Source organism: Panicum virgatum, chromosome 1K (assembly GCF_016808335.1).
Source record: "Panicum virgatum strain AP13 chromosome 1K, P.virgatum_v5, whole genome shotgun sequence".
Lineage (NCBI taxonomy): Eukaryota > Viridiplantae > Streptophyta > Magnoliopsida > Poales > Poaceae > Panicum > Panicum virgatum.
The window spans coordinates 40301765-40431603 of NC_053136.1; the positions used below are offsets into that span (position 1 = coordinate 40301765).

A 129839-nucleotide genomic window follows, 5' to 3' on the forward strand; every position below is an offset into this window, starting at 1 on the left:
TGGCGAGGTGGTGGCGCGCAGGTGGGCGGTGGTGGTTGCCGTGGAGCACGCCGTGGTGAGCCACCTCCGCGCGGTGGAGGCCGAGCTGGACTGCGCCCGCTGCCGCAACGCCGAGCTGCAGGGCTAGGCGGGGCTTGGTGTTGCCCGAAGACACGAGGCCGTCACCATGGGGAGTACGCACCACAGTGGACCAGCTCTTCCAGCAGCCCGCCTGCAGCTCCTTCGCCGTGGCCAGTGCCGCCGACGGTGACGACGACGCGGAGGCGCAACCCTGCTGCTTCGAGAATCGAGACATCCCCGCCCGCCGCTGACATATCATTTATTGGCAAATATACATGTATGTGAAGGAGACTACATGGTACATCGAATTTATATTGGTTCAAATCTGAATTCTCCTTTTGCTATGCGACAATATGATCAACTTGAGGGATGCAATATCTATAATAATGTCATGTGGAGAAACCCAAATTTTATTTTAAACAAACATGATAAATTTCAAAAATAGGAGCAATATTGGATACAACCGACAACATGTCCTCAAACAAAGCTCAAACCGAAGATGGTTTGCTATCAAGAAGGGGAGGATGATGAGGACATGACACCTTCAGATCTGAACATTGATTATAAGCTGAGTTCGTTCTTACATTTGCATAATGATTTCATATACAATTCACTTGGTTCCACATATACATGTTATTATTTGCTTGTCGGTACAATCCACACATGGGAGCCAGACCCATATTGGAGGATGTCTCAAAATTATGGAGGGGACTTCAAAGATGGCCAAGGACGTCCTTCCCCTTGGCCACCACTTTAGAAGACCAGCAAGGGCGCTCCAGCCAAGGTGGAGGCCCAAACCTATTCAACTTCGTTTAGAAGACCAGCAAGGGCGCTCCAGCCAAGGTGGAGGCCCAAACCTATTCAACTTCGAGTCTGATTCGGAGTCCAAGAGTAGTCAGTACTAAAATGGACACCCAGGTCGCATACGGGCTCAGATTTGAACGTTCAAGATATGCACGGGAAGCTAATGAGAAGACCTTTCCAATCGATCTGATTTACGGCCCAAATTCATCCAGAGTCGACGGCAGTCATATGAGAAAGTTGACATACAGAATCTGTCTCGGCGTTGCGATGCTGTCTTTCGGTGTTTGGGCCTTGTATCGTGTGGGAACCCGTTCGGGTTGCATCCAGGGGGTCTTCAATGATCCTAGACTCTTCATGAACAGCAGCTGCCTCACCATTAGGGTTTGAATATTGATTAAGTTATTCTGTCAAGAACAGTTCGCCGCTAGATCGGTTTGTGAGACCCCAACTCGTGAGTTTAATCATACATCTGCAATTTGGTTGTATTTTTCCTTGTTCTTGCTTGTGTTCTTCGATTCGCAGGCAAGGATTAGCCTTCGTGGCGAGGTCAAACGGGCAGTGCACGGTTGATAACCAAGAGACGACATGGTGCTTCGATTGCGGGCTCAGGTCTTGTTGATCGGAAGCCGGATCGCTTGTGTCGTGTTGTCGACAAATCGATAGTTATCCTCCTGACAGAAGATTGGGACCCCTGTTCACATCACCAGTCGGGCCCGTCTTTGACCCGCGCCGCTCCAGCTCGTACGGCAGCTTCCAGCAGCGCCCACAACCTTGCGCAGGACGGCAGGGTACCTCTCGGTGCAAGCGGTGCGCGCGCCGCCGAGCGTAAGCGCGACAACCAGCTCCTCCTTGAGCACCATGTGCTCGTCTGATGTCCCCTCGGCGAGGCGCTCGTAGTTTGCTATCCACTTGCCGGACTCTTCCATGTGCTCGCCGAACAGGAATAGGTGCATGCATTTGATAATCTTGTGTATGAGGTATAGCTGAATGCATTTTTCATGTACAAGCATGTTCTTGATTTGATTTTTTTTCTTCTTATATGTGATGTGTTGTGCTTTTTTGTCCTCAATATTTCTGTTGAACAAGCTGGTACATGGATTTTTTTTATTTCAGTTGATATTACTTTTTATGAGTAACAAACGTGCTTAGTCTCAGGTACTGGGAGGTACCAGCTAAAATGGGTGCTTAGTCTCAGGTATTGGAAGGTACAGTCCCAGCTAAAATGGAACATGCGCAGCATTTATAACCTGGTACATAAAAAAGCATGCACTCATGGTATGGAGGATAAGCTCAATGGATAGTAAATTTATTGATATTTTTTATAGATACGGCAGTATAAATAAGTACTCATACAAATGCCACTAGTGAGTACCATGACATGGACAATAAGCTCAACTGATAGTAAGTTTATTGATACTTTAATATAGATACGGTAGTACAAATAAATACTCATACAAATGCCACTAGTATATTCAGTACCAGCATTCACGTCAAATTAGAAAAAATGATGTAAATATAACTCTAAAAGTGAGTGTTTATCGGCAAGGTACCAGCATGTATGAGTACATATTCATCCCATCATCTGTCAACTACAGTGAAATAATAAAAAAAATATTATAGCCGCATCTAAAAAATAATAAAGTAACAAAATATCCTAGGTTCATTTGCTTTCCACAGTCCACGAGACCTGTGTGTCCGTCGCCTTTGGGTCCACATTAAAAGTAACAGAACAACAAAATATTATCCCTAGAAAGAGCGGCAGTTAAAAAAAATTATCCACTAGTAGCAACGGCTAACCACAACAGGGTCACCCACTACTAACAATAAAATATCATAGTTGTTAGGAGCGGCGGTTCAAAAATAGTGAATAGTGAAACCTCCACTTGCTTTTCACGGTCCATGAGACTTTTATGTCAATCACCTGTCAACTTTCTATGTAAATCACGCAGTAGAGGGACTGTTTACAGGGATAGGCAGAAAAAAAAATGAAAATACATGGCAATACATTCATATGAGACAAGATGGCACAAATCTCAGTACATAATTGACGAACCTATTCCCGCGGTAGCCGGGAACAAAATCGACTTTTCGAAGAACGCCCACCCCAACCATGGCGAAGCCGAGCCACTCGATGGCCTCGCTGAAGTAGTTGGGGGCAGGTGACCAAGTCGAACCACCCGTCCCTCGGGATCTTGTACTGCTGCTTGAGTTGCAGCAGCTCCTTGTCCGCGACCATGTTTGTCCGCATCCGGCATCCCCCACGTAGGGGTGGTAAAGGGCCTAATATTTTGAACTAGAAAATCTAAGGGCCGGACTCTAATTTAATATAATTTTGAACTAAAAAATTTAAAGACATTGTTGGGCTGTGAAGAGGCCACTAGGGCCATGGCCCATTACCACCCCTACCCCCACGAGAAGCGCGCCGGCCCGGTGGCACAGCGGGCTAGGGCGAAGGCGGAGGCGAGGATTGCTGGACGACGCGATGGCGGCGTCACGGACCGGCTCATGGACTGCGGTGTCGCGAGGGGAGGGTGGCGGCTGCATACCAGCTCATGGGCTGCGGCGGCGCGAGGAAGGGGGGCGAGCAGGAGAGTGGCGGGGTGGAGGCGAGCGTTTGTGGATCGATTGGCAAACAGAGGAAACCGAGGAGGCGACGCACGATGCAATCGAGCGGCAAGCTGGTGGATCACACGGCTCAAAATACCTAGCGGCGGGACAATGGCGCCAAGGGGGATGACGGTCGCACGACTTACTGTCGCCTTATCTCATTTATTAGTTGCAAACTAGTAGGGACGCGGCACGTGCATTAAAAAAACTATTAAATAGAAATTTTATATTTATGGAAAGTCTAGTAAATAATAATTTATATTTTATAGTAAAGATGTTCATGTGTCGGGGATATATTTTTAAGAGAAATTTTGAAATAAAAATATAAGTAATTGACAATGTAGTATCACACGGATTAAATTCGGTAAAAAGACTTAATCTATATGTAATTATTTATACTCAACAATTAAACACATAATTTAAAGAAAATTGGTAAACAAAACTTTATATTCATATATCAAACTAAAAAATACTTAATACAATGAACAATAATAAAGAAACTTAGCATTGAGTTGAACTAAATAAGAAAAAAAATCATGATCCATGTATGTCGCCTACATATGCCAACATATACATTAGCTATCTATTCGGACTAAACGGCAATTTGAACAGAGTAAAAGGTGATTAAATAAGATAAACGACTGATTAAATGGACACAGTAAGCCTGTTAATTAAGTGCTAGATGTTTCACCAAACTAAATCCACATCTTCTCCTCTCTCTCTCTTCTCTATCTCTCTCTCCAAAGTTAGAAGAAAACATACTTTTAAAAAGGAAAAAATGAAAAACAACAAAAAAAAACTGACATGCAGTTGCATCTTTTTGCAATGCATGCACCTGAGGAAGAAAAAGAGGCAAAGCCAGAAAGAGAACCAAGGAGCGACGCAAACACATCGCAGCAGCATGCATGGCCATGGAAAGCTAGCAACAATAGATGACGACGAGATCCAGCCGCACGGCCGGCCCGCTGGCGTTGTTGGTTACCTGGGCGGCGTTGACGGTGCAGTTGAGCAGCGTCGGCATGGCGTGGCGGCCCACCTAGACGTCCGCCTCCACGGTTAGCCGCTCGAACCGCGCCTCCACCTTCGCTGTCTCCACACCCAGCCAGACCAGGATCCATACATGTCAGAGCTGGGCTGCACTTCACGCTTCCGTCCTCGGCGCCTAGGGTTTTCCTAGGCGACTCAAGGTTTGTCAAGGCGACAAGGGTTTCTCACCGCATTTTCTCCTCTCTCTCCCTTCTTCCTGTCCGTGATCTGGTCCTTCTCAGATTGGATCGTCAAGTCCACATCCCATCCCACGCTTGTGTCCACGTTGAGATCTCCTGTTGGAGCCCAGACCAAGATTTGCTAGCCTTCCTTGTCGCCGGGAGTTCTTCGTCCTTGCTTCTGGTGATCCTTTGGCGACGACGAGATGGAGGCGGTGGAAGGGATGATGAGGCGCATGAAGTTGTCGGCGGCAGAAAAGAAGGGCATCAAGGTGGCGGAGGTGGACGGGGGTGGGGCTGGATCTGCCGCCCCCATGGCCATAGGCAAGGTGCTGTCGGAGAAGCTTGTTCATGCGGAGGGCTTGAGAACTGCTCTTGGAAGGATCTAATGCCCAATTAAGGGTGTCACCTGCAAGGATCTGGGGGAGAACCGCTTTCTCTTCTGTTTCAACCAGGCGGCGGGAAAGAGGCGTGCTTTGGAGGAGGGTCCTTGGATGTTTTGGAAGGATCTTGTTGTGATGGTTGATTTTGATCCGACAAAAACAATTGACGAGGTGGAGTTCATCTACATCCCAATCTGGATCTGTGTACTGAATTTACCCTTTGGTATGATGAATAAGGCGACAGGAGAGGCTATAGGCAACGAGGTTGGAATCTTCATGGCGATGGATGGGGGTGACGATGATATGGTGTTGGGGCGTTTTCTGCGTATCAAGATCAGGCTCGATATCAGGCGCCCTCTGATGACGGGGGTTACTGTATGTGTAGGAGATTAGGAGAAACCACTGTGGTGTCCTTTGGAGTATTAGTTCCTGCCTGATTTCTGCTACACTTGTGGGATCATTGGCCACACCGATAGATCTTGAGCTACACAGGTGTGACATCCCGAAAAATTTACCAAATAAATCACACACTAAAAATAATTTTCAAAATTCTTTTCGTCGTTGAGCTCAATCCTTCCTGTCCAAGCCCCTAATTCCCCGAAACCTTTCCCTGACCCGACACCCGAATCCAACCGCTGTCCCGTCTCCCTTTTTCTCCTCGCTCCGCGTGCGTCGTCCGACCGGACGTCGCAGCGCACATGGCCGACCGGGCCACAGTAGCCGCCGCGAATATCGCCGGCGCTCGCTCGCTCTCTCTCTCTTTCTCCCCTTTTTCTTTTTCTTTTTCTCCATTTCTTCTTTTTCTTTTCCCTCCCTCTCTCTCTCCTTCTTCCCTCTCCTCTGCCGCGAGCTCCCGAGCGCCGCTCAGCTCGCCGCCGCCCTTGCCCAAGCACTGCCGCGCGCACCCCCACTCCCGTCCACGCGCGCGTGTGCGCGCCCCTGCACACCAAGCACCTCGCCGCCTCGACGCGCGCCCTGCCCACGCGTGCGCACGTGCACCACGTGGTCGCGCTACTCGCCGCGCCGCGCCGCCCGCCGCTGACAGCCGCCCTGCTCGCCTGCCCACACGCCGCGCGCGCTGTGCGCAGCACGCGTTCCACGTGACCACAGTGCTCGCAGCGCCGCCCGCCATCTAGTACCGCCACCGCCTTCCTGTGGCCGCCTCGCCGCTCGCGCCGCCGCACTGCAGAGCACAGCGCCCCGCCTCGCCGCTCGAGCCGCGCAACCCGACGCAGAACTGAGCTGCCGGTCCCTCCACGTGCACGTCCTCCCCTGCGCGTTCTCCCTGCCCAAGCCATCGCGTCGCCGCCACGAATCGCGCGCCACTCCGCTCCGCGACGCCGAGCACCATTAAAGCCGCCACGCACCGCTCATCGGCCTCCACCCAGCCTCCACCGCGCTCCACCGCCTCTCCCCACCTATAAATAGGCCCTGCGCGTAGCTCTCCTCCACCACAACCGCCCTCACCACCGCTTGCCCCCTCCCCAAGTCTACAGCGCCGCCGCCACGGCCATAGCCGGCCACCTCCGCCCGCCACCGTCGCCCACCCTCCACAGACCACCATAGCCCGAGGTGAGTAGGGGAATCGGACCCCCTCGGCCTCCTCTCCCTTTTCCCCCTCTTCTCGGCCGCCGCCGTGCTCTGGAGAGCCGGATCCCAGGGGCGCCCCCCCTTCACCCCCTCCTCTGTTCTGTCGAGGGAGAGAACGGGAGGAAGAAGAAAGGGCTATTTTGCCCAAAGCCCCCAACCTTTTCTCCTTTTCTGTTAAGAAACCTCCCACCTCTCTCTAGTCCTTTTTCAAAGAAACCCTCCCTGTCCTCCCTATTTAAAGAGATGACCCCTCCACTTTACAAAACATTTACACCTAGGCCCCTACCCTTCTAACATGGCCTGGATATTTTCAGAAATTCCAATAAGGACCTTTCCTCTCCCAAAAGTATTTGCAAATAGGCCCTTGAAACCCGGTTTAGACCCTAACCACTTCTTTAACATATCATTTCATGCGCCAAAAATCCTCTGATTGACCTGAAACTTTACCACACCATTTCTATTATAATTTTGGCCATGCCATTAGAAAACCATCCAAAAATATTACTCCTATCTCCATATCTTAATTGTTTCCGAATCGAGCTCAACGATACAACCTTTATTTCTTTTTCCTGATTGTGTGCTTGCTTGTGTGCGTCGTAGATAACGGTGTGAATGAGGGAGAACCCGTCGACGAGCAATACTGCGAGCAAGCGAACGAGGACTAGTTCCGTGACCCCAAACCCGAAGGACAGTACCTTGATCAGGAATTCCCGGAAGGCTTTGAAGATGGCAAGTTCAATCCCGCCCTTTGATGCATATTTTGTCCTAGTTTTTATAAACACAACCTATTGGCCTGTTTTAAAAAACTGCATGTGTTTTGATTGCTGAAAACATGGTTGGATAGCCACCCCTTGATTTGTTATGACCATTCCTTGACACCTAGATTAATGTCTGAATATGATTTATTCTATTTGGATGTTAATCGCTGCTAGAACGCTTAGGACTTTAAACACGGTACCACTTGTTTTATAAAAAGAAAACGTGTGAGTGCATGTGGGAAGGGAAAAATGGGAGATTTTCGAAAGATAAGTTTAGACGGGATGGATGGCATTTCTGTGTGAATTGCCGAATGGCGTGCTCATACCTGCGTGGTTGAGCAAGGAAGGGAGATATCCATCTTGTCACAACTAAGGACCGAGTTAGTGTGTCATCTCTCCTAACTCCACTATCGTTCAAACCACTCGACCGTTGTATGGGCAACGGCTTAGCATAAACCCCACTAGTTAGTCTGATAGCTATCAGGAGAGCTGAGAGCAACGGGTGACCAAGGAGAAGGGATTAGCTCTGTGTGACTTATGCCCGGTTAAACCTCGGTGATAGGTCGATGACCCCTTGGTGGATCCCGTGGTGGCTAGTCAGGTCTAGCTAAGGTGGGTAATGGCTTTGTTGGGATCTGCACCGACACTAAGGTGATCGAGTTGCGGTACCCCGCTTGTGGGTAAAGTTGCACACCTCTGCAGAGTTAAGAATCTATTTGAATAGCCGTGCCCACGGTACTAGGCTGCAGAGTTAAGAATATATTTGAATAGTCGTGCCCACGGTACTGGGCGAGTTACGGTATGGTCACATAACTAGTGTTTCTTATGGGAATAGATGGGTTGGCGTGCGTTGTTTTGGGAAAGGTGTCCGGCAGTTGTGCCGTGCGCTACAGCGGATGAGGAGTCCGGTAGCAACTTAAAACTTGGATCCTGTGTGGATCAACACTACGTGTTACTTGGTACAAGAAAACTTGCTTTGAAAATCCTTTCTTTCAAATGAACCCCTGCATCAAAATTAGCTTTCCGCAAGTAAAAACCTAGCCTTATCCTTGATTTACCCTATGTATTATATTCTGTTTGTACCCCTTCCGTGGGTGTGGTTGGACTTGCTGAGTATGTTTGTACTCACCCCATTCTTAATTTTTTACAGAGGAAGATCCAGACTTCGTTTCCGAAGACGTTGAGTAGAGGTTCCGTCCTGCACCCAACCTTGCCTGTGGATAGGGTCACCCGCAGAAAGTTCCGTATGGCGCAAGACTCTGATGACCCCCTCTTCGTAGTTAATGTTGTTGTGTGGGTGTTAGTGGTTATTCTCGCGATAGTGGCGCTTCACTGCCCACTTCTGCGTAATAAAAGTGTTATCAGCCTCCTGGGACTGACATTGTATCACTTTTAAGTCTTCTCTTATGAGGGGATGCTTCAGGTGGTATCAGAGTCGTAGGTTGGCCGTAGGACGTGACTCTTAGGATCGAGACCCTTTTTCAGGCCTTTTCACATTAGGACTTTTTCTTGCTTAATCCTTCTTTCACACAAGCACTCACCGCTGATTCTTGCCCTGTTCTAGATGGCTGACAATGGATGGAGTGGCGGAATCTGCCACACAGAACCCGGCCTTCCTAAGTTATTGATACTCAGGCTGGAACACGTCGGAGTGGTGGACCCACCAGAGTACGTCTACCGGGAGTACGAATCCAGGGGCACTCTTCGATGCGACCTAATGATCTTCATGGGAAAGAGCACCCGCTACCCTGATGTGGACCCCTGGTCCATCTCCACCACTGGCTTTCGCTTCCCTGACACCTACCGAAAGGCCGCCCGAAAAGTCCTGCGATGTCTTTGTGTGGTCTACAAGCATCATCTTCAGCGGACTCCTATGGGATTTTTCCCGCCTACTAAAGGAAGAGGACGCTCATGGATTGCCCTGATGAGAGGACTTGGAAGAGAAGAAGAAGACCTAGAAGATACAGTCTCCCACCTATCCATCTACCTCACCGGCATGGATGAGCTCTACCGCGAACAGTCAGCACAACTGAAGCACCAAATCCACAGGGCAGAAAAGGCAATCCAAGAAATAGAGGAACAACGGACAAGAGCTGTACGACCGAGTATTCTCTAGCCACTCTCCAAGCCCAATGGCAAGAATACAAGGCTCGCAGAGGAATAGGTGGGTGGATAGAGGAAGAACCCGAAGAAACCCATTGGGATAGAGGTACTCAGACCGAAGATGATGGGATGGAGCAGTGTCTTCCACCAAAGAAGCTCCCTATCCAGATCGAGGAAGAGTCTCTATGAAAGGAGTAGCACTCCAAGCTAGAACCCCTATCCTAATAATCGTGTATCCATGGAAAATGTACCCCTCCATGTTGTAATAATAAGTACCATTTGTCCCCTTTGTACCCAAATATTTGCACAAAAATTGTTCACTCTATCTTTGTTTTCAGATGGCTAAGGAAGGATGGACCCAGGGCAATTGCCAAGCTGCACCTGGCTTCCCCAGCCTTTTGATCAACGCCCTAGAAAGCCTTGGCGTTACGGAACGCCCAAGGTACTACAGCAAAGAGTACGAGCACCATGGTACCCTCTGCTGCAGGGTGATCCTGGTCATTGCCAGAAGCGACCGCTACCCCGACATCCAGCCATGGCGAGTGACCGCCACAGGGTTTAGGCACCAAGACACCTATCCCTTGGCCGTCAGAAAGGCACTCCATTATTTGTGCCAGATTTTTGAAGGACACCTCGCCCCCACACCAATGAGGTTCTTCCCTCCGACCATTAGAACCCCAGTTTGGGAAGCTCGTATGAGATGCCTGGAACGGCGCCACCATAAAGAAGACACCCTGTACCAAGTGGCTATCTACCTAGCCTCCTTGGATCAGCTCTTTGACGAGCAAGCCAGCATCCTAAGGGAGCAGACCCATCGAGCCGAGCAAGCAGAGCTCACGGTAAGACTGCAACAGATCCGGGCAGCCCAAGCCGAGGCAAGAGCCGCAGCCACGGTCAGCAGCGAAGCAGTTGCCTAGGAGAGCCTCAGGCAAGCACGAGACCGGCGTATGCAAGAATGGACCAGAAGTGGAACGCCAGTCCCGGCAATTGGGGAAGACCATGATCTACTCGGGATGCCCGTCATAGGATGGGGACCACTCTTGAGAACCCCACAAGCCCCACCCGAGAACCCTGAAGGGTCTACTACCGCCGTTGAAAGAGAGGTTGCTACGCAACCCCGGGAAAATGGAAACCTAGAGGATGGCGAGCAAGGACTGCTCGTTCCCCTGGAAGCACACTCCGAAGAAGGCTCGCCTCGCGAGTAGCATGCCCCGAAGCCACGCCAGCCCCTTGGCTTAAGTTTTACCCTTAAGTGTGACCCTGTACCCGGATGTGTAGTACGCGTTTGGCCTTGCCCCAGTGTTGTACCTTCCCTCGTTGTAATAAAGTCGTTTGTGCTTGTTGTTTGCTATGTTTGTGTGCTTGTTGTTAGTTTGTGTGCTTTCCGGCGGAAGATAGATTCTGCCTTTTCAAAAATACAAATTAAACAACTTAAACATCACATAATCTTAATCTCAGTCTCACAAAAACTCTACTCAATCTACAGATGGCTTCCCGAAGCGGTACGAGGGCCTCCCGCAACCGGACCCCTGCAGCCGCTGATGCAGGAGTACAGCTTAATGGGCAGAACCCTCCTCAGGAAGAATAGGAAGTTATCCAGAACAGAGGAGAAAATCAAGGAGAAGTGCCACTACCACCACCACCACCCCTCGGGGACCTGGCACAGATAATACACAACCAGACCCTCATACTGGAAACACTGGCCAATGCCCTCGTTAACAAGCGGCCACGAGAGCAGACCATGAATAACAAGCTGACAGCTTTTCTAAGGACCAAGCCGCCCACCTTTGCTATATCCAGCATCCCCTTGATGCAGACGACTGGTTGCGTGTGATCCAGAGAAAGCTCGAGCCGTTCGAATGTTAAGATCGAGACAAAGTTCTCATGGCAGCTCACCAACTTACTAGAACTGCCTTAGCCTGGTGGGAGAATTACTGTGCCGCTGCTGAAGATGCCTCCACCATCATGTGGAAGGAATTTGTGAAGGAGTTCCGCCGCTACCATATCCCCTCAGCCACCATGAAGCACAAGGCAGATGAGTTCCGAGCACTGCAGCAAGGAAGCATGTCAATAGAAGAATACACCCACCAGTTCATGGAGCTGGCCCGATATTCACCAGAGGAAGTGGACGATGATGAAATGAAGCAGGACATGTTCAAGAAGGGATTGAACCCAGAACTCCGGACCCTGCTTACCCCTCAGATCTACCCGGACTTCAACACTCGATGAACAAGGCCATTCTCACAGAAAAGGCCAAAGCGGAAGAAAGGAAGGATAACAAGCACAAGTTTCTGGAAAGCAAGGCCCGCCAGCAGGACCGCTTCCAGAAACCAAGGAATTCCAGCTATACGGCACCAAGATATCCGGCCCCAATGCAGTATAGAACCCAGTCACAAGTGACGGGATCCCAAGCCCCTAATACCCAGTTCAGAAGTCAGAACACCATGAAGGACCCGCAGAGCAATGCCAGCCAAGTCACCACCAACAACAGCAATGCTAGGGCCTGTTTCAACTGCCGAGAGACAGGACATTTCATTGCTAACTGCTCATATGCCAAGAACAAGCCTGCTACATCAGCCTTCTCCAACACAGTGAATGGACCAAAGCCAGTCCTGTCAGGGGCCAACCGAGTGCCCATCCGCACCAACAACAACAGTCAGCAGATGAAGCAGCCCCAGCAGTCATTTGGACGAGCCCGCGTCAACCACATCAATGCGCAGGAGGCTCAAGGAGCTCAGGGCGTAGTGCTCGGTGAGTACCTAGTCAGCTCAGCTCTTGCAACAGTACTATTTGATTCTGGAGCATCACACTCGTTCATATCCTCAAGTTTTGTGGAAAAGCATACTATACCTACAGTACTACTAAAAATACCCCTACTAACCCGGACGCCTGGAGGTGACATCAAGTGTCAACTAGGCTGTCTGCGGGTAAGGATCAATTTAAGTAGGGTAGAATTTCTAGCAGACCTAGTAGTACTTAAGTCTAAAGGAATAGACGTGATCCTTGGAATGGACTGGTTAAGCCGACACAATGGTCTCATAGGTTGTACTGACAAGGTAGTACACCTAACGAATCTAGAAGGAGTACGAGTGACCTGCCATACCCGAGAAAGTGGATCTGACCCAATGGTGTTTAGCATGGAAGCCAAGTCCTTGGAAGAAGTCCCGGTAGTAAACGAATACCCAGATGTTTTCCCTGAAGAACTTCCCGGAATCCCACCAGATAGGGATATAGAGTTTGTCAACGATCTTGTCCCTGGAACCTCTCCTATAGCCAAGAGACCCTACAGGATGGCAGCCTCTGAATTGGCGGAATTAAAGAAGCAGCTAGAGGAACTACAACGAATTGGCTTCATCAGACCAAGCTCGTCGCCTTGGGGAGCCCTAGTCCTATTTGTCAAGAAGAAGGATGGGAATATGAGGTTGTGTGTAGATTACCGGGCACTGAACGAGGTTACCATCAAGAAAAAGTACCCCCTCCCCAGGATTGATGACCTTTTCGATCAACTAAAAGGAGCCAAATACTTCTCCAAGATTGATCTGAGGTCAGGATATTTTCAGCTCAAGATTAGAGAAAGCGACATCCCAAAGACAGCTTTTGTCACCCGTTACGGGCAGTTTGAGTTCACCGTGATGTCTTTTGGACTCACCAATGCACCTGCATATTTCATGAATCTCATGAACAAGGTGTTTATGGACGAGTTAGATAAGTTTGTCATAGTCTTTATCGACGACATACTTATTTACTCCAAGAGTGTTCAGGAACACGAGCAACATCTGCGGGTAGTATTGGAAAAGCTAAGAGTACATAAGCTTTATGCCAAATTCAGCAAGTGTGAATTCTGTCTTGAAAAAGTAGCTTTTCTTGGTCATATTTTGACCGCAGAAGGAGTAGCAGTGGACCCTGAGAAAGTCGAAGCAGTCTCCAACTAGCAGCAAACAACCAATGTTAGTGAAATCAGATGTTTTCTTGGATTAGCTGGTTATTATCGGAGGTTCATTGAAGAGTTTTCCAAGGTGGCCCAGCCCATGATAGAGCTGCTCAAGAAGGATAAGAAATTCACCTGGACAGAGTCATGTGAAAGAAGTTTTCAAGAATTGAAGAATAGGTTGACGACCGCCCCAGTGCTGACCCTACCGGATATTCATCGAGATTTTATTATTTATTGTGATGCATCCCGACAAGGATCAGGATGTGTCCTCATGCAAGACGGGAAAGTTGTTGCATACGCTTCCCGCCAACTCAGGCCGCATGAGCAGAATTACCCAACACATGATCTGGAGTTTGCAGCCGTAGTGCATGCCCTCAAGATTTGGAGGCATTATCTAATTGGAAATAAGTGCGAGATATATACCGACCATAAGAGTTTGAAGTATATTTTCACCCAGCCAGATTTAAACTTAAGGCAAAGAAGGTGGTTAGAACTGATTAAGGATTATAATATGGAAATTTATTATCACCCTGGCAAAGCTAATGTGGTAGCCAATGCCTTAAGCCGGAAATCTTATGGACCCAAGGATGCCCATCTGCAGGAAGAAATGGCACGATTGAATGTGCACATTGTCCCTCGAGGTTCCATTCGCAAAATGAGCATTCAACCCACTCTGGAGGACAAAATTAGAAAAGCCCAAAGTTTGGATAAGGACTTAATGGAAATCCGAATGCAGACTGGAGTAAATAAGGCACCAGATTTTAGAGTGGATTATGAGAGAACCTTGTGGTATAAAAATAGAATTTGTGTGCCCCAGAAAGAAGACTTCCGGCAGGTAATCATGGATGAAACCCATAACTCGGCCTACTCCATCCACCCAGGATCCACCAAGATGTATATGGATTTAAAACAAAAATATTGGTGGAAAGGAATGAATGCGGATATTGTACGATTTGTCGCCCATTGTGATACGTGTCAAAGGATCAAGGCCGAACATCAGAAGCCAGCAGGATTGTTGCAACCCCTACCCATCCCGGTTTGGAAATGTGATGAGATAGGAATGGACTTTGTAGTGGGATTGCCTAGAACACAGAAAGGACATGACTCCATATGGGTAATAGTGGACCGACTCACTAAAGCGGCTCATTTCATACCCGTGCGGACCAATTACGGCGGAGAGAAGCAAGCTAAGCTTTATGTGAAAAATATAGTAAAGTTACATGGTGTGCCTAGCAGAATTGTTTCAGATAGAGGGACCCAATTCACCTCTAGGTTTTGGAAAAGTTTGCATAAAGTCATGGGCACCAAATTGGATTTTAGCTCCGCCTATCACCGACAAACGGATGGCCAAACGGAAAGAGTGAATCAGATTATGGAGGATATGTTGAGAGCATGTGTCCTTACCTATGGCAAGGATTGGGAGCAGAGTTTGCCCTATGCGGAATTTTCATACAACAACGGTTATCAAGCAAGCTTGGTCATGTCACCATTCGAAGCTTTTTATGGGAGAAAATGCAGAACTCCTCTGATGTGGTCAGAAGTTGGAGAACGTGCCCTAGTTGGACCTACACTCATAAAGGAAGCCGAAGAAAGAGTGGCCGAGATTAGAGAAAAACTGAAGGCCGCCCAGTCTCGACAGAAGAGCTACGCATACAAGATGAGACGAGAAATAAGCTTCAACCCGGGAGAGTTAGTCTACCTTAAAGTTTCACCTATTCGGGGAACTCGAAGATTTCAAGTACTAGGAAAGCTGGCCCCTCGGTACATTGGACCGTACCAAGTTCTGAAGAAAGTCGGAGCCATAGCATACCGACTGGAGCTACCAGAAGGAATGTCAGATATACGCCCGGTGTTTCATGTGTCCCAGCTAAGGAGATGATTGAGGGTACTTGAGAAAGAGCTTGTGCCAGAAGAAGAAATAGACCTACAACCAGACCTTCGGTACCAGGAAGTACATGTTAAGATTTTGGACACTGTCACTAGGAGGACAAGAAACTCCGAAGTACGGATTTGCAGAGTTCAGTGGAGCAGGCACGGAGTAGAAGAAGCTACATGGGAGCGTGAAGATGCTCTGAAGAAAGAATTTCCCCACCTATTTAAGAGCCAGCCGAATCTCGAGGATGAGAGTCATTTTAAGTGGGGTAGGTTTGTGACATCCCGAAAAATTTACCAAATAAATCACACACTAAAAATAATTTTCAAAATTCTTTTCGTCATTGAGCTCAATCCTTCCTGTCCAAGCCCCTAATTCCCCGAAACCTTTCCCTGACCCGACACCCGAATCCAACCGCTGTCCCGTCTCCCTTTTTCTCCTCGCTCCGCGTGCATCGTCCGACCGGACGTCGCAGCGCACGTGGCCGACCGGGCCACAGTAGCCGCCGCGAATATCGCCGGCGCACGCTCGCTCTCTCTCTCTCCCCCCTTTTCTTTTTCTTTTTCTCCATTTCTTATTTTTCTTTTCCTTTTTCCCTCCCTCTCTCTCTCCTTCTTCCCTCTCCTCTGATGCACTCTCCCGAGCGCCACTCAGCTCGCCGCTGCCCTTGCCCATGCGCTGCCGCGCGCACCCCCACTCCCGTCCACGCGCGCGTGTGCGCGCCCCTGCACGTCGAGCCCCTCGCCGCCTCGATGCGCGACCTGCCCACGCGTGCGCACGTGCACCACGCAGTCGCGCCGCTCGCCGCGCCGCCCGACGCTGACGGCCGCCCTGCTCGCCTGCCCACACACCGCGCGCACGCTGTGCGCAGCACGCGTTCTACGCGGCCACGGTGCTTGCCGCGCCGCCTGCCGTCTAGTACCGCCACCGCCTTCCTGTGGCCGCCTCGCCGCTCGAGCCGCGCAACCCGACGCCGAACTGAGCAGCCAGTCCCTCCACGTGCTCGTCCTCCCCTGCACGTTCTCCCTGCCCGAGCCATCGCGTCGCCGCCGCGAATCGCGCGCCGCTCCGCTCCGCGATGCCGAGCACCATTAAAGCCGCCCCGCACCGCTCGCCGGCCTCCACTGCGCACCACCGCCTCTCCCCACCTATAAATAGGCCCTGCGCGCAGCTCTCCTCCACCACAACCGCCCTCACCACCGCTTGCCTCCTCCCCGAGTCTGCAGCGCCGCCGCCACGGCCATAGCTGGCCACCTCCGCCCGCCCTCCATAGACCACCATAGCCCGAGGTGAGTAGGGGGAATTGGACCCCCTCGGCCTCCTCTCCCTTTTCCCCCTATTCCCGGCCGCCGTCGTGCTCCAGAGAGCCGGATCCCAGGTGTGCCCCCCCTTCATCCCCCACCTCTGTTCTGTCGAGGGAGAGAACGGGAGGAAGAAGAAAGGGCTATTTTGCCCAAAGCCCCCTCCCTTTTCTCCTTTTCTGTTAAGAAACCTCCCACCTCTCTCTAGTCCTTTTTCAAAGAAATCCTCCCTGTCCTCCCTATTTAAAGAGATGACCCCTCCACTTTACAAAACATTTACACCTAGGCCCCTGCCCTTCTAACATGGCCTGGATATTTTCAGAAATTCCAATAAGGACCTTTCCTCTCCCAAAAGTATTTGCAAATAGGCCCTTGAAACCCGGTTTAGACCCTAACCACTTCATTAACATATCATTTCATGCGCCAAAAATCCTCTGATCGACCAGAAACTTTACCACGCCATTTCTGGGTATTCCTTATTCCTTTCTACATAAAAAAAGAGAAAGTCATACTATATGCCATACCAATTATACATTAATAGCCATGAGAACACCATAAGTTTCTGGGTATTCCTTATTCCTTTCTACATAAAGTTGATAACTCATGAAACCTTTTGACATTGTTCGTATTTTCATGTGATGAAATCCTCTGTACGATCATCAGATGTTTGCCCCTTTTGTGTTATTAATTTTTTCATGAATTAAAGTATTAGAAATGATACGTGATATCTATTCAACTGTTTATCTAAACTGTGTGAGTTTGGTGATAGCATGGGTTACCAACTTATCATGGTAACTATAATTTTGAACTTATTCTCCTATTTAACCAGGTCACGCCTCGGCTAAAGGAGCTTATGATGTCATCCTGCAGGTAATCATATTATGCTCATATCGACTCAGCAATGTGTACTACTGATATCCTGCTGGATTAATGCTAAATAAGATATCCTTTACTTGGCAGGCACTTGCCAGCTGTGATAGTTTTGTTTCCTTTCTAGATAATCTGCTTGCAACTGACGGCTTGCTACCTCTTGTAAACTGATTCATCTAGTGCATTTTCTTCTCTGCAGGTTGGGGACTGAAACTTGTCACAATCAAGTATCAATTGCTTTGGTGGATACTATCAGCCTCAAGTGTTCACTGGTTTGGAACCAAGTGTATATAGTATGTAGGTGTAGCTGCAATTGGATGGTGAATACATTGCATGATATGATCCTGTGTGATCTTTTCAAAAAAATGATTTCCTGTGTGATGAGATTAATTGGATAAATGTAGCCTCAAGTGTTCTGATGTAAAGAATGTGGATAAAGCATGTGAATTTATGATGTAAAGAATGGATAAAACATATGTATATGTGATGTATATGAGGGTATATTCTGTCATCCTTTTTTTTTTAATTCGTCATAGGAGACGCAGGTTAATAACCCGCGTCACCTATGTGAGGGTTTTAGGAGACGCGGTTTAACAACCCGCGTCTTCTATGTGAGGGTTATTGGAGACGCGGGTTGTAAAAACGCGTCTCCAATGAGCCCTCACATAGGAGATGCGGAAAAACGCTACTCCTATGACTTCACATTGGAGACGCAAATTTGGAGATGCAAATAAACCGCGTTTCCTATAACACTTTTTTACATAGTGGCCTTCGAGAGGGGTACAGTGAGACTAATTTTGGTGAAAAAGAATTTCAATTATTTTAACTTTTATATATAGTATAGATATAGAATAAAAAATAATAGAATAAATAATAGAATAGAAAAAGAGAAGAGAAGAGATAGAAATTATTTTTTTATCATGCGTACCTGTATTTAGAGATAGAAATTATGATTTGTAGAGATTTGTTTTTTTAGATCACACAGCCAACACTCACAACGCACGCACACTCACACCCTTATGAAACACACGTACGCAAACTCTATCCCTATGAGCATCTTCGAAGACTGAGCTGGCAAATCCTCGAGATTGACGAAGTCACCACAGGCGCCTCGCTGTCGACGGGAACATCGCCTACCACTGAATGCACAACGTCGTTAAATCCCAAAATATTCATTTCCATGAGGAGCCGAACTCAAAACCTCAAGTGCTACCAAAACTCTTATAACCACTAGGCTACAAGCCCTTTTGCATTTGTATAACCACTAGGCTACAAGCCCTTTTGCATTTGTAGAGATTTGTTGGTTTAGAGAGATCGTTCTGGCCAATTAATGTGAACATCAGCCCAGTTAAAGCCCAATTAAAACTCGAGAAAGCACGATAAGTAGAAAGAGGTGCCCAACGCATGTTGCACAACCGTTAGCAGCGCAAGATGTACAACAGACGTTGGCTGTTCCCATGTCCAATCACGTTCGATTCTTTTTTTCTCTTTTTTTTGTTGACCCTTAGTTAATTTGTTATACTTATAGTTTATTTTATTATAAGAGAGAGAAAGCAAATCCAACATTTGTTTGTAGAGATTCAACATTTATTCAAAGTAGATCAACATTTTAGACAATCTAGTCGAATATTTTACGTAAAATGTTGATCTTCTGAAGTGTAAATGTTGGAATAGTTTTTTTTTGGAAATGTTGATTTTTAAAAAAATAAAAATATACATAATGAATCTTATTTTATCGTACTAATTATAAATAATATTATAGTTCAAATTGATTTGAAAAAGGATATATGGTTTAGGAGAAAAGTTAGTTTGAAGTTTGGAACCTGAGTAAGGCCCTCTCCAACAGCCCTGGCGAAATCGCAGGCTGAGGTGGCACTCATAGAGATTAAACAAAATAAAAATGGCTCCCGTCACTTTTTGATCTCCGTGTCCAATCTCTAATCACCTCAACAAAAGAGCCACCCGCTAGCGGCGAGTTAAGAGCCAGCGTAACTCTTTTTACTATTTCTCCTCCATCTCAATTCCAGCTAGTGATATCGTCACCTGTTGGAGGAGGCCTAATAACTTAGGATTCGCACCAGCTTCATCTAATCAAGAATGGCCACGTGTCCCAACTCAGCACTTGCACCTGCGCCCGCAAAACTGGTTGGCGTCCGCAGCCACTTCGCGGTCCACGCGTCAACCATCAGATCAGATGGATTGTCCGAATCTCAAATATTAATAGATTCTAACTATATTTCTTCTAGAAGATGTATAGAAATTCTAGACTATTAGAGCAACTTCAGTAGGGCTGCTAAATTTAAGTGAGCAAATGTTTATTTAAAAGCTCATTTTTAAATTTTACTCATCTAAATATAGACCTCCACTCTAGCAGAATGAGTAAACTGGACTTTTATTTTTCCAACTGACAACTAGGCCCGACCAGAAATTGTGGGGGGGGGGGAGAAATTTGAAAGGCCCATATTTGACAGCCTACCACCAAATTGGGGGGTAGAGAAAGAAATGTGGAAGACCTACTAAAATCTACCAGTCGCGGGCAGAGATCAAGCGGGAGCAAGACCTCATACGCCACGAGATCGATCGACACCCTTGGTTACGCCAAGGGCATGGTGGAGGTTACCGACGACGAGGAGGCTGGCGACAACTGATCGACAGTCTGGATTTCGGTCTTTCGTTATCTATTTGGTTTAGACCCTGTAGGGATTGGGACAAGTCTACTCGTTTACAATGTTTCGGTGAACTTATTATACTTCGGCTTATCTATTGATTGCATATTCGATACCTCTGGTGCTAGTTGGCTGTGGTCAGTTCTTTTCTGGCCTAAATTATATGTTTTGTTAAGTGCAAATCAGGCATGAATTGCTACCAGTGTTGTTATTCGTGTTGATAATTCCATTTTGATGCTACAAAATGACTGAATTGTCAACATCCATATATAACTAAATGAGCAAGTATAAGCAAATGAAACGAAGCTACTTGTAATCTAATATCACACAACTGATTCAGGAATGGTAACTTAAAAAATGAGCCTGGAACACAAATAAATATATATTGACAACAACAGCGGGCAACTGACAAAATTTTCAACAAAAAATACGTAACTGAGAATATTTAAGCAAATCAAACAAAGCTACTCATAATCAAATATCCCACAAACAATTCAGGAATGGTACGTCCATAGGTGGCACCTAAATCATTCTAAAGAGACAGTCTAAGGCCAACTCAAAAACAATTGCTGTTCCAAGAAAAAGAACCACACTAGTTATGTTTCCAACTTGAACATCATGGCTGCTAAAAAACATAGCACTACACAGTAAATCACCAGTATCATACTAGATTTACATGTTCTGTAATGACCTATGAACAAGTAGCTGTACACCAAATAAATGAATCAAACATGATCGTGGTATCTAAACAGGCATACAACAAGAGCTGCTCTTCTAACCTCATAACGGGAGACATCCACACCCTCTTGTAGCTGAGGAGACGGAGGACGCTGACCCTCACCCACCACCACTTGATCCTGCATCACACGATAAATCATAATAAAGTGACCAATAAGAAGCTAAAACAAATGAAATCATTTATGTTTCATACAGGGTACACACAGGCAGCTAGATCAGGAATGAAACCATTTACAGTATTGAAATTGAAACACAATAACAGTCACGGTAAGAACTCAGCATATTAAACTGATTGTTGTCCAATCACACAACTGACATTGAAACCAAGTAAACTAGATTAAGCCCACCTAAATCACTTATCACAAACCAAGTAAACTATATTGAGCCCACCTATATCGAACTGATTACATTGACAACTAAACAGATCATTATCTGAATTGAAAAGTTTCCTGCCATGTAATGATTACACTACATTTTGCAAAAACACCCTCCACAAAGGCTATAATTTCACAACCTATTCAAATATAACTATAAAAAGGACCTTTCATAAAATCATAATTACACATATAACCTTTATATTTACAAAAAGATCATTTTTCAAGCAATTCAAGCATATGATGCATGCAATAGATACACAACTACTGTGCAGACACCTAGGGTGTCACAGGAGCCGCCCGCCGCAGGCAAACGTGGCCGTGACGGCGGCAGCTCGGCTCGCGTGATTCCGCCACCACCAGGGCGGGTCCAGCTCCTTCGACCCGCCAAGGCTGTCTCCTGCGCGACAGCGCTCCTCCCGTGTTTATGTGCATCACTTAACTCCGATGGCGGAAAACCGACTGGTAGGAGTATGTCGTTGCACAACCTTCGCAGCTAGTTTACGAAACTAGGTCACAGATCGATCTGAAACTACGCATATCTTCATATGCACATATCCGAAACTATAACGAGACAGCACTGGCTTTGATACCACTGTAGGAATATGGGGTAGCAAAAACAAAATTTTCTACCGCATAAATCAGGATTACTGTAGTTATAGATCACGGGACTACCACTAGACGCGCGGTTGCGGAACTTCTGTAGCGCGTCGGTGTAGTGCAGATGGAAGCCGGCAGTGCAGTTGCGAGAACCTCCTCTTTTGCGGCTCGTCCTTGTGCAGCAGATGCGGCACCTCCAAGGTATCCACACGTACGGGAAGAAGCGTCGCGATCCGGACTGCTAGATCCGCGAAGGCGACCTAGGGCTTGGGCGCGAAGGAGGGGAGGTACACGTACGTGAACAGTAACCATAAATAGTAAACAGTCTAGGGTTTTAGGCCCCCCTCTCCTCTGTTTATAAAGCCCCTTAGGTGGGCTGCCTTGGGCGCCCCCTTTTGGGCCGAAAAGGCCCATTAGTGCACCTAAGCCCACTCTAATTCGGATCTCATCTTTATCAGGCTTCTTTCCCTTAAGTGTGTGACCCTATGGGCTCACATGCGAATAGACATGACCCGAGTACTCTTACTCGGCCCAATAGTAGACAGTGGCCTCTAGCAAGACATGTCAACTCCTATATGCACACAAAGATCATATCAGACGAGCCGTCACAATATCATATACATGTTGTTCCTTTTGCCTCACGATATTTGGTCTAGCTCCAAGCCAACCGCTCTTTCTCGATCCTGTGATTCGAAATCCTTGGTTAACTCTTAACCCGAGCATGGCCATGCATTTCCTGATCCGAATCACTCGAGGGGCCCAGAGATATCTCTCTCTTGTAGAGAGGGGCAAATCTCATCTTGACCGACTATTTCTCACAGCATGCTTCTTGACAGACCCGAAAGCTACCTTTATGACTACCTTGTTACGGTGCAGCGTTTGATGGCTCCTAAGTAAGTCGGTTCACATCTTGAGTACATACGACGATCTCAAGTCTTAGGACACAGCGTACATATTGTGTAATGAGAAGTCATCATCTCGTGTTGGGTCAGTTCAGACTCATGTCCCACATGAGCCCACATTATTAGTTTGACATCTACATGTCCATGACTTGTGAAACATAGTCATCAACTAATACATGTGCTAGTCTAATATCCATGTGTGTCCTCACATGAACTCCAACTATGAACAGCTTTAGAATAACCATACAAGTAAAGAGTCTCACAGACAATTCACATAATTGTCAATCAATACAAGTTGCCTTTCATGGATATTCAAGGAACACTTCATTAATCATGAATACAAGGAAATATGATCATCTCTATGATTGCATCTAGGGCATATTTCCAACAGTCTCCCACTTGCACTAGAGTCAATCTAGAATATATCTTATACCCATTGCTCTTGTGTGCGCCTCATGCTTGGACTGCGGGAGTGGCTTTGTCAACGGATCTGAGACATTCAAATCTGTATGTATTTTGCATATCTTAATTTCACCACGTTTGATGAACTCTCGAAAGAGATGAAATCGCCACATAATGTGTTTGCTCTTCTGGTGATTCCGAGGCTCCTTTGCTTGCGCAATAGCCCCACTGTTGTCACAGTAAAGGTCCAGTGGACTGGACGCATTTGGAAACACACCAAGCTCAATAAGGAATTTGCTTATCCAAACACCTTCCTTCGGAGCTTCCGAAGCTGCGATGTACTTGGCTTCCGTTGTAGAATCGGCCACGGTCACCTGCTTGGAACTCTTCCAGCTTACAGCACCACCATTCATTGTGAACACATAACCTGATTGGGACTTTGAATCGTCTTTGTCGGTTGGGAAACTAGCATCGGTGTAACCCGTTACAACGAGCTCCTCCTCACCTCCATAGACAAGAAACACATCCTTAGTTCTTCTCAAGTACTTAAGAATATTTTTCACAGCTGTCCAGTGACCTTCACCTGGATCAGACTGGTATCTGCTCGTAACACTTAGAGCATAAGAAACATCTGGGCGTGTACTTATCATTGCATACATAATAGATCCAATTGCCGAGGCATATGGAACTTTGCTCATGCGCTCCCGCTCATCAACCATCTGAGGACACTGAGTCTTGCTAAGGTGTATGCCATGTGACATAGGCAAGAACCCTTTCTTTGCCTCCTCCATGCTAAACCGCTTTAGCACTTTGTCAATATAAATATCCTGGCTTAATCCTATAAGTCTTTTCGATCTATCTCTATAGATCTTAATTCCCAAAATGTATGCTGCTTCCCCTAAATCCTTCATCGAAAAACTATTTTTTAGTGAAGTCTTTATGGAATCAAGCATAGGAATGTCATTTCCAATCTGTAGTATGTCATCCACATACAGGATTAGAAATGCAACAAAGCTCCCACTTGCCTTCTTGTAAACACAAGCCTCTTCTTCATTTTTAATAAAGCCAAACCCTTTGACTACTTCATCAAAACGAATGTTCCAACTCCGAGATGCTTGCTTTAATCCATAAATAGATTTTTGAAGCTTGCATATCTTTCCAGCATTGGTCGGATTGACAAAACCATCGGGTTGCATCATATACACGTCCTCGGTCAGATTTCCATTGAGGAAAGCTGTTTTGACATCCATCTGCCATGTTTCATAATCGAAATATGCAGCAATAGCTAGAATAATCCGAACAGATTTAAGCATCGTTACGGGTGAGAAAGTCTGGTCGTAGTCAACTCCTTGAACTTGTCAAAAACCTTTTGCGGCAAGTCGAGCTTTATAGATGTGAATATTTCCATCCATATCTTTCTTCTTCTTATAGATCCATTTGCACTCTATGGTTCTCACACCATCAGGCGGGTCTATCAAGTTCCAAACTTGATTTTCCTTCATGGATTCTATTTCGGATTTCATGGCATCTTGCTATATCTCGGAGTCAGGGTCTGCCATCGCCTCTGCATATGTCGCAGGCTCATCATTGTCTAACAATAATAATTCTCGTGCTGCGCGTAGCCTTGCTGTCCTTTGTGGTTGCGGAGGTGCTTCTGTTTCCATAGGCATCTCAACTTGTTCAGCTACATTAGCGTCACTTGTAGAGTCTTGTCCTATTGGCTCATCTCGAACTTCTTCAAGTTGCACCGTTCTTCCACTTTTCTCTCCTTTGAGAAACTCTTTCTCTAGGAAAACTCTGTTCCGAGCGACAAACACTTTGCCCTCAGATCGATTGTAGAAGTAATACCCTAAGGTCTCCTTTGGGTATCCCACGAATATGCACTTATCCGATTTGGGTGCAAGCTTGTCAGAATGGAGTCGTTTGACAAATGCTTCACAACCCCAAAATTTTAGAAAAGACAAACTGGGAGTCTTGCCAGTCCATATTTCATATGGTGTCTTGTCTACGGATTTTGACGGCACCCTGTTCAGTGTGAAAGCTGATGTTTCTAGAGCGTAACCCCAAAACGATAACGGTAGATCCAACTGGCTCATCATTGATCGAACCATGTCCAACAGAGTTCGATTATGTCGCTCAGACACACCGTTTCTCTGAGGTGTTCCAGGCGGCGTAAGTTGTGGAACAATTTCGCAACTCTTTAGATGATTGCTAAACTCGTGGCTCAGATATTCGCCTCCACGATCAGATCGTAAAACTTTAATTTTCTTGCCACACTGATTTTCAACTTCACTCTGAAATTCTTTAAACTTTTCAAAAGTTTCAGACTTATGCTTCATCGAGTAGACATAGCCATATCTACTCAAATCATCAGTGAAAGTTATGAAGTATTGGAATCCACCTCTAGCAATCGAGCCCATTGGTCCACATACATCAGTATGTATGAGTTCCAGCAAGTCCGATGCTTTCTCTGAAAACCTGTGAATGGCATCTTGGTCATCTTGCCCAGCAAACAAGCTTCGCATGTCTCGTATGATTCAAAATTAAATGAAGTTAGAAGTCCATCCGCATGGAGCTTCTTCATGCGTTTCTCGCTTATATGACTGAGACGACAATGCCACATGTAGGTAGGATTCAAATCAGTAAGCCGAGGCCTTTTAGCAATTATATTACAGACAGGTGAATCATCAAGATTTAGAATAAATAGCCCATTCTTAATGGACGCCAGAGCCACAAACATGTTATTCTTAGAGATCACACAACCATTGTTTTCACTCGCAAAAGAATAACCATCCTTCATCAGACATGGAGGAGACACAATGTTTCGACTTAAACTAGGAACAAAATAACAATTACTAAGCTCCAAGACAAATCCTGATGGTAGGTGAAGTTGCATCGTCCCGACGGCCACAGCAGTAACTCTTGCATTATTGCCGACGCGGAAGTCAATTTCTCATCTTTCAACGCTTCTACTCTTTGTCATTCCCTGCATCGAATTGCATATATGAGCAACCGATCTGGTATCAAATACCCAGGAATTAACATAAGAGTCAGCGAGAAATATTTTTGTAATATGAACAACAAGTGTACCCGAGGTGGAAGAACGGTTCTTCAACGAGGTGAGGTACAACTTGCAATTCCTCTTCCAGTGTCCCTTCTCGTGACAATGAAGTCACTCATTATCTGCAGCTAGTCTAGGTTTAGCCTTGAGTTCGGGGTTTGGCTTAGGGTTCGCAACCTTAACCTTGCCCTTCTTCTTCCAAGAAGAACCTTTCTTCTTGAAGGTAGGCTTATTCTGGACATGGGGTATCTAGAACATCTTCCTTTTTCTCTGCCCTGAGAACAATTCTCAGGTTGCAGATCCAATCCGCATAGTTAGTCCCATTCAGTTTGTCCTTCTCAAGGACCGAATGCAATGAAAGGATTGGGTGTTATTGCGGACCATGATCTACAACAAAATAATAATGCAAAATACTAAGACAAACGTATTCATGATGGAGTAAATCATATTAAACAATTTAACAGAATCTACTCCCACTAAAATCAATATCCCTCCATTGATTCTTAGTGATTCAAGACCCATAACTATCAAGTCGACTAGTGAGCTTTAGCATCACCGCTAGAGGACAAGGTATATCGGTAAGCAACTCTTTGCTAATCATATCTCATATGACTCTTGTTGTTGGGTGACATCTCATGTCTCGGCGCCCAACCTTTATGCCCCAAGGTCCTTAACCGTTAAGCTAACCTTGTCAAGCTAACCAACCCTTATGCGTGTAAGTATCCGATACAAACCTGTCTAGCCAAAGAAAACTGGTGGCACCCTAATTTCATAGACCCACCACCAATCGTACAAGGCATGTGACAGTGCAAGGTTTAGTTGGTAGGGCATGATAGCTTAAAGTTTGTGAGGGATCGTTCTACTTCTACTATGATGCACGTAGTAGTAAAACGTAAAAAACGGCAAGCACATAATTGTGAATCAGTATGGCCCTTGTTCTTCTGGTGATCTCCATCTCCATAGAACTTGTTCGCCATGTAGATCTCCATCTTCATGGAACTTGTTCACCATGTTGATCTCCATCTCCATGTACATGTGTACCATCCTTCATGTGATGAAAACTCCAAGAACTAGAACTTGCTATTACACCTAATAGCTAGTAAATAAAATTACATTCACGACTTGGATCATCACAGGTTGGCACGCAGGCCATTACATCAAATGCAATAATTCATATGGCTCTGGCTGAATTATCATAATCACGACACTCAGGTCATGAAATAATTACACACATGCATCACATACACATAGAGGCCATACCGATCACAAAACCTGCAAAACAGAGTCATGCGATTCCGACGTCCGAACTTAAAACGCCGAAAACTCTATCTTCTGCGCTGAATTTCGCAAATCTAAATTTCGCAAAAACAGAAGTTCTGTTCTGAACCAAGTATAACTTTTTCTGTAGATACAAATAGATATAAAATTCGCCTAAATCCGAGTTCGTATGCAAAAGTTATGACTGTTTTACTGTAAAACACGCTTTTGCAACAAAACGGAATTCGCAGTAGATCCAATCTACTTCCCTATGCATCTCATGCATCTGGCTTATGCTCTAAGTTTCGATTCGACCAATCACATTGATCTCCAACCGTAGCGACCGGGTTTATGTGCATCACTTAACTCCGATGGCGGAAAACCGACTGGTAGGAGTATGTCGTTGCACAACCTTCGCAGCTAGTTTACGAAACTAGGTCACAGATCGATCTGAAACTACGCATATCTTCATATGCACATATCCGAAACTATAACGAGACAGCACTGGCTTTGATACCACTGTAGGAATATGGGGTAGCAAAAACAAAATTTTCTACCGCATAAATCAGGATTACTGTAGTTATAGATCACGGGACTACCACTAGACGCGCGGTTGCGGAACTTCTGTAGCGCGTCGGTGTAGTGCAGATGGAAGCCGGCAGTGCAGTTGCGAGAACCTCCTCTTGTGCGGCTCGTCCTTGTGCAGCAGATGCGGCACCTCTAAGGTATCCCCACGTACGGGAAGATGCGTCGCGATCCGCACTGCTGGATCCGCGAAGGCGACCTAGGGCTTGGGCGCGAAGGAGGGGAGGTACAGTAACCGTGAATAGTAAACAGTCTAGGGTTTTAGGCGCCCCCCTCTCCTCTGTTTATATAGCCTCTTAGGTGGGCTGCCTTGGGCGCCCCCTTTTGGGCCGAAAAGGTACATTAGTGCACCTAAGCCCAGTCTAATTCGGATCTCATCCTTATCAGGCTTCTTTCCCTTAAGTGTGTGACCCTATGAGCTCACATGCGAATAGACATGACCCGAGTACTCTTACTCGGCCCAATAGTAGACAGTGGCCTCTAGCAAGACATGTCAACTCCTATACGCACACAAAGATCATATCAGACGAGCCGCCACAATATCATATACATGTTGTTCCTTTTGCCTCACGATATTTGGTCTAGCTCCAAGCCAACCGCTCTTTCTCGATCCTGTGATTCAGAATCCTTGGTTAACTCTTAACCCCAGCATGGCCATGCATTTCCTGATCCGAATCACTCGAGGGGCCCAGAGATATCTCTCTCTTGTAGAGAGGGGCAAATTCCATCTTGACCGACTATGTCTCACAGCATGCTTCTTGACAGACCCGAAAGCCACCTTTATGACTACCCTGTTACGGTGCAGCGTTTGATGGCTTCTAAGTAAGTCGGTTCACATCTTCAGTACATACGACGATCTCAGGTCTTAGGACACAGCGTACATATTGTGTAATGAGAAGTCATCATCTCGTGTTGGGTCAGTTCAGACTCATGTCCCACATGAGCCCACATTATTAGTTTGACATCTACATGTCCATGACTTGTGAAACATAGTCATCAACTAATACATGTGCTAGTCTAATATCCATGTGTATCCTCACATGAACTCCGACTAGGAACAACTTTAGAATAACCATACAAGTAAAGAGTCTCACAGATAATTCACATAATTGTCAATCAATACAAGTTGCCTTTCATGGATATTTAAGGAATACTTCATTAATCATGAATACAAGGAAATATGATCATCTCTATGATTGCCTCTAGGGCATATTTCCAACACGATGGACTTCACTTTAGAGGATGCAGAGGCACTGTGCTCGCTTGTTTCGAGTCAGGAAGCCCGCGTCGACGAGAAGCGGTGGTCTGTGCGGTTTCCCGGGGCACCTCCCACCAATTGTTGTCGTGGAATGCAATTTTTATTTTTGTTTTCCACCCTTCATGAAAGGTTTGGGGCTCTTAATTTGCAGATGGCTGGAATCGATGATCCTCAAGCCGGATGGCTTCAGCAGTCGTGTGAAGCGACCGAAATTTTTGAACGAGGCGTAAGTGTGCACCGACTTCTGGGGACGAGAGTAGTGTTATAGTTGAGGTTTTTGCTTGGTCCCTTGATTGTGTTCTCTGATTGTAGCGTGATATAGCTCCAGCCGAACTGAAGTTGTTCATACTATAGTGAATTTTGATTTGGCAGATTCACCCGTTTTGAGTTGTAAGCTAGCTCAGGCATGTTGTTGTGTCTGATGAATCATTGTGTTTCTTAAGCACTAATTGCATTGTAGATGCCCTAGAAATGCTTTGATACATTCTGAAAAAGTGAAATGATTTTGCTAAATGCTAACAGTTTGGGTGATGGCATCTATCTTGCTCTGAAATGTTTCCACACAAAACTCTGTTTCCCTAATTTCCATTCTCCAAAAATATTAAATTGATTAGTGTGTATGCAGTGACTATAAAAAGTCTGATTGTTAGCGTTTTCTGCTTATACAGGTACTTGCCTGAGTCATATATCCGGAGCAAAGAAGTTAGTGCTTGGTACTTTAGCAAGAACTATATATATATACCTTGAAGATTCTTTTAACTATTCTTGCCAACATCCATGCACGGTTCTTGTACTATGATTCATACGGTTTCTCCCCTTAAAAATATGTTAGCTGGACACCCACTTATTCAAATCCTTTCACTCTATGTTTAGGTCTTTAAGTTGTTAATGCAATATGTGAAGTAATCAATATTCCATTTATACGTGTATAACTGTTACTAACAACAGGTCAGGTGTGTACTCAATGGAGTTCATTTTGATAAATATATAGTCCTTAAAACTTACAGAAGAGCATGGTCTAGTGTCCAGTTAGGGGCTTATGTACATGATGCTCTCATAGACTCATGCTCTATATGGTGTTTGCCATGTTCTGATCATGGTTCCATTTAATTGTGTCACTCCATGATGTTTTTAGAGTTTTTATTGTTATATAAATTTTCCTTACTTTGCAATGAACGTGCAATCATTTTGAGAAACCATTTATCACTTTCCTGATTTTTCCAGTTAATGTAAAAGCAATTTCTGTTGCTTTATTTCACTTCATATCATAATGTGAACTTAGTTGAACTAATTTCCTTTTCAGATATCTTGCAAGAAAGTGAGAGATAGCATAAAAAAAAGTTTGAGTTCGGAGTGCAATGGCTATACCCATCATGTAGTTCAAGACGGCCTCCAGCTTTTTCATTTCCAGAAAAAGGAAAATGAACCACTTGGTCCAGAATATCTGGGTATCATGCAGTGCATAATCAGCAAACTAACCTATGAAACACTTCAAACAGTGGCTTCTATTGTCAGCCATAACGAGGTTAATTTTGATAAGTCTAGGCTGGCAATGGAAAAGATTGTAAAACTTCACCTTCCAAGTTACTTGGAAAACTTGGATAAAAAAGATATCATATGCCAGTTGTTCAATATTTTTAGAAATCCATGCAGCTATCGATCTGGTTCTGTGAGGCTTGTCACGCCTGTTTCACCACAACTTTTGTCAGCTATCCATCATGCTTTGGCTGGACTTGATGAAATGCCCATGCAACCTCTTGTTGCAATGAATATGAAGATTAGAGAAAAATCATGTACTCCAAAATTCGGGTTAGTTGCTCGCTCTTCCAAAAGAGGGCACATTATCCAAGTGGTGAGGAAAAGATGCAACAAAATTCTAGCAGATCTTGAAGAAGGTAATTACCTACCAAAGAATTTAGCAAAGGCAATGTCAGTGGTGAACCTATATCAGAAGCAAAAGTTGAGAAGTGTGGATATTTCACTATCAGAGTTCTTCCCCTTTACAAAAGAAACTATATCTTTGCAGAAAGATATCTTGAATGCTCTTTGGTCACTTCCACAACTCAAGCACGACAAGCTAAAATTGTTGCACCCCATGTTGGATCAAGATTCTAAAGCTGAAAGGAAACATTTAGAAACAGCTTTGAGGAACTACTTGACAGAATGTTTGTTTCAATGTGATGAAGGTAGTTTACCAGATGAGGCCCTCCGAGCCATAGCCTTTATGAGGAATGTTGAGTACTCTATCCTGCTTGTGATGAGTGAATTGTCAACCGTGCGGTGTGATCGTGCGCTTGGTCTTTGGATTGCAGGTACACGGGCGTCGAGTGTCGACGGGGAGCTGCCGTGGAGGTGCTGTGGCCGATGGACCGTGCGGTGGACGGCGGTGAAGGGCAGCCGGGACCGGAGCTCGGACCGGGCGGCAGCTGTGGCGTCCACTCCTGGATCGAGGGCACAAGCGGCGACGGAAGGCGAATTTCTCGGTTTGCGCCACAAAACCAAGGAGGCGGACGGCGGTTGAAGACGCCGAGTCGTGGAGGCACGGGCGTCGGTCTCTGGACTGACGGAGGCGACGGGCGTCGACGGCGTCTAGGGCCTCGCTGCGGGCGAGGAGGTGACGGGCGTCGGGCGGCGTCTAGGGCCGTCAGAAGGCCGAGGCGGGAACGGCGTCTAGGGCCACGGCGTGGAGGCGGGAATCTTCCCGCGCGTGAAGTTTTGGCGGTTTTCTCAAAACCGGCCACCTACCCGGGTTTCGCGGACCCTCCAAAACCGCGGACTGGATCTTCATCAAGACGGCGGCATCGCGGAGAAGACTTCGTTTCGAAGAAAGAACCTCGGCCGTCGGATGAGATCGTTGTACAGGGGGTGCTGCAGGCCAACCGGTCTGACCGGTCCCTGGCACCGGTCTGACCGGTCTAACCAACCGGTCTGACCGGTCCAGCGTACCGGTCTGACCGGTCCCGCGGGTATAAATACCCCTTCACTTGTGTTAGGTTAATAGCGGCTTTTGTAATATGTTCGTGGACTCTCTGTTTCTCCAGGCCGCCGCCCCTGTGTTCTCCTCCCCCTGTTTCTCTCTTTAGAGTAGATTTGTCCATGGATTTGTGAGACTTTGTATTGGATGTGATTGGGAAAGGAGGCCCCATCCTCCTTGTGCCCTCTGGCCTTTTGAATCAATCCAATTCTGTCTCTCATGTGCTTTTTGTGATGGATTTTCGTTTCGATTTTGATGCACTTGATTGCGACGTTTCGTAGAGCTCTTTGGAGTGATTCCTGTGCTACTAGTTGCGTGCCAAGTCTTCTGGAATCACGAGCTCATCAGAATTGAAGTTCTTGATTTTTGAGAAAACCCCAATCCCTTTTGATCTCCCCCACAATTCTCAAGATTCGTTGATATTTAGGCCGAGATCTTTTGGGGATATGTTCACGGGGTAGGGGCGAAGTAATCCCCCAAGTTTCACCAATTTTCGTGGTCGTTTGCTCAAGATTCACCGTTTGAATCCTTTTTCTCGGGGGCTTTCTGGGTGCTACCGGTCAGACCGGTAGGACAGACCGGTCTGCTCTTTTTGAACAGACACGACCGGTCAGACCGGTCCATCACACCGGTCAGACCGGTCCTGGCAGATCAGTCCTGAAGTTTTCCCACTTTGCTTCCAATTCGCTTCGTGTTTTCGTTCGCTGGTTCGAGACCTTTTGTGTTGGTTTAGCTCTTCAATAGCTACTCCAAACTTTAGTCAGAACGCTTGAGGGATTGGGTGATTTTGGGACATAGGCTGACGATTCGAATTTCGAAGAAATTTTGATCGGCTCCCATTCACCCCCCCCGGTCGCCGGCTTCGGTCCCACACTTTATAAATCAGATTTCTGGACGTCAGCAATTTGTGTCAACTGAAGAGAAGGAGGAGGTTGAGGTAGATTCTGTCTTGAACTTAAGCAGTCATCTCCAAGCTTTAGCACATTGTTGTGTAGAAGAATGTTCATGCGGTGAAGATTTGATTAACTTAGGGAATGATAATTGCAATGAGGATAGTGATTTTATACTTTCTGGGACCAGCTACTTCAATTTAAGCTCTGAGCAGCAGCAGATGCAGGAGCCTTGCTGTTCCAGTAATGACACTGATGTTATGAGAGAGTGTTGTTGGAGCGAAACTGTTGGAGATACATATAATGTCTCTGGAGCTGAGTATTCTGGTTCCAAATCAGAAGAGATACTTAGGAACTCATGTCTAAGGACCGAAGATTCTGGAGGCATTGGGCATTATAGCAGCAATGAAGCTGTTGACAGTGTGATGGAGCCCTATGCAGACTTATCAATCGATGTAAACCCCTTGAAAAAATCAAGATGTTCAGAGATTATTGGGATCTGTGATGAAGCATCAATAGTGACCCATAATCTTATCGGACAGATTTTAGATAAATGGTTGCTCGTGGAGAACAATGAAGTGGACGAACCCACTAGACTCCATCTTGGAGATGGATCTCAAAAACCCCAAGGTACACTGAACCATTATAGAACCTTTCTGTTTTTATCATGTATACCGGTTTATACTTTGTAGGTTGTATTCCTTCTGTGAGCTGATGGTTTTCTTCTCGCCTTTGCTAGATGATGACAATGGACCTGCGAATTCAGCAGAGAACCTAGAAGGTGACATTTTTGTTCATGCTGTGGAACGTCTCTTGCCTAATTTGCCGAAAAGGTTTTGTCCTTCCCTTTCTGTTATTCCTCTTCTGCGCAGTCACGTTCTATGATTTTAATACCTTGCATTTGTGCAGTTGCATAGACGAAGTCAAGAGGCTAATGAGCTGAGCTAGCAAGCACCGTGAGAACGACTTGCAGTGGCACCTAGAGACCCCATGTTTTTTTTTTTTTTGCCCATACAGAAGTGATCAGACCTGTGAGTTATGTGGTTCAGGCACTTCATCTAATGTGTCGAGCACTTCCATTTGTGGCATATTGACCCGTTCGGCTACCTACGCTACGTACACAGAAGGATCCCCGTTTTGGCCCTATTTTGGATCCAAAAAGAAGTATCGAAAGGTGGACTAAAAATTAACCACATCCCAACTAAAGTGAAGCTATTACTTCTACAAACCCACGTAATTCATGCTAAAAGGAGGTCACCTATGGGAAAAACTGAAATGCCCCCACCTCGAAACTGCATCCAATCTGTATCCCAACAGGTAAAAAGGGGTAGTCGGGCAGAGTAGAGCGTAATAATCTATTCTCTATATATCCTTAATCTACTGATCTAAACAAAGGCATGACCAAATTTAGTCGGCTGACTTTTAATCAACTAAACTTCATAGATAATCCAAACAGGATTAAAAAATTATGAACGTGAGGCTAATTACTTCAGAGTTCAGACGGTTTACATGCAATTGTTACAGTTGGGCCGTATGGAAAATGGTCGTACATGAACCTTCCCCATATTCATGTCCAGTGCAACTGGATACTTCATAATCACCAAAAATTGTTGCATCCACTGGTTAGTAATCTAACATGTTCAATACTGGGATTCTGATGCTCCCTTTTTTTTTGATAATACGTATCTGTATTTCTAGGTAAGGAAAGCGTACAAATACGCGTACAAATACAGAGACGTACGGGGAGGATACAGGAACAGCTGCCCCAGCTGAACTGTGCAAAGTACCCGACAGAAAATAAAAATTACACTATAGTCCCTGGATCCAGAGCAAGCCGCAGGCACTCGTCGTCCTCGTCGCCGGCCGCCGCCACCGAAGAAGACGCCTCCCTGGATCCAGAGCAAGCCGCAGGCACTCGTCGTCCTCGTCGCCGGCCGCCGCCACCGAAGAAGACGCCGGGCATCACCTTGAGCAAGAAGAATCCCATCGACCACAGGCTTTGAAAGGAGTCGAAAAATACACCCGTCGCGAACGGCGGGATGAAGCCATCGGCGGTCGCCCATCGACCGACGCCGCGCCTCGACCCATCCTGCTCCTGGATCTGAGCTCGCCATCGACGGACCCCGCCGCCGAGGGAAGACCAAGGCAGAACCAGCCAACCACCTTCCACAGCACCCGCAGCACACCCCGCATCCTTGAAGCAAAAGGACAGGAGCAACATCACCAGAAGGGCGACGAAGATCCAAGCCCGGACTCCTGTACAACAGCTCCCAAACTTGCCGGTGGAACCAGAGTGGAGCACCATCAGGGCGAAGAAGAGTTGGAGCATTATTCCTCGCGACGCCGCCGCCTTCGCCCCGTCGACGCCGCAGAAAAACATCCCCCGGCTAAACCTAGCTCCGCCGACGACCACCACCGGCAAGCAGACCCTAGACCTAGCTACTATATGTACATCCGCACGGCGCTTCCCCGGGCCTCCACCCTCTCCGACTCCATCCCGACCGCCAGAGAAGGAGGCCGGCGGAACCGCCGCCGGAACCGGCGTTCGCCCCCTTTTCGCCTCTCTCAGCTTCGCCTCTCTCAGCTTCGCCTCTCTCAGCTGTAGCAGAGGAAAAAGACAGAAGGGTCGAGAGACCCTTTAGAACCGCATCAACCAGAATATACCACAGCCTACAGGCACCGTGAGAGTTCGTTGAGTAGAAACTAGTTTCGTGCCAGAAATCACCAATGCTGAATAGCTGACAGATTTGGCAAAGCCAGCTTAACATCATTTGAGTGCGCACTAAAACATGACAACGCTACCACATTCTGTTTACACGACAATAGAATTCAACTAACATTACCAATGATAACACATTGATTATGTCGATCCTATCCCTTGGCCATAGTGCAATGCATATATTCCAGGAAGTGTTTGATGCCTTCCAGTCACAAGGTAGTCAACTAAGCCACCCCTTAGAATTCCCCACCAGGAACAAATGCCCAGTAAACTGTAAGCCTCAAAGTTTTGTTGCTTCTAGCACCGATCTCGACGTTCATGACGCCTGCAGTGAGATGCAAAAACAAAGTCAGGTGCACTTACCAAAAACAGTCATATAAATTTTCTTTTCCCACATGAAATTGCAGTGCATAACCTTGCAATTGATATATTTATCTAGTTATCTTTTATAAGATAATGGTAAGTAAACCACTGAAGTTGTAATATTCATTTTGAAAATCTAGTATTGTTTAAACACAAGCAATGTGTGTGTTATCACACTAGCAATGGCCAACTAAAAAAAACACAGCTGTGGAGTTCCATTGTTATATGCTACCTAGAGCAGACTAGAAGCAAACATACCCATATCGATCATAATCCCTAGAACTTCCCCTTGGTGAACGTGAACGTGACCTGCGGTGGCTCCTCGAATCATAACTACGAGATCGTGATTCTCTATCTCTTTCCCTGTCATGGTAGCGATCATGGCTTCTTCTGCGGTCATAATCCCTGTCACGGCTGCTGCTGCGGTCTCCTCTGTGGCGATCCCTGCTTGAAGCCCGCTCACGTTCCCCACTCCTTTCCCTGGACCTGGTTAGCAATATCATAAATAGACATACTAACGACTAGCTAGGCTTTAAAAGGAGAGGAAAAATTATCACCTTCTGTCATACTCTGTGCGGTCTACCTTCCGCTTTTTGTTCTTTTCTTCCTGTGCATATAAAAGGAAAAGAAACGAGATCATGTCACACATATAAAAACAGCCAAGTACTAATAGAACTGACAAAATTCAGTGAAGTTAATGGAATCCAACCAAACCTCACTCCGAAGATCACATGATCTAAAAAAACTAACCTGCAGTTCAGACAATCTCTCACGTATGAGCATATAACCCATATGAAGTTTCCCTCCAAAATGATCTGCCAGACGACGGTCACTGTTTGGCAGGAGGGAAGTTAGCTATGCTGGTAGCTGTAAATAATATATGTTATCATGTAATGGAGTTTCTGATAATTTACTAAAACCTTACAAACTAGGCCACATGATAAGAATACATATATAATTAAAAACGCACATTCTTTAGCTGCAAAAGTAATCCTCGTAAAAGTGGGCCCAAAAGCCTGCTGGTGAAAAAGGAGGCACACATGTCCGTCAAAAGCTGAAGAAACTGGAAACCCCAAACTATTCATGGTCCTAGTAGAAAAATCGGTGGAGAGGCTAAAGAAGAGTTTACCTGTCATATACGCTCAAGAATGCTCCACATATGTCACATAGGCGCAACTTTTGATCAGTCTAAACAAAAATAAAATATGGAAATCAATAACACCAAACCAAAATAACATAATAGCAGTTCTATAACTCTAGGTTTATGATAAGATTCCAAACAAAATATGCAAAGAGAAATTTACACGTAGAGATCTTAATCAAGTAAACCGTAAACAATACTAAACTACAAAAAAAAACTCCAACCATAATACCATATACATGAAACGGGTGCATATAAGAATTTTGAACAAAACTACAATGGAAATGACTTTCTTTTCAGATGGAAGGAGCACAAAAAATTCATCAAACTTACAATCTGGACATGAGCTGTCATTTTTGAAGAGTCAGGAATAGCCTGTGGCCGGGCACTCAGCTGGTTAGAAATGACAATAAAACTTTCAGTCAGCTGACAGAAGACCAACATAAGTTAAATATTAAAATAAAACACCAACCTTCTTCAGAGCTTCTGCCTCATCCAACAATTTTTGGGCTTCATCAATCATCCCATTCTCACCTGTTTAACATAAAATTGAGATATCACTATGTACCTCATCATATATACAAGGAGATGAGGGGAGGATAGCCAAATGTCAATGACCAGAGATTTGAGTTTAGAAGCTAAGGGCAGAAAATTATTGGAAGTTAAAGAACAAAATGTAAATACCTAGTTCTTCTGCCCTTTTCAATTTCTCATTTATCATTTCTTGTGTCCGTGCATCCGGAGCAGCAGGGGGAACAGGTGCAGTTGTTTGAGTGGCATTTTGAAGAGAATTTATTAAAGAAGCACGATCTTTGTTGAAAGCCTCAAGTAACATCTTTGCCTGAAATAATATAGCCAGCAACAAAAAGCAGACAAAATTGTAACCTTGAAACAAATTAGTACGAAAACAAGAATCTGGTAAGAAATTCAGCTATCTGAAAATACCTGTTCTTCAGCCCTCTGTTCTTTTAGCTTGTCAAGTTCTTCAGTGGCCCGTATTTTCCCCTCGGTGTTACCCTCAAGATCTGGAGTACACAGTTTATGTAGTGAATATTAACAAAGTACGTAACAGACGTACAGGTACATCATACACCAAGGTAATAAGCTTAACACAACATATTTATAGTTCAAGTATATCTCAAGTTTATTTATTTATTGGGGGTGGGGTGGGGGGGGGGGCAATGAAAGATTCATATAAGTTGCTTCAACAAAAAAGGAACACTAAGTGTAACTTAAATATAATTGCAGACCTAGAAAAATATTCCTAAGCACGGGCATGTTCATTCAATTGAACAAAACCTCTATAGGCACAATCACAAGAAAATTACTAGATGAACCAATAGAGAAGGCTGTAGCATTTAAGGAAGCTTGATAGCTCAGATCAAATTCCCATACCTCCACTCTACAGTTGTCATGTGCTAAGGATCCTTTTTAACATTTTATGTGTATAACTTCATTGTCAAATGAGGTTAAGAGAAAAAGGTAAAAAAAAAACACCATGCGGGAAAGTGTTATAGCTAGTGATTATTAGGTTACTGACTTATATAGTTTATGTCCAAATATGAAAAACATTAAAAGAAAAACACCATAGATGTCAAGAACACAACAAAATTTCCTGATACTGAACAATTGTCATGCGAAAAATATAAAACCAGACACTGAAGGCAGCAGCAGAAGAAAAAAATGCTTTTAGCGACCCGTCGCCATAAACATGCCAACCTCTAAATAACAAGAAGCATATAGCAGAGCCAATGAAAATCATATGCATCGATGCACATTTCTTCACTCTTGATTACGGTTGTTGCCACTAGAAACTTATAAGAAAGCACAAGGGTATTGACCAAACTTACCAAAAGCATCGATATCCTTCATCTTCTGCCTAATTTGTTTGGATAACTCCATTACTTCTTTAGTCTGCATTTGCAAGCAGCCAAGCACACATATATTTCAACTGAACAATAAAAATTTGTAGAAGGGAACAAAGGTGAAATAAGAATGTACCTGTGTAACCTCAGTGACAGAAATAGCAACGGCTGCTTTTGCATCTTCCTCCTCCAAACGCTTAAGGGCTCTCTGAATCTTCCTTTCACACTCAACAATTAGCCTTTGAATTGTTTCTTCCAATTCACGGTCATAGTTATCTGTACCTTTTGCTTTGGCTTCCTCGTATCTAGTACCAAACTCAAGAAGACATAGAACAAAGTAATAGCACCCAATTGTGATAACAAAACTAACAAACAGATGGCAACAGGGGAACATGTAGTCCAGAATGATGATAACTAAGAGAAGACTTGGGAATTCCTTAGGAGAAGTAGAAATTTCAGTGCTGGGTCTGGCCTCAAGGAATGCATCAAAATAACCCTGAGAGGCCAAATCATCAATATTTGTTCACATTGTCGAGCAACAGGACCCTTGATCCCGAATCATCCATAAAGCAATATTTATGTCCAAATCATCACAAGTAGTATGAAGCTACAACACAATGTTCGTGGTAAAGTATAATACATACCAAAATATTTTATTCTTTATCTCAATCATAATGAAAGTCACAAGATCCTAATAATCTTGCAGCAGCATCACATACAGCCACATGGGCCGCAATTTGCAAGCTTACATCGAACCCATTAGTCATTACTCATTAGACATGTCCAATTCATTTCACCATCACCTCAGACAACACAATGCAATTAGGCAGACCAAAAAAAAAAGCTATGGGCCAACATGTAATGTTCTGAATTGATGAGTATGTTCACACTTCAAAAAAGTAGACCTCACTCGAAAACTAACCTCCACAAACTACAAACAAATAAAATAGAGTAACTCTGGACTTGGAAGGATACTCTTTGCGCAGCTGCAGCGAGTGCAACTTCGGGCACGGCCCCATGTCCATCTTCTGCAAAAAAAAAAAAAAAAAAAGATCAAAATCATCACAAAAAAACCGGGAACCGCGTGATAACCCGGATCAAGTCGAGGGTCCTAGATCAGCGCGGGAATGGAACCGGGCCGGGAGCGGGGAGTGAGGGGAACCGGGGCACTCACGGTGAGCTGGAAGAGGTCGTGGGGGCAGAGGCCCGCAAGGTAGAGGCGGCAGACGTCGCGGTCGTAGTACTTGCGGCTGACCTCCCGCACGTCGCCGTTGCGGTTGGCGCCCATGAGCTGGTCGAGCTGCTTCCGGATGGCGTCCATGACGCCGCGCGCGGGGCGGGGCTCCCGTCTCCCCCAGCCTAGGGCTTTCCGCTTTCACTTGCGAAGGGGGCGGCACGAGACGAGACGGCGGCGGCAGCGGCGCGGGATGGGATCGTTCGGGGGGATTCGGAATTGCAACAGGAGGCAGACGAGGTGGATTTATTTTTTTTGAGCAAGGCAGACGGGGTGGATTGGGGTATTGATAATTTACGGTCAACTGGGAGCCTCCGTACGGTCGATTTTCCGACCATTACTTTTTTCTATTTATAAAAAATTTTTTATCGCTTTCTGTTTAAAAAAATTTTAAAAAAATACAAGAAAAATTTTGGATACCAAAAAACATTTCAAGCAAAATATTAGAGTAGAAAAAAAATTTCAAGAAAAAAAATTGGAGACCAGAAGAAAAAATTCAAGAAAAAAATTGGAGAGCACAAAAAATTTCAAAAAAAAATTTTTTGCGTCATTAAAAAAATATTCATCCGAAAAAAATCAAAAGGAATTCAGAAAAAAATTGTTGAAAAATTTTTGCAAAAAAAGGAGGCGCGAGGCGGCGACGGATCTGGGCGCCTCCCCGTCGCCGCCGGCCCGCCCCGCCGCCGGATCCGCCGCGCCGCGCCTCCCCGTCGTCGCCAGCCCGCCCCGCCGCCTCCCCGCCGCCGGATCCGCCGCGCCACGCCTCCCCGACGCCTCCCCGCCGCCGCCGGCCCGCGCCGCCACCTCCCCGCCGCCGCCGGCCCCAGCCCTGGCGCTCGCCTCGCCTGGATCCAGAAGGAGAGAGAAAAAAAAGGAGATAGAGGAGGAAGGGAGTGGGTGAGGAGGAGGAGGAATCACGGGAGTGGGTATGCGGTGGGGAGAGGAGATATGTGAGCACAGTGGGGCCCACCATGTGTTTGGGTGGAAAAAAAACTGACCGGGAAAAAGGAAAGTTACAGTCAACCTGAAAATCAGCATCGCGGTGGATTGGGTTGGAATAGAACGTACTGGATGCCGCTAGACGGCTATAGAGTGAGGCGCCGGTTCGACACGCACTTCACACGGTTCGACACGAACACTTCACACGGATGCCATAACTTTTGACTGCTTAAATGGAGAATTATTTTAGCTTATAAAAGTAACAAAATTTGATTTTTCGTATGTAAATTCTGATATTATCATATATCTGTGTTGGGTTGTCGTGCTGCGTTGCCCACCTTCCAAGCTTCGCTTTTCTCATCCATACTTACATAGTAGTTGGCTACATACTGTCGTGCACTTTCTCATTCTTTATACTTAGTCAGCATTCATCCAGCATTAATTGAGCTCAGGTGGCTGTCTTCATAATCAGAAATTTGCATTCTTTCATTTGTTATATTTTGGGCCCCTTTGACACCGCTTCACCGGAGACAGCTTCTTGCTATAGTAGCGCGATACTGTGCTGCATTGTGGGGGCACTGTAGCACGAAGCTGAAACGGCTTCCAAAGTGCTATAGCTAACTAGGAAACACACGAAGCTGATGAAGCCAGTTTTTCCTAGCTTCACTGGCTTCATGCTAGTAAGTGAACAGTGACGAAGCGGAAACACCACGAAGCAATGCCAAACGAGCCCTGTGGATCGAATGCTGATCTGTGAAATCTTGAATTCTCTTCTCCGTGCAACTTGTCCTGGGTATGCAATCTCACTCTTGATGTGAGATCTTCCATATATATTACTCCATAGATGGTTCGGTTATTCAGTTGGGCAATTTACATTTTAAAAGAAACCCTCTTCCGTCAATCCATTCATGCTATTTCTGATTTATTATCAATCCATCTCTTTTCCTTTTAAAGACAAGTCTTATTCACTCGATCCTAAACAGAAAATTATAAACAATATATCCCACTTTCAACACCTGTGAAATTAACTCCCGAAATCCTTTAAAAGTGATTTTAGTCTACATGGCAATTGCTTTGATATGATGCATCCACATCCACGTCCTACGTCTTCTCTGGCCCTTCCATTCGTTCTCGACCCTCATGATCATGCGACTGCCAAAGTTGCAGTCAGGTATGGGTCTGTTTGGTTATCAAATTAAGTCTAGTCTGGCTACAATTCTAAACTCGGCTAGCTTAAACCTGGCTTTAGAGATACAAGGTGGTGTATTTGGTTGTATAATTATATAGCTTGATTTATACAAGTTCATGTTTGGTTGCTTAGTTTACTAGAGTAGCGTCACCTCTTCCTCCTTGCGGTGAGTGGTCACCTTCCAATCTCCTCTCCCAGCGCTCCTGTATCTCTGCGAGCTCCACACCGTCGTGCCAGTGCTGAGCCGCAAGCGCTGCGTGCGGCTCGCCTTGCAAATGGGCCGGGTGCTAACAGTTTTAATGGTTTGGATTTTGCTATGGGCCTATTTAGGTTGGATGCTAAATGGGCCCGCGTTAAAATGGACTGGTTTGATTTGGGCTACAGCTCTCCACAGTTTGGTATCAATTTGGTGCCGATACAAATGGTTTGGTTTCTTAATGGGCCGTAACCGGGGTGTGTGCTGTAGTTCCTCAGATGGGCTCCTGCTCCCAGTACTCCAGCACCCAGCAGATCTCCAGCTCTCACAATCGCTCGCCAACAGCGGCGGCGCGGACAGCATCTGGACGCTTGCTTGCCGCCGCCGCCGCACCTCTCCTTCCGCCGGCGCTCATCTTCTCCGTGACTCCTGCAACGTGCGTGTCTCCCCCCTCTCTCTCTCTCTGCATCTCTTGTCTCAGAGTGCACGCACTTCTTTGAATCTTTGGAATTTGTTCCTATTTGCATCTCGATCTGTTCGATCCGCCCGCCTTTGTGGGTAGTCATGCGCTATGTCTTGCAATTGCTGGTGTTGGTGGTGTTAGTGGATTGGGCATATGATAATCTATCCATGTAATCAGGTTGCTAATCTCTCGTGGATGTGTGCAGGGAGTTTCCAACAATAACGCCTGGCAGTTCACCGTCACCAGGAAGTTCCAGGGAGGGGCCGGGACAGTGCGTGCACGCCTCTTGTGCAGAAAATTTCCCTTAGTTCCCTATAAGCCGCCAGCACTTCGAGCTATTTTCCTTTCTTTCAGTGCATAATATCGTATACTCACTGCGTTCGGCTGGTGTTGTAGCCTCCAGCGCTATAGTATTTCCTTCTCACATCGCTTCAGCTCTAGCCTCCAGCCACCAGCCAGGTAACAGTGTTTTTCTCTCACACCACTCCAGCTTCAGCCTGCCGAACGCAGTGACTATTGTCTAGTGTATAGGATATCCAATAAACAATAGATGCAATAGATCACACTGATTCCATAGTTTGAACCTACTGCTCTAGTTTGAACCTTCTTTCTTATATGTTGTTGTTACTCAGGTAGCTTATTGTTTAGCCTGTGTTTCTCAACATGTCTGCAAACACATCTGAAAGCTCTGATGATTCTCATTCAACCCAAACGCGTGTTAGAAGATCCAAGGTTTGGGAATATTTTGAGCAAAATTTAGTTGAAGCTAATGATGGTTTTAAAGCTGTGTGCAAGTATTGTCAAATCCATTTAAGCACTAAGTCAGGAACTAGCAGCCTTAGGACCCATATTTCTCATCATTGTCATGCAATTGAGGAAGCTGATAGGAAAAGGTTTGTAGCAACCTTGAAAAAACCTATAGAGAACTCTGTATTTGACCCTCAGCTTTGCCGCTAGCGTATGATTGAGTTTGTCATACATGCTGAGATCTCGTTTAACAAGTTTGAAGATCCATACTTCGAGCCATGGGTTCAGTCTATGCAGACAACTCTCGATGGTGTGAGCCGGCAAATTGTTCGTAATGATTGTCTAAAAAATATCAAAGAATGAAGCAAGATCTTCAAAATGAACTTCAAACCCTAGACTGTCACGTGTGCCTAATGTCAGATATGTGGACATCAATTCAGAACTTAGGCTATCTGGTTATAACAGCTCATTATATCACTCCTGACTTCAAGATAAAAAAGAAGACAATAAATTTCAAGGAGGTCAAGTATCCACACACGGGGTTTGCCATTGAAGAAACACTTGTGAGTTGCCTAACTGAATGGGGCATACAAAACAAGTTGTTTACTCTAACTGTGGATAATGCTAGTAATAACACTAGCGCATGTGAGGAGTTGGTGTATACTCACAAGCATGAGTTGATGTTTGAGGGTGCACATTTGTATGTAAGATGTTGTGCACATATCCTAAATATTTTGGTTCAGAATGGGATGAAAATTATTCATGAGGGGATACAGAAGATTCGGGAGCTTTTGAAGCACATTGACTCTTCACCCTCACGAATTCAAGCTTTCAATCAAATTGCAATGGTGAATGGTCTTCCTACAAAACGTGGTATTGCTCTTGACATACCCAATCGTTGGAATTCCACCTTCAGAATGGTTAGACAAGCACTCAAATACAAGGTTGTCCTCAACAGCTGTGCAAATCAAAATGCTGAAATTGCCCCGAATGAACAAGAATGGACAAAAGCTCAGTCAATTTGTGAGTTTCTTGAAACCTTTGAAGAGGCCACAAAGGCAGTATCGGCTGATAGGAAACCAACTTCATATATGTTCTTGCCTTTGATTCTTTCGATTAAGGATGCCTTGGATAACCCTGCATGGCAGACAAGCGTGGTGCTAGAAGAGTTGGCAGCGGCCATGAGGATCAAGTTTGAAAAGTATTGGGGCTCGGATATTGATGATCCTAATCAGCACAATGCTCAAGAAAGAAAAAGGACTATGATATAAACCTTGGAATCGTTATTGCTACACTATTAGATCCAAGAGGAAAAGGAGAATATGTGGAGTTCTTCTATCAGAAGATTTGTAAGAATACGGATCAGATTCATACATGTGTCAATACTGCTCTTGTTTGGATGAAGAAATATTTTGTAGAGTATGAACAACGTGTGAGGAGAGCTTATGCATACTCTAGGGCATATACAAGTGAGGCTAGCAAAACCGTGGGCTCACCGGTGCTTGCGAAACGACAACTGGGACAAGAGTTTGCAAATTTCGTCAAGTCGGAGAAAGACATGTGCACCCAAATCTGAAATTGACATGTACTTTGAAGAAGACTGTGTTGAGGATATTGAAAATTTTGACATTTTGGCTTGGTGGAAGCCACATGCTGAGAAATCCCCAGTCTTGTCAACCATGGCACATGATTTTCTTGCAATACCTCTTAGTACTGTGCCCTCCGAATCAGTCTTTAGCCTTGGGAGCAGGATTCTTGGGGAGTCCAGAAGCTCACTAACTCCTGAAATGTTAGAAGCTCTAGTATGTGGAAAAGATTGGTTATTCAAGGAAAAAGAAGCAGACGATGAAGGTAGAGAGAAAGGTAGACAGCCTTTAGACGATCTTTGTGAAGATCAGCCAACTTCTACCTTGGTCGTTCCATCAGGTACAACCCAATACTCTCATTTCATCATATTTTTTTGCTACCTGCATGGTTGCAGTAGTACTAATAAGTTCTTGAATAATATTGGTCAATCTATTAGATACAAGTATATCATTTGGAGGTCAAGATGTTGCACTCTTGTGAAGTTCAGTGCTCATGTAAGTTATGCTTTAGTTTGTCCAGTTATATGGGAGCCAATATATTTGACTGAAAAACCTCTACTATTTTCTAATGATATTGTTTCCTGGTTTCAGTTTGTTCAGCTTGACATCAGCAATGGATGAAGTTCTCTTGTTCTAATTGTTGGATGCTTCATCATCGTACAAGCTCTGATTGTATAATAATCCTTGCTGTCGCCAGTTTCAGATTCTCGTCAACTCATGACCTAGTGGCCCTCTATTTTAACGTAGCTAATGGAACATTTAAGCATCTGTATGGATGGTGTTTGATTGTATAATAATCACTGCAGCTGCAAGTTACGTCAGTTAATGGCAGAAGTTAATGGCAGGGCGAGCTATCATTGCCACCCGAGCAGTAGTTAATGGCTGAAGTGAACCCGTTAGCTTGGAATGGTTTTTTAGTGGGTAGAATCCATGGATAATGTATTGGATTGGTTAGATGTGGGGCGAAAGAAAGCTGTGGTTTGGTGTGGTTCGGACTTTGCATGTCAACAAATAGTTTGGGATGGGTAAATTAATCATTTAATGCTGCACATGGGCTGGGGTGGGTACAGTGTGGTTCCAAGCCCATTTGCAGGGCGGTGCGGCAGCCGCGTGCTCCGCCGCCGCTAGCATGAGGGTGCTTCGCTGCCGGGTGCTCCGCAGTAGGCGCTAATGCGCTATGGGAGGGAGCTGAAGTCGGGACTCGGGAGGTGCACGCGCTCCACTGCCACAGGCCGGCGTTAGCTGCAAGCTCCACCGCCCTGGCTGCGCAAGCGACCTCCACCCCCGGTGGCCAACAGCTGCGAGGAGCCGTTGTGACCTTGAGCTCCGGCGAATTGAGGTCCCGTTCGGACTAATCGAAGTCATGTTCTGGCGAATCGAGGTCCGGTGAATCGAGCGTGGGCGGTGCCGGAGCGGTGAAGAACGGCAGCGACGGCCACCGCCACCGCATGGGTTCTCCGCCGGTCCGCGCAGGGGTGCGGCCGCGCGTGGCTCCTCCGCCGCACGTGGCTGGAACGCCGGCCCGCGCTGGCGTGCAGCAGCTCCGCCGTGCGTCGCGGGTGGGCACTTAGCTACCGTGGACGGGCAGGCTTGCGGGACCTCTGCCCCTACGGCCAGCCATGTGGCGCTGTCGCGGGCCTGCGGGAGCTCCGGTGCCGCATGGGCGAGCACTGTCACGATGCAGACGAGCCCCGCTGTCACGCGGGCGTCGCGGGCTGGGAGCCTTTTACCTGTGAGCCATTATGAAACTTGGCTGTAACCCTCAAGCCACTAAAATAAAGTTGCACACCTATAAGGACAAGTTGAAGTTCGTTTTACCCTGCAAGCCATTCCATCCAAACTTGGTGACAACAGACGTTAACTGAGCTGGAAAAATACTGGAATGCCCTTTGGCAAAGAAACAATGGAACTTTGTCTGTTCCCTTGGTGCCACTCGGTGGGCTCATTTTTTTGGCACCAAATGTACAGCAGGGCTGTTGACGCCAAAGAAACAAGTTCTAGTTTTTGTTATTTATAAACAGCCCAGAATTTGTAATAAGAATCATATTTGCAACATCTCATCATCATATTTTGTTAGAAACAGCCCAGAATTTGTTTAAAAAATAATATTTGCAACATTTCATCATCATACTTGACGAACATGTCATCAACATTACTAAGACAATAGAGGTCATCATAGCTAACACATTGAAACAAAGTTCTCAACAGTCACCACGAGTTCACATAATATTTAGTCCCAGTTTATAAATGGCTCAGAAGCCATCACACAAGCCATCACAGTACATTACAACTAGTTTGAGTTTGCATCCATGCAACCAAAAGATCGAGTGTTCATCCATCAAACCAAAAGCTCCAGTTTTCATCCATCCAAAAGTATTGGGCATGGCATCACAGAGCAAAATACATGCCATCATATTACCTTTCACTGCAGTTCTAGCTTCTTCTTGCTCCTGGTATTGGAAGCTGGGCTACTTGGGCTGCCTGATGCAAGAGGGAGCCTCTTTGGGGTCAGCTTCTTCATGATGGCGTTCCTCCTCTTCGGTGTAGTTTCCTGCGCCTCTAACTGGACTGTGGCAAAAGCGTCCTCAATGACAGGACCTAGGATCACAGACTGCAATGGAACATGCTCATTGGATCCACTTCCAGACTCTCTAGTTGATGAACTTGTACTTCTAGATCCCTTGGTTTTCTTTGCTCCAGAAGAAGATGATGCCTGTCTCTCCCTTTTCTTTGCTGCTGCCCTTTGTACAGCTTCATTTATTGGGAATTGCATGACTGATGGAGTAGCTACCACAATGCTAGTCTCTGTGTTTGCTCTTGCTGCTACTGCTGCGGCTGCTCGAAGCCTTTTCTTTGGCACACCCCTACATAGGACAAGCATATGTATCAGTTTGAATTAAAGAAAATGGACATGCAGATGTAAATTAAACAATTTATTTCACCTTTCAGCTATCATTGCAGCTATGTCTTCAGGCTTCCCATTCTTGCAGGTTTCCCAATGATGCCCTTTCTGATAGCATATTGGGCACTGATGCCTTCTATCCTTCTGGCTGCTACCACCTTCAAAAGTCCCTTTCATCCTATTCTTCCTTCTTCCTCCTGCTGTTGCCCTAAGTAGTGGAGGGTGCATGAAGAATCCATGGTTGGATGTGGACCACATGCTCTTGTCTGGAATGCAAGGGATGGAACCTTGATATGCAAGCTTAAAATTATGGACAGAGTAGTAGTCAGACACAAAATCTTCCAGTCTGGCACCAGGGATGGAAGTGATGTAAGCAATTGCATGTTTGCAAGGGATTCCTGTGCCTTGCCAAACCCTACAGGTGCAGCTTCTCAGTTCCAAATCGACCACAAATCTATAGGCTAGATTGACTCCCTTTGCACATACCTCTGCCACACCTTCAGGAGAAGATGTTATCACTTGAATATCCAAATTGAAACTTTTTTCCCTCAGCTGCTTCTCAATGTGAGGCAGAATCTTTCCAGTAAACTTCATGGCCACCCTCTTGTGGTTCCTAGACCACAGCTTCTTGTGGTTCTCATGCAGATACACCATTGCCTCAGGCTTGGCATCAGCCATTGCCTGGTAATGCTTCTCAAACATGTAGTTGCTCCATGAATATGAAGAAGCCCATAAGTGGTCATCAAACACCTTGCCAGAGTACCTTTTCTTGAAATTTTGTACTAAGTGGTACATGCACTCCCTATGTTCAACACCAGGAAAAACTTCAGAAACCCCACTCATGACTGCCTGACCACAGTCTGTATGGAAACAAAGTCCATCTGGGAATCCAATTACATCTCTCAACCTACTCATAAACCACAGCCAATTATCACAGTCCTCTGAATCAATTACCCCCACTGCAACTGGATACATCCAATTATGTCCATCAACTGCACAGGCTATACACAACTGCCCTCTGAACCTTCCATTCAAAAAAGTACTATCTACTGCAAGATATGGTCTGCATGCTCTAAGGAATCCATCTACACATGGTTTGAGTGCAAAGAATAGTCTTCTGAACCTGATCTTATTGTTTATGGTGTGGTGATCAATGACAAAAGATGAACCAGGACTAGATTCCTCTACCTGGGCCTTAAGCCTAAACAAATTCTCAAAACTTTTATCCCAATGCCCAAAAAGCTTGTCCATGGCTAGATTTTTACCTTTGTACATTCTCCTGTATGGCACAGTTACTTTGTACTCAGCCTTCAACCTCCTTGTCAGCTCTTTAATTCTAAGGTTGGGATCTTCCTTCAACCAGTCCAGCACTTTATCACAAACCCATAACTGAGTGATCCCAGCACACACTCCAACCCTACTAGCAGCCTGACAATCATGTTCATGTGGGTTCCTTTTGATCTGCATAAATAAAACCAAGAATGCTGATTATAAACAAATAAATCATTGCAACAAAGAAATCATAAAAGAAGTGCTCTATACCTTAATTGTCACACCATCCTTCAGAGCTGAGGCATGAATTCTCCATGGACAGTCCAGCTCCTCTCTGAACTTACAGTGCACCCTATACCTCCCTGGATCACTCTTGTCAATTACATACTGGTGCTCTCCAATAGCACAATGAGTAGCTAAAGCAATCTTAAAGGCATCCATATCTGAATACAAAGTTCCTACAGCCATAGGTGGATTTTTCTTATCATAATTAAGATCAGGCAAACCATCAGGGACCCTATCTGAAACCATCTCATCATCAGACTCATCACTCACATCTGAATCAGAACAGATTTCATCCTCAGAACTCTCATAAGCTTTAGGATTTGGGGTGGTTGTGGTTGGTAGCTGGGACCAAAGTCAAGGTATAACACCTCATCATCAACACCAACATGCTCATTCATTGGGTGTGGGTTAGGCAGAATTTCAGGTTCATCAGACTGAGTATGTGTGCTGTGGCTTGGCTCTCCTAAGCTTGGATCACCAATTGAAGGGGTGAATGGGGTTTCAACAGACTTGGAAGTAGTACCAATGTCCCAAAGTGGAATCTGAGGGGGACCATTACTTGGCTTGTAATATGCAAAGGTAACGAAGCAACATTTGGAAACACTATGTTTTTCAAACATGTGAAGCAAGTCTTGGTCAGTGCACAACTCGATGTTGACCTTTGTATCCAAGGCCCAATAGTAAACTTTCACTAACTCGCCGTAACCATGAGGATTGGTCTCCACAACTTCATCAACGAAGTCTTTGAAATTAATGCGGTCAGCATCCACAACTTTGCTCAGTTCATACCACTGACCACGACAGTTTGGAGCAACAATCCGCATTTCTAACGTGAAGCTACTGTCTGCGTCGTCCATCCTACAGATGAACAAGGAGGAGACAATCAAATGCAAGCGCAGCAGTAAGCTATCGTGACCTAATGCATAGAGAGGGGGGGACGGACAACTCACCCGCCCGCCCGCCCGCCGCGCCTGGCACCGCCCGCCCGCCGCGCCCGCCGCGCCTGGCCGCGTCCGCCGCGCCTCGCCCGCCCGCACGGTAGCGCCGCCGGCCCGCCGGTAGGGTTTGGAGCCGCCCTCGCGCGAGTCTGCTCGGATGGATAAGTGAGTTGGGCGGGTGCGGGCGAACACTGAAGGGCAGAGGGCCACTGAAGGGCAGAGGGCAAAATTGGAACTGGAAATGCTAGGGCCCACTTGTAAGATCAAGGAAACGGTGGTTTGCTAACAGATCGGGGACGGAATGGCTTGCAGGGTAAAACGAACTTCAACTTGTCCTTGTAGGTGTGCAACTTCATTTTAATGGCTTGAAGGTTAGAGCCAAGTTTCATAATGGCTCACAGGTAAAAGGCTCGCGGGCTGGGGCATGGCTGTGGGCGGTGAGAATCCGGGAAGGAGCGTGACTGAGTCCAAGGGGTGAGGAAACTCTAGCCAGTGCATCCACATAGCCTGGCTCCGTGGAGACGCTCGGCATCCGCGTTTCCAGGAAGCCTGGCTAAAGGGCCTCCTCGCACTAGTAGAGCCAGGCTAAAGACGTTAACCAGGTAACCAAACGTGCACAAGTTGGCTTCGGGGGACCTGGCTAGGAGTTGGCCAGGTAACCAAACGGACCCTATAGCGATTGCATCTGATCTCGGTATCTTCTGAATGATGGGTCCAAATGTGACCGGGTCCAAATGTGACCGGATAACTAATTGCCACTTGAAACTTTCAAAAAAAAAACTAATTGCCACATGCAGTCGGAAAATTGACATCCCGCAGTCTTCTTGTAGTCCTCACTCAGCCACAGCTATAGCTACGTATGCCATTCCTCCCAAGCCATCACAAGTACATTGCTAGACATCAGTAGTCTTATAGATCGTTTCATGCAATACCATTTTTTTTTATGTGAAGCAGAGAGAGCGAGATGAGAAAAAAAAAGTGATTGCCTCACAAAACAACTGTCTCATAGGCTAAAATTTTGAAGTATGAAACTACTTCTCATCACCATATGAGTTGTTGCCATGCAACTCAAAATATTTCTTTATTGAATCCAAAAATCAAAAAGTTCAGTATAACTATGAGACAATTAAAAAGACAAGTCATTGTACAACTTTTAAAACAACACCAATATACTTACCCTAACGCTTCATCTGTTCACTGCAGCCATGAGCGTCCAGAAACACGTTTACCGATTAACCCTGTCACAGGCTCGCTTTGAACGTCTTCTCTCTCCGGAATCAAAATCACAACCATTACAGAAAATTGAATATCAGGCAATGAAATTAAATGAGAACATCGCAATGCTCCAATCACGCACAAACTGTGGAACGGATACGAAATAAACGTCAGCAGTACAAATTTGTAGGTAATAAGAAATCTAATTCATTTGGAAAAAAGATTAAAAAAAACAAGAGTGCGTCATCCATTGGCAAGTACAGAAATCGAATTGCAACACACAATTCCACGCCTTCCATGGTTAAGGAGTTGACCGATATCTTCAGATGGCACTTGTTCGCGCCTGCTACTCTACAGACACGATTTCGATACACAAACGTGATTGCATATGCAACTCCACTGCCAAGCTGATGCTTTTTTGCCCCTTGTTCTAAAAGACACATTCATGACAAAATACTCAGTGAAACCGGAAACTGGGTGTTCGGGTGCTAAAACAACTCCAACTCCAGCCTTAAAAGTCCATTTGTATGTATAGTCACCCATTTTCAAAACAACACGCAATTCCCCTCGCTTCTTCACAGCCACGATATGCTTGAACATGGACCCACTTCCACAAAACTTTCCATCATATAGTGAAATCTCATCATCAAACCCACTAGTTGAGGCACTGATTCTCACATCTGATGGTTGTTTTGCTTCTGCCTTTACCTCTATAACAGTCTCAATGCCGTCACCTAGCAAAGCATATCTCATGTCCAAGCCATGACATTCACCCTGAAACCGTCCCGACAGCCTGTATCCAAATCCAGCCAAAGAAGTGTCAAATTCGACATACCCACTAAACAACTGTTTGTCAGATCCTTTTTCCTCTTTTATCCAAAGATCAACGTCCATAAAAAAAAATTGGGTCACAAATATTCCACGGCACGGGCTACAAAGTGGCAGGGAAGAGCAACCCTGTAGATATACAAATATACAATGTTGGAACTTCTCATAATCTAAAAGTATAAGGGCTGTTAACAGTGGCAAATCTAGGATTTGAGATTAGGGTGGTCCGTCAAGGCAAAATTTTAAATATAAATAATTGATAAGGTATCTTACAAATATATGCAAATCCACAACTAAGTTAAAAATCTGCATGAAATGAAGCTTACTCACTTATGTTTTGACAATCCTACAGTACAATGGTGCAAGAAGTTACAAATTGCAATATGAAATCATACCATGGTTGAACTAGAAGCCTACAGTATGCAGTATGACATCCCTTGCTCCTACAGGGCTAATTGGCTCCCAATCTAGAATCAGAATTCGTAGTCATGTAGTGCGAGACCGCAGGCTAATTACCTTGCTGGCTTGCTCTAGCTTGTCAATTGGTGTCTTGATGCTTGCAATTTGCAAATGACAGTGCGAATGATGCCTTTCGGTTCTTCTTGATGGACTACACGCTAATGAGGAAGCAAGTGCACCACAGCTTGCAAGCCCCCAGCGCCGGCAGAGCCACCGAGTGGAGAACGGCCGTGCAGCCAGCCTCCACAGGCCGCAGCGCCGGCAGGACTGCGAAGGGCGCCGCCGCCACGCTGCCGCGCGCGTCCAAACCAATGCGCCGTCGAAGCTCGCGGCCGCGCCTCCGGGCTAGTTTGCCGTTTTTGCCCTGCCGAACTCGTAAAGTTTTTGAAATGACATTTTTCTATATTTGAAGTATTAAACGTAGACTAATCACAAAATAAATTACAGAACTTGTCTGTAAATCGCGAGACAAATTTAACGAGCCGAACTAATCCGTCATTTGAGATTGTTTACTGTAGCATTACTGTAGCAATTTGCCATCTAATAACGGCCTAATTAGGTTCATTAGATTCGTCTCGCGATTTACAGGCAAACTGTGCAATGTGTTTTTTATTTCGTCTAGATTTAAATCTCCATGCAGGTGCTGGAAAAATTTTTGGAATTTTAATTTTTGAAACTAAACACGGCGCCGGCTTGCCGCTGGCAGTCGAGCTCCGCGCCGCCGTCCCAAACCCTACGCGTTACAAGTTTGGAGGGCTGGAACTCGCGATTCACGAATCCATTGGACGTGGCCAGGTTTTCAGAAGCGCTGGGCGGGCTGTCTGCTTTGTTAGGGGGCCAAATCCCAGAGTGGGGTTGCTCGACAGGTCTAATCTTAGGGTGGGCCTCTAGATCCGCCCCTGGCTGTTAAAAATAAGACTAGCGGAACAGTTTGGTATAATGCTGTACAATGCATTAAGATAGAGTCCAACTGGTAGGTTAACAGAATGAATCTGGCATCATCTTTTTGTAAAGAAAGAAAATAACAATTAATGATTTATTCATGTTGAAAATAACATGACATTTCTCCAACTATGACCATGGTTTACATGTGAATTAGTCAACAGTAAAGAATTTTTTTACATAAATCTATTATTTCTCACACCCATGATATTCAACCTCATCCAGTGCACTGTTTTCATTTAATATTAGTGACAATAAAACACTGTTAGCTGCTCTGTTCCAGGATTGTGTTTGGTTCAACAAGCTACCAAAATTACTGGATTTGGGCAATCAGGTACAATACAAATGATTCTATTATTTGAAACATATTCAATGTCACCAAGTAAGCAAATCCTATTCCAATAATGTAATTTTACCATAACCTAGAAGCCAAACTTCACAAAGCATATACAGTTCTGTGCAGAAGCATACCCTTCCCCTTTCTTTTCAGACAACCCCAAAATATAACATCGCTTTCTCACATTTGGAGTCTAAAAAATAAGAGCTGACACTGGTTACACTTTACATATGAACTGGTACTAGTACTTATATATGCATGGGTATGGCAAGAATTGGGACAAGCACGTCCACGGTCAAGTCCCAACAATTTGGAGCATAATAAAAAGCACTAAGATCTAAGCAGAATGGGCAGCAAGGAGGCAAGCTAGATTGGAGCCTTGGAGGTAGCACCTAGCACCTAACTGCCACATAAACATCCCGCCCAAATTCTGAAATAGTTGAAAAAAAGGTATCTAGGAAAATTCCAACGAAACATGTGATCAACTACTGGATAACACAGTTCACCGATTAAAAATGTAGCTTGTAAAAACCAGACAAACAGTAGGCTTTTATCTACTGTTTTACACAAAAGATTAAGAAAACAGAGTAGACACTACAATAGGTAGGCAACCTTCCTAAACCTAACCCCCTCACACCAATCCATAAAGATGGGATCTTAAGGGCAGCTCACAATAAGAGGACGACTTGACATCCTTTTCCTTTACAGTAATCAGTTTTTTAAGAGTAGTTAGTGGTTAAATTTATTGTATCAATTGACTTTCCATGCTACCTTTCGGACTGGATGAATTTTCTTCTTTTTTTTCTCTTGAACACAAAGGAGAGCTGCATATCGTTGTATTGATAGGAGAATGCCTTACAGAGACTCGCACACACACATAGATGAACATTCAAAAGCAAGGAAATGGAAACAAGGAATCATTTTCTGTACAGACTTGCTAGCGCCCAGACGTCCGATGGTAAATGTTTCCATCAGATGGAGGGTGGGCCCAGTGATAGCACCAATCATCAGTCACTGACAGGTTCCCCTCGCAACATGAAACCATAACATATGCAAAAATCATAGATGAATGTCTGCGATATCAAAATTATCATAGACTAGCAAGCAACCAACCAAATTCAGAGAAAAATTGCACCAAAACATAGCATGTTTCATTCAACATCGATCAAAACAGATCATAATATAAGAGTGCCCCAACACTTGCAAACAACAGTAGAGGAGAAGCCTCTTGGACGCTGTAGACATGTGGTCCTCGACGTCCAGCACGAAGGGGCTCAGGCCAATCACCGATTGTGAACAAGCTAACACGGTTGGGACAGGTGTGAAAAAGAAATCTTTCCACATGCTCTAGCGGTGCAAGAGGGGCGGAGATAAGATGGCATGAGAGGGGAGCGAGTGGTCAGACACTAGGGGAAAATATCTGCTGACCAGATGTGGATGTGGTGTGGCCTCATAGCATCTGATTTTGTTAACTGTGGAGTTAGCAAAGCATTTACTGTTTTCCCTAGTGAGAGATTTTACGCAACCTCAACTTTGGCCTAAATAAATCTGCAATTTCAGACTGGATAAAACCATTTTCTTTACAGAGTTCTATTTTTTTCTTTTTGCAGAGCTTCAATTCAGGACAAGAACAAGCATCACTTACCTGAGAAATCATGGCTGGATCATCTCTTGAGCGCCTAAATAGATAATTACGGAGTGGCTCCCAGCCATCACGAACAGAAAACGACTCATAAATATTAATAGGATGAGCGAGAGGGCTTGATAATCCAAGGGAGAACACTTGCAACATCTCAGCGGGTACGAAATTGTCACGTGCGATGCCACGGACACATGAATACGTATTCGAACTAGCATGTGGTGTAGTCGGTTGGCGTAGATGAGAGTCATGAGGGCCCACTGGGCAGTACCGGCCTCTGGGGAATATGTATACCCATGCCATGTAACAAGAGAAGGGGGGACTTGAATCTGAAAGTAAAAATCGAATTTGGTCTCGGGGGTCAGGGTTCCTCCCTCCCCACGCCAACTCTGTTGTCTCTATTTCCCTCTGCTCATTGCTCACGCCGGCGGCGCTACGCCGACGACCACGGGACACGACAGTTGGTATCAGATTCGGGCGTTCCTCGCTGTCGCTACCGTTCCGCCGCTCGACTCCTTCCAGGTCAGCCCGTCTCTTCGGCGCTCGACCCGCTCCGCCACGAATCAAGTGATTCCGGCGTTCACCACCCCGCTTTCCGACGACCGTCGTTTGCGGCCACCGCAAATCGCCGGTTAGCCATTCCGGCGCCGTCGACCATCCAGATTTCGCGCCACTTAGGTCTGTAGTGGATTCGAGCACCGCGGCGGCGAGATGAAGTGGTCTGCATCACGGGCGCGGCATCGAGAGATTCGGTGTTGTGCGTGGGTTTCGCGACGTGACTGCTGTACTCCGACGGCTTAGTGACTTTGCTCCAGCCTCATGGAGGTTCCTCAAGTCGAGCAGTGGTTGCTTTGCTTACGGTGCAGTCATCACGGCGCCCCCTAAGCCCTCCGTGCAGACTCAGATCATTCTCGGCCGGATGGAGGAGCACATCCAGGCGGAGGACACTCACTGGGATCAGGTTATAGAGAGCTTAGATCTCCTCTTCACGCGCGTCACCGACATCGGCCGCGACCAGCAGTAGATCCGCGCTCAGTTGGGCCACCATACCGAGGTGTTGCAGGGTTATGGTCAAGCACAGGAGGCCCTCACACGCAAGGTCGACGCTACAAGCCAAGCTGTCGCTCAGTTGACTTCAGATTCCATCAGTTTTGAACCAACGAGGCCACCCCCTTCACCACATCAAGGTCCTTCTGGTGAGAACGGCCACCATCGTCCCCCGTTTCAGTCTGGTCGTCTGCATCATGATCATTCCAGTGGGCGTAATTACATTCCGAAGCTTTCATTTCCCCGATTTGATGGTCATCACCCCAAAATTTGGAGGGACAAGTGTATGGATTATTTTCATATCTGCAATGTCCCTGAATACATGTGGGTTACTACTGCATCTCTACACCTAGATGATAATGCTGCACAGTGGTTTCAGATGTACAAATTGCAGAATGGGGGAGCAGGTACTTGGCTTCAATTTATGCAGGCTCTAGAAGACCAGTTTGGTTCAGATGATTACAGAAATGCGTTGAATGAATTGTTGATGCTGAAACAAAAAGGCACAGTGGAGGAGTATGCTGCAGAATTTGAGTCCTTGCAATTTCAGATTTCTATGCATAATTCTGGCTATGGTGAATTGTTCTTTGTGGCTCAGTTTATCAAAGGATTGAAAGAGGACATACAACCTGCAGTTCAGCATCAGCTTCCAGATAAGGTTACTAAGGCTATCCTCCTTGCTAAAATCCAGCAGAAGATGTTGGACAGGGGAAAATTGAAGGCTCAAAGGACCTATAATCAAGGGAAGTCTCAGCGGTTTGGGGGTAAAAATGATTCTAGACAACAAATGCCATCCAGTACTTTGTGGAAGGAAAGGCATGAAAGAGATTATAGCAAAGCCAATGGGTTATGCTTCTACTGTGCTGAGAAATTTGAGCCTAGACATGCTGAGAAATGCCTGAAACGACCTAAAGCACAGCTGAATGCTCTAGTAATCAATGATCTTGATGTGCAACTCGCAGATGATATTCTCACCCAACTAGCTGTCGAGGATAGTATGGCTGAGCAGTTTGGTCATTTGTCTCTGAATGCTCTATTAGCTGTTGAGGATGCTATGTGTATAAAGCTTCGAGCTCTGGTTCAGAACAAAGTAATGCTGTTGTTAGTAGATAGTGGCAGTTCTCACAGTTTTCTCAGTTCTACTTTTGTTCAGCAGCTGGGATTGTCTTCTGTGCCCACTACCCCTACTTCAGTGAAGCTGCCAAATGGTGAGTTGCTCATATCTGACAGAATGATCCCTCAGTTTGCCTGGTGGTGTCAGGGACATACCATTACTTCAGATATGAGAGTGTTGGACCTGGACATATATGATGCTATCCTTGGTTATGATTGGCTTAAATCCCATATCCCTATGACTTGTGACTGGGTAGCTAGAACCCTCACTTTTGACAATGGAGGCCAAACCATTACATTACAAGGCCATTCATCTCCACCACTTCAATTGACAGCAATGACATCAGACCAGCTGGTCAAATGTTGTAAAGGGAATGATGTGTGGGCCTTTGCTCTGGTGGACATTCTTACTGAAGCTGCACCTTCTCCTATCCCAGACTGTGTTCAGGTAGTGCTGACAGAATATGAGGATTTATTCCAAGAGCCTAAGACACTGCCTCCACCAAGGGTACATGATCATACCATTCCTCTACTTCCTGCTGCTATTCCTGTAAATTCTAGGCCATACAAATATTCTCCAACACACAAAACTGAAATTGAGAATCAAGTGAAAGCCTTACTTTCAGCAGGATTGATAACTCATAGCTCTAGTCCTTTTGCATCACCTGTGTTGTTAGTGCAAAAAAAAGATGGTAGCTGGAGATTTTGTGTTGACTATAGAAATCTTAATCCTCTTACCATTAAGAATAGATTTCCTATGACTGTTATTGAGGAGATATTGGATGAGCTGTTTGGGGCCAAATTTTTCACTAAACTGGATATGAGAGCTGGATATCATCAAATTAGAATGCTGGTGGCTGATGAGTATAAAACTTCTTTCAAAACCCATCATGGGCATTATCAGTTTAGAGTGATGCCTTTTGGCCTTACTAATGCACATGCTACATTTCAATGTCTCATTAATGATATTCTGGCCCCTTTCTTGAGACAATTTGTATTGGTATTCTTGGATGATATCTTGATTTATAGTCCCACTTTGGAATCTCATGTCACTCACCTCACTCAAGTGTTGGAAAAGTTGAGGGAACATCAGTTGTATCTGAAAAGAAGCAAATGTTCTTTTGCACAACACCAGTTGGAATATTTGGGTCATATTATCTCTAATCAGGGTGTAGCTACTGACCCTTCTAAGACCAGTGCAATGTACAAGTGGCCTATTCCAACAACCATTACAGAGTTGCGTGGTTTTTTGGGTCTCACGGGCTATTACAGAAGATTTGTCAAGAATTATGGGGTGCTAGCTCGTCCTCTGACCAATTTGCTGAAGAAGAAACAATTCTTATGGACTGAGGATGCTCAAAAGGCTTTTATTCAGTTGAAGGAAGCCATGGTTACTCCTGTCTTGGGGCTCCCAGATTTCTCTGCACCGTTTCTTGTTGAGACTGATGCTTGTGACACTGGTATAGGAGCAGCAAGGCTTTAGGTCCAACTCATAAGCACTTATCCATTTATGAAAAGGAGTTTCTTGCACTGATTATGGCTGTGGAACAGTGGCATCCATATTTGTAGTTACAAGAATTTGTGATTAGAACTGATCACAAAAGCCTGGCATACTTAACTGAGCAGAACTTGCATTCTGAAATGCAGAGAAAGGCCATGACTCGATTAATGGGTCTCAAATTCAAGGTGGTTTATAGGCAAGGCAAAGAGAATGTAGTGGCAGATGCTCTATCTCGAGTGGGTCATTTAATGGCATTACAAGTTGTGTCTTCTTCTCAACCAGTGTGGCTTCGGGAGGTCTACAATTCTTACATGACTGATCTGATGTCTCAGCAACTACTTGCACAACTCTCTGTGCACAGCCCTGATTCTTCTGGTTACTCTTTACACAATGGTATTATCAGATATAAGGGCAAAATTTGGGTTGGCCACAACTATGCTCTTCAAACCAAGATCATTGCTTCCCTACATGCTAGTCCTGTTGGAGGCCATTCTGGAATTCGGGCTACCTATTACAGAGTCAAGAACCATTTCTTTTGGAAAGGGCTTAAGCAAGATGTCGAAAATTTTGTGAAACAGTGTGAAATCTGTCAGCATGCTAAGCACTCTCGTGATCACCCAGCAGGATTACTTCAACCATTGCCAATTCCTGCAGGTGCTTGGCAGGATTGGTCTATGGACTTTATAGAAGGGCTACCGGTGGTTGAGGGCTTTTCAGTGATTCTTGTGGTAGTGGACAGGTTAACCAAATATGCACATTTCTTACCAGTGAAACATCCCTATACTGCTCAGTCCATTGCTAAACTACTGTTAGACCAGGTGATCAAGCTCCATGGGTTTCCTAAATCCATAGTCAGTGACTGTGACAAGATTTTCCTCAGCCAATTCTGGAAAGAGTTGTTCAAATTGCATGGCACATACTTGCTGATGAGCATGGCTTACCATCCCCAAACGGACGGCCAAACGGAGCGAGTAAATCAATGTCTGGAAATGTATCTGAGATGTTCAGTTCATGATAAACCTCGTCAATGGAAGGCCTGGTTGCCTTTGGCTGAATTCTGGTACAACTCTGTTCCGTGCTCATGCCGGCGGCGCTACGCCGACGACCACGGGACACGACAGAAATACGGATGATCTGGTGCAGCTGCAAGTATAAAAAATGAGAATGAACTACGCGAGAAAAAGATAAAGTAGCATGCCATCGATCACATTCACCTACTTTCAGAAGTATCTCCAGTCCAATGCCGCACATGGTAGCAGTTACGTCCAGAAACACAGTATGTGGTTACTGATGGAAGAACACGTAGAGGCATCGTAGGCAAAGGAACTGTGTTGTTGTTAGCCAGTTCACACCATTCTGAGAGCAGCTTTTCGTTCCTTTCCCAGACAGAGTCAACTATTTTTTCTGCTTCTTCCATTGAAAAATGTGGTCCTGTAAAAACAACAGTTCCGTTCAACTGGTTAGTTTGTTTAAGGAACTGCATGAGTTTTGTCGTTGCAAAACTAGTCTAATTTGAAACCACAATTTTGCAAGTTTCTTGTTTCTTCAGTTTTGAAAAAGGTTGTTACAGATTGGTCTAAAAAATATGTTACGCGTGGAGTTTCCAAAACTACTGGCAGTGAGTTTCTCATTACCTGCAGGGCAAATTCGTAGTTGACGACGCCAGATGAATGGCTTATACGGGTTGCCATCCTCATCAAAACCCCTCAACTCGTCTTCGCTGTCCTCCTCATCCGTGTCGTCTTCGCAGCCCACCTCATCTACGGTGTCGCCTCGGCCGCCGTTCTTCTCCTCACCGGCATCGCCGCCGCCGTTCTTCTCCTCCTCATCCCCATCTTCCACGGGGCGCTCAATTATCTTCAACCTTGAATCAGGCTCATGCTGTGCTTCCTGCGCCATGAATCGAGGGAATCGATCGACCAGGAGGGAGAAAATCAGATTTAGGGTTTGGGTAAGGATTTCGGTGGCCTATTGTCGATTTGGAAAAAATTACAATATTAGGACTGCTTGTCTAAAACTTAAAGGCCGGGCGGGCTAATCTAAAACTGCTTATCGGGCCGCTCCGCTGACGGGCTCGCGGCCTCGCCGGACCTCCTCTCCGTCTCCCCTGCCTCCGGCCTTCCGGCGGATCGCGTCGTGTCGCCTCGCCGCAGCCAAGCTCCCCAGTCGCCACGACGACCTACCGTTCTCCTCTCCGGTGGTAAGCGCAGCACCCAAAGTCCGTCACCCCGCTAAGCCTCTGGATCCACCCGGCTGCTACGGCCCTCTAACCGGCGCCGGGCCGTCGCGGAGGGCGCATGTTCGGGAGACGAGTCGTGTCTAGCTCCCTTCCTCCCGTTTCCCGTGCCGCGCCGCTACGGTCCGTTTAGGCGGATGATCCGCCGAGAGGCGTAGCGCTGGCGTTGATTGCTCATCAGCTCGGGACATGGAGATGGTTCTGTCCATCGATTCCCTGTTACTGCTTCTGACTGGATGGCGTAGACCTATCCGAAGATTTCACTCTGGGCCTCCCGCCTATCTGGGGATTGTTTCAATCGTCTTTGTCAATGGATTGCTCATTGCCCACAGTTTCTTCAGGGTGCAAGGATAGATATACTTGTTTCTGATCTGCGTTACTTTCCTTTCTCAGGACACCTTTTTTGTACCAAATTGAAGTATACTGCCCGGAATTCCATTGGGCAAACTCATGAGCACGGCGGAGGAAGATGGCTGTTCACGGTGCGACCTGTGCGATACAAAGGTCATACACAGCATGACAGAACTCCTGCTTCGTGGATTGGCCGCAGCTTCGGTGGACAGCACCACTGGCGATATATTCAAGAGCGCATCTTCTGTAGCTGTCGCTGTGAAGACCGAGCTAGAAAATTACCTGCTTGTGAGAACTGAAGCACTTATTCGTGAATCTGTGGATGGAGGGGAAGATCATTCGGATAAATTAATCAAGGCCTCCACCAGGCCGACCGAGTTCCTGTCGGACTTGATCAATGACTTTGTTGCTTCCAAAAGGAACGTGCTGAGCCACGTGTCTGGATTTTTGTCGAGTGAAAGTCGAGTGAATAAAATTAACGATTTTATGCAAAAGATGGAGATGGAGAATGTGTGGGCACTGGACGTAAGGAAGGCTTCTGCAGAGACTATTCTTGAGAGCATAGACATAAAATGCATTTTTCATTGCCCTGAGAGATTTGTTGAGCAGGATAAGCTAGCTGACCACAGAAGTCAGTGCAAATTTAGGGTCGTGAACTGCAAAAACGATGGGTGTTCAGCTTCATTTTCTGCTATTCATATTGAGGAGCATGACTCCATCTGTCCGTTTAAGCCCCTGCCATGTGATCAGCTGTGCGACCAACATGTTATGCGTTGTGAGATGGACAAACATTGTGCAACAGTTTGCCCTATGAAGCTTATTAATTGCCCTTTTTACCAAGTTGGATGTGAAACAGCCTTTCCACAGGGTAATCTTGATGATCATTGTTCAAAGTTGCTTCAAACCCATATGTTGTATGTTCTCCAAGCAACTACAAGACAGAATGCTACTGTTTATGATATGAATCAACGGTTACAACTCCTTGAGAAGGTTAGTATGATCTTTATTTGACCCTCTGTAACTAGATTTAGACTATGCCGTCCTATAGAAATTTCAATGAGTGATGATTGTTTAACTCAACGACTGGAAGGAGTAACTAACTGAGGAACTGGTGAAAGAGTAAATATATTTTATTAGAAGGAAATTGTGTGCATATGCTCTAGTAGTGTGTGCTAGGGTAGCTTTAGCCAAGTTATCAATGTGCTGGAGTAAGGGATATCTTCTGCACCCAGTTGTAATCGTTGAATCCTACTGGCGCTTGCACACGGTAGTATCATTAAATGATTTCAGAAGAAATTATGGTAATTATTTGTAAGGGAAATGTGTGACTCCTGTTTTACAGTTTTCCAAACAAAAATATGGCTTAATTCTTCTTCAATATTATTGCAGGCTCAGTCACTTAACGAAATGTCTGGGGCTTTAGATGTCAGGTCCCTCACTCTGATAATAAAGGAGCAAGAAGCAAAGATCAAAAAACTAGAGCGAGATATCAAAACACAAGACGCAAAGATGAAGAGGCTTGAGAATGAGTTTAGGTCAAGGAATGCATGATAGCTGCTGTAATTCTATATGCATTAGACAAACCAGGTAGGCATACTTTAGGACCTGTGAATAATCACTAGCATTACTAACATACAGTTTACCATCATGTTTTCTTTTGTTCATGTACAAACCACATAGAACTGTAGGGTTTAGAAATATCAGCTTCTCTTGGGTTATCTTTTTTAATTCGATGTAATTTACATGATCTTTTCTGTCTTACATAGTGAATACTTGGATTATTGGAGGGTTAGTTTGTATTAGAATCATCTGTCTCCTTGTTGGTTTTGTCCCAAGTTGGGGTATATGGTATGATATTCAGGTGTTTTATCCTAATATAAAAGAACAGAACAGCAGGATGGTCATTCATGACGACCTTCTAGTTTAAGAAAAGCAACACATATTTCTTGTTGCGTGTAATAAATGAGAGGTTCAGGACTTGTCAGTTGTGAGTTGTGACATATATAATCATTGCCTTTCTGTGAAAATATTTATGTGATGAGAAGCATTTACCACGTGATGTGTAGTATACACTGCAAAATACAAAAATGTGAATCACTGGAGAGTGGAGACAGATCTGTTAGACAGATAGGATTATGCCCAGGTGGGCCCTACTTGTCAGGCCGGCCGCACCAAGTCAGGTCTTGCACCTTCTGTGCGCCTGTAGGTTGATTGGCGGCAGGGAATCCTACGGCGTTACTGTTCCATAAACCGACCTAGGGTTCCCAGCCTATATGTGTCTTTGTACTCATCAATCTATTATTGATGGTCTACTTTCAAGATCTTTTGCCTAGGGCACAACCGCTCAAGTATATCATGTGCCAGTTATATGTCAATGCAGGGTAGATCTTGTACTCGAAGATGCTAGGATGGTATTGGTCTAAAAAAATGGTCATTTAGCTGCCGTGGTTGCATTCTGTGCTGGTACGTGTGATTCCTCACTCACTACATCTTGCTGGAACTATTGTTGTGCACTTGTGCTTCTAGCATCCTAAGCTGCTCTTTACAGTGGAAGTTCTCTGACTTGTCTTGCCAATCCCTTGGGTTAGCAAATATGTTTAGTTGACAATTTTACATTGCATGATGCAGCTCCCAGTTGATTTAGGCATTGAAGAAAGTTGTGATTTAAAATTGCACTTGCATTACATTTCAACAAAGTAAAAAAAACAATTGTTTTCCTGTTCCTATCTCATTTGATAAGCATCCACCTTGTCACAATTATATACTGTTTCTCAATTATTGGAAAATTGTCACGAATAATTAGTATAACATTTCTAGAACATTCCACAAACATTTAATTGCAGAGTATAGCTCACATATTTTCCCCAGGTTATTTTGTACACAGGAATTTCCAGTTTTAATATAGCTTATGTGTTAAAAAAACCGACTGACCCAATTAAAAAAAGGGGAAACTGACTGACATACTGCCAGGAACTGATTGATATCAATGAATGAGAGATTTCTGATCTCTGTATTCTTTTCTGAGAACCTTACTTTATATGAACTAGTTAAAATCTATTAACTTGCACCAAGTACTGCTGTAAGTCAATTTGCACCAGTCCTTCAGAAGTTTGGACTTCCATTTCTCTTTTGAAGTTTGTATCTGTAAAATGTAGTACATACAAATATACCTATTTTGTTCGAAATGAAACAATAAACTAGGTCACTACTATGATTAATTTGTTAATGTACTGAATGGTGCATCATACTGATTTGCTACTTTGAAGGAATATTCCATGATCTGAAGCCTCTTGTTTGTGTGGATGCAATTCCATTGGTGGCTTTCCACCACAGCTTTTTTGGATGCCTCCGCAACTTCATCGTTGGCTTGGCTGTTTTCCAGCTTTGGGATGTGATCACAAGCACCCTGTAAAATCTTGCAAACTTGTTTGCACTGCACTTGTATATGTGCATGGCACTCTGTATGTGATTTTCATATGCATGTTTTCACGGTGAAGATGCCATCACAATCTCGTCACTGTCGTGGCTATTTGACTCAGATTTGAGGAAATAATCACAAGCAGCCTCCAAAATCTTGCAAACTTCTCTCCTGTACTGCACCGGCATACCAGATCATGTCAAGAAGAAACTATCAAATGGTGTTTTCTGAAAAGACCAGTACTGGTTTCTTTATTTAATCTTACACAATTTTAACAATCATCGTAACTAGATGGTTGTGTGGTGTGGAGAAACTTTGAGTCATCATATTCCTATCAGATTCCTAATTTGACAGAGAAATTAGAATTCAAGAATCTAAATTATTGTCCTTCCATTTTCTTGTTTTACGGAGCTGTGAAATATCAGTGAACCCTCATGTTGCCGGTACATATTCTTTAGCTAGGAGACCATATCAAGGGTGGTGTTGCGTACCTCATCAGTTGCACCAGATTTTATTCTGGACTGTAATATGCACCATTTCTTCATGTTTACCCCTATGTGCACAAAAATAATGCATATTATCGGATATATGTTCTGCTGAATAGATTTTATGGAAGTACAGTTCAACTAACCGATCTTTATATTTACTTGACATGTTGAACTGGAGGTTGTTCTTAGTGACCACCTGCAGTGGATCTGTAAGAAAGGTATCAGCCAAAATTTCCCCACTTACATTACACTAGCAAAACCAAATAACCTGCAGTTTTGTATGGAAACGAAGTGGTAAAACTTTATGTTCTGTTAACTAGCATTACCACCTACTGTGATAAATACGAGCATGTGACTATATTAATTCAATAAGAGTATTAGATTTTACTTGTAAATGTGAAACATTAACTGAAGAAAGACAGAATGTAGAAGGGTGCTATTAAGTATTAAATTATTTCCAGAACACAAGTTGCTGAATCTTACAGAACTAGTGGTCTGCAGATGAATATCCTTCAAATGGTTTTGATGTTCAGTTTCAACTATTATTTTTTAAGAATATACTATATCAGAATCAGATGCCAAATACCTCAAAGTAAGAACCAAAAGGAACATCATGTGCCTGGTGCTTTGTCTCATATATCTGAAATCAGATAAATACACATTATTTTATTGATGGAAGAACTCCTCAGAAAAATTGCAGTGATATATGTGTTCTAAGTTATTGTTACCAAGTTTCTCTTATCCTTTGAGAAAGAAGCATGCTGCCATTCTGTCACCGCAGTGTCTGGAGGACACAAAGGACTGTGGCATTGTGACCTGAAAGTTACTTCACGAACCCTCCCACCGTACTCTTCTGAGGCACACCACTTGCTCAACTGAAGTAAAATCCAAATATTTATCTATTAAATTACCTTGGTCATTGCTGTCAGCATTCAAATGAGTAGCAGCTTGAAGAAATTGACATTAACAAATGCTAGAACATGTAAATAGTGCAACTGACAAATAGGCACCTTCAAGTCTGTATCTTTTCTTGCATCTCGGTATTGCTGGAAAAACATTGAATTGTCACCCAATATTGTACTGAAAAACTTCTCCGGTGTACCAGGGAAGAACTTCTGCTAGATAAGTCATATCAGAATTATGAAATGGATTATACATCAGAGGAATTGGCCAAACAAAGTGGGATGCTCACACTGGTTACATCTGCAAGAACACGTTCGTTGATGAAAGGCTGCAATGTTGACTTTTCAATGTTTTTTTGTGGTGTCTTTGTGCTGTCTGTCTTGCTACCGAGTATGCTGTTACTTTCTTTTTGTAGAAGTACATGTGCTCTCACCTGCTTGTGAGATAACAAGCATAACATCATGTTATTTCCACAAGACAAAACGGAAAGATATGGGATAAAACTGCAACACTTTCTAAATACCTGTTTTTCAGCTTCCAATGTTGCTTCATAACTATGTAATGTGGTCTCTAGTGCTCTAAATGTACGGTTTCTACTCCAGAATGATGCGAAGGTGTACCTAACCCTTCCTGAAAAATTAGACACATGCTCAACCGAAAAAACACTCTTGACAGTTTTCCAGCATGGAAGCTGAAAAAACATGACACTTATGTTATATCTAGGAGGTACTGTGATGTTGCTGTGTCTGCTACTGGTTTACTTGTACAAGAGTACTTAATCTTGAAAATGGTACAACCAAGATCTCTGGTTGAATTTTTCAGAAATCTGACTGAATCCATAAGGCCTACTTTTCCAATTGGGTGTGTGTTTGTATAACTTATTAAGATTGTGCCATGAAAGATGATTTACCATTTTGACTGCATGAACGAGGTGTTCCATGTCCACCTGCACCAGCATTAAGAAAAATAGTAATGGCTGGGTTGATAAGAGAATGCTGGCTTCTTTTTATCTGCAGGATAAATTGGGCTGTATGTCAGATCTTACAACCAAAAGAAATCAGAGACTAAAGCCAGAAAAGGGCAACATGGGCTGCCTACCTCGTCTATGTCTTGTAATGGAATAATCACCTGAAAAATGAAGATATTAGAGAATGAACTCATGAAAAGCCACTCTAAAATTTCTTGTCACTAATTTCATACTGTTATCTATTGGTTTTGGTACCATATCTGTGCCATAACAACTAAACTTCTACAGATTTTCTGAGCTGAAACTGTGATTTGCCTTGCCCATTATTTACAATTCTTAATCTAAAAAATCATTTACAACTGTCCAAGGACCATTTTTGGATTGAAGAAAGCTGAAAAGAGCCTAATGCATATTTCATCTTCAATCAGTTTATGACTAAGTATCGAGTATCCACTAAGAACTTGACATTGTCAGAACCATCGCAGAAGATTTGCTTACATTCAATTGTTTGGAGAATACGTTAGAGTGGAAGCACAGATGCCATTGGGAGATGTACATACGGCCATGGTACAAGAGACACCTCTCCAGAGCACAGGAGTAACATTGGTGAACAATCTACAAGCATAAGGATAAATCAGGTGTGTCAAAATTATTGCATGTTTGCATATGACATTATAATTTGTCAAGAATAAGTACTTCATCATGAGGAAGTTTATATATGGTTTGTAGAGGACCAATGCCTTCCATCATCTCTCGGCGTTGCTTCTTCAGTATCATCTTTCTTGGGGACTCAGCTCCAGTAAATTCTTCAAAGGAGCTGGAAAATACAATTAAATGGGATGATGTTTACATTCAGAAACACTGCTCCAGTTATTGCAAAACAAACAAGGTTACCTATCAGAATCTGGGAATGCTTTTGTTGAACGAAGACGCAAGCAGATCTGCAACCAGATGTTTTTGGAATTGTAAATACGTGCTGAAATTCCAATGAATTATCAAGATGGTGGCAAAATGTAACAAAGCACTCAACCGCAAAGCTTTCATAGAGTCATGTCTTACCTGACCAAATTTGCTGTCCAGTTCATACCAACTAGCCCCAGTTTCGTCTTCACTGAGAACAGCTATAGTTACAGATCCAATAACTTTGCATTTGCATGCAGTGTCCCAATCGTATATAGTTATGGTTACCTATGCAGAAAAGTAACAAGACGTTCCATTTAATCTTTACGATTCTGGTATCAAATATTCAGAAAAAGAAAGGACATTCGTTTTCGATGTTCTCAACTTTGTTTGTATTTTTTATGAAAGCCAGATGCTCTCAATTTTTCATTCAGTATTTTGGGCCTAGCTGTGGGGATAAGAAACATCTGAACCACATGAAGTAAATTGTAGTTTACCTATTTAATTTCGTTAAGTTTATACAATTTATTCCATGTTAATCTTACTTGAATATTAATCATTGGCAGGTCACGTTGATATTATCCTCATGAGACAAGAAATGTGCCTTCAGAGAAGCGCTATGATGCTGCATCTGCACAGCAATGCACGCCCTGTACTCCCAAGTTCATTATGCTGCTCGCTGATGCTACTTTATATAACTTTCTGCAGGGTGGTGTTCGCTGCTTATTTGGGGCTGTCTAGTTTACGCTGTGCCCATCAGGGCCACTACTTGTAGGTGGGGTTGGGGTTGGGGTGGGATGAGCTGGGGGCAAAAAAATTCTTCCACATGATTATGACGCAGCAAAGCGCCGCCTTTTGAATTTTTTTTTCATGTACTTGGAATCTAAATTCTCAAAGTTCGGCAGCAAAAGGAAGCGATTTACGCTGTTCTTCGAAGGTTCTAAGCAAGCCTGCAGGGACTAAAAGGCCTGGCAATATAGTAGACTAGTACTGCAGTGGCAAAGCAATAGTTTTGTATCTGAACAAGGCTGGCGTACACCCTGGTCCATCTCTAACGGAGCATTTGCCTAGTGTATAGCACCATACGCAGTTGCTGTTCTCTCACGCTTGGGACAGACAGGCAGTGTGGATGAATGGCTTGGTTAACTCAGTGTTGAGGCATCCATCATTTTGTTGGGAACCTGACATGTTCATGCTTGAACTGAGAGTCTTTGGAAGTGATCGATGGGTAAAGTGGCTGTCACGTGGTCAGCACTCACAGCACTTTGAAATTTCAAATGCATCAGTGAGGAAGCTGCTGTTTGCTGTTACCTCTACAGGGAGTTGATAGACCAGGAAGTTGAACTCCTCTCCCCACAGAGGGTTTCTCGGGCTGGGCACCATGGAACTGCAGGAAGGAAGCCACCACCCTCACTTCGTTCAGAATCATTCGTCACGAGCTCAGCCGATGATGCAGAAGATGGAGGGAGCCACGAACCTGAAGCGCTTCTGCTCGCCGCAGGAGATGACAGCGAATGGATCGGAGCCGCCGTCCAAGTTGGCGCCGATCAGGTACTTGGCAGAGAGCAGCTCCAGCTGACAGCCCACAGACGAACACGTTAATAAGAACAACAGGCGCGTTGCAAATGCAATCGGCACATCGATCAGAGTTGCCAATGGGATTGGGATCAAGATGATGGGTGGTGTCTCTGCAATGCTGTGGTCCGATAAGCTCGTAGCGGCAGTTACCTTGACTACGTAGCCGCCGGCGCCCGGAGCGCAAGAGATTTCGGAGGCCGCTTTGCCCCTGGCGCCGCTCCGGCCGCACCGCCCGGCGTCACGGTGGCGGGCTGCTGCGGCCGCAGAGGGACGCGATGAGGAGGAGGAGGCTGGCGAGCTGCTTCTGCCGCCGCCGGCCGTGGGCTTGGCGGCGTGCTGGTCCGACGTGAGGAGGAAGAGGACGAGCGCGGCGATGAGCAGCGCCGTGGCGGAGATGGCGACCTCGGCCTCCCACAGCGACGGCAGGAGGAGGCCCAGCGCCCACGACAGGCACTGCCCCATGGCCGCGACCGCGGCCGGACCGGGCGTGCGAGCTCCGGTACGGTCGTCCCGGGCCGAGGCTGCTGATCGACGTCGATCGCTGGCACACCAAGCGCGCGCGGCGACGAGCTCTGGGAAACGGAGAGCGCAGGGAAGACTGCCACGGCCGGTGCGCCGGGGCATTTAAAACGAGCGGGGCACGGGCTCGTCGGTGAGAGAGAGAAAGAGAGGGAGCGCACGCAAGGCCGGCTGGCGGCGGGGAGCCGAAAGCCACAATGATTAGCAGGTAGGTGTGGTTTGGCTGTGAAACGGCGCTCCATGGCGTGCACCCCCTAGGCCAATTTTCAACTGGATCGGACACGGGTTGTGCTGTGCACGTCAGGTTTTCGCCTAGGAGAAGTAGAAGAAGAGGGGGTAACTGGCTATTAAACACATGTCAGTCATGTTTATTATTCAGTTTCATCTTTTCAAAAATAATTTTTTATTCAGTTTCTCTCTCTCCTAAGAACAGATATATTTGCGTGTCAGGTAGAGGTATGTATGAGGACTTTTTTTAACGTGGTACACACGCAGACACTCATTTTTCAAAGATATTAAAAATAATATTTTAGACCTTTCAGCCCCACTTTTTATGAAAAGCAATAAGATATGAAAAATGGTTTATGTACTCATATTTCAGAGATATATATGATATTTCAGAGATATAAGAATGATTTCTGTGAAAATATTTAGATGAGTCAAAGATGATGATGCATGTGACAAGAGGTTGGATAGCGACTAACTCTATTGTTGCATACAGCCATACACTCTATGGTGGAAATTAGTCGATAGTGGGCGTGTGAGTCAATTCGGAGTAACAAATAAAGCAAGTCTCAAAGCAACTAAAGCCACTACATCATGAGGGCTAATTATAAGCTCTCGCGGCAAAATGCTAGTGCTAGCTGCCGTGACACTAAACTAGGCACTTTGTAGTATCATCAACTCGCCTCTGCTTGATAACATATTGGCACATAACACAATAAGAATTGAACGTACACTCCCGCTACTTAACGAGACCTCGAATCCAATGATTAACCAGGCTTACGATGACTAGGCACTGGAGTACGCACATCAAAGCTAGCTTTGGCACTTTCGGATTTGAGGTCTCGTTGCTGATCAGTGAAGCTCGAGAGAGGATGATACCATCTGGCCTGCTAGTTGTAAAGGGTGGCGGCGGCGGGTGAAGGGAGAGCGAGAAAGAAAATAGAAGCGCCGTACGCTTTCGTAGAATCCAGTCGTTTCCCGGCTCCCGGCAATCATGAGATTCAGCACCGCACCAACTCTCTCTCTCTCTCCTGAATCATTCTTGGGATTGCCTGTGTAACTCCCTCGATCGTCAGCATCCGTCACCACCGGGCGCAATCGCTCGCGACCGGTCCAAACCCCAAAAAAAAAAACACCCCGGCTCGGCTCGGCGCGGCGACGACGCGCTCGTGGCCTGCCCGGCGTGGACGCACGCGCGCGGGCCCAAGCGGGTGGATGCTTTTTTTTTTTTGACGCCCAAGCGGGTGGATGCTGCTGTGCTGATGCGTTCTTGCCACTCCAGCAGCGGAGCGCCCATATGCGGGCATGCGGCCTGCGTTCCTTGCAGACCTGTAGCTGCAGGCATGACTGCATCTTAAGCCGCAGCCCGGCTGACGAAGTTTGGAAGGATTAGACCAAATCTCCCGGACTAATCTGAGTGCGCTCGTGTCAAGGGGCGGCGGGGACGGGTCAGGTGGCAGCTCACGCGACCATCCGCTTGGCTCTGCCGCTCTGGTGTGGTGTTCCTGCTCGGCGATTGCGCGCGGGACGAGGGCAGGAGGCCGCCGCAGCACCGGTAACGTACCTCGTAGGTCGTAGCTAGGCTCGCACAGCCCCGCGCCCGTAGCCACGGTGACCGCACACACCAGCAGCGTGTTTGTCATTTTGTTGCATACTAGTTCAGATGCCACGTACACGATTTGCCGTCGCATTTGCCGTCTTAAATGGTCATAAGAAGCAGATGGCATCAACGTGGTCGTGCCGGAGTGGTTATCGGGCATGACTAGAAATCATGTGGGCTTTGCCCGCGCAGGTTCGAATCCTGCCGACCACGCTTTTTGTTGTCCCGAGTTTTTTCAGATTTTACATAATCTTCATGAAAACCTCTTGCACACAACCATTGTTTGGGTTTAAACAAACTTCAGGAAGAACCGTTTCCATCCAACTGTCCACGCCTCCTCGTCCTCTTCTCCATCAACTTTCAGTTTCATCCACATCTCCAGCATTCAATCGCCCCAACTTTAGCAAGAGCACCAGTAACGGACCAATTCACTTCAATTTCCCCCGAGCCGTGTGCACACAAACACACTCCACCGCCAGGCACCAAAACCTCACCAAAATAAAATTGACTTCCAGGAATAAATGCACTCCGTCATCCCGCTCTGCTTGACAGGATTCCGCCGAGCTCACCCGCAGCAAAACAGGCTACCCGAACGGGATCAACGCTTGAGCACTCGATTAAGGGGTGCGATCAGGGGGTTAATCCGTGCCTCGCTCGGCGGGGGCAGCGCAAGTACTAAAAGTAAGCGAGGACGTCAGTCTGGCTAGCAAGACGCACGGCTATCGACGTCGCCAGAGACAAAGAAACTGGCTCGTCATCGTCCTCGGGACGCGAGACGGGGAGGAGGAGGAGGAGGTCGGCTCGTCGGATAGGCTTCGGTTTTCGTTCAGTGCGATGGAGGCTCAGGCTCCTCTCTCGGCGCAGCGGCGGGAGGGCTCGCGGATCCAGCCGTCAAGGTGGGGTGTTTGTTCATCTTCATCACGGGTGCAGCACGCACCGCGAGCGAGTAGGGTTTTTTTTCCCCCTTGTAGTTTTGTTTGCCAAGATCAGAGCTGCGAGAGGTCGCGGTTCCAGACTTCCAGTGCTTCTAAACGATTGCCATGGCAAGAGTTCGTTCGTGAAATTCGTGAGCCGATTTGGTGCAGGGATGGTGGCATGGCGCGACCAGGAGCGCGGTGGTGCCGGCGCGCGCTGGGCGGGCTCCTCCTGTGCAGGCAGCCCGCCGCCGTGGAAGCGCCGGCGCCGGCGGGGGAGCGCGCGCCGCGGGGCAGGACGCCGCTCTGGCGCGCGACCCTCGAGGCGGTGGGGTCGGCGCTCGCGCGCGCCTGCAAGCCGGTGCGCTCCGGCGTCCGCGCCGACGCCCTGGTGCCGCCGGCGAGCAAGGGCATCCGCTCCGGTGTCCGTTCCCCCCCGGTGAGCATGCCGGCGGGGGAGTGGGAGAGCTGGAGGTGCGTTTTCGTAGGGACGCCGCTGAGCCACGACGTGCTGATGCGGCGGTTCGCGCTCAAGGAGGAGAACGCCGCGCGCCGGCGCATGCAGATGCAGGAGGCGGCCAGGAGGTCCGGGCGGTGCTGGTTCCCGCCGAGGCCCAGCCGGCTCTGCGAGATGTCCCTGGCCGACGACGACGTCTCTGAAGACGACGAGGCAGGAGGGAACGCACAGCTCGACGTCGCCCCAGTGCTGTCTCTCTGATCTGGCATAACAATTGGCATGGAACCTTTGATCGTGGCGCGCTGTTTGGTTCGATGCCAATTGTTACGCAGCTTGCAACGAACTATCCGTTAACCGTTATTCGAGCAAGGGTTTTTATCTTATTCCATTACTCCGAAGGATATTATGAATTATCCGTCACTAATATGGCGTCGTTTTGTTCGACGCCAATTATTGCTAGAGAATATTTGAGTAGCGGAGCTATTCGTCATCGGATCTAAGTTCGAGCTATTGGAAGTTATCCGTTATTCGAGCAAAGCTACTTGCCTCATCTGATTACTTTGAAGGGCGTTATGAGATGTCCGTTACTAATATGACGTCGATTGGTAATATTATTACATATAGTGTAACAAACTATCCGTTAACCGTTATTCTTGCAGAGTTTATTTGGTTTACCTGATTATTGCGGAGTTCTTCATTTACTATCCGTTACTAGTGTGACCTAGTTTGGTTTGATGCCAATTATTGTCAAGAATCTCTGAGTACATTACACTGAGATCTGGTGCTGCATCATTTTGGCATGGTTCAATTATGGTGAAAGACAATTACCGATAGGAATAATTATCAAAGTGGCACTAGAGTTTTATCCAGTTGTCAAATTGTTATTCAAATTCTAAAAGTACCACTAGAGAGGGAATTTGTAATTTTTGAGAAAGCCAATGGCATTTTGCAAATGCTTATTTTGAGTAACTGACTAAGAGATTTTAGCCACTAAACATAAAAACAAAGTGAATGAAAAAATAATATGTGTATATGTTGAGGCACAATTTCGCTTGACAACATCCTTTTAATGGAAGAAACAATGGCCACCATTGTGCACTTTGAGTTGGTGTTTCTCTTTCACTTTCCATAAATATGTCTGGAAATTGTTATGTATGTGGGTACAAATATTTATTAGATGTAAATTATTATGGATTTTGCAATAAACGAGCATGAGCTGTTTTGGTTTGATTAGTTATCTAGTTGTGATAATGAGATATCAAGATACCAAAAGGTGCTAGTGTAAGCACGACACACTAGACACTTCCGCAGTGCTGTTGCTCTTACACTTTTCACACATGATGCCTACTCGTAGAAAGCAAATCCAAGGCAACATGATCAGCAAAGCCATCTTCTCAGCGTAACATATAGGCGGTAAATTTCGGTCACAGATATTTATTCCACTCCTGATCGCAGCATTGGGGCCTTAAAATCACATTTTTCAAATTGCAAGTAATAATACAAAAGCACAACAAAATTGAGCTTCAATTCCCATAAAAAAACTTAAGCTCGATTTTTCCATGAACCAATCTGGTGTGTCCGAGCAAACACACCAATCTGCTGTTCGTCCTAGTTAGGATTCGCCAAGAGCATCGGAAAGATGTCCACGTCGAAGCCATTGCCACCATCCTTAGGGATCAGAGAGCGTATCGCGTCGACGCCGCGCTCCAGATCCTCGGGCTTGTACCCCGTCAGCTCCTCGAGCTCCCTGTCCAACGTCACCATCCGCCGGTACGACGGCTTCAGCGTCCGCATCGCCAGGAGCACCGCCGCCGCCGCCACGGCCGACGGCTTGAGCTCCAGGCAGCCGTAGTGGAGCAGCGACACGTTGGCCAAGTCGTGTGCTCTGGACCGGAGCTCCGGTCCCAGGTCGTCGCCATCCTCCTGGTCCTGGCCGCGGTCGCGGGTGAAGTGCTCCACGAACGTGTACGCCGTGGGCCCGCTGAGACGGTAGTCGAGCGCCGCGAGCAGCGCGCGCTCCATGTCGATCACCTCCCGGTGATTGGCGAAGCCGACGCGCCGGGCGATCCTCCTGGCGCCGAGCTTGTCCACGGCGGCCTGGTCCTCGTACTTGGCCGCGGCGTAGACGGCGGCGCCCCCCAGGAGGTTGAGCCGGTGCGCGCTGGTGTCGTCGCTGAGGGGCCGCGCCGAGAGGAACCGGTCGGCGTAGGAGACGGCGCGGTGGAGCGTGACGGGGGCGAGGTCGTAGCGCCGGGTGAGCCCGGCCATCCAGCGGACGAGGGTGGTGCGCATCTCCGGGCTCATCCGGCCCCCCTGCGTCGTCGCCAGGTAATCCGGCGAAGGCTGCGCCTTGACGTCCTCCTCCTGGGCCCGGAGGATGGCCTCAATGTCGTCGTCGTCGTCGTCGCAGGACGCGTAGAGCTGCGGGCATGTCGACGTGGAGTTCTTGCAGGTGCCGTCGTCGCGGATCGGAGAGGCGGGCGCTGGGATCAGCAAAGGTGACGACACGGGCTCGTCGACGGCAGGCTGGGCGAAGAGATTGCTGTGCTCATCTGCGTGTACGGTGGCGCCGCCGGAGAAAGGTTCGAAGCCGGTGAGCGGAGGATGGGCAAGGTCAAACCCGAAGCTGAAGGGATTGGTGTGCAGCGCGTGGCCGGCGCCGCCGCCAGATAAGGGATTGGCTTGCAGCGTGTGCGCGGCGCTGCCGCCGGAGAACTGATGGAAGAAGCTGAAGGGGTTGCTGCCGCGCGTTGCGTGCACGCGGCCGCCGTCGGAGAAAGGCCGGAAGCTGGCAGGCGAAGGAAGCGCAATGTCAAGGCCGAAGCTGAAGGGGTTGTTGTGCATCATGCCGCCGCCACCGCGGGTGGAGGAGGGCACCAAGCCGGGCGGCGGAGCAAGACAAGAAGGAAGCCGCGAGGTGATGGCGTCCATTGTGCCTCGGCGCACAAGAAGAGAGCCTGGCGGCAGTGGCGGCGGCGGGCGGAAAGAGCGCGGGCGGCCAAGGAGCCATTGCGCTGCCCGCGCCCAACTATTTATGCACTGAGTTGAACGAGACCGACTCGGTCTCAGGTGTCCGACTTGGAGTCTGCAACCCACGTCGGATTCGAACTGGCGCAATACTGGCCAACCTTACCCGCTGTCCGATCCTTTCCCCGTTCCCGTTTCCGCACGGTCAACCCGCCGGGCGGCGCTGCTTGCAAGTTGTCGGACTCATGCGGCGCGGCGTTGTGCAAGCAAGCAAGCTGCAAAATGCCGGCGATCGTCACAGGTGAAGAAGGTGAAGACCACGGCCTAGTTCAATTCAAGAATACTAGTACGAATCCCATGCATTGCTTTTCACAGTTTCACTTTCCCTACTTGAAGCCAAATCAAATGCATGACATGACCACTTCACAGTGACCATGCCTGTAACCCAGCTCAAAGATATCGGAACATATAACAAAACTGTATATCAACTCGTTTAAGAACTTTAAAGATCCGACGTCAGAATTCAGCTTAGCAAGCGAAGTCTGCTCTGGAACGTACCCAACAAAGCAGAGTAAGAGCGAAAGAGAACTAAAGCGTTATCATCCTACTACGCAGTAGCATAACAGCAACGGATGCAACCCTCTCTGTCTTTGACCAAGGGCAAAAAAAGGAACCAGCAATAGCAAAACCTGCAAAATCCCTAGAGAGCTCTCTTCTTCTCAGGACACATGCAGTAGTGCGGCTAAGATTCTTTCCCCTCGTGCTCTCTGCTTGCTTCTCACGAACTCGAGCTCTCTTGATATATTGCCTAGCCGTTCGGAGCGAAGGGCTGCTGCTCGTCGCTGGCTGCAGACTTGATCTCGTTGTCATCACTGGTATTAGACTCGATGTCCTCCTCGACCTCCTCGTCATCGTCGGCCTCCTCGATCTCGGCATCATCGGGGGCACCGTGCTTGAGCTGGATAAGAATGACAGTCGTGTCGATAATTGTCGGCAGGGCGCGGTGCATGAGCCTCCCGCAGATGATGTTCAGGTCAGTCTCCCCCTGCATTGCTCAGACAGACAAAGTGCACGTTCAGGGCAACAATTTTTTCCATCAAGGTAAAAACTTTTTGTAAAAAAAAAGCAAGCAAATCTCTCAAGTGTAGGTTTCAAATGGAAAAAAATCTGTCAGGTACAAGGCCAGGTTCAGTGGTAAAATGTTACTTGTGCCCAGTGAAAGTTGCATCATTCATATTGCTATAGCATGACAGGCAGAAAAGATGGGAGGAAAAACTCACGGATTCTAACTGCTCGCGTACAAAATCAACCACATCCTGATATGCCATAGATAACCTGCCCCACAAGAAAACAAGAGGAACAGTTTATTAGCATAGGATTAAACAAAATCATATCAGATATGCAATTGATATTATACTGGCTAGGTTTTCTTAGGGAAAAATGGCAGGTGCTCTACCTTCTCACTCTAGATGGAAAGGAAGTTAATAACATGTTCCAAACTCTGAAGCTCAGATAAAGTCCAAAGAAAAGAAAATTGAGAAGATCATTACAAACACTCTAAGCTTTAATCCTTTTTATCCTTTGTTGTGTTGATCTTCACCGTGAGCTCCAACTGTCTAGGTTTTTCTTTTCATGAGCCATATAGCAGATTGTGGTAAAGTTGAATTCAATGTTGTACTATTAGTCTATTATCATTATCCCATTTGAGCATACTATGAAAAAAAAATATCTTACTGCATAACTTATACTGCCTAAGAGTATCTTACTGCATAACTTATATTGCCTACATCAGAATTCAGGCAAAAAATCTAGAGGTTTCCTAAAGCGAGCTCTTGCACAACAAATCAAATATGTTTGACCCATCATCTTCAGCTAGCTAAGCCAAGCAAATAGCAAGTCATGATGTTCAATGATATCAGGATGCACTAGCTAACATAAGGATGGAAAATATTCTTTCTAGTGGTAACTTTGACCTCATTAACTCATTATATGTAACCAACTTAAAATATACATACACCAGAAATCATGCGAAAGTGTAACGGCGAAGTAGATTGGCTAAGATAAACCTGTTTAAGCTGCATGCAATTAATTGAAAGAAAATGTACAGATGACCCTGGATTAAACACTACTGTCTGAGACCCAATTAAAACTGCTGTATTAGAAGGAACAAGAATGCAAGCTGATAGATGACGTGGACTTGATATATTCTGCATTCATTTTTGCACTTATGGGAAGAATAAATACACAATCTGACTTCTGTTATATACTCCCTCCGTTCTTGAATATATGTCACTTCGGACAACAAAATTAGTTAAAAAATGAACTAATTTTCTTGTCCTAAACGTTATATATATAATAACAGAGACAGTACTTATCTTTGGCTAAGGACTTACCATAGACCACGACTTGCCATGACAAGAAACTCGATATCATTGGTTATCTCCATCTAACAATGAAATATGTCATTTCCCATCAGAACGCACCAATGGAACAAATTTGTAATCTCCTAAAAATGAGTTTCTTTGAACTTACAGCGTGAATATCTGGACTGCATATCACCATTTGTTCTTCAGGAGGCAAATTTTTGTTCTTCTTGAATACAAAATCACCTGCATAGTAAGTATAGAGATCAATTCCAGTGCAAGATATTACATACAAATGACAAAAGGAAATCAGGTAAGACTATACCAATCGCTCTGGAGGTGGTTAACTTTCCTTCTATAAAACTGAAGCCGCCCAGTTGTCCTCCTTCTATCACAACATTATTATCGATGTCTAAATATCCTCCTGCTCTTTGAATTCTCTGTCTTTCATTCTGATGGTATGGTTTGTGGCCAGTGGATAATAGAATTGCCTTTTGATACAACAGAAACAAGCATAATTTAGTCATCTCTTGATGCATTTGTTATGAAAATGAAACAGTAGGTATAGTAAGACATTTAACAGGAAAGAAATCATTCACCTGGCCATTCCTTGAGGCTACACAAAGAGAATCTCCAACATTTCCAACAATGACCTGGTTGCCTCTAGTGACAGCTACACATGCTGTGCTTCCTGTACTTTGAGGTGGTTTATAAGGAGTTTCCTGTAATAAAAAGACAAAGTGATGTATAGAACATACAATTATACAATAGTATAAAATAAACGTATATAAACGTATAGCAAGGAATAGGCTTGGAAAAACTCGGAGGGAGCGGGTTGTTTTATATTTTCTATGTTCCTATGATATATTAAGTGAGCTTAAAAAAAAGGTGATATCTTCGCTCTTCGGCGGTGATACCTTAAACTGTGTAGTAGGATAACAACCAAGCTACAATGCAAGCCTAAAAAACTTTTGGCCTCCAACTCAGTACACCAGGCACTAGATGTAACATCTAATCGAAGGTAGCTGCTTAAATATACCGTTTCCAACTCCACGGCACATCTTGAGAAAGAACAATTTCCTCATATCATACTCATCCTTTCAATTCCTTTTACCGATAATATTATGAATAATATTCAGTAGAGAAAGCTTTGACTAACTTCTAAAACAGATGTATGCTTAAATAACATTCAGGAGTTGACCATATTACCTCTATGCAGTACCAAGGGTTGACAATAGGACAGAAGACATGCTCTATCCAATTCCTACTATTTGTTGGACTAACTAATTCTCTCCATTCATTTGATTGTCGCAACACCTGATCCATTCTGCAACAAGTAAGCAAATAACATTACATATTCCATATTTGCAGTTTTGCATATAAAAACTGCAAGAGCAATAATATGGACACAATGTTGGTCCTTTCAACTCCAGCGGGGAAAAAAGAACATAACTAATGGACCAATCATCTCAGGAATAACCTGGAAAACACACTCCTGATTGCATTATTTAGATTGCTCTGATAGTCTGGATGGACCTGAAGCTCAATATGAAACAGTCGCGCACAAAGCAAAGCTACTTCAGCTCCTGAAAGAGAACACAAACAGTTCAGTTTGGCCATGTTATCTAACTGATGTAGTAAATGCTACCTATTGAACACGTATATGGCAATGATACTGTATTCAAAAGCTTAATCATTAATTCACGGTACAGCCAATAAAAGAACGAACTTCATAAGAGATAAAGCATATATTGAACCAGTCAAACATATTGCTAGAATTTGTCAATGAAACGATAATGTGATTGTCATAATTATTCTCAAGACTCGTTATTGTCGTAATTATTCTCAAGTCTTTTTCTTTCCAATCCCTTTCTTGAATTTTGTACCCTTATAATTTTCAAATTTTATCGATAATTAACTCAAATACCATTGCAATTGGTGCAGCTAATCTGGAATTCAATTTTATTTGATATACAGCTCTGCATGGTTGAAAGTATGACTGAATCTAGTGAACAAATTTAACGATTCGTTTTTGAGGAAAAAAATGTAAACAACTCTATTCAAGACTTCTTTTTCAGATATAGGTGCTAAGTCTCTTGATCGTAGAAGCCTAAATAAAAAAAATCAAGCAACATACCAATCTAAGGATTCATATTTGAGGTTCACTGGCATGTCAAATTGTAATGTCATTAAAGAACTATATGTATTATGAGCAAGGAAGCTGATGATGAAACCTACAGCTTAAATAACTAAATGTCCAAAGTGAGAATGCAGATAATGTAACAAACACATGCATACCACCAATGTTTTCTGCAGACTATGAATTAATTCTATAAGATTAGTCTGTTAGGAAGAAAAATTCATGAGGATTTAGCTAATGCTGGACATGATAAGTTATGGTAATAGAAGACATGCTTGCAAACTTGTTACAACAAGATAGCAATCAAGATCAAACCTCTATGGCCATCATAAACACCAAAGAAAGATGTGGTATGATCTAGATCTGGGGCAACTGTGTACTGAAGAATAAGAAGGGTAAAAATTAGGATTAGTATTTCAACCCGTGTTACTCGAAAATTAATCAGATATTGTAGAAGTATTCTCCCAATGATCTTAAAGGACCAGTAGATTACTCACGGCATCTTCCATTTTTGGACCAAAACCCTGCATAGATGCTGCTGCATACTTGATTCTGACATTTTCTCCTCCATCAGTTCTAATATCCCGGCTGTTAGAAGCACCCATAGCCGGGTTTGCTTTCCTGAAACTTTCTAGTGGGAATATAAAATTATAGAAATACTCCACAAACAAAATCAGACAAGAAACAGGTGTGTTGAAACTGCATTGCAGATAGTATAAATGCTCAGCAAGCTTGATAAAACATGAATTGAAAATACAATTGGAACAAGTACGTTACTGCATGTAGAATTGTAGAGCTAGGATTAGATTGCAAAGAAAATATATAGATATGCCACTACTGCAAGTTGAATGCTTAAGTTGTCATATCGTTGGTCCAATTGTACTGCAAATTTCACGAATTAATGAGGAGTCGCCAAGAATATTTTTGAAATGATTCTGCAAAAGTTCTTCTAATGCATTTTTGGATGCTTATATGATGTGAAATAAACGATATCCCGGTGCGCTAATTTAATTTCTTCTGCTTGTAGGATATTATTCAATAATAATTAAGCAAAAGTAAACTAAGATTTTACTGTCAACTATAAACATAAAAGCTTCACAGCCTCTATTCAGTATTCAGAACACCAAAATCTAAACCAAGAAACGATAGTAAAAACAACAGACGATATGTAAAGGTGATACTAGACAAGAAGGAACTAGTTGTCAGTCAGTCCTAAACAAGAACCATGAATAAGATATGGACACCCTATTCAACATATCAAATTCACGAAATGATCTCAAAAAAGGAAGGTAAAACAGACTGTTTAAATTTCTAGTGCAGATTATAATCAACCAAGAGGAATGAAACAGGGGAAAAGCCTGGCTCTAGAACATGGCAACGCACAATGTCCTGCGCTAGTATAACAAAGAAAAAGAAATGATGACGGGCAAGAATACACCGTACATATCTTGTAATGACACTCCATCTAGACGAAATAATCCGCCTCAAGGAACAGAAACCTCTGATACGAGAAAAATCAAACAACAGTTCACGAACAGCCAACAGGGAGCATGGCATGTCGACTTGTCGAGGTCACTGTTCTATCGCCCCACATCAAGATTGACAAACAGCACATCACCAAGCACGTAAAGCCAAATTGCAAAAAATAAGAGATCGAGACAGGTAGTGATAAAGAGCATGGAGCCGTCGAGGTCCCACTACCACCAAGGAAGCAGCAAAGAGCAAGAGGAATCTAGGAACGGCGGTACAAACCCTCATATCGTCGAACAAAAAGGCACCCCACATGCAGAAATTTCTACTTCTGAAACGCGCCGAAACGGGGGGCAAAACAGAGTAACGGAACAAGTAAAATTACAGCAGACGAGCAGATGTCTCCGGGATGCAAATTGCTACGGACACGCAGTCACTCCGGAGAATCAGGAAGAACAACAAGAGGCAATGCAAAGGAATGCGATTAACATTACGAGCATCGTGTCAGATAAGACTAAGAGAGACGATGCAGGGGTCGATCATCCGGAAGTAGTACTACCACCTCTCCTCCAAGGAAAAATTAGAAAACCACCAACAACTTCGAAAGCAACGGCAGCAGCAACGGTGAAATTCTTATCCCATCGAAACAAAAAATAGCAGCGGCGAACGAATGGCTCCACTCAAGCGCCAGCGCAGGCGAAACCAAGGAGGAGAGACGAACAGAGGTCACCATGGCTTATCGGTGCTCGTCGGCCTCCTCTTCCAACAGAAAAAAAAATACCACCAGACCAAAAGCAAACAGCAGCAGCAAAAGCACGGATTCGACCGCCACGAACACGCGGCGCGGTCGAAGAGCAGCGAAACCCCCGCAAAGAGCATCGTGTCAGATAAGACTAAGAGAGACGATGCAGGGGTCGATCATCCCGGAAGTAGTACTACCACCTCTCCTCCAAGGAAAAATTAGAAAACCACCAACAACTTCGAAAGCAACGGCAGCAGCAACGGTGAAATGCTGATCCCATCGAAACCAAAACAGCAGCGGCCAACGAATGGCTCTGCTCATGCGCCAGAGCAGGCGAAACCAAGGAGGAGAGGCGAACAGAGGTCACCATGGCTTATCAGCGCTTGTCGGCCTCCTCTTCCAACAGAAATAAATAATACCACCAGACCATAAGCAAACAGCAGCAGGCAAAACAAGGATTCGACCGCCACGAACACGCGGCGTGGTCGATGAGCTGCGAAACCCCCGCAAAGCGCATCCAGATTGAGAGAGAGCAGAAAGCACGGTGACAAAAACGCAGCGCGTCGAGAGCAAACACGCGGCGCGGTCGAAGAGCCGCGAAACCCCCGAAAAGTGCATCCAAATTGAGAGAGAGAAGAAAGCACGGAGACAAAAACGCAGCGCGTCGAGAGCAACGAGAAGAAGAGGAGGAGCAGCACACCAGCAACACAGCAAGCAACGGGATGCTCCGATTCGACATTCGAGCAGGACGCGGTCGACGAACCTTACGGGCCGGCTCCGCGGCGGAACGGTGGGTTTTGGGGGGAGAGAGATGGAGGCGGAGGAATCCGAGGAAGCGAGAGAGACGAGGGGAGGAGGGGAGAAGTGGGAGGCCGATCTCACCTTCACGGCTTCACCTTTTCGCTCCGCTGCAAGCCTGCAATGCTGCTCCTGCCTGACAAGCAGAGGCGGTTGCGCTGCTTATAAAGCATGCAGCGAACCCCACCCGCGGCTAGCTTCGCATGCACGCCGGCTCACGTGTCCGTCCCCCGCGGGCGCCTCGTCCGTGCGATCGCGGCCCGACCGAGATCGGACGCTCGAGGAAGGCCCGACGTGGGACCCGTACGCCTGCGAGGCTGCGATGGGCTTGGCGTGGGCCCTCCGTGACGTAAGCCGAGGAGGGGCTCCGATTTCCTGGCGTTCTTGGCGGCAGGCAGCCGTCGCATTTCTCGATCGCTGGCGCGGCGGCGCCGTCGCACGGACTAGGGTTCCGCGGCCTTCTTCGCAGCCCTTTCTCCGTCATGCCCGGAGATCAGGCCTGTTTGGTTTGGTTTAGTACAAGTAGCACAAAACTTTTGACTAATAATTAGGGTACTAAATAAAAAGGTAATTTATAAAATTAATTCCACAGCCCTGCGCTACTTCGCGAGACGAACTAAATGAGGCCTTTGACCGCACGATTAGAAGATGGTTACTGTAGTATCACTGTAACCAATCATCGATTAATTACTATCATTAGATTCGTCGTGAAAAGTTACACCCATCCGTGAAAAGATTTTGCAAATAAACTTCGTTTAGTACTCCATGCATGTGAGATTCTTTTCTCGGGAATCATGTGTGATAGGTATGATAGAGAAATCAAACAGGGCCTGATGGCGAATCTAAAGTGGGGGCTAGTGGGGCTCGAGCCCCCCCCCCCCACTGCCCGTGAGACCATGGAGCCCCCTCATCCCCTCCTACAAATTTTAGACACCATGGATGAAGAACTGCAGATTTTCAGAGATTAGACGGAGGTAGAAGACGACCGGTGTGTTATTTGGTCAAGACAGTTAAAAAAGACCCAGTGAAAGAACTAGGTAATTAGTTGGGCCGTGGCCTGTGGTCATCCAATTTCAGCCCAAAACCAATGAAGCTCAATAGCCCATCACTCGTTGACCAAATTCCCCAGTCAGGAAACTCTCCAATCCGGCGGTCATTCCACTAATCGTGCGCGCCTGTGCAGTTACCGGCGAGCAAGCTGTGGCCTGCGTCAAGCTGCGAGGCCAAACAGCGAGCCGTCGGCTACGCCAACGCACCGTAGAGCACAGACGCAGAGACGCCAAGGCCAAGATGGTGAGCGGTGGCGCAGCCAGCAAGATAGAGCGGCGACTCGCATAACGACCGGAGCGGCAGCCGGCGCCGGCGCAGGCTCGCATCGCATGCCAGTCCCCACACCATGAACTTCGAGGTGAACCGTAATATACCATAGACAACTAATTTTTTGATGGAATGTTCCGCCCCCCCCCCCCCCCCTATCTTTTTATCGTAGATCCGCCCCTGCCGGAGATAGCGCCCCTCGAAGCCTCGACAGAGGTGGCCGGAGTCGAGGCCGGCGGCGGCGTGGCCGGTTGGAACCGGGAGGGGATCTCTTCTCGGCTAGAGCCACGGTTTATCAGAGGAAATGGAACGGGCCGCCTCGCAATATCCGGGCCGTGACTCAGCCTGTTTTTTGGGGGCCCAATTAGCCCAGAACTTTCATCGATGGACCGACCAGTTGTCGTGTAGCCCAAGAATGACTTTGCCAGCACATGCCACCCCGTGGTTTTTTTATTTTTTTATTTTCGTTTTTTACAAAAATATATTTTCGATTTGGAAATTTACAGGAATATACCCCGGCCGCACGACTACCGGGCGGCAGGGACCTGGTCGCCCGGCAGCGGGGCGGCAGGGGCTTTTGTAAAAAAATCTTCGCGGAGAAAATTGCGTGCAGATCCCTGGGGCCGGCCGCCCGGCTGCAGGGTGACCGGATCTCCCACCCTTATATAAGGGTTGGCTGGTCCCCCCACCCCTCATTTGCATCAATAAAATTCTAGAAACCAAGAAAAAAGAGGGAGAGAGGCGAAACCCTGCCGGATTTTCGAGCCGGCGACTGCAGGTAACCAAAATTCTTCTACGCTTTCCTAATAGATTATGTTGTAATTATTTTTGTTGAAACAGTAGATTAGCAATCAATTTAATATCATGATTGTGTGTCCAGATATGTCGAGCAAGCTTCGTTTTCAAGTTCATTATGGTGACGGATATATTTCTCATGATGCGTATGGAGTAGATCTATCAGCTTTTGAACGAAGAGAGTGCGGAATAGATAAACCCTTAGACATGAGTTTTGGTTCCATACGCAAATGACTTCACGAGATATTCAATTTGAATCCAAAGACTCATTTTCTAACCGTTCAGACTGTGACGAATTGGGGAACTGAAGGGGATTTTCTGGGAGTTGATGCTTATAGCAAACACCGAAGAATGACAGACTTACATGCAAGCAGCTCTTGACCGCGGGTGGCCTCTTGCAATGCTAATTCAGATTCACTAGATGGCAGCCCATTTCGGTGAAGGGTCAACAAGTACATCATCTCATATGAACCAAACAGTGGAACAAGAAAATGAAGATCAGAACATGCATGTCACAGGACCTGAGCCGCAAGGTATGGCTGATCAGGTAGGAGAAAAAGAAGATAAGAACGTGCATGTCATTCAACCTGAGTCGCAAGGTTTAGCTGATGAGGGGGAGCGGATACCTGGAATAGTGGAAGCTGTACAGAATGAAAACCAAGAGGCTCGAATGATGGAAGAATGTGGGGACACATCAGACAATGAGGACTACCCGTTGCTAGGTGAATGGCGAGACAAGGGTTTTGGAAATCTAGTGATACATGATATTAGGAGTAATGAGTACGAATACAGAGAGAATGAGGTTGTGCAGGGGGCAAAGTATCCTAGCATTGAAGCTGTGAAGCTTTGGCCTATATCGTTGAGGAAGGAATTCAGAGTTGTGAAGTCTAGCAGCAAAGAATATGAGGTGAAGTGTGTCAATGGCGATTGTACATGGCGAGTACATGTCTACAATGGTAAGTACAAGACATACTGGGAGTATTCAATTGTTACACCACATATATGTAGATTAACTGCTGTTACGCAAATTCACTGTAACATCACGTACATATAGATTAACTGCATGGCAACGTCGCCCAAAACCTAACCAAGCCGCCACCCACACCACCTGCACGCCGGTGCGGTGCAGTCAGCCAAGCCAAAGCCACCCACCCCACGCGGTCACGCCCCAGGCCTCGTGAGACGCACGCGCGCTGCCGTCGCGTCGCGTCGTGTCACAGCTTGGAGTAAAGCTGCGGCGTGCGCCACCTGAAGAACTTGCCCGTGGGCATGTCGCGGGGCGGCAGCAGAGCGAGCCCCGCGGCGACAAGGCCGGCCTCCTCGGCGGTGCGCTTGCCGATGCCCCGGGTCATGTCCGTGCGCGTGAACCCGGGGCAGAAGCAGTTGACGCTCACCCGCTCCCCGGCCAGGCGCGCCGCCAGCAGGCGGGAGTAGGCGTTGAGCGCCAGCTTGGACACCGCGTAGTCCGTCCACACCTCCGGCCACCCGCGCCCACGCCAAGTGCCGTCCCGGACCTCCGCCAGGAACCGCGACACCATGGCCTCGATGTCGCGCTCCGTCAGCGCCGCCTCGTCCAGGAGCATGCGCCGCAGCGACGGGTCCTTGAGCTTCTGCGGAAACAAAAAAAAAAAAAGGAATGCAAAAATGAAATGTTACTTCTTAAACATGCTTCAGCTCAATGCTCGTAGCATTACCACTACAACTAGGACTTCGTCTGAAACCGGCATCTGGATGTCATTAGCACACTAGTCCATGTTTCCATTACACTGACACGCCAAGTTGACAATGTATTCCGATTCGTGTGGGTGGATGGATAGTTGGAGGAGTTCGGTTCACATGGCTTCGGAGTTTGGACAGCTCGACGTGGTGTGGACTGTGGGTGGTTCTGAAGTGCTGAGATCACCTGCAACGACATCGACAGCGAAGTAGCACTATCCCTCTGATAGGGCGTTCAAACTTCAGAGTCCACGGGCTCTGAGCAAGATGAGGTCATTATCACTTTATCAGTCTACTTGTACTCGTGCCCTAATCAACAAGCTAGTACTACTTAGGCCTTGTTTAGTTTCAAAATTCAAAATTCCAAAAAATGAGAATTTTACATGCATGGAGTATTAAATCTAGACGAAATAAAAAATTAATTGCACAGTTTGCTTGTAAATTGCGAGCTGAATCTAATGAACCTAATTAGGCCATGATTGGACACCAGATTGCTACAGTAACTGCTACAGTAACTATGCTACGATGGTCTGGTTAGACTCATTAGATTCGTCTCGCGATTTATGGATGAAATCTGCAATTAGTTTTATGATTAGTCTATATTTAATATTTTAAATGTGAAAAAATTCTATTTCAAAATTTTTACACCCTGCATGGCTTAGTCAAATAATCTCGATGGATCTGCGTGGGCCGGAAATCAAATAAACTAAGGTCAAGTCAGCAGCGTCGACATGTGCCATCATTGATCTCTGCAGCTCCAGGTTTCAAGTTCAACTGGCCTGACATGCAGCTGCGCCGTCAGGCAAGGTAGGTAAAAGATTTGATTCCGATATCGTTGCAGCTTATCCCGAGTCTCCCCATATACCCCCATATACAATTAGGAAAAAGGAAAATTACGGGGATTGGTGGCACTGCGAGTGCGAGCCATGCGATGTGTGGTGACTTACGTTGAGGAGGCCGAGCTGGGAGCTGATGTTAAGGATGCGGCTGGTGGTGGGTGCCCGGCGGAACAGCGGCAGGAGCGCCTCGGTGAGCATCTTGGCCCCGTAGAAGTTGGTCCGGAGCACCGTCTCCGCGTGCTGCACCGAGTTGCTGTTGATCTCGTTGAACGACACCCCCGCGTTGTTCACCTGCGTGGATCGGAGACGCAGCAGCACCCAAAGTCGATCAGGTTTAGAATCACACAGGACTGTCTCTACGACTCTACCAGGATTCAGAATTTCAGATACAGGCTGCGGATGGCCTATCTGGGATATTCTGAATCCTGGGCTGAATTTCAGATTCAGAATTTGCCTACACCATCTGCACTACACTAATGCTGTGGATTATTATTATTAATATTGTGGGTCGCGATGGCATCATGATATTGTGGTAACTGCCACTACTTGCAATACTACTATACTACTAGAGCTTATCTGAAGTCAGAACACACAGCTCTTGTCCTGCACTGTTCGATCGTCGTCATGGACTCGTAGTGGCACTGTTGCAGCAGTTCGATCGTGAGCGCGTAAAAGAAAATCCTACGCGTGCTTGCACGGGCAAGAATAATAATAACAACAGCATGGATCATTGTTTTGATCGCCTGTGCAGTTGCAGACTTGCATTTGCTTACATTTAAAGGCCGTAGCGTGTAGCATCACTACAGGAAACGACATAGTTGCCGTGTGCAGCAACTTTGCCGTAAATCGGGCACACGGCAAATGCCCTTTTTGCCGTGTGCTGTCATAGAGGCACACGGCAAAGTTGCTAAACACGGCAAACAGTTAATTTTCTGTGTGCTAGCTAAGGCACTCGGCAAAGTATAACATTTGCCGTGTGTCGTTTTTTGTGTTTGCCGTGTGCATAGTGTTTAGCACACGGCAAAGTATTTCAACAAAAAAAATTGATTTCACACTCCCAACTTTTTTTGGTATACACGTATTGTATATGGTACTTTATGCTAACATCTGGTATTTTTTAGTCTATTTTCTACATTTAGTCATTTAATTTCATTAAATACATTTGTTGGAATTAAGTCCAAATTGAACTGCAAACAATTTGAATAAAGGAGTAAAATCCATCAAAAAATCATATTCATATTATTGAGTCCAATCTGAGGCCGTATTTATGAAATGGGAGGCAAAAATCGAACATCTTTTTCTCGAACCATGACGGAGAATATGAGGCCGAATTATTTTAAAATTCTATAAATAACATACGAAGTCTAAAAATCATAAAATTTGTCATGATATCATAATTTCATGTGCTGAGTCTATGGTAAAAAATTGAGAAGGTTTCGCACAAGTTTGACGTATGCTCCTTACAGATCGAAACATATCATCAGAAAGATCCATAGAGTAGAGAATAAATTGTTCAGATTTCAAGTCAAAGTGACGGTCAAATTGTGGTTTGACTATAAAACATTTTGTGTATGCAATAGAGAGCATAGACTTATCAATGTAAAATTTTGGTAATTTTTTGAAATTGTTTGATAATTTTAATGTATTAAGTGCTATTATAGAACTTTAATTGATATAAATTAAATTTGAGGTATATCTACATAAAATAAAAGAATTATATGAGCAAAAATAGCAAATATATATTGTTAAAAAATTTGACAAGATATTGTTGAGGTAAGTGATATGAATTTACAAGAATACATGTTGAAAAGAAGGAGAAGAAGGGAAAAATGAAAAAAAAAAGTTTGCCGAGTGTTTTATACAGCACTCGGCAAAAAAATTGTTTGCCGAGTGTTTTTTATAAACACTCGGCAAACCCTGCCATGTCATCGATTCAAGCCCATGCCAAGATGCTCTCCTATTGGTTCTCTCCTCACCCATCGGATAAGACCCACCCTTCCCGTCCTCTCTCTCCCTCCATCCTCCTAAAAAAACACCGCGGCCTCCTTCTCCAGTCGCGCCGCCAGTCCCGGCCCTTCTCCAGCCGCGCCCTCCCCTCCTTCTCCCGCCGCCGATGCCCGCCCTCCTCCTTCTCCAATCGCACGTAACAAATGCAATAAGTTGAACAGGGGCTTTGCTAGTACCATTTTTTTAAGAAAGGCTCTGCTAGTACCATACACAGGGCGCGGAGCCACCACTAGGGCGAGCCCGGGCGGCCGCCCTAGGTCCCCTTGGCCGAGCAGTAGAGGATATCCTCAGACCTCAGTTCTCCACGCCGCCGGGAAGGGAGCAAATTGCGGCGGCGCCTGCCAGAAGCGAGGACGACGCTGAAATTTGAGAGGAAGACAGGCAACCGCGTACTGGGCCGAGACTTGGTGGCTCGTGGGCCGAGTAATGGGCTGCGGGACGCTTCAGGTTTCAGCCCAGCGCAGCCTAGGGTTTGCGTGGGGTTTGGTGGCCGCTTGGCCAGCAGCCCAAGCCAGTCGCGCGACGCGACCGCACCCCCGGCCCCCGCCCGCCTGCGCCTGCCGCAGCTCGTCGCCTCGTCCTCTGGCCTTTGCGCCCGCCGCTCGGCCGCCCGTCGGCCGTCGTCCCATCCGGCCGTCACCCCATCGCCCCGTCCGACCGTCCGGCCGTCTCGTGCACCGCTGCAGGCCGCCTCGGGCAGCCCTCGGCGGCAGCACCTCCCGCCGGCCGCGCGCGCGGCACACCCGCAACCCGCCTCGGCCCTCGGCGGCGGCGCCTCCCGCCGGCCGCTCGCCTGGCCGCCTGCAGCCTGCCTCGACCGGTGGACGGAGGTGGAGGCAGCCGGCGGGGGCGTGGGGCGGCGGCCGGCGGCCGGCGCCGTGGGCTGCAGCGGCCCTGCGCTGCTGCGCCGGAGCAGCCGGAGGCCTGGAGCGCCAGGCACCCGGCGGCCAGCGAGCCTGCACGCGCGCCTTCCGTGGCTGGTTGCACTGTTTCACTGGTACTGTTCTGCCCTAGGTCACTTGTCAGGCTGGCTTCGCCACTAACCATACATATCTTTTACTACACAATGGCATTGTCAACCTAATGAAAGTGGTCGGGGTCTAAGCCTCTTAGGGAACGAATAATCCCGCTTGCCTTATGATCAAGTCAGAGCTCTGAACGAATAAACAACCAACCCAGGTGACCAAATACTCCATCTTCAACCTATGAAGACCTTACACTGAAGCATGAGACCCACGTTTTTCATGTAGATACTCATTAGCTTTTCATGTAGATACTCATTAGCTCCTTGTCGTATGACAATATATAAAAAAACATATGCATCGGTCGAGTAGATTATGACAGAAATCAATCGTTTCAGGTAGAATTTTCGTCTGAAGAGAATAACAAGGCACCGTATACCCGCATCCGCATGCATTTCGTTTACATGCACGGCACACGGTCATTTAATTTTCAAGACTTTCTTTCCTTGTAAAAGAAAGGATGCATTTCTTCTTGAAATCAACAAAGTGAAAAGGTACACATGAAAACCATGAAAAGAAAATACTTGCAGGAGTAAATAACAAACGCACAATCCGTACAATATATCCAACAACAAAAAAAAGACCGGTTAGATAGATGATAGATCTGCTCACGTTCCCCCATTAGCTAGCTAAAATGCACGTAAAGCTGAGGCCAGCTAGCTGCAGCTTGTACGTACACGGCTGGTCATTGGTTGATAAGGCTAGCTAGCTAGTGAATTATACTGATCCATCCATTCGCCGCGATCACACAGGCCGGCTAGCTGCTTACACACAAAACGTCGAAACCCCAAGGCTTTAGGGGCGACGTTAGGCGTCAGACGAAAGATTAGTAATCAACAAGGGCCAGGTGCGGCGGTTCAGAAGGTGACGCGGTGAATGGCACGCCACTTGTGAATTGTTTAGGACTTTAAGGGCAGCAGGGATGGCACCGACCACGTGAATCGTGACCGCTGATTGATTGATTCCGCTCGCCATTGCTGCTTGATTATTTTAGCAGATAAGCACTGAACAGTGCAGCGGAATGCATGAGCGCAGCCAGATGAAATGCCAGCCGCTAGATTGCTAGGGTGTTTAGTTAGTTAAGCTCGATTAGGCCGGAGATCGTATTATTTTTCTCTCATCTCTATAGGAGTATAGGGTACTAGCAGTGCCTTTGTTGGGTATTGTATTGGGTTGCCACTTGCATTGGTGCCGGCGCGTGCTGCCTTTTCCACCGTCCACACCGCAGTGACGTCATGCCCGGCCTGCAACCTCCGTCAGGCATGGTCAAGGGCTTCTATGCCACGAGAAAAACATGAAGCAAAATGGGGGGAGAAAAAAAGAAGGAAAGATGAAAGAAAGAGGTCTTGTTTAGTTCTCCGTAAAAAAAATTTACATATCAATCACATCAATATTTGAAGACATGCATAGCATATTAAATATATAGACATAAAAAATCAATTTGCATAGATTACCTGTAAATATAAATTGTGAGATGAATCTTTTGAGCCTAATTAGTTCGTGATTAGATAATAAATTGCTACGATAAATATGTACTAATGACGAATTAATTAGTCTTAATAAATTCATCTTGTACAGTTTACAGACGAGCTCTGTAATTAATTTTGTGATTAATTTATATTTAATATTTTAATTATAAAAAATCTATTTCAAAAGCTTTAGCCAGAAAAACTAAACAAGACCTAAGAGTGAAAAAGGTAATGCCATGTGCGTTTCTGCCTTTCTGGAGCAAACAAGGGGGGCAAGAACGGGAAATTGTCCAAAGACTTCAAGATTAATACTAGTTGACTGGTAACAGTGGTTTGCCGTGGAGTTGGAAACTAGGAAAAAAGAAACTAACAAATCGACGCATAGACGAAGCAAGATGCACGAACAAAACCAGTCGCGGTCGCTTTGAGCATCTCCAACAGAGTATTTATACTTTATACCCAAAACATATTTTGTTCTATTTACCAATAGCTATTTTGTGTTTTTGGTAATGGTTCCTGCAGCAGATTACCAAAATCCAATCACTAAAAATAGGATGGAAAGGAAATCCCCTTCATTTAGATGAGAGAGATGTGTGTTTTGATGATTATAAAATTTTTTAAGGTAACGAGTATTGAATTGGTAATCTGTTGGAGTACCTCTAATTACCAAAACATCAGCTTTTTGTATTAGAGAGAGGGATGAGTAATCTATTGGTGATGCTCTTAGTCTTAGCCCTTGCATTTACTGGTACTCGCTTTCAGCCTGCAGTCTGGAGCTGATGGAGCTCTTGCAGTCCTGGCTAGTGGTAACTGCGTGCACCGTGCAGCGTCTGTGCTCCGTCGGTCTGGACCAATTTTATTTCCCTTTCAGAGAAGAGGTCACCGCTTGGACGGGCCGGGCCAATCCTTCGACTAGGCCGATCCAGCATTTGGAAAAACAAAATTCTAACCGAGGCCGTTAGGCCCAATTGGCGCCAAGTGGGCTTTGTTTCCAGATTCACTGCTGCCTGCATGCATCCATGCGGCGCATTATCGTGCCTCATGCATGGTAGCATCATCACGCGCTATTCGCAGTCACGTAGCATCACTATATTTGTCATGGAATATAAATAATTCCCAATAATAAACATCGGAAGGCCCATTAACGTTGGAGCGGTAGGTTACACCATCTATTAATCCCATATTGCCAATGGACAAGAACATAATAGTTTTCCTCCATATAAATGTGAACCATCCCCTCATAAAAAAGCTGCACCATAAACTCTTTGTATACAGGGAAACGTGAAGGCAATTTAGTTAGGGTTTGGACTCTCGTCGCTGTCTCGTCGTCCTTCGTTACAGCGATCGTCATTAGCGCTGGGCTGGTTGCTGCGAGGCCAGTTGCAGCAATCTGTCGCAAACCGCCCCCGTTCAGTACGTGCATTGTGATCTAATCTCAGTTTCAATTATGTTAATTTAGATCATAAATATGTTGTTTCCAATAATAAATAGTATTGTATGCTAGAAAGTTTTTTTACGCTAGTGTAGCTATGTTTGCTACTTTGCTTGCAAGCAAACACGTGCTCTTACGGTTTCCCGTGGTTATTAGTTGTGGTTAGTTTCACCGAGAGGTCGTCTGAATCGCGTTACGGCTAATGGCGAGACCATCTTCCTAGTATCAGATTCCTCATGTTCGATTGCAGCAGATTCCTCCTCTCCCCTCCCCAGTCCGGCCATACAAGGAAACGCCGGAACTGGACTGCGAACTGGACTGCTTGATTGCATTCCTCTCCTCTCCTCTCCTAGCCTCTCCTCCAACAGTCCAACTCCGACCGATTGGATGCTACATGCATGTGCTCTGTTCTCTGCTCCTCCGCCCAGCACCATCCGGCCCGCAGTTTTTTCTCCTACTCCCGTCACATACCATTGTATTCCTTCCTCCAGTTTAATCCAACCACCCAGACCAATTCAAACCCAATCCATTCCTTCGAACCGGTTCCTATCCAATTAAAATCCATTCTGTTCAGTTTTGTTTCTAGCTCAATTTGATCCACCATCAGACTGTACACTAGAGTTATCATCAGATTATGACGTGTTTCGGTTTGAAGCAAATCACAGGCACATGCACAGCTAGCTATATTTCTCTCAAGACCCCACCTGTCCATCCATACCACTAGTCTCCATTCTTGTGCCACCGCAAGATGCCGATGCCGAGGCCGTGGCGACCGGTGCTGGAGTCCGCCGCCAAATGTTGCGTGGCCGTGGACGCCGCGGCGGCGGCCAAACGGCCTCGATCGGGCGCGCTAGCTGTTGGCCACAGCATGCAGTCGCGTGGTCACACTCGCTCGGCATGGGGCATCTCTGTGGCGTTTACAACTAGGCAGCTGCTCCCAGTATTCACATCTAAACAAAGGAAACGTTAACTAGCTAGGTTCTAGCAGAAATTACGCCTAAACGCACCAGCACATGTTTGAACACGCAAAATATCTGCCTAAAACTCCCTCGGGTCGATGAATATGGAGTGCCCGGCCGGCGCCTCGGTCCAGTCGCCGAGCGGCCCGGTGCTGTAGCCGTCCGCGAGCAGCATGATGCACCAGAGAGGTCCTCGGCGCCAAGCCGCGCCCAGTTCGGCACCCCGGCGCGGACGGGATCGCAGGCGCTGACCTCGGTGGCCACGACGCCGCAGCCGCGCCGACGCGGGCCATGTTGTGCGCGTGGCAGCACAGGGGGGGGGGGCGCGCGTCGGCGCTGGTTCCTGGCGCCACCGAGGCCGTAGAGGAAGTAGAGCCGGAACGGCGCGAACAGGTTGGGGATGGACAGGGGCGGAGACAGGAATTTATTTTTTTATTAAGGGGGCCAATCATACTAATTTATATAAAAATTTAATTAAAATTTAAATTTTCAATATAAATTTGGGAGCCATAGGGAGCCAGGTCCCTGCCCGCCCCCCTGTCTACGCCCTTGGGATGGAGGGGATCCCGAGACACGGCGCCGCGCGGTCCACCAAGCGCTAGGCGCCCGCCGCTGCGCCCGCGCCCGCGCCCCGCGCACCTCGAGTCGGAAGGCGTCCATGCAGTTCCGAACTCTGAGCACGGCCCACGACGGCGGCGGCACGCGGTCAGGAACGCCTCCACGCCCTCCCAGCGTGCCCCCGCCGGCACGGCCAGGAACGTGCCGAGCGACAGGTCGTTGGACAGCACGGCGTCGATGTCGGCGGGGAAGAAATCGACGCCGGCGAAGTGCCAGCAGTAGAGCAGCTCGGCCTCCCGCGGCTCGAGCCACACGATGGCCGCCCTCCGCGAGGGCAGGAGGGCGTGGCCGAACACCGGGTGCACGAGCACGGACAGCGTGCGGAACTTGGCGTAGCCGCAGCGGCCGGTGAAGAGCCGCACCGACGCCTCGCTGTCCTGCTCCGTCGCCATGTACGCGTACTCCTCCCCCGTTTGCCGGAACCACTCCTCCATCCGGTCCACCAGCTTCTTCCCGACCCCCTTCCTCCTGCGATGCAGCAGCCACTCACTCGAGAGTCGAGACACGTTCTCGAGTGCGTGTACTATACAGTACGTTTCTTGTTGGGAGGGCTGCTTGCACGTACGTATATACTCCTACGTACGTGGACGTACCTGTGTCTCGGGGAGACGCGGAGGCCGAGGACGTAGCCGACCTTGGTGTAGATGGGGTCCTTGGCGTAGCCGCGTGGGTCGTGCCGGAGACGACGGTCCTGACGCAGCTGCGGACGAGGCCGGCGATCTCCGTTTCCTTATCTCCGTACGCTAGGCGAAAGGAGGAGGTACGCTAGCTGAGCGAGCCCAGCGGCTCCCCATGCATCTGGCTTATAGTTGGCCAAATGGGCAAAACCCGATGGGCCAGCACAGGCACGGGCCAAGAAAACACGGCCCGAGCGAGAACGGTCTGGCTTTGTGAGGTGTGCCTTGAAGGATATATGCCTATGTATATAAGCTAGTGATAAGCGGCAGCGAGTCGCAGCTTTTCCATCCACCCATGCATGCTGTGGGAAAGAGGACCAGAGGACTAGAGGAGGAGACAGTGGAATAGAATAAGCAAAGCAATGGTAGCTTTTCCATCACCAATAGTTTGCGGTGGCAATTGGTGATGGAGGCCTTTTCTGATCATCATGCAGGCATGCATCAATCGAGTACTGCCTATTTCTAAATCACGTAAAATTTTCACTAAATTTTTTGGTTTGATACACCTAAATTTTTTTAGTTTGATATGCTTGTGTCATTAATAGGTGGACCTTAGTCCATCCTATATATATTACATCTATTCGAAGCCAATGCTTATAATATTTTCTATAGATTCAACTTAATTAGTATAGTTTGACTTGGAGTACACAAGAATATCATTCTTTTCAAGACGGAGGTAGTATTAGATTAGAAAAAAATACAAAACAGAAAAGAGAGATTTGTAAGTCCACCACCGGGTCTTTCTCTTAGATATATATAAATAATTCTCAAATAATAAACATCGAAAGGCCCATTAGTATTGGAGGTTAGTCACCATCTATTAGTCCCGTATTGCTCATGGATGAGTACGTAATGGTTTTCCTCCATACAATTTACACAGACTCTTTGTATACAGGAGGCCCCTCCGTTTGGAAACCTTAAGGCAATTTAAACAAGTTAGGGTTTTGCCTCTTGTTTGCGCCGGTGAAGGCAGTTTATATGAGTTAGGGTTTTGCCCTCTCGTCGCTGCTTGCACTGGCGTGCCGCTCGCGATCTTATGTCCAAGTCAGGAGTTACAGCGCACCATCGTCTTCAGCGCCGGGTCGGTTACTGCGAGGTCAGTTGGTATAATCCGATGTTAATTCAAATTATAACCATGTTGTTTCTGATATTAATGAAATAGTATGCTAGAAGGGTTTTTTATGCTAGTATTGCTTGCAAGCAAACACGGCGCTTTGCCGTTGTTAGTTTCATCGAGGAGATCGGTCGTCTCGATCACGTGACGGCTAACGCCGAGATTCCTTCCTAGCATCAGAAAGGGAAACAGATCGGATCGGAATGGATGTCCTCATGTTCCCTTGCCCCTCTCCGGTCCGGCGATACAAGGAAGATTCCTCCACCTCTACCCACCCCAGTCCTTCCATACAAGGAAGGAAACGTCGGAACTGGACTGGACTGCATCTGCATGCATGCACTCCCGAGTCCAAGTGTCCAACTGTATGCATGCTCCTCCGCTTGCACGGCGTGCTCCTACAGTCCTACTCCCGTCACACACCTCCTCCAGTTTAATCCAAATCAGTTACGCTAATATGTTGTCAAGATCAACCCATCCATAAGGCCATCATGACTAGTCAACTACTTAAACTAACTTGACGAGATATTGAAAGCGATCGGGTGCTCTAGCCCAAGAGGGGGAGGGGGTGAATTAGGCACAATTAAAACCTTAACCTATGGCTCCAATTAGTTTGCACAAAACTTAAATTAAAACAAGTTATCTAGATGTGCAACTATGGTTCATCTTAGTGTGTAACCCTCATCCCAAAAGAGATTTACAACCTATAGCCAATCCTAGCACGATACTACACTAAGAAAGTAAAGGCATACAAGTTGCAATAAGAAATGCGGAAGCTTAAAGAGAAGGATGAGAGGAAGCGAACTCTCGACACGAGGATTTATCCCGTGGTTCGGTTTGCCACAAAGGCGCCCCTACGTCCACGTTGTTGAAGCACTCACTAAGAGTATCGCTTCCCGGCAATCAAGTCTCTTCCGTGAACACAATCACAGTCACGTTGATCCCGATCTTCACTAAGGGAGTTTGCCCACGAAGGAGGGGTCTCCGTTCCCCGCACAATGTCGTCGATGCCGCTCCACACCAAGCCGGAGAGTCGTTGATTTGCCGGCGAGTCACCAAAGCTCCAAGGATGGCCGGCGCACCAAGATACAAGGATGCTTCACTCTAGAACCACAGCACAAGGATCTAAATCTTGCTTGATCACTCACTCAAGAGCTAACCTAGCACTAACACTCACAAAGCTTGTGCTAAGGACTAAGAATTTGATCTTTATGCTCTTGGATGGCTTGGAGGTGTGAGTGGGTATGAGTGGGATGTCCAGCAACTCCAGCAAACTTCAAAAGGCCGGGGGGCTCATATATATAAGCCTCCAAGTCGAACTAGCCGTTTGTAGCCGTTAGCAGCTTTCTGCGTAGGCATCGGAACATCCGGTGCATAGAGCATCGGTTCTTCCGGTCACTCTGCGCTCTGAACAGCCGTTGGCTTCTCTGACACGGCCGCAGCACCTTCAGGGACCATCGGTTGATCCGATGCTTAGACGTCGGTTCTTCCGGTGACACTTGATCCGCAGATAGCCGTTGCTCTTGCTGACGTCATTGCACCGACGCACCACCGGTTCAACCGGTGCTGAAGGCTTGTCTGCTGCACGCTTGACAACGTCTCTGGAACATAATACGTTGAATGCACCGACACTTCTCTTGACACCGTCGGTTCAACCGGTGCTTCATTCTTTCTTCACTTGATCTCCAGAGGTGCTCAGTCTTACACCAAAGCCAAGCCGTCAGATCTCCCGACAACCATCGGATGCACCGATGCTATAGTCATCGGTTCTTCCGGTGCTACTGATTTCAGTAGAACTCGTCCAATTCAGTGTTTCTTTGAGTTCTTTCTTCGTGTTTTGCTTTGCATGGTTTTTTTACTTCATCCCTGGGATCTAGAAATGCTCACTTAATAAAAGCATTAGTCCCATTAATTGCGTTGTCATTCGATCACCAAATTCACTCGAAATAGCATAAATGGTGCCATGTTCGCTACATATATTAATTAAGTAACTAAGAGTAAATCGTGGTTACGCTTGACGGTGTTTGGGCGGGGCGCCGGATCAACGGCGGCGGCGGGGGCACAGACTCCAAACGAGGATGTACGCCAGCAGCAGGTGGCAGATGCTGAAGACGGCGCCACCCCTCGCGAGGGCTGTATCCGGCATGAGATGGAACGCGGCGAGGGCCTCGGCGGCGAGCCCGGCGACGAGGAGCGCCGTCCGCAAGGTGGTGGAGAGGCAGCACCGTGAAGTGAAGACCCTGATGGAGACGGTCGTGGTGACGACGGTGAGGAGGGCGGCGTAGACGAGCATGAACCACGTCCATGCCGGGGCGGCGCCGGAGATGACGTCGTCAGACATCGTCTTGAACAGTGGGTACGGGGGGTGAAGGCGAACAGCGCGTACAGGACCTCGTACGCGTGCTCGGCGGCGCCCTGTACGAAGGCAACTTGAGAATCCAAGACAGACGGGAGCAGGGGAACGAAGAGAGGGAATCCGAGGAGGGAGCTAAACAGAGATGGGACGAAGAGAGGAGAATACGGACCTCCTCGTCACCGGTGGCCGAAGCGTCGTCGGAGGCCACAGATGGGAGGCCGTGCTGATCCACGTCCACGTTGTGGTCGTGACGGCCGCCGCCGTGGTGGGACGCCGCTGGCGGCGAGGCGCGCTGCGCCACGCCGGAGACCTCGGCGTGGTGGGAGTGGGACGCCGCCTCGGCCCTCTCGGCGGTGGCCGAGAAGGCCCCCGCTGCCGAGAGGAAGAACAAGGCGGAGGAGGCAGCGTAGCTGCGCGAGCCAGTGGCGCTGGCGCTGGCATCCATCCCGGCGGCCTCCTCCTCGGCTCTCTCGCTCGGCTGGTGTTGGTGCAGCAGGGGATCGGTGCGTGGTGGTGCTAGCTCTCGGGTGCAGGGGGTCGGTGGTGCAGCTGGGACTGGGAGGAGTCCGATCGGAGGATCGGGGCGCTTGCTGGGGTTTTGCAGCTGCGAAAGATACATCCCGAGCCGACCCCTCCTCGCCGAAACGGGAAAGATACGTGCTATATGCGTGCTTAATTTTGATGAGCCACCCCTCAGCACACGTATGGTGCAAAAGTCATTATTAATTAAAGCAGCTCGATCGGCACGAGCGGGTGGACGGGATCACGGGAGTAATCGGAACAAAAGCGCCGTGTGTGTGTCTGTCAGCAGAGCGAGAGCAGAGCATGCTGTGTATGCGCCCGCCCACTGGCCCATCGATCCGTCCGTCCGTCCGTCGCTGGAGGTCATCGACCGGCCGGCGTGGACGTGGGCTCCGATCCGGGCGCGCGTACGAGGTGGCGGTGCCTGGTGCATGCACCAGCAGACCAGCAATCGACCAGTACTGCGTGCAGGTCTCTACTACTGCTACGACTCGACTCAGATTGTAGACATTCCGCATGTACTAGGACTTACCCTTTGCAGGGTCATCCAGTCCTCCGTTCAATTCATCATTCATTTTAAAAAATTAGTAGGGTGCACCGCACGTGTTTAAAAATATATACTGTCAATTGCAAATATTATAAATAGCAATCTGAACAATATGAAAATTACATTGCTTATTACAATCGGGCAATAAGTTGATTCATCTACTGATTGTCGTTCACATGGTTAGCCAACATTCTCTCACGCATGAGCATGTAATCTTCAGAAATAAATTTTGAATAATCATGACGGCACACTGGACATATAGTCGATGTTCTGAACCATTTGACGATACAATTGATGTGAAACCGAGGGATACACTCCTGTAGATATAACACGTCATCTCCTGTTGGAACCAACTCATCCATGCAAATTGAGCATGCAGACTTGGAGTTGAGGCAACCTTGTAACAATGATGTGGCCTCGCAATACACAAATTGGATAGTCAGCTCAATTGAAATGTCACACTTGCAAGCACAATCTATAGGAATGCCAGATGCTCGATCTTCGATGATGAACTCAAGATCCTTGGGAATCACTTGGTCTCAATCCGCTCTGAAGCCATTGTATTCATCTGCATCTTTTAGCTTGGGTATCAAATACTCCATGATTAAATGCCGGCATGACTCTCCGCTGCAGAGTAATTGTACTCCAGGATAGGGAATGTGCACTTCAACAAATTTATTGTCGGACTTTGGAGTAAAAAATGATTCTCTAGGGAGTCCAATGCCAATCCATCTATATGTTTCCCTTCTCGACACATCAATGAATAATTTACTCGGCCAGGCTCCAACCGGCCCTTGTGAAACACTAATTCGCAAGATGCGAGTCGCGATTACAAATCTGTTGGGCATAGTACGTACATCATCCATGAAAATTCTTCCTGTAAAAGTGTCAATTTCGAACATGAGAGCACGACACCGAAAGATGAAAATTAAATATTGCATTCAATATACATATATATGTTAAGACTCAATATAGAAACCGTGAAAATGTCTTAGCTATACCTGGAAGATGAACAATCCACCGGCGATCGGCAAGCTGTGTGCTGTAGTTTGTGGAGACACTCCTGTGGCCGATGAGGCGTCTGATCTGCCCTAGCTGCTGGTTTGCATAGGTCTCTGCTTAATCTCTCTCTCTCTCTCTATATATATATATATATATATATATATATATATATATATATAGTATTTGTATATATGGTGTGACTAAAAGCTATTATAAAGCACCAAATCAAATCACAAATTTCAGGGTCATATAAAGGAAATTATTCCAATGAAAATCGAATCTCAAATTGAATCTCAAATTCCTTGCCCAGAATTCAAACTGTCAAATAAAGATTCAAATTTTGTATAAGCAAACTGACCTTGAAGGTGGGGGACTTTAGAGGGAGGACGCATGCGTGGCAGTAGTGACGCGCGACGGGGATCCTGATGTTGACCTGCTGCTCCTCCATGGCTTGAACGGCCACCACGTCTCCCTCTCCCTCGCCGCCTCTAGACTCCTGCTTGCCTCTCTGGTTTGATGGTTCGTCCACGCCATATTCGTATTTTTTTCATCTTTTTACGTGGAGGAAGGTTTGCTTCCCGTGCTTCATCAGACTGAGATCCGTCCTCTTCCTCATCTTCGGGAAGCCACTCACGGTCATCTTTAGATTGGCTTCCGTCTTCTTCTTCCTCCATGGAACTTTCTTCCACATCTGTTTCTTCTTCCTCTTCGTCCACATCACCCTCCCATCCATCCTCATCTTCGTCATCTCCTTGGATCCAATCTTCGGAGCTTTCTTCTTCCTCTTGATCTTGGTCAGATTCAGCATACCCTTAATCATCCTGGTTCGACTCATCGCTGACTTGCTCTCCTTCTGAAAGAGTTTCACCTGAGCGCTCATCCTTCCAATCACCCACTGAACTATTGTCCTCGCCATGGCCCATTGATGCATCTGATGGTGCCATATAGTGGGTCGTGTGTGGCTCTTTACGGTGGAGGTCAGTTGGAAATTTTGTTTCTTGACTACCATTTGACATGAGCTTTTATAGATGCTTTGAGAACAAGGTTTGGTAACTAAAATTTCATCGGATTGTGATTGCTGTTTCCATTCTAATAAAATAGGAAAGAAAAACAAATCAAGCAATATATTGTCCATATATACATTTAATTTGCATATCTGCTCCATGACGAGGTCGCCCTAACCTTAATTACATCAATGCGATGTATGCTATTTTTGTTTCATATGTTATTATCCAAAATAAGTGCTTGAAGGAATACCCACGCCAAAATAAAATAATAATTGATGAAAATTTTAGCAAATGCATATAGAAATAATAATATACAAAAAAATTTGCCTTTTGGGAGGACAAAGGCCATCAGGCTCAACTCGCAAAGTACCCACAACGGGTTCAATCTGCAGGGAACCGAAAAGCCCGTGCCCAACCCAACACAACGAGGCAAGAAGAGTAGACTGGCCGGCGGTGATCAAGAGGTTTATACGTGATTTTGAAACAGTAGCAACAGCAAATGCTTATAAGCTGGTCTCCTCCTCCTTGCAATGGCAAGGTGGGACAAATCCGACTACGCACACGCGCTAAAGGGCTGCGCTTGGCTTCAGACAATCGCTAATGGGCCGCGACATGGCATCGCAGCGCTGGCTATACACAATTGGGCCAATCGAAAAACACATTGTTGGGTTGGAATCGCTAGTAGGCTTCATCACATAACCGTGAGCTCGTGCTACGGTAGTCCATTGTGGGATTTTTCCCGCCTCGCATGCGCAAGGCTGTTCTAACGTGCATATATACTTTGGTACAGCCTCAGGTCTTGAAATTCCTGATCACATCTCTCTATATATACAAGCCGCTTCTTTCATTGCCATGATGTTGTGGGGTGGGGTTTTGTGCCTGTTGGCGCTCCCCACTGGCCAGACCCTTACACGGGTACCCTGCGGGTTGAGCTTGATGGGCCTTTACGTACAACTTTTTTATTGTCTACTTTTATTTCTTGTTTTAATTTATATACAATCAACATGTTATCAATGTCACACAATTAATACAAAAGTTCATCAAACCATAATAACATTTAAGAAAAATACAAAGCATTTTGCATCGGTCATATTTTGCTAGTAGCACATCCTTATAATAAATTTAATGATGCTTCATCTTCAATTCACCCATGAATGGCATATCTAACATACATATTATATGTATCAATTTAATGATGCTTCATCTTCAAACCATGTCGCAAGAATTTGATTTTCAACTCTTGTCCCATTGATGATGGACTCCGGTGTCTCTGCAAACAACCAAAGTACCATGAAGTAAAAAATAAATTTGATTGGCCTTTTGAATTTATAATGCATTAGAGATAACCAACAGCATTGACAATAAAAAAAGTATACATCATGTGAGATACCTGAATTAAAATATAAAATGGCTCTATTTTGAAGACGGTAGAATATCTTTGAAAACAATATTTTTGATTCTTCTGCCGGTGGGATCAAGGTCTTTGTTAGGTTTAGCTAGCATCCATGTACTCGAACGCGAAACACCTCTGGATAATGCAACATATAGTTGCCCGTGGGAGAAAACTAGTTCTGGAAGATATATTCCAACATTCGGAATAGTTTGACCCTGAGTTTTATTTATAGTCATTGCAAAACCGAGTCTTATTGGAAATTGTTTTCTCTTGAACTTGAAAGGTAGTGAAATATCCTCCAATGGAGATAAGGGTATCCTTGGTATAAAAACTCGTTTCCCAGCATGTTGTCCATTTACAATTTCACAATCAATTGCATTGTCCTCAAAAGCCTTTACTACAAGTCGAGTTCCATTGCAAAGTCTGTTTCGAGGATCAAGATTTCGTAGGATCATGATAGGACAGTTCTTCTTAATTTTAAACTCATGCGGAGGAAGACCATTTGGAGTAATTGAGTTCAGAAAATCAAGAGGGTAGTTATTAGTGGAGTCATCATCAACCGAGTCATGACTATAATAAATCTTTTCTTTTCCAGAAAACTTTGCAATCATCAATGCGTTGAGGCTATTAACATACTCATTCCTTGTTGAGAGGATAACATGCTCGCTCATGTAACTGACGGAGGTCCAGTTCTTATCTAGATCAGGAAACACATGACCGATGAGAGTATAATAGACTGGTCATTATTATACTCAAGCATAATGTCATCTGGCAAATTCACATAATCATTTGTGAAGATCTTTTCTGTTCCATCACCAATTCTTAATAGGAATTGCGAGAACCATACGTCATTCAGAGCTCTCATGTTCTGCTTCAACCGTATTATCTTGATATCATTCCATACATAGAACCGAAGCAAAGTGGCATCACAAATTTGTGCTCTAGTACCTCTAGGAACAACAGGCAGAACTTGTTTGAAATCGCCTCCAAACACTATAATTTTGCCCCCAAATGGTAGATCAGATCCTGTAATATCCCGTAACGATCTATCAAGTGTCTCCACAGCCTGCCTTCGTGTCATTGCAACCTCATCCCATATAATTAAAGACGCCTCACGTAATAGTGCAGATGTACCACTTTGCTTGGTTAAGTTGCAAACAGAATTATCTTCAAGTTTAATGGGAATTTTGAACCACGAATGAGCCGTACGACCACCAGGCATGATGGATGCTGCAATTCCAGATGTAGCTTTAGATATTGCAATTCGATATGTGGATCGAACTCTAGCCAAAAGAGCCCTGTAAAGATATGTCTTCCCAGTCTCAACAGGACCATCCACAAAAAAAATACTTTCCCTTTATTTCTGATGACATGATCAAAAATTTCGTTGAAACCTTCCATTTGCTCAGTATTGAGAGACTCAGCTAATTTAATATTTTCATTAGATATGACAATTTTCTTTTCCTCAGTTAGTTCCCTGTAATAGTCTCTATTTGTCTCACCTGTTCGACCGAAATTTTAATTATCAGTCCAAGTATACAATAAACAACAATAATAGCTACACAACATCGCAAATAAAATTGGTAAAATATATTACCAGTCTGATGCATGATTGGCAGACCATAATTTCTAATGTCTTTACCCATCGAGAAGAGAATATCTGCGATGTCCCTAAGGACAAACTGTTCAACACTTGAAGAATTTCCATGAACACACTGATAGTCCTCAGCCATTGATTCAAAATGCTTGTCCCAGAGGGCATGAATATTTGTGTACTCGCAGAAAACCATAATAGTGGCAAACATTCTTTTGATAGCACATGGCATTTGAAAAGCTACAAATTCGCTAAGTGCATTGTCAAGTGTGCTATCTATTTTAACAAGTCCAAGTTTCTCACAGCATTCTCTAAAAGTTGGACTCATCACACCACGAACTGTTCTGATTGATATGAATGATGTTGGATCTCGAACATAATTTAGAAGAACGCGAAGATAGAATCTTTCACCCTCAGACGGGTATGCATACACCAACCTTCCAATCTGGTAACTTCTTTTCCTAGGAGACCAAACTTTTTTGGACTTTTTTCATGTATAATGTTCTGGAAACTCTCTGTATAAGTATCCTCGAGCATTTGGATCTTCACTATTCATTCTAAAGAATTCTGTTAGCATCGATCTTTGGTTCCTAGCATGTTCCAGCACATCTTCAAGGTTGTCGTCATCATTGAATGGGACCATGTGCATGCCAGAAAGATGAACTTATTCAAAACAGGAGGATACATAGAAAACATTGGGAACCTATAGAGCCGGTATACTGCTTCAATAGACGTTATACATCATGCCTTCCTGTACTGTTTAATTTCATTTATCTCTATCTATCCATTCTGGTCTTGATTCGCAACTGCAAATGATGCATTGTTCGTGCCTTTGTATACATATTTATAAAGATACTTGCAACATTTGATATTGCTTGAAACTTAAACATTGATGTGGCAATTATATCTCATCAGGAGTGTCGGATTATATGGTACAACCCATCTATTATCCAACCATTTCTTATGCACAAATACCTTGACCATCATTCTGTCATCTGTATATAGGATAGGCATCCTTTTCTTGCTCTGTGGTCTCACTGAACTGTTTAGGGTATCTGAAACTGCATGCACCATCCTGCATGCAACCACAATTTCTATTAAGAACTCCACAAGGGCCATGCATCATATGTTTGCATACAAGTTCGTGGAGAAGAGGATATTTTTTTTTCATCCGGTAGTTCTGCTGAAATATATTTGTCAAAATCATATTGACCACTAAGTTTTGAATTGCTGTCCATTATAAGCAAAAAATGTTCATGCGGCAAATCTTTTTTCTGAAACTCGGTAACGTGTGCTCAAGCTGCCACTTTCCCAAAGTACCCCTTCTTAATAATAAAGTCATGAAAATCAATGAGTTTTGCATGATAAACTCTCGCCACAATATCTACTCTATCTTGAGGTGTCTGACCAGGCAACAAAAGTTCTATGATCTCCAACCAATAGGGGTTGCAAGTCATGGTTATAAAGTAATATGGCTTTCCATATTTAGTAACTAATGACATTGCATCCATGAACCTGCACTGCACATCTCTATCACTTCCAAAAAAATTCTTAGATAAAACAACCAATTTACCAGCCTTCAAACCTCTATGCTCACCGGCAGCAAGGGTGTCCATTATACCCTGTCATCGAAAACAAATCCACTTGAATCAAACAGCACATATAAAAAATCATAGGAGTACGGGTAAATGCTAGTAGTATATTTCATTATAACTGATAGAGGTCAACCCTAATAATTTTCAGGTGTTCTGGATTGGAGTACCAATCTAGCAGCATACTCTCGATTTTGACATATATATCCACTATCCATTGCTGAAAAAGCTTCCCACCATAAAAGAATATATTAAAAACTGCAATTGTGGATCTGCATAATACCCTTGCAATGACATGCAAACGTGAACCCCCACCTCCTATTTTTTAAACATGAACAATAATAATAAATAATTATATAATTTATAATTAACCAACATACAGATTTTAGAAATGGCATCCAAGATACCGTGTTAATATAAAGTTTACCTCCTTCACCGTCGTCCTCCATGTTGTCGTCACAGTCATCTTGTTCCTCACAAAGATCTTGAGCTGCACGTTTAAGAATTCAAATTTAAAGCACTTTAAATATTATTGAAACATGATGGAAAGCAAGGAAAAGTGTAATCTTGTGGGCGAACCACCAGCCTGTGACATCTTACTTGTTGTTTCTACATGTTTCCGTTTAACACCCGATCTATATGTCGCTTGTGAATTAGCTTTCAGAGCATCTGTTTTCAATAGAGATATTGAAACTGAAATGAATATAATATATAATATATTAATGAACAATTAATATTGTAGATGACATAACCTCATATTTTCGCTTCGTATATTTTCGTCTACTTCGCGGAAAGCATACAGTAGGTGTTTCCTCGAGCAATATACTCTTGTCTTCCCAGCCAGTCCCACCAACGGGATATAGGATAGGGTGAGCTAACGAATCATAACAACCATGGTATGCCCGTATAAATTGTGGTCGCCCAGAATTTGGAAAAATCATAAATACTCCATTTAAATTTTATTTTTTCATCAAAGCCATCCCACCAGATAGCCACAACTTGGTCCATAGCAGGTGCATTATATCTTCTCTGATCAATAGAAATACTAGTGTTCAATTCAATTTTCAACTCATCCAAATTTTTCATCTGACCCACACTTCTGAAGACACGAACTTACGGATTGTTCTCAAGTATTCGAAGAATAGCCCTAATCAATTTTGAATCAAGATGAGGTGACCTTTTGCTTCTGTGTGATAGGGTCCCAACAGTGTCATAGAAGTACAACTGCATATGACGGGGGGCGTTTTTTCCCGGTCTCAGTTGGTCCAATCTATGGTAAATCTGTCCATGCACTTTGAAATTATATATACCAGTACCTATACAGATTCATAAATCATTAAGGTCGAATATTTATCACAGTTTATAAAACAAATAGCAATGTATATAAATATCAAGGGTAAATCGGCGTGAAATAGTCACCCGCTGCAGTAGCGACCTGATGGTCCACATTAGATCCAAAGCTTGTGAATGAGAAATGAGAGTTGAAGTACCGTATATTCTTTCTGAAATACAAGACATCTCTATCTGACTGGCTTGTAAATAGGCGACATAGATCAGGAGGAATTGGTGTGTTCACTATATTAACTTTTCCTTGTCTGACACAAAAATTTGAGTCCCTCACTCGGTAACCTTATAGCACTGCAATACTCGCATATAGGCATTTTCCTCAACACAAGATGTCCAGCTGGCAGATCGTTGTATACTCTTTCATAAGGATCATTATCCTAGATAACCACTTCCGGTTCTCTGAATGAAACGATCTTGATGTCTGTGTCAATTACCAAGTATATATTTATATTCCACCAATGCACATTAGAATACTAAATCATCGAATTGATACACAAACATACCATTAGCATGATAGACTCTTGCTTCGTCATCTGTGAAAACGTCAAGATCATGACCACAATCTGGCACTCTGCAATCCAGATCCTCCTCTGCATCACCAAAATAATTATTTTTCATGCAAAACTTATATATAATATCCAATCAAATGGGTATCATGTTTAAAAACAAATACTAAAAAGTACCTTCTTGTGCGGTCAATAACTCGTCATCTGGTTCCCAAATACCAGAGTCGAATTTTTATTCCCAACGTTTACACCTAGTCGCAAAGCATGAAGAAACCAGAAAGTTCATCCCTAAATGTGAATACTTTTAATGGTAAAAAATTACAGTACTGCATGAATGTCTATTATCAATTATGAAGTATATAATGACACACAAAGCTCAATGCATAATATATTATAGATTTTCAAAATAAAACATATACTGACGGACCTTCATTTTTTTACTATTGTTTCTTTCCTGTTGTCAAGCATTCGTTTCAGTCTTTTTTTCAATTGACATTGTTGCAAACCTAATTCGATCCATTTCTCTTTTCTTTTGTTTTCTTGCACTTCTGGGCGACACAGTGGCACCATCACCTGTTTAAAAAAATATTCTAAACCACACTGAATGCGAAAAAATAATAACATGTGATCATTATAGAATATATACTGTAAATCACGCCGACATGAAAATGAATACATATAAATTAATTATAATCAATCAACAAACCAGTTTCATGTCAATTTATGGGCATGTCAATTTGCTCTTTTGCACCATAACCAGCAGTTCCATTGTAAACCGCAGATCCATCCACATGCAACAGTGCTGAAGGTGGGTAGTCTGTTAGTCCTGCAACCTTCCTGGCTTACTAATCATCCTTTCAAAAATAAAAGTATTAAAAAAGAGGACTAACCTGCTAAACCAGCAATGGGGGACACTGCCGTCTGTGGTGTCTCCATGAAACATGGGATTCCATCAACATGTAACACTACTGACTGTGGTGTATCCGGCAATGCTGACATCAATAACTTTCACTGTTTAAGTATCACAGCATATCTGGGATATAACTTTCATAAATTAGCTAGTGACATAACATTGGACAAACCAGCTTCGTGATGATCCATGAGCACGTATTCTTGCTCAATTCCCGCAACACCAGCAGCCCCATTAGAAATTGCAGATGCATCCACATGCAACAGTGCTGAAGTTGGGAAGCCTGACAGTCCTATCACCGGTAAACAGCATTAATCGTCCATTTTCACCAATATAAAAGTACAAAAAAATGTCTAGCCTACAGTTCCAACACTGTGGAACATGGTAGACTGAGGAGTCTCCTTAAAATTTGGGATTCCATCAGCATGTAACACTCCTGACTGGGGTGTATTTGTCATTGCTGGCATCAACAACTCTCATAGTTTATGCATCACACAATATTTTTTGGCATGTAAATTTCAAAATACATCTATCAACATGTGACAAACCTACTGATCGCTTCTCTGCCTATTTTCGATGATAGTCTTGCCTTTTCTTTGCATTAAGTTTTGCTTTCTTTTCTTGCGGCATATTCGCATAACGATCTCTTGCTTTTTGGAGTCTAACAACTATTAGATCAGCATCTAACACATAGACCTGGAGAATTAGGGGATATCACGATTAGGGAGGTGAATAATTAGCTGATCACTACTCACCATTTTCAGAAACTCTTGCCCTTTTCCTAGAACCAGCTTTTCAGCTCTGTGAGTTGATGATATCCCCTAGTGGAACACGATGGTCGTCGCTGCCGCGTTGCACCGTGGGCATAGATGGTGGTCGTTGGTGTTGTTGCGCCGTGCGGCGCCCCCATGTTGAAGTACAGCATGAGGTCGTCCCACGTCCGACTTACTGTGTCCGCCGCAGACACCACGATTGATTGTTCCATCATCCTAGAGCGTGAGGACGTCAAGCATCCGGTGATGGGGCCAATTCTGTTATAAGCGAAGGCACAAGAAACATGCATAGAATAAATCATGAGGCTAGGGTTCACGACGTGTAGAACGCCGGGTAAGTATAATTTACCTTCAAATCAGTGGCCGGCCGATGCTCGGCGATGGACCAGACACTCGCTCGGCGGCCGGACGCGGCGACGCTCGTTGTATCGTCGCGTTTTAGGGCGGGACGTGGCGGCGCGGCGTAGGGTGGAAGAGCAGCACCGCAAAAGGATCGAAGGACGGGCTGGGCGTAGATCTGCGGCGCAGAGGCACGATGTCGGTGGCGCTCAGCGTTGGCAGCGATCGGCGCTTGGCCTTGGCGGCACGGCGTCGGGGGCGCTCGGTGTTGGTTGCGCTGCGTCGGGCGGGACATGCGCCGATCCGCGGCGCAAAGAGATAGCGGCGCGGCATTGGCGGCGTGGCGCCGATCCGTGGCGTAGAGAGATAGAAGGCGCGGGACAGGCGGCGACGTGGAGGCGTATTGGATGGAAGGCGTGTTCAAACCAACGCAAGTATGGATTAGGGGGTAGAGACCGGCATGGGTGACAAAAAAATTAGCGCCGCCTCCCGATTGAACTGGTGGGAGGGTGGTTTTCAGATCACCAGACCTCCTGTCAAATATTTTGAGCTTACATGTGGGCCTTAAAGGGGTGGTTTGTGAGAGTGGTGGATATACTAATCTTGGTAAAATGTGTTTCAATTGTTTATGTTCTTTATAGTATAGAAAAATGATTGACCATAAATCCAACGGGCCGCCGGCCGGCGAGAGTTCAGGCGGGCGGTGGGGCTTTAGAGCAAGTATTATGGTGGGCTATAAGCAGACTGAATGATGAGGTGGAGGAGAGAGAAGAGGAGAGAGAGGAAGTGGGCTATAATCTTATAGAGAAGAGGAGAGAGATAGAGAGGAAGTGGGCTATAAGCTTACAGCCAACTTTGACACAAGAATCAAGAAATCTTATGAGACAGATAAGTGGGCCATGTATTAATGGTGGAGAGCTAATTCACTATACAAGTGGGCTAAGAGATAAGGTATAAAAAGTCTTGCAATGGGCTAAATTATTAGCCTTGCTCTTAGCCGCGTTACTAGTTTAGGTGGGGACACCACACCACAGCCCACCAGTGGAGAAGGAGCCCGTGCATGCACGGTACGTGGACTGCATCTGAATGCCAACCACCCTCATAGCTGTGGCAGAACTGCCCGATATAAACCGACTTAAGTGCGCTAACCATCATTGCAAAGACAATTAGGTTTAACTCGCACATCAGACAGAGCACATCGGCAGTCCGTCGGGTAAAATCCCGATGAAACCACCTAAACCTGGATCGAACAAAGCAGCATAACTCACGCGAAGGCGAGTCCAGAGATTACAACATTACACCATATATTACAACGCAGAGAGTTTAACATAATTTTAGGATTCAAACCAAGTTCCATACTTAACAAAGTGCTTTGTAATGCCAACATAAAAGAAATTCACCAAAGTCCTTTATCTTAGCAGAAAGTAAACACGAGAACTAACGATGATAGGGGTGTCACGATGAAGCCCGCTTCATGACATCACTCGTTCTTGTCATCGTTGGCCGGGGACGTTTCCCATTCCACGGACCAACCAGGCGGAAGAGTGCAAGGCCAGGTCAAACTGGCAATCATATCCTCAAAGGTTTCACCTGAAACAAATTATAGCCACAAGCAAGGCTGAGTACACTAATACTCAGCAAGGCTTACCCGACTGAGGGTATACTTAGCCCACTATCTAGATATGCAAGGCCTTTGGCTTGAGGAGTTTGTTTTGCCGAACAGCAATAGAGTGTAGGTCCTTACTTTTAATTTTAGCTTTAAGGTTCTAGTTCAATAAACCTTTCTAGGTGAGCATCTATCCTATAACATACATGGTGAAAAATATTTATCTTTCATCAATCAACTATATTCATCATCAACATCATGTTCCACTTCTTACTCTATGTGGCAAAAGGGTTAAGCAGTCCCATTATCCGTGAGAGGCGGACGATTCGAATCGAATTTGTTGACCTTGCAAGGCAGACCTAAACACATGTCACGTGGTTACTCCCAGAGTCACACGTGCAACATTTCCCCTTTCTTTCCGGGTTGTGGATCAGGGTCACCGTCCTCGACTACAGAGTACGACGACTCTGCACCCGCATGTGCGCGCATGAGAAACGACATTCAAAGAAGGTGAAAGTAAAGTCCACTTGTCGGGCCAATCAGGTACTTATGCTTACCGATTACCATATTTCTCGGCATGTGGTTAGTACGTTCAAACGCTTAACCACCACTACCACACACTGCGGCCTTATCAAATTTCACTAAACAGACGGGGCATCACAAGTACCATAGCCCCGCCCGTAGGCCTTATAGTTGCAGTAGGTAGTAAACATCCAACTCCTATAATTCTCGCGAGTGACAGGAAATCACTCGACTTCTACCGAACCATTAGCATAGCCAACTAGCGACCTACACATACTAGTATTCAAGCATAGGTACCTAGGATCATGCAACTAAGATTCCAATCAACTCCTGTAACTTAAATGCACAAGTAGATAGGAACAATAATACGTTGCATAAATTTAAAATAGTAGAACATGCTCCGGGGCTTGCCTTCCTGGGCGTAGCTAGTCTTGGGCTCTTCCAGATTCGAGTTCGGGTCTTCCGTAGCTTCAGTTAGAGTCACTTGAGCTTCACGTTGCTCACTCTCAGATTCGGGCACCAATTCGTACGTTCCGTCAGCAAGAGTAGTCGAATCTATATGAAATGCACATGTATGAGTTGTGTGGCGATAATAATTTATTATTTGCTTCACTATAAAGTTGTACTGCAAACAAAACCCGAAGTTAAAGAGTGAAACGCTTGCATTCATATTTTACTGGGCAATCGTTTATAGAGTAAAATCTAATACGTTTGAGTTCATAAAAGAATCTAGGGTTGGGTTTCAACACTTCATAAGTTAGAAATAGTTTCAGCAACTACAACCTTTACACGAGGTAGAACATCAGATCAGAAACTTGCAGTAAAAATTTCAGGCAAAAACAGTAAAGCATGGATGCATGAAACATACTCAAAAATAGCTCATGCTAGGATCAAGATGAATTTACACAGATTAAACCACAACACTTTTGAATCTCAAATTTTTACAGAGGAGTCCAAATATGATGCTAAACACACTTTAAATTTATCAGAATTTTTCTAGACATAAAACAGGAGTAATAAAATTGACAAATTTAACTCACATATAACAAGACTAATTAGTACAGAGAGTTACAAATTGTTTTTGGCTCTCAAAGTTTGTATACTATATTGTATTTTGAAGACTGAGTCATGGTAAAATTTTCAGAATTTTCCAGATGCAACAACTATTTATAACAATTTAGCACCATTTTTAAAGATTAAAACACAGAGCTAGCTAAACAAATCTAAAAATAATGAAACTTGGACAGTGCTGTTCATTTAGTATTGTAAGTACACATAAAAAGTTTCATACACATATCTATATCAGAACATCCAGAAATAAAAAGTAAGTTATTCTACTAGATCTAGCCAAGACTAGGGTTTCATCTAGTTACAGGTGTTAACTGGTGCTCAAATTTTTACACAAAACTAAGCATGGCATGAAGTAGCTACCAGACAAAAATCACCCATAGATGCTGAGTATAACTCCTAGAATAATTATAGCCTATGTAATCTAATCTTTTTCCTAGATTAAAATGTAGACAAAATAAATATGTGCATGTAATGAAAGTTGTATATCTAGTAACAAGGAACTCATATCAATTGAGTTTGCATTTTTTCCGATTTTTCTACAAATTTATATCGATTTTACAAGTTCACTGCTTTGGAGATTAAAAAGGAAAAAGATCTCTTTTTGCGCAGGGGCCCCTGGAAGAAATGATTTCCTCGTAGATATGCCCCTGGCCGGGCTTTGGAGTAGGGGAGGCGGCGGACGGTCGGAATCCGGCGCCTGTGGCTGCCGGCGGCGAGGAGGAACAGGGGGATGAGCAAGAGGACGTCGAGAGGGACCTGTAGATGGTCTTGGATGGGGTTGGGGAGGCCGGCTTGGGGGTTCCCCGCAGAGCAGGGGCTCCGGCGGCGGCGGCAGTAGGCGGCGGCGACGATCGTCCGGCAGTCGTGGGCGATGGAGAGTGGGTCGGGGAGCACCGGTGGAGGGCAAGGAAGCTTGCTGCGGGGTCGGTTGGGCGCGAGGAAGGGCGTAGGAGGGGGTTCCGCGGGAGACCGGCGAGCGGCGGCGCTAATGGCGGCGACGTGAGGCTCTGGACGCCGTGGGGAGCTCGGCTTGGCGCTTGGAGCAAGGAGGGGAGTAGAGGGGGAGGTAGGAGGCTTGCTTGTGAAGCAAATGGGAGGGAGGAGAGCAGGGCAGAGGGCGCAAGCGAGCTGAGAAGTGGCGCACGGCACGGCTCGGCGCGTCATCGCCGTGGCGCGTTGAGCGGCCATCCTCGGCGTGAGCGCAGGGAGGTGGCGCCGCATGGAGAGGCCGAGAGGCTTTGGGAGAAACCAGGGATGGGGGGAGCGGAGAGGGTGCGGCGCGTGGCCAGCGGCCTCGGCTCGCCGGCACAGAACAGTTGAGGGAGAGAGAGAAGGGAGGGAGAGAGAGAGACAGAGAGATTTGCCTGACTCAAATTTCAATTTTTTTTTTCAAAATTTTCAAATGACACTCGAAAAGTTTTGAACACGAAAGTTATTCCAAATTTCGAACCCTACCACTTTTGTTTCAGGCTTATTTTCATTTGGGGCTCAGTTCAAAAGTTAAATTTGAAATCCCGACGAATGTACGTTATTAGCCGATTCGAATTTGAACTCAAGTTTTCTTCAACTTTTGTATGGAAATTTAAAAATATTTGAGTATGAAAGTTGTTCAACATTTAAAACTCTACAAGTTTTATTTCAGGAAAATGTTCAATTAAGCCACGGTTTGAAAGTTATTTTAAATCTAACACAACTAAGATTTTGAATTCCTAATTATTTCATGTAGACTTGCAAGACAGTAGATTATGAGTGTTTTTCTAGTAGATACTTTTAATGACAAGTTGAGCATGAAATATTACAATCATATTATGAAATAGTCTTATATGCACACACCCATACACACATGCACATACACATATGCAAGAAAACATAATTTCGAAACTTACTGACAATTATGCATGATGTTGTATGCATGACGTTGATTTAGCGATTTAATCACCTAGGATGTCACAGCCTACCCCCCTTAAAAAGAATCTTGACCCGAGATTCGAGTAATTAGGCTAAGTGTGGAAGGTGTGTGTACCTTGGAGGGAAGCTAGAAAGCCATGGTAATGTTCATTTAGATAGGTTTCAGTCTCCCAAGTGGCTTCTTCTTCAGTGTGATGACTCCACTGGATTTTGTACATTTTAACTACTTTTCTTCTTGTTACCCTTTCTTTCCGGTCCAGAACTTTGATAGGATATTCCACATAGGAAAGGTCCGGTTCTACCCGTATATCCTCTTGTTCGACAATCTCCGTGGGAACTCGGACACATTTCTTAAGCTGAGAAACATGGAAGATGTCGTGTATGGTGGATAGTTGCGGAGGAAGTCTCACTCTATAGGCCACGGGTCCACAAGTTTCGATGATTTCATAGGGACCAACATACCGGGGAGCTAGTTTTCCTTTCACTCCAAATCTTTGTACACCCTTGGTTGGGGAAACCCGAAGGTATACATGATCTCCAACTTCGAATTGTAAGGGATCTCTTCTTTTGTCGAAATAGCTCTTTTGCCTAGATTGTGCCGCTTTAAGATTTGCTTGGATTACCCTCACTTTTTCCTCTGCCTCGGTTACAAAATCAGGTCCGAATACCACTCGTTCTCCGACTTGCGACCAGCTCAAAGGAGTACGACACCTTCGACCATACAAGGTCTCAAATGGTGCCATTTTCAAACTCTCTTGATAGCTATTGTTGTACAAGAATTCTGCTAGAGATAAGCACTTATCCCAACTCTTGTCAAAGTGAATGACACAAGCCCTCAACATGTCTTCTAGGATTTGGTTTATTCTCTCTGTTTGTCCATCGGTTTGAGGATGATAAGCTGAGCTTCGAATCAGTTTGGTACCAAGAGAAGCTTGCAATTGTTCCCAAAAGCGTGCTATGAATTGAGTACCATGATCAGAAATGATCGTTTTAGGTACGCCATGTAGGCAAACAATGCGATCGAGATAAATCTCGGCATATTTCTTGGCATTATAGGTGGTGTGCACTGGAATGAAGTGGGCCGTCTTTGTAAGTCTATCCACGATAACCCAAATGGATTCGTGCTTTTGGGATGTATTTGGCAATCCAACAATGAAATCCATACTTATGTCTTCACATTTCCATGATGGGATAGACAAAGGTTGAAGAGGGCCGGCTACCTTCAAGTGGCTGGCTTTTACTCGCCGACAGGTATCACATTCGGAAACATATTTAGCAATTTCCCTTTTCATCCTAGTCCACCAGAAGTTTTGTTTAAGATCTTGATACATTTTATTACTGCCTGGATGAATGGAGAACTTGGAAAGGTGTGCCTCATCGAGGATTTGCTTTCGGAGCTCATGATTCTTTGGAACGACTATGCGGCTTTCGAACCATAGAATTCCATTGTGGTCCTGGCGGAAACATTTATATTTTCCTTCCCCTTGGGAGAGCTTCTGCTTGATGATTTTAATACCTTCATCATGTAGTTGCGCCATGATAATTTGATCGTGGAGGGTTGGTTCAATGGAAATGTGGTTTAAAGTGCCTTGGCGAATCATTTCCAAATTGAGTCTTCTCATTTCAGAACACAGTGTCTGGGTATAAGATTCCACAGTTAGGCAATTACAATGAGTTTTGCGGCTTAGTGCATCCGCGACTACATTGGCCTTGCCCGGATGGTAGTGCACCTCGAGATCATAGTCTTTGATTAATTCCAACCATCTTTTTTGTCTCATATTTAGATCGGCTTGGGTGAAGATATATTTGAGACTCTTATGGTCTGTGTAGATATTGCAATGAGTGCCCATAAGATATCGCCTCCAAATCTTTAGAGCATGAATGACGGCTGCTAACTCAAGGTCATGGGTCGGATAATTCTGCTCATGGGGCCGAAGAGCTCGTGAAGCATAGGCAATGACTCTATTGTCTTGCATGAGCACACAACCAAGACCCGTACCCGACGCGTCACAATACACGTCAAAGGGCTTGGCATTATCAAGTTGAGCTAAGACGGGAGCCTTAGTCAACAACTCCCTTAGGAGATGACATGTTGCCATGTAGTGTTGTAGTGTCATGGTAGGATAGCCACGTAAAGAGTGTAAGTGCCCTCTCGTATTGTATCAAGTTGAGTAGTGAATAAAGGTTTGAGTTCACTTGTAGAGAGTTGGTCTCCCATATTAGTATCCATAGAGAAAATTGTGTGAATAAGGATCCACTTAAAAAATCGGTGCCAAGATTAGGGACGCCGATTTATCAACACCAATATATACGGCTTGATGTACAAGTCATATACCTATAATTTATATAACTCTATGACCATCCCATGTCTATAACTCTATGGCTAATAAAATATATTAAACTAAGAATAATGAAAGAAAGAAACACGCCAATTAAGCATATCATTCACGGAGTTGAGCAATAATTAGCATACAGACAATGATTTCATGGATCTTTGCTCTCAAAACAGAAATGATCTCCTCATCACTTTAATCTTCTCAGTATCATGCTTAAGCTAGCTTGCATAATACCAAGTATCAATGACATGCATAGCTGCATGACCCTCCCCCTCAATTCATCGCCAGAAAGAGAAGACCTCACCTCGGCTCAACTCACATGTACGGCAATGTAAGCCATCTGTGCAAGAAGCTGTTAACTCAAACCTTATGAAGTTAATGGTCGTGCCAACTCTGGCACAATAATCTTGCACAATCCATGTAAGGAGCACCTGGAAACTCTGCCAATTCTATTGACACCAAATTGTCTTCCATAACTGTTCTGGATGTTGATGTGCCCAATGACCATCACGGCATGTGAATATGTGATGTCGGCAGGCAAGAATTTAGATGGATATATGGGATATGCTCATCATACATGTATGTCTCTCCTGGCTTCAGGAAGAAGTAGTTGTGTGACACACGGAAATTACTGATAACACCAAAAGCGATGAGAAGTGTCTTAGCTTAGGTCATGATTTTACTTAGAGTTTACTTCCAAAGCAAGGAGACATCTTTACATAGACCATGATTCCATGATTTTACTGAGGGTGTACCTTTGTGTTAACCTGTTGTATGATTCAAATAGAACTAAATTTTGATGATCATGTGGTCATGATTGTACTTAGAGATGACACTAGAACAAGAAGAAGCTGGATAGGTTCCAACATTAAAACAAGCTTCATCAGTTTCAACATCAGAACAAGCTTCATCAGTTCCAGCACAAGAAGTGATGTTCTGAAGCTTCCAATGAACAAACTGCTGAAAATGGGAAGAAATGGATGAGGAAGGAGGTGATGGTAGCATTTAATAAATACATTGAAGACAAATATGATCTTAAGGTTTGCTTGTACTTCTAGTTGTTTCAGTAACTTACAGTTTTTACTGACAAATGACTTTTTAGGTATTCATTACTAATATCTTTTTTTTTTGTTATAGGATATTCAGTATGAATTTGATGAGCTTGAGCACCAATGTTTTAGTGTGGAAAATTATTACAATGTTTTTCACCATTTCAACTTTACTATCAAGATGAAGGTTAATGGTTCGGCTGATTGGACGTCAATGCTCTTTTTTGCGGAAGTGAAGGAGATATTCAAACGGAAGATTTACTTCTGCTCTCCTCTAGAGCTGTATGAAAATGGTATGTAAATCTTCATACTGTTGAACTTAAGTTTTATTAATGTGCAATAACATTTACTTTTTGGTCATTTGCACACTATTATCATGACCTGCCTGAAATATTTCTCTGTAATAGGGCATTGCTACGCATGCAAGAAGCAAGGGATGGACGATCTGAGGAATCTGATAATAGGTTTATATGACAGACAATCCAAATTCAGTATTCCCCTTCATGTATGAAGCTGATATGTACTGCTTCGAGTCTGATGAATACATGTTATGTTGTTCTATCTATACTTGGAAGACGAAGCTGATGAGCATTATTTAGGGCTGGTGTATGTTGTTGTTTTGCTGGGATTACATGGTGTGTACTGGCCCAAACCTAGCATAGTTTGTTGAAACCTAATCAGATGTTGATTTCAGAATCTACCTCTAGGTGTTACTAATATATGTAACGTTACATATATGTTAAGGTGTGTCGTGTACGGGTTTCATGTTATATTGATACTGATAATATTTATCACTGGTTCTGTTGTCCACAGTTGAGGCTAATGTGCCCTGGTAGCATAGTTGCAATACATGAATGGTCGATGCGATGTGGTTCAGTGAGCATTTAGAAGTTTATGTGTTCTTTCCATAACATATGCAAAAAAATACTTATATTAATCTTAAAAAATTTTACTCATTGCATATATCAACTGTCAAAATTGGTATTGCTCATCATCAATGAATGTGGTTTTAACTCTAATCTAGTGTGCAGTTCAATGTGATATCGCTTATTAGTTCATACATGATCTAGTCAATTTTTAGTTCTCATTTCTATTCATATCAATTAATTAAGAAAGTAGTTCTCATTGCTCAGTCAATTAATTCTTGTATATATACTTCTGTTTTAAGTTCAAATTTTTGTTAGACTAGGCAATTATGTCCGTGCGTTGCTATTAACATAGTTGGTATAAATATCCGATACGTACAGTTGTTTATATATTAATTTGTAGAGATCTACGTGATTGAGTCTTGGACTGAGGGCTGGTCTGAATTGCATATGGGATGGATTAAGACCTATGTGTCAAGGACACAAGAACGTTCCTATTCGCATATGGGATGGACTAAGGCACACCTGTCAAGAACACAAGACGGACCAAAACAAAAAATTTGGTGAAAACCTTACTTACTTTAGAAACATATATAGATAAAAAAAGCTTTATAGTACTTATTATTAGCACTTCATTTATAAAGTGTAATGTACTACCTACAAATTCGGCTCAAACAATAAAAAATTTATTAACCGAATATGTAGGTAGTCCCATTACAAGTGAATGGTTCCACTCCTAGCCAAAGATGTGTAATCGTTAAAAAGAAGATAGTATTCAGGAGAACAGAAAGGTAGTTGACAAATAAGTAGATGCTCCCAGTAATAGGTAAAAGCTGAATGCAAATGCCATTTTTTTGTTTGTTGTTTGGGTCCCAAAGGGAACAATCAAATATCGCCGTAAAAGAAAATCTGGTACCACAAACTACTATGTCAAATTTTCAATTGGGTGGACAAAAATTATTGAAGCTGTAAAGGGAATTAGCCGAATGAGTACCCACTACACTTTTTTTTTGAGACAGTGTACCCACTACACTTTATTCTGTATGTACTTGTTGCTAGTATGTGATCTCCATTTGGTTTTGTTTGCCATATTTGCTCGAACAAAGGAGCGCGCCCCCTGTTTCCATTGGAAACCAGGTTCCACCGGCTACTTTCAAAAAAAAAACACCTAAACTATCGTATCTTCATGTCCAATGTTTGCTGTAAAAATAATAATGGGATCTCGTGAAACTGATGATAGATTGTGTCGTCACAGGTCGCTAAGTGTTTTATCCCTTGTATATACAGTATTTTTATTGTCAATTCTTAGACCTCTATTAATTAGGACTCCCTCCTCCATAAAAGAATGCAATTCTCGTTCCTCGAGAAGTCAAATAATTTCAAATTTATAAAAAAATATTATTTATATTATAGAATAAGTATCATTAAGTATTATTAGGTCAGTTATGTAATATTTTTCACATTAAATTTATTTGAAGATATAAATGTTAATATTTTTTATAAATTTATTCAAACTTAAAACTATTTGACTTCTGAAAAAACTGAGAATTGCTTTTTTTTTGAACTGAGGGAAAGTAACTCAGCAAAGTTACCACTTTCCTTGTCAAACTGATATGGAACAGGGAAAATTCAAAGAAATTTCATGCATTTGACGGACACCGTCTCTCACACTGAGTCGTGGTACCAATAAATTATCGTACGGGCACGCGTATTCTTCCGATGATGACGTGCCATGATGGCCACCCTGCGTAGTAATCTCGTTATTAAATTATTGCACCCTCCATTTGACTTCGGTGTACAAGTTGATTCCCTGCAGACCTGCAGATATTCCCCCCTCCTTGTCTCCTCATCAGTTCTTGGATAGGCACAACGGGCTCGAGTGACATCGCAGCATGGAGAAGCGCGTGGTGTTGGTAAGCGCGGCGGTGGCCGTGCTCGGCGCCGCCGCCGCCGTCCTGGGGTTCGTCGCGGAGGGCACCAAGTCCAAGGCAAGCGAAGCTTCACGCTCCAATCCCGTCTCACCATCTCTGCTCTGCTTCGAGCTCACCATCTCTGCTTTGTGATGACCGATCGACCGGATGCGCAGGCGTTCGTGGAGTTCGACGGGCAGCGCTGCGTGTACCGGCGCACGCCGGCGCTCGTCTTCGGCGTCGTCGCGGCGCTGCTCGCGCTGGCCCTCGCCACCGCGGCCAGCGGCTGCTTCGGCCGCGGCGCCCCCGCCTCCGGCCGCCGGCGCGCCACCGCCTTCAAGCTGTCGACCGTCGCATGGTACGTGCGCATAGCAAGTCGCAGTCCGGCGGCGCGCCCCCTGCCGTTCCGCGCGAGGCGCCGCTCGGTTCCATTCCATGCCGCTAGATAGACCAATCCTGATTGGCCGAGATGCCTGCTCTGCTCGGCAGGGTGCTGGTGGTGGTGGCGGTGGTGATGTTCCTCTACGGCGCGGCGATGAACCGGGGCGGGACGCGGGGCCTCTCCACGAGCAGGCGGGGCCGGTTCTACCGCCGCACCTACTACTACGGGTGCGCCGTGCTCAGGAACGGCATCTTCTCCACGGCCTCCATCCTGTCCGCCGCCGCCGCCGCGTGCGCGGTCGCCGCCTACGTCTACCTCCATCAGATGGACGGACCGGCCCCGCCGGGCCCGTTCGCCGCGCCGGGAGTCGCGATGGGGCAGCCGCAGTGGGCGCAGCCGTACCCGCCGCCGCCGTACCCGCCACCCATGGGTTACCCTGCTCCTCCCCCGTACGGCGGCTACGGCGCCAAGCAACCTGCGGGGACAGCTTGACCTTGACGTCAGCTCCTGCCCACCGTGTCCGCTCACGGAAAGTATGATCAGATGTTGGAATCTATTACTCCCTTTAGTTTCGAAAGTAGAAGGTATATATTTTGTTTATCAATACAGGGTTAATTACATTGCAATGATGGCTATACTTGGTGTTTCATGTCATCTTCAGGTAAAACATTAGACAACCTCTCCTAGTTTAATAACATTGAGCCGACGTCTATCAGAGGTGTTGAATAATTCATGCATCTTGGATTATGTTGTGGGCTCACTACTCTATACTCATGATTAAGGATATTTTGGACATTGACAAAATACACTTTTGAGTGGTACTTTTTGTTACAAAATATTATAAAATATAGCAAAAGAATAATTCAATGAAGCTACGTTCAGAGACGAATCTACTTATGCAATTTTTAAATACCCAAACTTGACACGAAAAAATAGTAGATAGAATAGTTACGACAACTTCTAATCAAACTTCGCTTACGTTTGACTCCAGAGAGTAGGTAGCTGTCAAACTTCTCTGCTTTCTGACAAATAATAGCGCGTAAGACTTATTATTTTGTTGGAAATATCCTAAGACATGGTAGTTTGTTTTAAATTGCACTGAACATCCTTCTTTGCATGCATGTTAGCAGAGTAAGAGCATCTCCAAAAACTAGCCATATTGCCATTTAGCTATCTATTTAACCATCTTCACCCTCAATTGTCCAACAGGCTAGCCACTACTCTCTTTTCTCGTCCCCGTCGTCCATCCCTGCCGTCCCCTGCCCGTCCACCGCCCCTTCCCTGCCATCCGGCCGCCGCCCTTTCCCGCTACCCTTCCCCGTCGTTGCTCCTTGGCGCTGCTCTACGAGCGGCTCGCGGCCGCAACAGCCCGGTGCGCGGGACAGCACAGTACCCCCATGGTGGAGGCGGCCCCTAGCAGTGCGGCGAGCAGGGCGCTCGCCGCGACAGAGGCGGCTCGGGTAGGGCAGCGCGTGGGCCTGCTGCGGAGCTCCCAGCTGTGGTGCACAACGGCCCTCCATGGACGGAAAGTTGGTGACCTTGGGGAGGATTGCCGGCATCCATGGCCACCATCGCTCCTCGTCCCCCGCCATGCTGCCGCATCCGCGTGCCGCGCTAGGGAGCAGGTCGGCGGTGTGGATGGGGAGGCTGGCAGTGCGATGGATGATTTCGCACAGGGATGGAATGGAAGGGGAACTTGGCGAGGAGTACATGGACAGCGCGGGATGGCATGGACGGCAAGGTTCGATGCCGGGGCCGGGCAGTGCGAGGGCGTGGGGACGGGGCGGGGGCAGGGCCCCAAAGTGGCGGCACGAGAGCGGCGCCGGCGAGGGAACGGGAGGGCGCGAGAGGGAGCGATACCGAGGGAAGCGGCCTGGCATTGGTGCCGAGCGAGGGGCGCGGGATGGCGAGGTGGATGCCGAGCAAAATAATATGGAGAGCCTGTTGGATGGTGATTTCTTCTCTTTTTATTTTTTTTTTACCTAAACCAAATTTTGCTAGCCTCTTGGAGATATCCTAAGACCGTAAGGTAATTCCATAGAGATCGGTAGGTACATTCTTGTAGCCAAAAATCTCCCCGTAGCTGTGTGCTGAACACTGTAGCATCACCATGAACAAGAAGATGCGTCTCTTCTGAATATCTGTTTAAATGTGTCTTCTGAGGAGTAGATCTGTTGAATGTATGTTCGAAGCAAGAGAAAACGATGCCGCCTCCTGGTTGCTTGGAAAACAGGCAAGGCGCGCACCTCCGCTTCCTGCCTTCCTGTTTGTGTTCTTGTCGGAAGTCGGAAGTCGGAACCATCCGGCGGGGATCGGAAGCGCGTGATGGCGACCGTCTCCGACTCGAATCCCTCCCCCGTGGACGATTAATATCACTCCATGGCTCCATGCCGATCCCATCTCGTTCCTCGATCCATCCAGAATTCCGGATCCATCCTCCCACCCACCGGTCCTCCTCCCCCTCCCGGCGTCCGGCGAGACCCGATCGAGAGAGTCTGCTCGCTCGTTCGCCCGGCGGCGACGAACCATGGGAGCCCTTCGTCGCGCCGCTCCCGTTCCCAGCGCCCGGCCGTCCTCCAAGCGCCCGCGGCCCGCCGCGCCCGCGCCCGCAGGTTGCGGCGCGGCTGCGCGGGAGTCGTCGTCGGCCCGCCGTGCCTGCGCCGATCAGAAGCTCTCCGCGCCCGGGCCCGGCGCGAAGGGCGCCAAGGTCACAACTGTTGCCGGCGGCGTGGCGCCACCCAACGGCCGCCCGTTCGTGAAGCGGCCGCGGGTCGTCGAACCTGCTGCTGCTGCTGCTACCTGCTGTACGACGGCGAGGGAGATGAAGTCGTCGGCTCGCCGCGCCGGCGCTGGCGAGGAGTTCTCGGCGCCGAGTCTGAAGCGCGCCAAGGTGACCCGCAACGCCGTCAAGAAGTCCGTCGACCCCGCACTGGGGACCCTCCGCCTCCGGAAGAGGATGGCCGCGGAGCTCGACGCCCTCCACGCGCTCGTGACGAAGGCGGAGCTCTTGTCCAGCGGCAAGAACGGCCGGTCCATGGCCGCCGCCGAACCACGATCGGAAGCGCCGGAGGAGGCTTCCATCAAGACGCCGCCGGCGAAGCGGGCAAAGGTGCATGCTATCGCCAAGGTCGCTAAGCTCGAGACCCCTGACGACGACAACGAGCTCATCGACATCTGCGGCGGCGTCTCCCCCGTCACGATCCTAAAAGCCTCCCCGCTCGTTTCCCTCGACATGGAGGTCCAAACTGGCAACAGTGAGATCATGGATCCCCCGGAGGACGACGACGAGCTGATCGACATCTGCGGCGGCGTCTCCCCCGTCGCGATCCTGAAAGCCTCCCCTGTTGTTTCCGCTGAAAAGGCCGGCGAAACCGGCAACGATGAGAGCAAGGACATCCCGGAAGACGACGACGAGTTCGTCGACATCTGCGGCGGCGTCTCCCCTGTTGTTCCCGTCGAGAAGGCTTGCAAACCCGGCAACAGCCCGAGCTCAAGCAGCGACTCCGAAAGCTCATCATCGAGTGATTCAGATTCAGATACAGATTCAGACAGCGACTCGAAGAGTGGTCCAGACGAGAACGAGACAGTCGATATCCCGGTTCCACAGGCGGAGGTCCTTCCCGAGGAGAACGTCACATCCGTGCATCCAGCGCCGGAACCGGCATCGGTGGTGGTGAAGAGTATGGAACCAGAGAAGCTCCCCACGGCCGCTCTGATCGCCAAGGCGAAGGTCCGCCGGAAGCTGCTGGAGATGGAGAGGGCGGCGCTGCCCGACGAGAGCATCAACCCCCAGGACTTGGAGGATCTCCGCATCGCGGAGTATGGTCGTCCCGGCATCATGCAACGGCTCGGGCTCTTCCTCAAGGCCGACGCGTAGAGCGCTTGCAGATTGAACAAGCAGATAGTTGTAGCCTTGTAGGACGTAGTAGCCAAGTAGGCAAGTAGCCATGCAGTGATGGTGTTTTCGGGCCTCGGCTATGCATGTGTGACGGATATGTCTGAATCCGGATGTAGTAGTATGAGTTGTTCTGTCAAGCAACCTGAATCAAATATCACCTGAGAGCAAATGTCTGATCTGAACTAATGTTGTGCCATTGTGGGTTAAAATAAATCAGGAGTAGGATAGCTGGAGTTGTAGCCATGCAGTGATGGGTCCTCGGCTATGCATGTGTAGCTGACATGTCTGAATTCTGATGTGGTATGTGCTGTTCTGTCAAGCATGTAGTAACCTGAATCAAATATCACTAGTTGTAGCATGTATGTTGTGCTTCAGGGCTTGAGCTTGCCAAGATATTTAATTTGTTTGTTTCAGCACTGAATGTGTTTTGTTTTGGCAAACAATTGGTGAGTCGTACAGGCCTCCATCGACCGTCCTTGTGGCACAACGAGAGCGCAGCTTCCTGCCACTGAACAGCGAACAGTCAATCAGACAAGTGCAGTAGCAAACTGGCAGTGTGAGTGTACAGCAATAGCGCACCCGCGCGGTACCAACTGGAACTGGGTAGGTAGACTGTTCCTGTGCGTCGTCATGCATGCCACGCATCCGTCGCTGTACAGGTGAGTTAATCCGGGCAGATCAGCTGAGAGCAAGTGTCTGAATCCTGATGTAGTATGCGTTGTTGTGCCAAGCATGTAGCCTGAATCAAATATCAGCTGAGAGCAAGTGTCTGATCTGATTTATGTTGTGCCATGTAGTTTAGATCAGGTGTCACCTGACAGCAAATTTGCTTCAGGACTGAGCATGCCAAGTTATCTGTTTTAGCGGGCGCTTATCTTTCTTTATGTATCATCAGTTCATCACAGCGTCTCCGAATGTGTAATGGCATGTCTGATGTCACCAAACAGCAAATGTGTTTTTGGTATTCGCTTATGGTTATAGCCCGTGAACTTTACTAGTTTGTTTTTCTTTCAGTCCAAGATTTTTGGGCAAGCTTTGATGGTCCATTCAGTGCTCTCACTGTCTAAACTTTTGGCTTCTTGTTCTTTTTCTTCATCCATATTCACACACGGTAGTTTTCAATTGAGGGAACAATGATTCAACCCTACAGATATGCTACTGTCACTTATCACGACGTATATTTTTGCAGCAATTACCTGGGTCTAGCCTTTAATCATGCCGTTGCATTGCTGCACTCAAGGTTTCAAATCTAAACTTCTGCTGCAAGAACAAACAGTCGCTATTAGTCAGTTG

The 129839-nt window shown here is 45.8% G+C and overlaps 10 protein-coding genes, 2 long non-coding RNA genes, 1 other non-coding gene and 2 pseudogenes across 38 annotated transcripts; 7 read left to right on the plus strand and 8 right to left on the minus strand.

Moving 5' to 3' along the window:
• The first annotated feature begins 17107 nt into the window (after positions 1 to 17107).
• LOC120707801 lies at positions 17108 to 17875 on the plus strand. The gene is made up of 2 exons (XR_005689104.1): positions 17108 to 17485; positions 17685 to 17875. It is a non-coding gene; the product is annotated as an uncharacterized LOC120707801 (long non-coding RNA).
• Positions 17876 to 29910: 12035 nt separating this feature from the next.
• Positions 29911 to 34288, plus strand: LOC120655252 (the record flags this gene model as incomplete). The annotated part of the gene is made up of 4 exons (XM_039933001.1): positions 29911 to 30030; positions 30632 to 31561; positions 33183 to 33822; positions 33932 to 34288. Coding segments are annotated over 4 exons (1836 nt in total), but the record flags the coding sequence as incomplete, so codon positions are not given.
• Positions 34289 to 35884: 1596 nt separating this feature from the next.
• Positions 35885 to 40792, minus strand: LOC120707805 (putative RNA-binding protein Luc7-like 2). Its single transcript, XM_039992825.1, has 13 exons — positions 40455 to 40792; positions 40256 to 40308; positions 39417 to 39585; positions 39266 to 39329; positions 38361 to 38440; positions 38100 to 38256; positions 37888 to 37949; positions 37749 to 37808; positions 37404 to 37462; positions 37025 to 37106; positions 36832 to 36881; positions 36533 to 36760; positions 35885 to 36236 (listed from the first exon to the last, which is right to left on the minus strand). Exons 1-13 carry the CDS (start codon positions 40599 to 40601, stop codon positions 36209 to 36211), a joined length of 1239 nt encoding a protein of 412 aa, XP_039848759.1. The 5' UTR covers positions 40602 to 40792; the 3' UTR covers positions 35885 to 36208.
• Positions 40793 to 45594: 4802 nt separating this feature from the next.
• LOC120707825 lies at positions 45595 to 46495 on the plus strand. The gene is made up of 3 exons (XR_005689109.1): positions 45595 to 45974; positions 46072 to 46129; positions 46226 to 46495. It is a non-coding gene; the product is annotated as an uncharacterized LOC120707825 (long non-coding RNA).
• A 5845-nt stretch (positions 46496 to 52340) lies between these two features.
• LOC120707894 lies at positions 52341 to 56791 on the minus strand. Its single transcript, XM_039992950.1, has 2 exons — positions 56458 to 56791; positions 52341 to 53203 (listed from the first exon to the last, which is right to left on the minus strand). The coding sequence occupies exons 1-2, from the start codon at positions 56752 to 56754 to the stop codon at positions 52598 to 52600; spliced, it is 903 nt and encodes a 300-aa protein (XP_039848884.1). The 5' UTR covers positions 56755 to 56791; the 3' UTR covers positions 52341 to 52597.
• Positions 56527 to 62037, minus strand: LOC120707901. The gene is made up of 3 exons (XM_039992964.1): positions 61747 to 62037; positions 61331 to 61543; positions 56527 to 61255 (listed from the first exon to the last, which is right to left on the minus strand). The coding sequence occupies exons 1-3, from the start codon at positions 62009 to 62011 to the stop codon at positions 61206 to 61208; spliced, it is 528 nt and encodes a 175-aa protein (XP_039848898.1). The 5' UTR covers positions 62012 to 62037; the 3' UTR covers positions 56527 to 61205.
• Positions 61920 to 69718, plus strand: LOC120707832 (TNF receptor-associated factor family protein DDB_G0290965-like). Of its 25 annotated transcripts, none has more exons than XR_005689141.1 (7): positions 61920 to 62063; positions 62742 to 63689; positions 64089 to 64286; positions 65064 to 65162; positions 66784 to 66823; positions 68950 to 69113; positions 69205 to 69718. XR_005689141.1 is itself a non-coding variant. In XM_039992867.1 (4 exons), exons 2-3 carry the CDS (start codon positions 62799 to 62801, stop codon positions 64248 to 64250), a joined length of 1053 nt encoding a protein of 350 aa, XP_039848801.1. In that variant the 5' UTR covers positions 61920 to 62063; positions 62742 to 62798; the 3' UTR covers positions 64251 to 64286; positions 65080 to 66395. The 25 variants fall into 25 exon arrangements, 2 of the variants coding, with proteins under 2 accessions (XP_039848801.1, XP_039848848.1); XR_005689116.1 differs by having other exon boundaries at positions 65080 to 65162; XR_005689118.1 differs by having other exon boundaries at positions 65080 to 65162; positions 66795 to 66823.
• On the minus strand, positions 66555 to 70758 carry LOC120655268 (BAG-associated GRAM protein 1-like). Its single transcript, XM_039933022.1, has 14 exons — positions 70635 to 70758; positions 69535 to 69596; positions 69370 to 69416; positions 69172 to 69292; positions 68974 to 69090; positions 68607 to 68636; positions 68419 to 68518; positions 68032 to 68138; positions 67798 to 67941; positions 67616 to 67720; positions 67334 to 67480; positions 67192 to 67245; positions 66749 to 66812; positions 66555 to 66670 (listed from the first exon to the last, which is right to left on the minus strand). Exons 1-14 carry the CDS (start codon positions 70756 to 70758, stop codon positions 66576 to 66578), a joined length of 1317 nt encoding a protein of 438 aa, XP_039788956.1. The 3' UTR covers positions 66555 to 66575.
• Positions 70759 to 70815: 57 nt separating this feature from the next.
• Positions 70816 to 71512, minus strand: LOC120655276. Its single transcript, XM_039933030.1, has 2 exons — positions 71014 to 71512; positions 70816 to 70950 (listed from the first exon to the last, which is right to left on the minus strand). Exons 1-2 carry the CDS (start codon positions 71413 to 71415, stop codon positions 70816 to 70818), a joined length of 537 nt encoding a protein of 178 aa, XP_039788964.1. The 5' UTR covers positions 71416 to 71512.
• A 1916-nt stretch (positions 71513 to 73428) lies between these two features.
• TRNAS-AGA lies at positions 73429 to 73510 on the plus strand. The gene has a single exon. It is a non-coding gene; the product is annotated as a tRNA-Ser (tRNA).
• A 4594-nt stretch (positions 73511 to 78104) lies between these two features.
• Positions 78105 to 85278, minus strand: LOC120707909 (probable protein phosphatase 2C 21). 2 transcript variants are annotated; one of them, XM_039992974.1, is made up of 11 exons: positions 85233 to 85278; positions 82636 to 82769; positions 82454 to 82517; positions 81479 to 81584; positions 81208 to 81325; positions 80598 to 80720; positions 80324 to 80489; positions 80168 to 80244; positions 80029 to 80081; positions 78916 to 78970; positions 78105 to 78680 (listed from the first exon to the last, which is right to left on the minus strand). In XM_039992974.1, exons 2-11 carry the CDS (start codon positions 82741 to 82743, stop codon positions 78444 to 78446), a joined length of 1107 nt encoding a protein of 368 aa, XP_039848908.1. In that variant the 5' UTR covers positions 82744 to 82769; positions 85233 to 85278; the 3' UTR covers positions 78105 to 78443. The 2 variants fall into 2 exon arrangements, with proteins under 2 accessions (XP_039848908.1, XP_039848914.1); XM_039992980.1 differs by lacking the exon at positions 85233 to 85278 and having other exon boundaries at positions 82636 to 85201.
• A 2996-nt stretch (positions 85279 to 88274) lies between these two features.
• LOC120655284 (salutaridine reductase-like) lies at positions 88275 to 90441 on the minus strand. Its single transcript, XM_039933040.1, has 3 exons — positions 90409 to 90441; positions 89924 to 90106; positions 88275 to 88870 (listed from the first exon to the last, which is right to left on the minus strand). The coding sequence occupies exons 1-3, from the start codon at positions 90439 to 90441 to the stop codon at positions 88475 to 88477; spliced, it is 612 nt and encodes a 203-aa protein (XP_039788974.1). The 3' UTR covers positions 88275 to 88474.
• A 6342-nt stretch (positions 90442 to 96783) lies between these two features.
• Positions 96784 to 97771, minus strand: LOC120657089 (annotated as a pseudogene).
• Positions 97772 to 120941: 23170 nt separating this feature from the next.
• On the plus strand, positions 120942 to 122143 carry LOC120655292 (annotated as a pseudogene).
• Positions 122144 to 124154: 2011 nt separating this feature from the next.
• On the plus strand, positions 124155 to 125395 carry LOC120707926. Its single transcript, XM_039992991.1, has 3 exons — positions 124155 to 124344; positions 124443 to 124624; positions 124756 to 125395. Exons 1-3 carry the CDS (start codon positions 124249 to 124251, stop codon positions 125138 to 125140), a joined length of 663 nt encoding a protein of 220 aa, XP_039848925.1. The 5' UTR covers positions 124155 to 124248; the 3' UTR covers positions 125141 to 125395.
• The last annotated feature ends 4444 nt before the right edge of the window (positions 125396 to 129839 follow it).

What these genes read in the sequence shown, in the direction of transcription:
- LOC120707805 (XM_039992825.1), bottom strand. Translation starts at nt 40,601, where the DNA reads ATGGACGCCATCCGGAAGCAGCTCGACCAGCTCATGGGCGCCAACCGC. An exon ending in ACGACCTCTTCCAGCTCACC is followed by an intron (nt 40,309 to 40,454) that starts GTGAGTGCCCCG and finishes TTTTTTTTGCAG; the next exon opens with AAGATGGACATGGGGCCGTG. An exon ending in GAAGGATATCGATGCTTTTG is followed by an intron (nt 38,441 to 39,265) that starts GTAAGTTTGGTC and finishes TGTGTACTCCAG; the next exon opens with ATCTTGAGGGTAACACCGAG.
- LOC120707894 (XM_039992950.1), bottom strand. Translation starts at nt 56,754, where the DNA reads ATGGCATGGGTATACATATTCCCCAGAGGCCGGTACTGCCCAGTGGGC. An exon ending in ATCCAGCCATGATTTCTCAG is followed by an intron (nt 53,204 to 56,457) that starts GTAAGTGATGCT and finishes GTATATCTACAG; the next exon opens with GGTTGCTCTTCCCTGCCACT.
- LOC120707901 (XM_039992964.1), bottom strand. Translation starts at nt 62,011, where the DNA reads ATGGCGCAGGAAGCACAGCATGAGCCTGATTCAAGGTTGAAGATAATT. An exon ending in ACTACGAATTTGCCCTGCAG is followed by an intron (nt 61,544 to 61,746) that starts GTAATGAGAAAC and finishes TTGTTTTTACAG; the next exon opens with GACCACATTTTTCAATGGAA. An exon ending in GACTGGAGATACTTCTGAAA is followed by an intron (nt 61,256 to 61,330) that starts GTAGGTGAATGT and finishes TTATACTTGCAG; the next exon opens with CTGCACCAGATCATCCGTAT.
- LOC120707832 (XM_039992867.1), top strand. Translation starts at nt 62,799, where the DNA reads ATGAGCACGGCGGAGGAAGATGGCTGTTCACGGTGCGACCTGTGCGAT. An exon ending in GGTTACAACTCCTTGAGAAG is followed by an intron (nt 63,690 to 64,088) that starts GTTAGTATGATC and finishes ATATTATTGCAG; the next exon opens with GCTCAGTCACTTAACGAAAT.
- LOC120655268 (XM_039933022.1), bottom strand. Translation starts at nt 70,758, where the DNA reads ATGGTGCCCAGCCCGAGAAACCCTCTGTGGGGAGAGGAGTTCAACTTC. An exon ending in TCGTTCATGCAGTCAAAATG is followed by an intron (nt 68,139 to 68,418) that starts GTAAATCATCTT and finishes CTAATTTTTCAG; the next exon opens with GAAGGGTTAGGTACACCTTC. An exon ending in TTCTTGCAGATGTAACCAGT is followed by an intron (nt 67,721 to 67,797) that starts GTGAGCATCCCA and finishes CTTATCTAGCAG; the next exon opens with AAGTTCTTCCCTGGTACACC.
- LOC120655276 (XM_039933030.1), bottom strand. Translation starts at nt 71,415, where the DNA reads ATGGGGCAGTGCCTGTCGTGGGCGCTGGGCCTCCTCCTGCCGTCGCTG. An exon ending in CATTGGCAACTCTGATCGAT is followed by an intron (nt 70,951 to 71,013) that starts GTGCCGATTGCA and finishes GTGGGCTGTCAG; the next exon opens with CTGGAGCTGCTCTCTGCCAA.
- LOC120707909 (XM_039992974.1), bottom strand. Translation starts at nt 82,743, where the DNA reads ATGGGTGCTTCTAACAGCCGGGATATTAGAACTGATGGAGGAGAAAAT. An exon ending in GCAGTCCAGATATTCACGCT is followed by an intron (nt 80,082 to 80,167) that starts GTAAGTTCAAAG and finishes TTTCATTGTTAG; the next exon opens with ATGGAGATAACCAATGATAT. An exon ending in ATGGCAAGTCGTGGTCTATG is followed by an intron (nt 78,971 to 80,028) that starts GTAAGTCCTTAG and finishes CTTGTGGGGCAG; the next exon opens with GTTATCTATGGCATATCAGG.
- LOC120655284 (XM_039933040.1), bottom strand. Translation starts at nt 90,441, where the DNA reads ATGACGACGATCGAACAGTGCAGGACAAGAGCT. An exon ending in AACAGTGCAGGACAAGAGCT is followed by an intron (nt 90,107 to 90,408) that starts GTGTGTTCTGAC and finishes CGATCCACGCAG; the next exon opens with GTGAACAACGCGGGGGTGTC. An exon ending in CCCAGCTCGGCCTCCTCAAC is followed by an intron (nt 88,871 to 89,923) that starts GTAAGTCACCAC and finishes TTGTTTCCGCAG; the next exon opens with AAGCTCAAGGACCCGTCGCT.
- LOC120707926 (XM_039992991.1), top strand. Translation starts at nt 124,249, where the DNA reads ATGGAGAAGCGCGTGGTGTTGGTAAGCGCGGCGGTGGCCGTGCTCGGC. An exon ending in CGGAGGGCACCAAGTCCAAG is followed by an intron (nt 124,345 to 124,442) that starts GCAAGCGAAGCT and finishes CCGGATGCGCAG; the next exon opens with GCGTTCGTGGAGTTCGACGG. An exon ending in AAGCTGTCGACCGTCGCATG is followed by an intron (nt 124,625 to 124,755) that starts GTACGTGCGCAT and finishes TCTGCTCGGCAG; the next exon opens with GGTGCTGGTGGTGGTGGCGG.